This window comes from Oryctolagus cuniculus, chromosome 1 (genome assembly GCF_051225735.1).
Source record: "Oryctolagus cuniculus isolate XC-2025 breed Fujian yellow rabbit chromosome 1, ASM5122573v1, whole genome shotgun sequence".
In the NCBI taxonomy this organism is placed as follows: Eukaryota; Metazoa; Chordata; class Mammalia; order Lagomorpha; family Leporidae; genus Oryctolagus; species Oryctolagus cuniculus.
In genome coordinates, this window is record NC_142867.1 from 50,778,193 (window position 1) to 50,922,371 (window position 144,179).

Genomic DNA, 144,179 nt, shown 5'->3' on the forward strand with positions numbered 1-144,179 from the left:
GTATAAAAATGCTACTGATTTTCTGTATTGATTTTGTATTCTGAAACTTTGTGTGAATTTTCTTATCAGTTCCAACAGTCACTTAGTGGAGTCTCTTCATTCTCCTATATGCATATCATGTCATCTGCAAACAGGATTAATTTGACTGTCTCCTTTCTAAATTGTATACATTATTTTCTTTTTCTTACCTAACAGTTCCTGCAAAAACTTCCAGAACTATATTGAATAAGAGTGTCAAGGGTGGACATCCATGTGTGGTTCTAGATCTTGGGAAAATGCTTCCAGTTTTTCCCTATTCATGATACCGACTATGGGCTTGTCATATATAATAACCTTTATTGTATAGGAGTATATTCTTTCTATATCTAACTTGCTCAAGGGCTTTATCAAAAGTGGATATTGTATTTTATCAAATGCTTTATTTGCATCTATTGAGATGATCAAATGATTTATGTCCTTCATTCTGTTGACATGATGTATCACATATATTTATTTGCACATGTTGAATCATCTCTGCAACCCTGGGATAAATTATACTTGGTCAGGGTGGATGATCATCCAATGTGTTGTTGGATCCTGTTTTTTGAGGATTATGCATTCTATGCTCATCAGGGATACTGGTCTAGTTTTTCTTTTGTTGTTATATCTTTGTCTGGCTTTGGAATTGATTTGGAATTAATTTGGCCTCATATAATGAGTGTGGAAGGGTTCTCACCTTTTCAACTATTGGAGATAGTTTGAGACAAATTGGTATTAGTCGTTCCTTAAACATTTGAATTCTGCAATGAAACCATCTGATCCTGGACTTCTCTTTGATGGGAAATGATTCAATTTCATCAGTGGCTATATGTCTATTCCAGTTTTCAAGTCTTCATGATTAAATTTTAGTAAGTTATGTTTTCAGAAATTACCAATTTCTCCCAGGTTTTCCAATTTGTTGGGTTGTAGTTGTTCATAATAATTCCCAATGATTCTTTATATTTCTGTAGGATCAGTTGTAATATCTTCTTTTTCATCTCTTATTTTATTGGTTTGAATATTCTCTTTTTTTCTTGGTTCTTCTAGCTAACAGTTTATCAATTGCTTTGAACTTTTCAAGAAAACAGCTCTTCATTTCATTAATCTTTTGTATTATTTTTATTTCTTTTTTGCTTAACAAAACTAATTTTTATTATTTCTTTTCTTCTGTGATTTTTGGGTTCAATTTGTTCTTTTTCTAGGTTCTGCAACTGTGGAATGAATGCTCTGTAAACATCTTTTAAGTCTATAATGTAGAATAACTCTGTTGTTTCTTTGTTGATGTTTTGGTCTGGTTGATCCACTTATAAAAGTGGGTGTTGAAGTTCCCCAATATTATTATATTAGACTTTATATCTCCCTTTAGATCTATCAATGTTTGTTTTATAAAACTGGGTGCTCTGGTATATATTTATATTGATCAAATATTTTTGTTGAGTTGATCCCTTTATCATTATATTGTGACTTTATTTGTCTCTTTTAACTGTTTTTGTCTGAAATTCTATTTCGTTTGATATAAATGTAGCTACTCTCACATATCTATTTTCATAGAATATCCTTCCTTATCCTTTCACTTTCAGTCTGTGTGTGTCTGTGCTGGCAAAGTGTGTTACTTATAGATAGCATATTGTTGGGTCTTTGTTTTTTTCATTCAGCCAGTTTTTATCTTAATTTACATTTAAGCTTATTATTAATAAGTGATGTCTGTCCTGCCATTTTTCCTTAAAATTCCTTTCATTTGTTTTGATATCCTTTGGTCTTTTTTAAAAATTGGTTGAACAAGTTTCTTAACTGATGCAAAACTAACACAAAAGAAATGGCACATTAGAAATAGCCCTATATCTGTTAAATAAATTGACCTTGTTATTAAGGATATTATTGAAAAGAAAACTTAGAATCAAATGGCTTTCCTAGTGAACTCTAGCAAAAATTTGAGAAAAAAAATAAAGCAATTCTAACAAAACTTTTCAGAAGACAGAAAAAGTGAATAATTTTCAACTCATTTTATGAAGCCAGCATAACCCTTGATACCAAAATCAGTTAGAGATTTTCAGAAAGTAAAATTACAGAACAACATGCCTCATGAGGAAAAACATAAAGTTCTTAAAATTATTAGAAAATTAAGGTCAGAAATATATAAAATTAGTGATATATCTTCTCCAAATGGGGCTTATTCTAGGAATACAAGGTTCACTTAACTTTAAAATATTAATTAACAGATTAAAGGACACTCATGAATAAATTAAAGAATATAATCATATGGCAAGTTAAATAGCTGCAGAACAAGCATTTGAAATATTCCATACACATTAATAATAGAGTGTGACAGAAAACACAGATAGAAGGGAACTTCTTCAACCTGAGAATACAGTGCCAGAACTCCCAGATATTTCTGGTAAGAATAAGAAGTGAAATAGCCTCTTTGGAGAAAAGTTTAACAATTCCTTATAATGTTAAGTAAATACCTACCCTCTGACCCTAGAAATTTCATTCCTTGGTATTTTTCCCAAAATAAAGGGTGATTACTGATGCCATAAACAATTGAGTGTCAATTTGTTAAGTCAACAACAGGAGTCACTGTGCACTTACTCCTCATGTAGGATCTCTGTCCTTAGTGTGCTGTACATTGAGATTTAATGCTATAACTAGTACTCAAATAGTATTTTTCACTTTATGTTTCTGCGTGGGTGCAAACTGTTGAAATCTTTACTTAATATATGCTAAACTGATCTTCTGTATATAAAGAGAATTGAAAATGAATCTTGATGTGAATGGAAGGGGGGAGGGAGTGGGAAAGGGGAGGATTGCAGGTGGGAGGGAAGTTATGGAGGGGAAAAAGCCACTGTAATCCATAAGCTGTACTTTGGAAATTTATATTCATTAAATAAAAGTTAAAAAAACTCATTGAAATGTAATATTAAAAGCTACATATCACTCTAGAAATTTGTAATTCAAAAAAGAAGAGTTTTTAAGAAACTAATGTAGCCACAGTAATATCAGATAAATGAATTTAAGGAAAATATATGTGAAATGCTCCCACACAGATAAAAAAGTTCTAAATCTGTGAGTACCTAATGTCATAATTTCAAAATGTACAAAAGAAACAATCAAATAAAGGGTATCTTTTAAAAAACTTGTAACATTTAGGCTTAGAAATATTCCAGAGAAATGGAATCTATGAAAAAAGATGAAACTAAAATTGTAGAATCCAAGCCAATATTGTAAATAAAATTAACTCAGTATATGAGTTAAATAGCATGATTAGCTAATCAACATTGTATTGGAAACATAAGATTAGAACATGAGGAGAGAACTTCGAATATTTCATCATTAAACAGTAAGTTGGAAAGGAAGGAAACATTTGGCATAATTAAAAACATTATATATACATTGAAATGACCATAGGAAAAATTAATGAATGAATGGTCCAAAGAAAACAGCCAAGAAAGATCTAAGATATAATAAACATAACAAGGCCTCAATAAATGAGTATATCAGTTATGACAAGAAATATAAATAATTTAAACTTTCCAATTAAAAACAGATGTCTTCCTTAGCAATATTTGTACTGCAAAAATACTACAAACATGCATGTCAACCAGAGAAAAGGTTATATGTGTGATATCTCATGTCTTCAATGGAATACCATGCCATAGTTAAAATTGGTGTTAACAAAAACTTTTTTAAACTGTGAGATATACATTTTATAAAATATAGAGTACAAGAAGATTCACAATTCCTATATAGTTCCATAATATCTTAAGGTAGAATGCAATACAAATAAAGTAGAAGAAAACCTCAAACACTAACAGTAGGTTAAAGGCAATGTTTATTAAATGTCCTGTTTCTTACTTCTCCTTCCTATAAAGATACTAAATTCTTCCAAAGAGAATGCATTCCTTTTGTGTCTGGATATTTTTATTCAAAAGTATACTTGAGTATATTGCTAATATAAAAATATGTGATAAAACTTCTCCTTAAAATTCCGATCTGCAGTCTCCCCACTCCCATCCTAATCCTTTCTTAGGAGTAATCATAGCTATTTTCTTCTGCTGCCTTCCAGGTCATTTCCATGTGTTATTTTGATAATCAGAGGTGTTTCCTAATAAAAACAGAAACAGTAAAATTCCCACTGATGTAAAACTAGGCTCAGTGACTGCAGGCGTGGACTGTATTTACACAAAGGTCTCTTTATAGAAGAGAGTTTGAGATAGGTGAATGCTGATCTTCCAGCTTGGGTACTACTGTACAAATGACTAGGAATCTCCTGAGAGATTGAGTGATCAGAATACAGCTTAGTCAAGGTTATAGGATGAAATTAGAATTGGCATGCATCCAGAAGTTCAGGTGGGATTTACCTAGTGGAGGACAGAATGAGAACCTTCTTAGCAGGCTATGAGTAAAATTATGACACTAGGGAAAACAGGTTGGTGAGCAATTCATCTAGAGGGGAAGGAAAGATGTAATGAATGAGTAGGGAGAGAGGAAGCTATCTTGGGATGTCCAGATCAATTTCAGAGACGTTGATTGGCTTGGATGATTGGAATGTGTCCTAGTGTTTCTTCAGAAATTCTCTAGTCATCAAGTCAGCCACAGTTGAGTCCTGACTGAAGTTTAGCTGCCTGGCTTATAAACTGGGAACAGGGGTTATGTAAGAACTCAGTTAGGTCAAGAATGTGAGAACACTACACAGTATAAGTGGTGATCATAGTAGAAGGTTGAACAGGAGACATATGGCATTGGAGTGTAGGTTTGTGCACCAGAAAGCTGCCTTTGATGACTTTCCCTGTTGCTAGTTCTGGAAATTATACAAAGTTTAGCCAAGTTCCTGTGACTACAAAAACCCCAGCCCATATTTGCACCCACATCTTTGGGATACAGCAAATAATTTTCTGATGCCCCAAGGTAGACATTGTCTCTGCATTCCTGGGGAACAGCACACAGGGTCTGGTGTGGTCTTTTTCCTGTACACTTTAACATTTCTTTTTCAAGTAAAACATAACACAAGCTACTGTACATTGGTATGTAACTCATCTCTTTTAATTAGATGCTAATTAATGACTCACTAGCTTTAATCATATCAATCTGGTAATACTATTTATGCCCCCACAGAATAATGAACTACTTTATAAGAAATGAGCATGGCACATGTTGACATAGGAATGCATCCAGCCATAATTTGTTCCGGGTAAATATCCCACTCTGACTTAGATTCTGAACAACTTACAATGCAATGCTCACATGATATACAAGAGAGAGAGGCAGAGACTACCATATGGAGGGAGAGGGAAAAAGGAGTAAATGTGGAGAAATATTACAAGAGAATTGTTCCCTAGGGTTAAGCCTCTATCCTGGTCAATTTTCTCTTGGTGGTGACTTGGAGAATCGATATCAGTATGAGAGGGTTGAAGGAAGGGTTTGGGTTCTTATACAGCACCTAAAGAAACTGCTTTCTGAATGAGGAAGGTGCCATGATTTAGCCACAACTTGGCTGCATGTCCTGCCAGGTCCAGCCAAGTTTACAGGGTGGGAATGGGCATTAGACACCATAGACTCAAACTGAGCAAAAATTAGATAATTCACAGGTTTTTCCCCAGTGAGGATGAGTGGCCAGCAGTCGAATATTCTATGTCCACATATGGATAGTGATACTAGAAATATCTCAGGTAGGCTTTACAAACCAATGGGGTCTAAGTCAGTATTAAGGGAGGAACTTAATAAGCGGCAGGCAAAACCCAGGCAACAGATGACACTTGAAGTCTTAGTATGCAGTAATGTCATGGCTCTGAGAAGAATCATTACTGCCAGTGCCTGGGAGGACAAAGAATCATGTTCCAATCCCATGTGGGGAGAAATACCTAAAAATGGGAGGTATAGTGATAGTGATTACTTAGGGCAGGATTATTCCATGCTAGGAAGTTATATACTTCATCAAGCATACGTCATATATACATCATCAAGCATGGTAGAATAGGTATTCTTGTTGCCATTTTACAGGCAGGAAAAATGAGGCTCAGAATAAATAACTAGCCAGTGCTTCATAGATGGTATAAGGCAGAGCCATGGTACCAACTCAACACTCTTACTCATAAATCCTATTATTAATGACTAAATACCCATCCTTTTGCTCCTCCACTCTCTTCCCTCTCTTCATCCCTGCACCTCTTTCAGCATCGTCCTGGAGCCAAAGGCCATGTCAAGGGTGCTGATGTCTCAGCAGAATTAGCTGATGAATGAAAATTGTTAGCCCAGAAACTGATAGAGATCCACTATTATGCCATGGGATGATTTGATGAAGGGAAAGTGGTAATTTGATGAGTACTTGGGATTACTGAAGCAAGTTAAATCTAGCCCCATTTTCTCCACAAGCTGATAATGGATTTTTAGTCCACATAGGAACCACTCTGAATTGGATGGTGGGTTGAAGAGTAAAGGCCAAAATCCTAACATTGGCCTATAAGACCTTCCATGATATGAACCTGTTATTATCACCCGCTATGGTCCCTCTCAACCACACTTTTCACGTTGCTGTTGCTTTAGTAACCAAACACATTCCTATCCCAGTGTCTTTATGCTGGCTGTTTCTTCAGCCTAGAACTTCCTCCAGAAGATAGGCATTTCTGCATGCTTTTGTCTCACCCATTCATCCCTGGCACCCCAAACTATCTGGAACATAAATACGCAGTAAATGTATTGAGTGAATCGATAAGAGACCTTGGCAATGATTGTTTGGAATACCTCTCATGCAGAACTAAGGCCAGAGTAGAAATAAAAGAGAAGCAGATCTTGGTTGGTACAGACCTGCTTCAAAGTAGAGTAGGTTAATGGTCCTTGGAGATGCGTCAGCAGCCTCTGGGTGGCCACTGCCCCAGGATGCTGAGACTGAATAAGGAGCAGACAAAGTGATTTCTAATGAGCTTCCACCTCAAAGAATTTTCTGATTTTGCAAACTGATCTCCTCTGGTGGTTCCTGATAGTTTTAACTGGGCACATGTTGAGAGTAGGCTGAAAAAAGAGGTTCTGGACTATAAGAAATTACAAGTCCCACTTTCCTAAGAAAGCTACCTGTGAAGAATGACTCAGTCTGGGTAAAGGGCTCATTGGGTCCAGGTAAAATGCTACTCCAGTGCCACTGTCCGGAAGACCTGCAGAAATGGCTGTATCACCTTCTGCCAAGGTTCAGAGCTGTATATAAAACAGGTAAAAAGGGCTGGCACCGCGGCTCAATAGGCTAATGCTCCGCCTGCGGCACTGGCACATCGGGTTCTAGTCCCAGTTGGGGTGCCGGATTCTATCCCGGTCGCCCCTCTTTCAGGCCAGCTCTCTGCTGTGGCCAGGGAGTGCAGTGGAGGATGGCCCAAGTCCTTGGGTCCTGCACCCCATGGGAGACCAGGAGAAGCACCTGGATCCTGGCTTCGGATCAGCACGGTGCGCTGGCTGCAGCGCGCTGGCTGCAGCAGCCATTGGAGGGTGAACCAACGGTAAAGGAAGACCTTTCTCTCTGTCTCTCTCACTGTCCACTCTGCCTGTCAAAAAAAAAAAAAAAAACACACACACACACAGGTAAAAATTACAGGGATAGGAGCCGTGAAGAGTAGCTGCATCATGGCTCTGTGTCTCAACCTTACATCAGTTGTATGTGCTTAATGTTTACTAAGTACTGGGCACTGCAGTGGGTACCAGGATTACTGAAATAAGAGTCATGGCTCCTGTTCCCCAACAGGTGACTATCAGAAGGGGAAGATACGTGTGAAGGTATTTGACCCACCCCAATATCCCCAAAGTCCTCAGCAATGGCTGGTACAGAGGCAGCTCAATTAATATTTGTTGAATAAACAGTCTTACAATAGGTAAAGGCTTCCCCTCACAATTTAATCTAAGGCAGATGTGGTATTCAAACCCATTTTTGTTCCCACGTTCCTACCCCCATATACACTGCTTTCTGTTAGCTTCAGGCTGTAAGATCAGTGGCTCTCACCCAGTTTGGAAGCTGGTCTTACAAACAGTGTTTGCTGCTCTCTCCATCAGAGTAAAAAAATGTCAGGTACTAAACTGACAATGCCAATGAGCAATGTGGAGCATCAAAGAAGGTGCTAATGCGTGACTTCAGGGCAACATCTCTGTTGGGAACATTGGCTATTCAAAGTAATCCAAAGCAGAGAGAGCTGGTTGGTAAGCAAGGCAATACACACTGAAACCCCACAAGGGAAGGCTGAGGAAGGGCAATGACACACACACCCCAACTGACCCTCAGGCTGGGAGGATGTACACAAGATTCTGAATGAAAGATGAGCCATAGGAACCCAACCACCATGGAATATGGAATAGGTTAGGAGGTGAAGACCGGGAAAAGCAGTCATGAGACAGAGCACAGACGGTCAATAGAAAGGCCATCCACACCATGAGAGCCTGAAAGCTTTGTTGCTAGAAGCATCGATTGAGAATGTCTAGCCTAATATTTGATGGTGAAAGTCAGGCTGAAAGCTCTTACAAGATAACCCAAGGAAGCAGCCTTCTCTCTTGCTCCTCTCATGCCTGCTCTGGATGTGTGGGATCCCCAGCTCTGGATCCTGGTCTCTCCATTTTATTCATGAATGAGTTACTTGCTTCAAACTCTCAACAGTTTGGATGTATAAGGCTATGGCTGTTTTCTGCTCTATACTCCGAAATCTTGCTCCCCTGGTTCCCAAATCTCTACAGGAACTGAAGAAAAATTGTCACATGTAAGCATGACCTTGGTCTTTGCCAACGATCTCCTAGAAAAACTAGTTATCCTTCCACATTTATCAGCTACTCTCCTGATAACCTTTCCACTACCCCCTTCCCTAACTTGTCCCATGGTCTCCTTCCACCATGTCTTGCAGCTGGTATATAAAGCCTGCCTTTCCAGCATGTTAGTGGAAGTTAGTACTGAGGGTGCCTTGACATAATACATGCTCAATAAATGTTTGTTGGGAAAAGGGAGGTAAACATGAAAGATTTAACTTCAGAGGCATGTTTCAGCAGTAAGAGTACAGAAGTCAGAGAGAATTTGCAAAGGTTTAGGGAAGAGAGATTATTTTAACTTGATCTGGAAGGATATGCAAGGATTCACCAATATGACAAGGAAAAGCAGGTATTTCAGGCAGCCGGAACTGCTTGCATAAACACATTACAGCAAATATGTCTCTCTTCCCTCTCCAGTGCATATTTAATTTTTTTTCATTAACAGGATTCTAATTTTTCTTGGAGTGGTACCCTCACTCCTCAGTTCACAAGCAATGGATTGAACTAACTTTAAGTTTGGGTATGATCCCAGCTTAACTAATCAGATCATTAGTTTCCTGTGGCAGAGGTGATGGTTCAGGATGGGCACTCCCTTGATCTGGGCCAGTGAGAGCTATGTCCATAAATACTGCTCAAAATGCACTCATAATTGTGTGTGTGTGTGTGTGTGTGTGTGTGTGCTGCTGAATTTGGAGTAGGAAGAATGAAAACAAGGCATGCAGCCATCCTATCACCAATGGAAGGGGTCACCAAGAGAGTTTGTGAATGGAGTCACCACCAAGGGAGAAGAGCCAAGAGCCAGAGAGGGTCCCGGTTCAGATGCCAATGCTCATGGCCATAGTCGTCCTTGAAGCTTTTCAGGGTGGGGGAAAGGTAGAGAAGCAATTCATTATTACTTTTCCTAAATAAGCTTTTGTTGAATTTTCTATAATCTGTCACCAAAAACAAACAAACAAAATCTGACTGGCATAGGGATGGAAATAAAAAAGAATAGCACATGTTGCAAACATTCATGTTTGAAGGACATGAAGACTTTTCATGCAGAAGAGGAGACTGAGCCCAAGGTGGAGAAGGGACTTCCTTGTGTTTCACTTCCTTGAGGGAAAGCAGAATGGAGGAACAGAGTGGAAAAGAGCTATGACATAGGGGAGAGGAGGCAAGAGGTCACAGGCAGATTACTGTCCTCATCTTGCTTATCAGCAAAGAGGTTTGAAACCACAGAGCCATACTGACTATTAAGTCACTGACATCACTTATTTTCTTATAAGAAGGTTCTGTGACCACTTGATCATGCATGGCCAGTAACAGCCTGGTGGCCAATGCTAGCATGGCACGTTGGACAACAACTTGCCAGGTATCCCAAAGCTTTCAAATTTGCTTTGTGTAACCAGGATATGAAATTACAGACCTTTGCTTTATGAAACTATTTTTTTTAAATTAGAAAGACCCTCACACAAATCCTGCAGCAATGCTTTTAATAATATATATTTTAAAAATTGCAAATAGAGAACCAGGATAGCTTTCAGAGTTCAGTGATTTTTTTTTCAATAGATGGATAGACAAGTGACTTATGCAGATGCAATATATACATTCCGCACAATTTGACCATGGTTAAAGGGTATTTATATTCTGATGCAGATAAAATTGAACATGTCAACACTAATGCATTTTTTGAGGAGAATCACTACTTTCACCATAATTTCCATGGAAAATTTGTGTGCACACGCAGTAATAGACACATTTATAACATCAAAAGGATTCAATTTTCTTTTCAATCATACCACAGTATGAATCGCTTTCCCTATTGAATTTAACAATGAGGCACATTACCAGAGTCTAAAGGATGGGATACTTCGTCTTGCTCTTATGAAAGTACGTCAAACAATGGGTAATACATCACACAATGTCTCGGGTTAACTGAGCCTTTACACAGGCTGGCTGCTAATTTGCTTGGGCCAGCAGAATGTCACTTTTATTTAATTTTGCCAATAAGATCAGCAGGGATCCAAACTCTGTTTAACTCCCAGTTATTAAAAGAGCTTTTTCTTGTTACACGAAGAACTCATTAATTCATGTCTCTCCTAATTCAGAATTTGAGATCTTTGGAATAGGAGGTGGGAGGGGCTTCATCTGTGCTGTGAAGGAAGCAATTGCATCCTGTGCACAAGCTTCCATGCAAACTGCTTAAGCTGCAGATGAGACAACGTCTTTCAAAGGCTTTCGCAGAATTTTTGATGTGTTAATTACAAATTGTTCCTAGGTAGTTACCAGAGCAACTCATCTAACAAACTCCAGGAGGGAACACTTTGTTATCCTGCCTTTCTGCATTCAGTCATTGGTCATTTAATTACCCATCGATTCATCATCCCTTTAAGTCCTTTCTGTGTGTCAGGGCTTGAGGTTAGGGCTTGGGCTACAAAGGAAAAAATGCACCCCCAATTGGAAAGAATCTCTCAGGCTAGTGAGGGAGATAAGCAGTTTCTGCTGGATATGCTCCGTGCACCTATGCCCCTCTCCCTAAAACCTTGAAGTGCACATTCTGCTGTTCTCAATCCCACTCCACTTTCCACAAGGTCACCCAACTCCTTGTGGACTTCCTTGTCTACTGACTTCTGGCTGGGTTTGGTCATTGGAAGGCACTAGGAGGCCAAAGGGTGGAAGGATAGTGATGCCAGGATATTTATTCCAAGCCCCCTGCATGAGGAGACCCCAAGAACTGGCTGAGTTTCCCACCAGAAGTCGCAGTTCCTATCAGGTAGCCATTCCCTGACCTTGGTGCTGAAGACCAGGGGCAGCAAGAACCTCTGCTGTTATTACTTTTGAGGGTCTGCACTCTCTCTTTTTGGTTTTCCTAAGACCTGCTTATCTATATAAACAGTTGCTTTGCTGTTCAGTTCTCCTCAAAGTACCCCTCTGAGTGTACCATCTAATTCCTGGCTGATACAGAGATAAACCAAAAATCACATGCAAAAATAATATGGGCTATGATAAAGATGTTCCCAAGAGGCTGAGAGATTTGTGGTAGAATAGAGCAGTAGTCAAGGAAGTTTCTGGGGGTCACTACTATTCTGACCTATACTCCAACTAATCAAACCTTAACTGTATAAAAAAATAGGTCAATAATTCCAACTTTCTACAAACAGATGCTCTTTCCTAACCCATCCAAGAAAAGGAGGGATCTTTTGCATAAAGTTTATAAATTTTTTTAAATTAAAGATTATATTTTAAATTCAAGATTATACTTAAATTGTGGAACTATAGCTGAGATGTAAACATAGACCAGGCTTTGTTCTATCCAGAGTGTTGTCTATAATCCTTTGCTTATGTCAAAAACTGCATTCATTTTGACTGGAAGGGAAAGGGTTACCTAGGAGTCTGTAGCCTGACTCAATGACAGGATCCCCATGGGATGGATGCTTTTTACCTGTTCTCACAACACTCTCAGCTTTTTCAGAGTTTGCATGATGGAGGACTCTTGGCCTAACTCTGTCATTTTCAATGATCACATCTATTTTTGTGATGTAGCCAGCTCCTAAGATTGTGTTTCTATTTCCTCAGGCTTGTTTTCTATCATTTTTATCATAAAAATAATCTAAATTTGAAGGATTCTCTTCCAAAGGGATAATTAATTTACATATTTATTAATGTTTTAAATTTGTTGATTATTAGAAAATAAATCAGATTAGTTTTTTTATGCAAATATGTCAATTAACCAGAAAGGAAACTACTTAAGATGCATTAGAGGTGTATTGATATAACTAGGATTAAGCATACCCACTGTGAAATGAAAGCTCTGGCTTCTGGTTCCTTTTGCCCCTTGGTGTAATTTTTGAAATTGCAATAAGCCATTTGAATAAGTGATTTCAACAGCCAAATGGGAAGCTGGTCCATGCTATGTGGATGTGGTTTTTTTTTTTGACATAGGGAAAAACTGGTGAAGTTATTTGAAAGTAGCCATTTGGAGGAGAAAACATTTGACACAACTTTTTTTTTTTTTTGACAGGCAGAATGGACAGTGAGAGAGAGACACAAAGAGAAAGGTCTTCCTTTTGCCATTGGTTCACTCTCCAATGGCCGCTACGGCCGGCGTGCTGCGGCCGGCGCACCACGCTGATCCGATGGCAGGAGCCAGGTGCTTCTCCTGGTCTCCCATGGGGTGCAGGGCCCAAACACTTGGGCCATCCTCCACTGCACTCCCGGGCCATAGCAGAGAGCTGGCCTGAAAGAGGGGCAACCGGGACAGAATCCGGCACCCCGACCAGGACTAGAACCCGGTGTGCCGGCACCGCAAGGCAGAGGATTAGCCTATTGAGCCACGGCACCGGCTGACACAAATCTTAAAGCTAAAATGAAATGCTTATATTTTTATTGGTTTGAAAAAAAATCACTGCCTCCCTGACAATCTCAAGTCAGATTTTAGGGTTGGGTAAGGGCCAAGAATACCTTCTGTACCTACTACTTAGAATTTAAAATAAAAAGGAATCCATGTCCACAGACATTTTCTATTTTGAATCAGCTATTTCAAGGTAGCTACCCCCAAACTGTATCATTTGTCCTTTCTGAGGAGGTCCTGAAGTTCCTCTCCATGCCATCCTTGCTCTGCCCTTAACTGGATCTTACTTCTCTAGAAGGTATGGTTGCAGTATAGGGGGTTGGGGTGGGGATGTCAGGGCCAACTCAAGTAAGAGAGTTTCCCCAGCTCTGTCTCACCCAGCTCTGTCCCTTGCCCAATTTGATGGGCCAGATCCCAGGGAATCAAGGCCTTTGCAAATGCTGCTTCCTCTTTCTGGAATGTTCTTCCCACCTCTTTCTGGCCAGCTTCTGCTTAGTCTTCAAGTTTTAGTTTACAAGGAAATTTGTTTAATTAACATCCCTATCACTCTACCATAATTCTCACTAGGCCAAATCAGCCTACTTTTCTCTCCCAAAGCACCTTGCTTTTAGTTCTTCCCACCACATATGACAACTGTACTTGACATATCATTAATGTGATGCTGTGTTTAGTGCTTGTATAATCCACTTGATGATAAGCATTTGTGGGATTTTGTGTCTTGTTCACCCATCTTCAACACGCAGTGTGCTGTATACTGCAGGAGGAGGGCTCCATACATGCATGTTGAATGAATGAATGGAAGAGACATCTTTCGTGTCTTTTGATTCCTATAGCTAACTTCTACCCTACAGCTTAGACCTAGAACACTGTTCTAGATGGCTATGCATCTGTGAATATACCACTACTTATCCTGCAGTACTCATATGTGTGTGTGGTGAAGGCCCATGTACGTGCTGATGCCTAAATAAATACATTTTTTTCTATATATGCCCACACCTGCATGTGCTAAGAGAAATAATATTAAAGCTCAGGATATCACAGGATTTCCTATATTTGCAAAAAAGCTAACAATAACATTGACCATCCCATCCTATATTCTGTATTGGGATGAGCATTGTATGTTCACTATCTCATCTAGACCCTGAAATCCCATGAGGATCAAATTACTATCCTCCCTCCCTCCTTTTTTTTTTTTTTTTTTTTTTTTTGCAAAAATAGAGAGTCTTATTGGTGCTATGTGACTCATTGATGTCACATAGCTAACAAGTGGCAGGGATAGGATTTGTACTTAGTTCTCTTGAGTATTGTAAAATAAAGCTCAGAAAAGACCTGGAAAGTAGTTAGTTTGTGGCCTAGCATGCTATTTCTTGCATCGGAGTTGAACGTGGATGCTGACAGTTCTTCAATATGTTTTCTGAGACGTCCTCATCTGATTACAAAACAGTCTCCACCATCTCTATCCAACTAGATGGAGTTTTCCTGACTAGAACAGAAGTTCCTGAGGGCAGGGGCCTGCTGTCTCACTCCTGATGAAATACTGCACCTACCTCGCACAGTGCCTGTCACCCACTAAGAGTTCAGAAAATATTTACTGAATACATGGGTAAGTGAGTAAATAGTAATGCTTGCCTAAAAGATAACATATTTTAAAAGAAATTGCAGCTAGTATCTTTCAAGTACTCATACCAACTAGCTAATGTACCAATTCCTGAGAGGACTTGCTTTAATATGAAAAAATAAGCATAATTCGTGATTAGCATATCAAGCACACTTACAAGCAGTAGCATTCCCCTCCAGTTCTTGTTTATATTTCTTGTTAGCTTCATAAACATTTTCTTCACAGTCAGAGTAAACAGACTTCCACCCAGTCCCTATCCAAATTACTGCAACTTCTCATTTGCCAAGGCCGTGGCAAAGGTGGTTTTTCATCATAGACCAGGGCATGTCCTCCCAGCTCCCCAGGTTCAAAGCTAAGCACTGTTCTTGTTATCAGCTGTCCTGCCCCCATGCCAGATAAATGAGGATGAATTGAGGAACTCTGCACACTTGTGAAAGGTGATGAATTCAGATTAGGGCCTTTTGCAATTTTTCACGGGATGAAACACCTCGGTCTCCTGTCATGGGGATTCCCCACCCCTCCCTGCATCCAGAGGAAATGAGCTGATTGGCCCAGCAGGGACTGGGGCTGGCAGAGTCTGGCAGTGTGCTCGGATCCCAGAGCCAAGTTGGCAGCCTGCGCTCCGCTCCGTCATGTCAGAGTGAGCTCGGGATGCTGGCTAGGAGTCAGCCCTTGCTGGGTGAGGAGCAACCTGACACTGGCTTTCCCAAGTGGCCAGAGAAGTGGGGGGGGGGGCAGAGAGGGGACAAAGGAAGGGGCATGAGAAAATAGTCCCAGGACTTGGTGTGTGTGACCATGGAAAAGTGTTTTCAATACTCTGAGCATCTAATTGCCCACCTATAGAATGAGGGTGGTGATAATAATATGCAATTTACACTGAGGGTGAAGTGGAATCCCATAACCATTAACCTCGTAGTTGGTCATTTTCAGCCTCAGATGTGAAAACTATGGCCTAGCTGCCTCAGCTTTCCTCCCCAACACGGTTTGCAGAAATGTCTTCAAGCACTGCTTTCTCAGTCTTCATACTTGCTATAGGGGAACTTCTCAGCTTTCTCTTCTTAACTTTAGCCTGATGCAGTCCCATGTCCTGCTGCCTCCTTAACATGGCTCTGGACATAATCAGTGCAGAAAGGGCTGTGGCTGCTCTGACATTGAACAGATCAGACTTTGATCCTAGCCCAGCACTCACTGGCTGTGCGGTCACAGGCCATAGGAGTTTGCCTCTCTGAGCCTTGGTGTCTTTACTGGTGAAATCAAACACACACACACACGCACACAAAATCCCACTGTATTTATTCTTTCAATAAATATTTACTGTTTGCAATATGCCAAATGTTGTTCTAAGTGCCAGGCGCATGACCCTATCTGTCTCAGAGGGCTTAGGCTATAGTGAAGGGTGGCAAATAATACAAAGTACAGTAAAGTGCATATTGTACATGTATATATATGTATTCCACCCATAATTCACATAGAGGAAGAAAAACAAGAAGGAGATATAGAATGCTATTTCAGGAAGTTGCAATGTGGCTCTTAGAATAGTCCTCTCTAAGAAGATGATCATATATAAGAACATATCTGATGGAGGAAGGCAGAACTCCATATAAACATCTGCACTGAATATTCCAAACACAGGGACTGGCAAATGCAAAGGCCCTGAGGTAAGAGTGATACCAGAGTGTGTGAAGCACAAGATGGAGGAGGCCATTATAGTAGAGGAGAGTAAGAAAGGGGTAACGTGGGGGAAATGTAGGAAATGAGGCAAGAACCACATTATTGGGGCTATTTCATAATTTTTAATTGACAATTAAATGAAACAACATGGATAAAAAATGTGCCATACACATAGTAGGTATTCGATTAAGAATTAACTGTCCTTTCATTTTCATGTTGAAAAGGAATTTTTAAAAATTTTTATTTTTTATTTGATTTATTTGGAAGGCAGAGAGACACAGAGAGAGGGTGCTCCCATGTACTGGTTCACTTCCCAGATGCTCACAAAGTCTGGGATCAGCTCAGGCCAAAGACAAAGCCAGGAACTCAACCCAGATCTACCAGTTGGGTGGCAGGTCCAACTACTTGATCCACAATCTGTTGCTCCCAGGGTTCACATTCACAGGAAGTAGGAAAGGGAAGCAGAGCCAGGACTCAAATCCAGATGCTTCAGTACGGGATGCAGGTGTTCCAAGCAGGGCATCTTACCAAAGGCCAAATGCCTTCCCCAAGCAAATGCATTGATAGGAAGGAACAAATGCTCAAGAGTATATAGGACTTCAGATTGCACTCTGAAGAATGGAATCATGACATATGTATCATTTGGAAGAATTAGAGATGGTGGGGCTAAAAATAATCCATCACCATTTTTGGAAGACCCTACTAACCCTCACCTCACTTAATTCTCACGACAACCCTTGGGGTAGGTATTACTAATATCCCTATTTTTCAGAAAAAGGCACTGGCAATTAGAGAAGTTAATTAATATGCGTAAGTTCATACAGTCAAGGGTTAGCAGAGCTGGGGCTCAAAATCAATCCATCTGATCTTATAATGGTTTCATGAGTTCCTACAGAAAAAGACTAAAGGGATGATACTGTCATGAACCTTCAGGCTTCTACTCTCCTCTGCTAGAATAAAATCTGGGCTCAGAAGAGCTTCAGGACATCCGTATGTCAAGTATTGACTGAGTGCCATTTGTGCTCAGAACTAGGTTAGTACCACTGAGTTTAAAGGAAAATATGTTCACCATCTCGTGCTTGTATCTAAGTGACTAGAAAAGCTTTCAACCACTGCTTTAGATGGAAGGACTGATGCTAGAGAGAATGCTGATGCTTAGGGACTCACTGCCTGGAGAGGCTTCTGGAGAGCTTAATTAGGAGCTAGTCTTTGAAAACTGACAGATGAGCAGGTCGGACATGGGCAAAGGTACAAATGTAGCAGTGAGAATACTATGTTGGGGCAGAGTGACAGGATGGGGACTAGTTTTTCCTAGAACAGAGGCTGGGCAGTGGGTGCACAATGGAAGATAATCAACACACAGCACTTGGCAGACAATCCAGGCTTGTGGTTTAAAGAGCACAATGTAGTTGATGGTTATCTTTCATGGCATCCGTTCTCATTTTATTCTCATCACAGTGCAGGGAAGTTGTCTTCATTATTCCTACTATAAGGCAGGGCAATAAAGGCCCTGAGTAGTGAAGTGGCTTGGCTGAGGTTTCATAAGTTCTAAGAAAGCCCTGTTGCAAACAAGGGTGTTCTGACTTCAGATCCTAAGATCTTCATACTGCATAATGCTGTAGGACGAGACCCAGCAATTTGAGGAAGACAGGAACATGAGACATGGTTGAAAAGAGACACTGTTCAATTCTTGCAATAACATGTGGGATGTCAAAAACCAAGGAAAGTCAGAATAAAAACTTCTGCCTGCTGGAGATTGTAAGGGAAAGAAAAAGCCAATATTTATAGACTGGACAAAATAAAACAAAAAATAAGAGAGGATGAAGAGGGGAAGAGAAGGAGGAGGAGAAGAAAGGTGGAAAGTGGAAGGTGAGAGGTGGAAGACGATGCAGCAAATGAAGGAAACGATTTTTGTTCTTGCACTGAAGCGAAACTCATTTTGTGCCACTGTCTGCAAGGACACAGTAAAAAAAAAAAAAAAAAAAAAAAAAAAAAAAAGACAAAGCAAACTCATGAGCAGCAGACAGCAATGATGTCCCTTTCTTGTGCACAGTCTCACCTTCCTTTGGTTTGTGGAGAGTCTAAAGGGTCTTCACTTGGCTGCAGGCTGCCTCTGATTTCCTAAGGCACTTCACTTTGGGTTCCTGTGAGAGCTGTTCACCAGCCTTTCAGCCCTTCCTGTTGTCACCAAGCCCTTCCCCCAGCTCCCTTTTCTTCCATGGGGCCCCTCGCCCTGAGTTCTGAGCTGGAAGGAAGTGTGACTTCATGTTGGGACAGGTCAGAGACCGGCCTGGGATGAGCACAAGCAAGGCTCAGGACACCCAGGGATATGGAAACTCAGAACAGCTTCTGACACAGCTGGCAGCATACAGAAACCCCTATGTGAGGGTTATATGGTTCACTGAACTCTGCTGGGGAAAAGTGATCCCTCTCCTAAAACACAGTCAGACAGGAGGGCCAGCTCAAGCTTCCGGTGTGATGTGACAGAAAGTACATGAAGCTATGACTCAGGACTCTTTGCATTTCAGTTTGTTCTTGCTCTCAGAATAGCTGTGTTGACACTGGGCAAAACTTTTTTCTCAGAAAGCTTCAGTCCTTTCATATTTGAAATGAGAAATTAAAGCTAGTAGTGGGCCGGCGCCGCGGCTCACTAGGCTAATCCTCCGCCTTGCAGCGCCAGCACACCGGGTTCTAGTCCTGGTTGGGGTGCCGGATTCTGTCCCGGTTGCCCCTCTTCCAGGCCAGCTCTCTGCTATGGCCAGGGAGTGCAGTGGAGGATGGCCCAAGTCCTTGGGCCCTGCACCCCATGCGAGACCAGGATAAGTACCTGGCTCCTGCTATCGGATCAACGTGGTGCGCCAGCCGCAGCGCACCAGCCGCGGCGGCCATTGGAGGGTGAACCAACGGCAAAGGGAAGACCTTTCTCTCTGTCTCTCTCTCTCACTATCCACTCTGCCTGTCAAAAAATAAAATAAAATAAATAAAGCTAGTAGTGATGATTGCAAAATTTTTAGCCTTTGTTAAATCTCTTGCTCTAAAATTTCATTTGCAGATAAAATGCATTGATTGCTGTAATGATTTATTTATTTTTTAAATATTTATTTATTTTTTTATTTGGGAGGCAGAGAGAAAGGATAGAAAGAGAGAGAGGGAGAGAGAGAGAGAGCGAGCGAGAGAGAGAGAGCGCTCCTATCTGCTGGTTCACTCCCCAGATGGCCACAACAGCTGAACCTGGGCCAGGCAGAAGTCAGGAATCAGAACCCTATTTGGGTCTCCCATGTGGGTAGCAAGGGACCTGAGCCATCATCTGTTGCCTCCCAGGTTGTGCTTTAGTGGAAATCTGGAATCAGGAGTGGAGCTGGGACTCAAACCCAGGTGCTCTGATGTGGAGTGTGGGCATCGCATGCCTAACTATGCCTCCCCTTGTAATAATACAGTTCTTAGTTTTAGAAATCAGAGGTGACTAACTTTGGGTTTGTTTAGTTTAGATATTGGGATTAAATCATCATGATTCAACACTTGATATACATACAATGCTGTAGCAGTCAATCGGAACTTTTGATCAGTATGAGACAACAAGGATGGTCCCATCTGAGGTCCTAATCTCTTTCCAGTTCATAGTCAAGACTCTCAACAAATATTTATAGATTGAGTGAATGAAGGGATAAGTAAATGAATGAGATAACAAAAGAATAAATTAAGTCATAGCCTGTGTGATTTGCAAACAGAACATAAGCCCTTTTCTTTCTCTACATTCTTGTCTGAATAGGCCCAGGATTGCAGTGATGGGAACCAACAGCTTAGGACTCTACTGCTCTGGGATTTAGCCATTTTGTGTCTGTAAGGGTACCCCATTCCCCAAGTCAGTCTGGTCCTTGGCACTATTTATTTTTCACAGGATCATGATCCTCAAAATTTTGTGCCTTTCCTTTCCTCCCTAACATTTTGGGAGAAGGCCTGAAGGGCCCCCTCCTCCTCCTCTTTGTGTCTCTCTCCCTCCATCTCTTGACCAGTCCTGTCTCTCCCCTCTCCTGTGACTGTCCATCCTTCAAGTCTAAGCACCAAAGGCTCTGTTAAAGAATGAGCATGTAGTTGCAGTGTGTCCCCCATGATTCCAACTCACAAATCCCTCTTGTGTTATTAGTACTCAGTCTCAAATGGATGAGTTTCCGATTAATGAGACATTTGTTCTGCACCTCAAAACAATCAAAGAATACCCTTCTCATTTCAATGACTTGTGTTACAAAATTAATTGTGAGATACACTCACTGGTTGCAGACAGGGGAGAGCGTGTCCAGGCCCCATCTGATAATTGTCTTCTGAAAACAAACTCAGGGACAGATGCAAGAAGACATGAGTCTGACATCTGGGTCTCAGATCTAACCTGGATTTATGCTCCCTGCCCTGGAATCAGAAATCTTCAGTGTCCATTTCTTCACTGTCCTTTTCCTTCTCTGTCACCCCTTCCCACGTGGATCAGCCTGGTAAAGGGGGAAGCACAAGTCTTGCCCTTTGACTGACCTAGATTCCCAACCTGTGTGACCTTCAGCACGTCAGTTAAGGTCTGTGAGTTTCTACATCCCCAAAAAGGGTGACACAATAACCAGCACACAGCCCTTATTGTTAGGGATTTTGGATAATGTAGGCAGTGAGTACAGAACTGGGCACAAAGCAGGACCTGGTCAGTAACGGTTCCTTTCTGCTACCTACCCTTCTATTTGGAACTGAGAACTCTCACGGGAGAGAGACTTCCTGTTCTGAGCCTCACACCTGTCCCGAAACAAGAAGCCAGGAGACTCCAGTCTGTGCAGACCACAAACAGATGGCTAGGGTCAGGGCCAGTGAACATCCCTGAAGTCCTAATCTGGGAGTTGTAGCACTCAGGGAAGCACCTTCCTTGGGTTATGGTTCTCAGGGTTCACAGGAAGAAGGCTTCCTCTGTACTGCAGAATGTTTTCCTGAACATGGGTTTGGCTGAGGCTTAGGTGAAAGGTATACTTTTAGAGGCTGAGTTCTGGAGCAGCAAGATCAGAGAGGCAGAGAAGACCCAATCTGGTGTTCACTGGAAACACTCTTCAGTGTGGAACTTTCGAGAAACCTCCCGGTCCACACTATGCGCCAAAGGAACCTACATTAGTGAATACTCTGAGCACCAGGCAGTGGGCCATGCACTTCAGCCCCACAACCACCTATATTCTGTCTTTTAGGAACAGTTTTCTTCATTTTACAGATGTGGCATCAGAATGCCAAGGAGGCTAAGTAACGTGCCAGGTCCCGCAGCCATCGGGTCAGGATTTGAACTCTGAAAGCATCTTAGAGCCATCATTGGAGCTGTACACTCCTCGGGGAGCCTATCACCTTGCCCATAATGATGCTGTAATTCTCTCTTGTCTCCTGATTTGGTGAACCAAGGGGTCCTCTGCCTTTCCTTTGTTTTTCTAGTAAGTGGAAATTCCAATTGAGTGAAGAATTCTAACTGTTGAGCAACCGTGTCTGAAAGCCCAAAGGAATTTACAATTTTTAAGGTACATTATACAAGGGACCTTCTAAAAATTCATGGAGTGTCTGTAATATGAAAAATTATGCATGGATTCAAAATTTTTTTGCACCAAAATAAACTTGTCTTTTAATTCCACTTTGCCACAAACTTTGACTTCATCTTGTAGGTGTACATAAAGGACTAAATACCAGACTTGAGAAAAAAACGGCAGAACACAGACTCCACACTTCATCAGAAAGGGTCTGTGAGTGCCCAAGTTGAAATAAATGAGATTGGGAATTGGAAAAGGAGATAAAAGGCCAAACTTGAAGGACTGGGGGTATGAGTGTGGAGCGCCCCCACAGTTTTGCAGATTTAAAGAGTGGTGATTCATAATGAGAAGCATCTCAGGTTCTGGAGAATATACAATCCCAGCTCCAACTTTTATACACTGTGTAGCCTTGGATAACTTATTTCACTTCTCTGAGCATCAGAATCCACTTTTGTAAAATACAGGTAACTGGACTACTACCTAATCATGAGAATTCAAAGATTTCCTACCTTAAAGTACTTAACACAAAACCTGGTACACAAGGAATCTTTAGTATGCTAGCTCTGATTCTGATTCTGATGAGCTCATTGTGGCTGAATCACCGGCTGGGCATGGGGATATCCGTATGCTTTAGCTGGAGCCAAAAAACTCAGCACATGTCAACACAACTTCTGATCCTAAGGATGTTGAGATATGGGAATCAAGTCATTACGATTCTCAAATTCAATCCCCTGAAATACTGATTCCATTTAGCAATCTTGTAGCCATCATTGAAGAAGTCTGCTAACCTTGAGCCAAATATGTCCCCCATCCCAGTTACATTTTCCCCTGTAAGGCTTGGGCTCACACTGACACCAGTGCTATGAATGCTCTGCTCAAGTGGAACATCTGAGCACTAGATCCTGTGACAGACTGTGGTCAGTGGGCCTCAGCGGAGGGGGCTAGAAGGGAGGACAGATGTTGGCGATGCTAATGGATGCAGACTGCTGCCTCCTCTACCCCTGGGCCTGTTCACTTGGGATCCATATTGAGTCACAAATAGATTTCTCATGTCTTCTCTTCAAACTTCCTCCAACCCCCCCAGCTTCTAAGGGAGGCAGGGATTTGTTGAGGCACATCCATCAAACCAGTGGAACCACTTCTGTTCATTTCTGATTGGACTCATAAATTTATTTTGCCACAGTCGTCTCATTCAGAGAGTTGACAAGCTCTTCCTGAATTCATGAATTTGGGAGGAAATGAACCAAAGGGACAGAAGAGCCCAATTCTGAACTGAACTGTGATATGTTTGTCTCCAACCTTCATTAACAATTTTGGGAGAAAGATTACAGAACTGTAAAAAGGATCAGCTCTTTGTTGAGTCGGAACATCTGCACCAAGCATTAACCATTTAAAAAAATCTTACACAGAAATGAGCAAACATAGAACCTGAGATTTAAACCTATTTTTCCCATCTATTTGCATAGTCACCTCTTTGCCAAGGAAACTAATGAATTCCATTCTCCCATTTAGCAAATATTTATAGCAATCTGTTTAACATCAAACACTGTTGTAGGCACTTAAAATACCTGAGGGGAAAAAAGCAAGACAAAAGTGTCCTCCCTTGACTGGAATGGATCCAAGTAGAGCTAACATTTTTGAGTAGGGAGTAGGGAAAGGAGTGTGTGTGTGTGTGTGTGTGTGTGTGTGATTTCTCAGGTGTTCTTACCAATTTCAAGCGCTTTAGAGAAGTCACCACTATTCTTAATCTTTTCTCCAACAGCATATTGAATTCAACAGTGTAGTACATAACCAAACTTCATTGCTCTTTATTTTCACTTGGGTTCCTGGGTCTTCTGAGGCAAATAGGCAGAAACCAGTCAAAAGAGGAGGCATTTGGGAAACAATGGGGTGTTGAAAAGCCCATAGATGTTAGAAACAGCGCCATGGCTGTGAATCCTAATTTCACTATCTACTAACAGTGTGACTATCAACAAGTCTTACATTTCCAATCTCATTTTCCTCATCTGTAAAATGGGGGTACCAATTCATAACTCATGGTAGTATTGTAGAAGCTAAATGGCACAACACATTTCATGCTACTAACATACTACTGGCATATTTTAGGAGTTCAATAAATTTCTTCCTCAACTCAGCTGGGAAAAAATCCCATTATTTCATAATTGGGTAATAGCCCATCTTACAGATGAGAATGGGTTTGTATGTAGGTGTCATAGGGAGATAGAATATATGTGACTGCATATAAGTGTGCCTACATAATTTATTTTAATAATAAAGCACAAGAGAGTAAATGTCTGATTTCATATTTCTTGTCTTAGATGTTTCCACCAAAATGTAAATTCTTACTCAGTATCAGCCAGTATTCCCAAAGACTTTTCCTGAAGTCAGAACTTAAGAGATTAACTGGTTAATGTTTTTATCTGACCAATACTTAAAATGGTTCATTTCTCTGAATCATTTCACTTCCTAGCCAATTACTTTGATTAGCATTAAATTTAATAATATGAACATCATGCATTTGTATGTTACTTTATAATTTTTTAAAATATATTCACATATCTTTGGAGCTTCACAACTACCCTGGGAATTAATCAAGACAGATATAATTATTCTAGTACCACCGATGAAAATACTAAAATCTGTACAGGAGAAATAATGTAGTCACATTGCATGGAGATAGTAACAAAGCTTAGACCAGACCCCAGACTAGCTGAGGGACATTGTAATATCAGACACTGTCCACTAGAGCTCTGGACCTTTAAAGAAGAGAGAACTTCTCTACTGTGCAAGACTTCCAGTTTCAATGAGAGTATCAAGAGTCTGCAGGCCATCAGAACCCTGCTGATTATGTTGTGAGAAGAAGAGAATGATCATGTGTGAACATCTTAGCAATATTGAAATTCACTATGAAGAGAATTAAACAAGAAAAAAAGAAAGAAAAATATAAAAACTATAATGCAAGTGGCATTAACTCTTTAGAAAACCATTATAAGAGTTCCCTTTAGAACTGCAGTCACCAATGGCCAGGCTGGAAATTGGGATAAGTAGGACAGGTGTTTCTTATTCAGGATTGCTGAGAAGGAGCCAATAAGTGGATGGGCAGCCTCAAAGAGTAGATTTTTCATAGGCACCTCACAATCCATGGGATAATCCCGAAACATAGAGTCAATCAATATTTCAGATATTGATTACTAAATCTAAAGGTATGAGTTTGAAAACTGGAACCAAAATTTTAATCCAAAGAAGTATTAATTAATCTGGACAAGGAATAAATGGGAACAGTCCAAACAAATAACTGGACACTCCCATGAGCATACTGAATTTTAAAGAGCTGAAAGAGGCAAACATCAATAGAACAGGCATGATTCCTTTGCTGCCTTCTTCATAGGGACTGTTTTTCTAAGAGCCAATTAAATGATACTGTGAAACCAACATGAAGTATAATAGTTATTTTTTTTTATTTTTTTTTATTTATTTATTTATTTTTTTGACAGGCAGAGTGGACAGTGAGAGAGAGAGAGAGACAGAGAGAAAGGTCTTCCTTTGCCGTTGGTTCACCCTCCAATGGCCGCCGCGGCCCGCGCGCTGCGGCCGGCGCACCGCGCTGATCCGATGGCAGGAGCCAGGAGCCAGGTGCTTCTCCTGGTCTCCCATGGGGTGCAGGGCCCAAGCACCTGGGCCATCCTCCACTGCACTCCCTGGCCACAGCAGAGGGCTGGCCTGGAAGAGGGGCAACCAGGACAGAATCCGGCGCCCCGACCGGGACTAGAACCCGGTGTGCCGGCGCCGCTAGGCGGAGGATTAGCCTAGTGAGCCGCGGCGCCGGCCTTTTTTATTTATTTATTTATTTTTTTTTTTTTTTTGAAGTATAATAGTTATTTAGGAGAGTCAAGGAGCACTTTTAGGATAATTCTCTAGTGTCAAACTGGACAGAAAAGAGACGGATTATACAAACTCAAATGAAAAAGATTGTGTATTGAACATGCATGATTTTCAATGCATTAGCTCACTCAAACCTCAGGGCCACCCTGTGGAAGGTCTTATTTTTATTCCCATTTTACACATACTAAAATCAAATTTTGAAACTATTAAGCCACACAGACACTAAACGATAAAGCAGGATTCTATCCAGATCTGTCTCTCTTCTTCTCTTGCAGTTAAGCCTTATCTTTCTTTTTTTTTTTTAAATTTTTATTTATTTATTTGACAGGTAGAGTCACAGGCAGTGAGAGAGAGAGACAGAGAGCGAAAGGTATTCCCTCCGTTGGTTCACTCTCCAAGTGGCCACAACAACCAGAGCTGCACTGATCCGGAGCCAGGAGTCAGGTGCTTCTTCCTGGTCTCCCACACGGGGGCAGGTGCCCTAGCACCTGGGTCATCCTCCACTGCTATTCCAGGCCACAGCAGAGAGCTGGACTGGAAGAGGAGCAACCGGGACTAGAACCCGGCGCCCATATGGGATACTGGTACTGCAGGCAGAGGACCAAACCAGTGCGCTATGGCACCAGCCCTCTTTTTTTTAAGATTTATTTTATTTTATTTATTTGAAATTCAGTTATAGAAAGAGGTAGAGACAGAGCAAGGTCTTCCATCCACTGGTTCACTCCCCAGGTGGCCGCAACGGCAGGAGCTGCGCCGATCCAAAGCCAGGAGCCAGGAGCTTCTTCCGGGTCTCCCATGTGGGTGCAGGGACTCAAGGACTTGGGCCATCTTCTACTGCTTTCCCAGGCCACAGCAGAGAGCTGGATCAGAAGAGGAGCAGCTGGGACTAGAACCAGTGCCAATATGGGATGCTGGCGCTTCAGGCCAGGGCTTTAACCTGCTGTGCCACAGTGCCGACCCCCAAGCCTTATCTTTCTTAAGAGAGGTGTCTGTGTGCCAGAAATGGCTTGTGAGAGGGACAGGTAATCCTGAAACTATTTTAGGTAGACTGAGTGAAAGGCAAGAAAGTTGTACCACCTCGGGCAATTTCCCAGAACAGGAATAGAAGCTGAGCATGTGGGTGAACAGAGGAACTGGGGTGGGTTCCAAGAGAGAAGGCTGGTGGTGCAAAATAGAACCCAGAGCTCGAGCTAAAGCCAGTTCTACTTCTCCTAGAACTTCGAAAGTCTGCTTACTTCATGGTGCCTGAGTTTCCTCTTAAGTCCCCAGTTCTCTGCTGGATGATCTCCTTCCTACAACCTCTGTCTGAAAGCAGCCCCCAGCCAGACTCCTTCCCACCAGGTCTTTTATTTCTGTGTCACCCTTTGGATACAGGGATCTGAGACCCTGGAAGCTACATCCCTAAAGAGCCTATGAAGCTCTAATCACTTAGGACTTCCCCCACAAGAGAAATAAAAATATTCGTAAGCATCAATCATTCTAGTCTAGGGTTTAGTTTCCTAATATTTAATTGCTTCATTTCTCAAGGTTACATTTACTTTTGATTAAATTCTTTAAGTTCTAAATCTATGCAAAATGTTCCAAGCATTTTTCAACTTTTTATGTTAATGAAGAGTTAAATGAACAAAATTGTTTGCAATCAAATAATCAACACATTCCCCCCCCCCCAAAATCATTTTACGTTTCTCTAACATTTATTTCAAAGATCATGGAACAAGTATGTTTCACTGTGTAAGACTTCAAGCTTTTCTCACCAAAAAGTTTTTACAAGCAAATGAGTTCCAAAGGCAGCTGTTACTTTTCCATCTTCAGAAGCTGGCAAATCTCTGGCCTGTGGAAACTTTTGCTGCATATTCTACCCTGGGGCTTAGGAAGTGACAACCACTCATTCTGAATGTCAAGTTCCATTCCCCACATTGGCGAGACAGCTGCCCACCTATCCAGACTTCAAGAGGGGAACAGTTGGCAGATTGAGGTTGAGAGGCACGGTGACCATAAGCTCATCCATAGCCAAAGAAATAGAAGTGGGTAGAAACTGGGCACAGAGCAAGAAAGCCCTGGTAGTAAACTCTATTTCCCTAGGAAAATGCTACTGGCCTGGACAAAATAAAACAGATATAGAAAGGTGAAGAAGAGATAGGAGTTGGAGTGAGGTATGAGATGGAGGCAAAGGATGGGGAAATCTTAGTGCAGAGAAACATTGGGAAAGGAAAGGGCAAACATGAGACAGGAAGAAAGTAGTTGATGGAACAGTCTAGAAGGAAGAGAGAATGGAAAGAAAGGAGAAGGCAAGAACCGAGGTAGATACCAGAGCAACAGATGCAGGACTCAGGACTCCAGGATTGTTGAACAAGGGTTGCCATCAACTCACCATGTGACATTTAAGAAGTTACTGCCCCCTAATCCACTCCCACCCATAGGTTCTTAGGTAAAATGGTAGGATATTTACCTTAAAAGCTTGGGGCCAATTAAATGAGAATATGAACCTAGTACATCAAAATATAAAGCCTTCCAGGACAGATGTTTTATAAATTTCTACACTCAGTCTTAATTTCCCAGGCTGTTAAATAAATCCTCTGATCTCTAGCAGTCAAAAATAAGAATGATAGGGGCCGGTGTTGTGGCATAGTAGGCTAAGCCTCTGACTACAGAGCTGGCATCCCATATGGGCACAGGTTCATGTCCCCACTGCCCCTTTTCCAATCCAGCTCTCTGCTTATGGCCTGGGGAAGCAGTGGAAGATGGCTCGAGAGCTTGGACCCCTGAACCCATGTGGGAGACCTGGAAGAAGCTCCTGGCTCCTGGCTTTGGATGAACCCAGCTATGGCCATTGCAGCCATTTAGGGAGTGAATCAGTGGATAAAAGACCTTTTTCTCTGTATCCCCCTCTCTATCTCTAGTTCTGCCTCTCAAATAAATAAATAAAAATCTTAAAAAAGTAAGAATGATAGGATGGGGAGCAGGCATGGTAACAAAGATGAACAAGAAACACCCACATACTATGGTGTGCTGAATGCCATGGAGTGCAGAGAAAGCTTTTAACACTATCCAGAGAAACTATGGAGGGTTCCCAGAGAAAACAATGTTTTAATTAAGAGGTGGAGAAAGAATGCATTTTTCCAAAGGCAGAAGCAGAGGGGAGGGCTTCCACTGCAGCAGATGGTAAGACAGGGCCACGTCTGGTGTATGCAATGTGGAGGAAGTTAGGGGAAGGCAGTGGGGGCAAGGTCTCAGCTGGCGTCAGATCCCGAAGGGTGAAGGGCCTTGTGTGCAAGCTTGGCAAGCTACGCTTCATTTGGGAAGTTTTCAGCACCCATCAAATGATTCTAAAAAGAAGAGCGATACACTTGGATCTGGTACTTAGAAATTGACCCTGAAGCCTGTGGATGAGAGGCAGCAGAGTCTGGACTCTGGGAGACCAGCTGTTCCATTCACCCAGAGGAGACCTGAGAGGGTCTGAGAGAGAGCAGCTGCAACACAACTGGAAAGACGGGGAAGATCTGAGTGGGATCAAAAGCATCAGGTGCACCCACAAAATCTGCACAGAGCAGCCGACTCCTATTTTCATTGAGGATGGAGGTTGTGCTGGGAGCCTAGAAGATGCTCATGAGTTCCTTAGAAGTGTATGAGAGAGCGGTAGCCGTTTACCCCAGCCCTTTCAGCATCATGCTCCCTGTAAATGATTCTTTCTTTCTTGAGATAAGAAAAAAATCAAGGGCTTTATTTATCAACGTTTGGTAAATATCTTATTTATTAAACCATTTAAAGAGTCACTATGTATCTTAGTTGTTTGTTTTTAGGTGTGTTGCATAATTCATTAGTAGTTAATGCTTGGAGGACGAAGCTGCTCCAGACTCAAGAGAAATGTGTTTGGATAAAGAACCGGATACTTTCACAACTGGAAGTTTCTATCAGATCCTTTGGTTGGGTCTTCGAAGCCGAGCAAGGCTAGAAAATATTCTGATGCATTCAGAACCTTCTTCATGGGCCATTTCCCTTGTACACACAGAGAGGAACTCTGGGAAATCGCTTTCTGGCTGGTTCTGGTGGTAAGTGCACAGTCTCTGTTATCCGGCGAGCTCATTCAATTGCTATGGGGGCCGTTCTGCACGGAGATGAGAATAAGAGAGCCAGGATGTTTGTGTGAGAATCCTCCTCACCTGGAAGAAGCAGCCTTGTTCTGTGTGGTCTTTAAGGTACGTACAAATCCCCTGGGGGCAGATGGCAGCACGTTCTCAGGAAGATGAAGCAACAAGAAACCTGCTAAGCACAGAACAGAAGGTACCAGCATACGGAACAGCTTGCATGTTTCTTGAGCACCTACTCTATTCCAGGCACTCTGCCAGGACTCTCAAAGCCTTTTCTCTTTGCAACATCACACCGCCTCTATGGGTTAGGGATTATTATCCCCACTTCACAGATGGAACTCCCAGCATTTTCAGAGATTACGTGACTTGCCCAGGACATAATGAGCAGATCTCAGATTCTAGTCCATGTTCCAGACCCTAAACCAAGAGCAATGTTTTCTTTATCAAGTGGTCACGTGGCCTGTCGGTGGAAGTATGCAACCAGAGGCAGAATGAGAAAATGCCAAGGATGCTCTCTGACAGGATTAGCGTCACACAGGACATCAGCCAGATGAACCCAGCCCTTCCTTCTAATGCTGCTGTTTCCAATTCTCAAACAGCAAAGTGAGACTGAAATGAACACACAGTGGAGTCTCCAAATGCAAGGAATGCTCACAATCACTACAGGAAAGGGGAGTTATCTACAACACAATTGGTTTTTTTCCTTAAAAACGAAAAAGGAGAAAACAACAGAAATGATAAGGGGAAGCAAATATATATTTTATAAAATATTTTTTATCATCAGAAGTTCTGTTTTAGGTATTCTTCTTGCATGTTTTCATGCTGAAACCTATTTGCAAATTATTTTCTCACTTCTTTTTCCACATGAAATGTACCCTCGATTATAAGACAAGAAATTATATGGTGCTAATAATTTATTTAAAACCAGATCCATGCCTCACATTCATTCTGTGTTGTGAAATCAAGTAGATGCAGAAGGGGGGTTTTTTTTCTCTGAACTCTCTGACCACCTCTATTGTGGAGGAGAGAGTAATAGCAGGTATCGAGGGTGCCAATTATGTGGTGATGTACAAACCCGCTGGAGAAAAATCTATATGATATTTTAATGCTAGTCAAACAGAGCGATGAAGTTTAAATTAGCTTGAAGCTGCTAAAAATTCTAACTATGGCTCTGCCTTTATTGTATGTGAGGGTGAAAAATAACTGGAGAGAAAAATATATGTCTATCTTCTCTGTGGATAGGTGGCCTGGACTGCTCCTTTCTTTCGCTGATGTACAGGACTCCATTTTTGTTTATTTGTTCAGTCTTCTATTCTTCCTTTCCCTGGCTCTCCTCTCTCATTCCTTTTCTTATTGAGCATCTCTCCTTCCTTCTCTCAATCATTTCATCTCCTACTTTCTTTCACATTAATCCATCTCAATCTCATAAACTCATGGAATCTGAGAATGTTAGGAGTCACAGGACTCTGGCCCAAAAAAGACTTTGAAAAAATACCAAATCCAGCTTTCTCATGATACAGACAAGTGTATGGGTGAGGGTTTGAGAGAGGACTCAATCAAGGCTACCCGACAATTTCATGAGGCATAAACTTCTCTAGGAGGGAGCTGGGGTTAGAATATGAAACCAGCATCCTCAGCTCCAGAGACTCTGTCCATTATTACCAAAATCCAGGCATAAAATCAGTCATTTCCAAAAGACGTTCTATTACTTTTTTTTTTTTTTAAGGAACACTCAGGGCACATTCCATCCTTACACTGCCCCACCAGTAGTGCTGAAAAGGGACATCTCTATTATATGAATAGGGAATCAGATGGGACAGGGAATAATATTTCATGACCACTTCATGTGGGACAGGCACATTCTTATGCATGTAGCTTAATCCTTAGTCAGCCCATTAAGTGTTCATCTTATTGTTCAGACCAGGAGCCTGAGGTTCCAAGACTTAACTGGTTACACAGCTGGAGAGTGACAGAGCTGAAATCAAATGCTGTCCAATGCCACTATTCTCCGTGACATGCAGCCAGGCCCCCACGTGTTAACAACAGGACTCTGATGCAACTGAAGCTGGCAATAGGGTCTTCCTGTGACTCTGGAAACATCTCAGAGCCAGGCAATAAGGCCAGAGTATCTGTGTGATCTCACCAGGGGATGACAGAGTTAGTACTGATCCATTATTGGTGCTGACACTCATGACCAGAAATAGGGAGAAGGGCTGAGGTCTAAGAGACTGAGCTGAACTTGAGGAGTTATCTAGAGTTCACTTTGAAAAATTGGCTATATGAGGAAAATGCACAAGAATTAGGTTTTGAAAAAAATCTATATGGTTAGGTGGCAGAAGATTTCTTCAAAAAGTTTTAATGGAAAATAGTTGTATCAGTTTCAAGAAAAAAAAGCCAAGCAATATAGGAAAGCTCAGATAAAATGGTGAGATTCATCCAGAATGCCACCACCAAGAGGGGATGACTAATAATGGCTGGGTTTAGATGTTTCCAGACGTCCTTCTTGGCAATGACACATATTTGTGTCTTCTTTATATTCTCCTTTAATAGGGGGTTATCTATTTGGCATGCCTAAATGTCTGGCTGTCCCCAAATCCTGCCTTCTTCCAAAAATGACCAAATATGAAAGGATTAGATATTTTGACTTTACTCTGCAAACAACTTGGAAACACTGAGGAATTCTGAGCAGGCATGAAATATGAGCCAATTAACAAATTAGAAGATTACTCTAGCATAGAGTTCTCAAAATTTAGTTCCTAACCATCACCATTAGAGACTTGATAGAAAGACAGATTATCAGGAGGCTGGCGTTGTGGTGCAACAGTTGAGCTACTGCCAGCAATGTGGGCATCGCGTTTGAGCACCAGTTCACATCCCAGCTGCTCTGCTTCCCAGCCAGCTCCCTGGTGCTTTCCCAGCTAATGCGCCTGGGAAAGCAGTGGAAGATGGCCCAAGTGTTTGGGCTCCTGCACCCACGTGGGAGACCTGGATGGAGTTCCTGATTCCTGGCTTCAGCCTGGCTCAGCTCCGGCCATTGCTGCCATTTGGTGAGTCAACAACGGAGTGGAAGATATTCCCTCTCTCTTTCTCTCCCTCTCTCAACTTTGACTTCCAAAGGAATAAAGATCTTTAAAAAAATTCCTAAGCTTCACCCAAGAATCACTGAATCAATGACTCTGAGAGTCAGACCCAGAAATCTAGAAATCTAGACTTTAATAAGCCCACTGGTGATTCTGATCCATGCTAAGGCCTGAGTACCTCCTCAATCTACTCTAACAGTATTTAAGGAACGTATCTTGGGAAGGGGAAGACAGTGATAAGAATAAAAGCCCTGTCAGTCATCCAGCCATCCACAATGGCTGAACTTGGGTGGGAATCATGGCTGCAGAAGGGCCACCCTGAGCCCTGTCCTGTCACTCCCACTCTGAGCTGGTGTCCCCTGCCCTGAAGTACCATCCACAGTCTGCCTTTGTGTATCACCATCACAGGACTTAGCAGTCCATTGGTTTTCACAATGCTGATTTTTCTCAGAGAAAAAGAAAGGTTTTCAATAACTCCATGTTAAAAATTGGGTTTGCTTATTCATTCCTAAATCTAGATACTTGTGTACATTAATACATATTTTGGAAACATTTAAAATGCTTCCCAGAGTCTCATTCAAGATCTACATGCTTCCAGAAAAAAATATTTTTGTGTGTGCATGCCCCTTCTTCTGTTGATTCTTTTTCAGTCTCGTGAAAATGGAAGTGTATGAGAATCCATGTGAGTCCTTTCTCTGCTCTGATAGGGGAGCCCTGATTTTCTGTTGGAGATTGCTTCCCGGAGCCCCCTCCCCCACGTTGAAAGATGACATTGTTCACCACAACGATTCCCTCAGGATTCTCCCACGTCATGCCTGCCAAGTCCCAATGACAAGATATAGGGGACAGTTAGACTATTACATACTCTCCCTGCCACTTTCAATCAAGCCTAATGCAATCAGAACCACATGACTACTTCAACACATCTCCTTTAATCAAATGTGATTAAGTCAGTCATTAGTTTTTCAAGACAAATAAAGGGTACAAGTGCTTGTATTATAAATGTAACCGCCCCCGTTCTTAAGTGATTTGTTAGAAAGGAGGGCCCCTCCCCCAGTGGGGAATGTTGGGTCTTAAAACATCTTTTGTACTTTCCTGCTGGTGGTTATTGTACTGGGGCATCCTGAGTTTGTATGTGCAAGTCCTCTCCTGTCCCCCCTCACAAAGCACCATGTTGTCAGGTGGAATTTGGCTTCAGCTTGATCAGAATGATTTCATTATCCCATTGTTACCATTATGACTTAGGCAATTAGTATTTTATAAGTATAAATTTATGGCAATCTGTGATCCAGGCACATTGGCAGTAGTCAGGGCATAATAAAAACCCAATCAATTTCTTTCATTTAATATGTAGGCTGTGACCCTAGTTTTGATTAGAACTCTTAGCTATTTCATCTTTAAATAAAAAAGAATGTCTGCAAGCAATTATATGGTGTGTTAATTGGATATTCCTTTTTATCTCCTACACTACTGAATGCATTCCTAACGAAATCCTTGTTTTCTCTTTCTGTCTCTTTCTCAATAATGTTTCTCTGCCTCCCTGTCTCTCACTCTGATACATCTTTGTCTGCCTGTTTCTCGGGCTCTACCTCATTCTTTCCTTCTGCATCTCCCTTGTGAATCTTCACTGGCCACACATAGCTGAGCTAAAAAGCAGGGGCTCCATGACCCACCTTTCTACTTCCCTCTCCACCACATGAGGTCACCATTCACTCCGCACTTCCATCAGGTTATTCTGAGCACCATGGAACTCAGGTCAGGCCACCTTCGAGTACTGGAACACAGCAGGTGCTTAATGCTTGATAAATGAGTAAGTGGGATCACCTCCCATTCCATGCATGTCATGTTGTCACCTTCTTTCCCAGGACACTTTGCTAATCCCTGCTCTGCCTTTCCAGAGTGGCATTTCCTGAAGAATGCAAACACTTTGGTCTATACTCTGAGAAGTGGCAGGGTTGGGAGAAGAAGAGGGAGGCCTCTAGTTCTGCAGACCAGGAGCACAGGTCCACCATAGTCTCTGGCTGCCATGAATTACAGAGCTGATCTCTGCCATGTGGGATATGTCCTCCATGGGATGATTTTGTAAGCACAAATAAACTACCACCTGGAAAGCAGATTTCATATGCCTAATTCACTCACAGGCTTGCACAGAATCTAAACCTTTCTCTTTATCTGGTGGGGGCAGGGTAACTAAACCCGTCAGCAAGGGCATTGTTTTGCTTTCCTTGGTGGCATCCCTCACAGACCCCCAGCCTTATATTCAAGCCATTACCCCCTCCCCTCAGCTCTCCTAGTCCTTGTGCTGGGGGTATCAGTTAGCCAGAATTCTCTTAGGAACTCCTGCTTCCTAGATCCTGTATCTCACTCTATTTTAATTTGTTCATTTCTTTTGTAAAGCACATTCTACACTAGCAGCACTGGAGACAATATATTTTTTCCCAAGATCCCATTTGTCTGAGAAACTCTTTATTTTATCCTCATATGCTACAATCATTGGCTTAGTAAGAATTCTAGGTGGGAAACTGCTTCTCAGAATTTCCATGGCATTGCTGCAAGTCTTCCAGCTCTAGATGCTGCTGTTGCTAAGACTGACACCTTTCTTACTTCCGGTGCTTAGTATGCAACTTCCTTCTCCTTCTCCCAGAACCCCCAGTACCTTTTAAACTTTTTAAAGTCATTTCTGTCATTGTGTCCTGAGACTTTACAGTGATGTGCTTTCAGGGGGAGTCTTTGTTCATTCTATTTCGCAATCCCCAAGGAACTCTTGCAACCTGGAAATACATTCTTCACTTGTGGGAAATTTACCTGTATTATTTTCCTGGTAATTTTCTGTTTTCTTTCTCTGGAACTCATATCAATGAGTTCAATTTCTTATTTTGTATGTTTTGTTTGTCTCTTTTTAAACTTTTACCTTCCAACACTTTTGTTGAATTTTTTTATGCTTCTTACCAAATTTTTAACTTCGAAAAATCTTTTCCTTCTTTTATGACCCTCTTGTTCACAACCTCATGTTCTTATTTCAGGTGTGAGAATTTATCTTTCCATCCACAAATGTTGACACAAACATGCCTAACCCAAAAGATTATCTTCCAATTACAACATTCTGCCTAAACAGCCATCTTTTCTTGGGTTTTGTAGCCCATGCCTTTGAGAACCCAGAAACAACTGAAATTATCCCCTTTTGTAGATCAGCAAATAAGTGTATGGAACACAGGGCAAGGCCTCTGTCTGGTATTATTTGCCAATATACATCCTGCACTCAACTCACATTTCTCCCATGAATAGGCATCCTATAAGTGTTTGCTGAATGGATGAATGAATGAACAGTGCAGAACAGGAGATCCCTGGGTTTAATAAAGCAGTCAGATAGGAGGAAAAGACATGCTTTCTAGTTCTTGCGTTGTCACAGCCATTCAGCAGCTCTGGACATGATAAAACAATTTAAGAGTGAGAGTGTGGCCCTGTCCCCACATCTGCCTAATGGAAATAGAATCCTCTGAGAAATTGCAGAGGGAGGTGTGAGGTGTTTAACAGGGCTGCCCAATGAGCTCATTTATAATGTTAACAAACCAAATTCCTGAACAAGCTTCAGAGGCCCCTATTGGACCTGTCAGCCCAGAGAGACAGCTGTCGGTCAGGATTCATGGCAACCTCAGTCCGCCCAGAGGGTCTGCCTGGCAAGGGGGGCCGGGTGGGAGTGAGAAGATAACAGAGATAAATCTAAATTCATTCAGGAAGCAGTCACACTCAATGACATATTCACTGACTTCTTCAACAGCTCATTTGATAATGTTCTCTCCGCACTATTCATTTTTCTGAAAGATGAAAGCTGACTGAGGATCTCATCTGCTCGCTGATGCAGGGAAAGGATTTGAAATTAGCACAGGCACGCACGTACACGCGCGCACACATCACACACACACACACACACACACACAGGCGAGGGGGAGCCAAGCCAGTGGGAAGGAGGAAATGTTCTGATGACCAGTTTTGTATCTGGTCCTGGCACAAGAGAGCCAGCAGCCTGGTGTGAGGTCACCTTTAATTAGTTATGCATTATAATTCAACAATATGCCATTGGGCAGATGGGAGGATCAGCGGGGTGGGGTTAGGGAAAGGCATTTATCATGATAATTAATTGCTTGAAAATGTTCTCTTCCTAGTAAGGGGCAGGTCCTGACTTGCAGTGGGAGGGGAGAGAGGTCAGTACCTCAGGGCCAGGTGCCACTTAGTTTCTCAGTGGGCTTCAAGTCCCACTGTGCCTATAGCACAAGTCAGTGGAAGTTTATTAAGTTCCTGTCACTGTGCAGGGTCCAGGGCTGCAACAGCAAATGAGACAAGAGTTGGACTTTCTGTACTACCTTCCAGTGAGAAAGACAAACGCAACAACATTGAAACTGAATGCCTGTGGGAGTCATTCTGCAGTGCGGGCTCTCTCTGGACAGTGCCCATGGGCAGGGAGGATCGACAACTTCTTTTGTAATTTTATGCTCTCACAAGGCTTCTCAATTAAATGAATGTTTTGTGTAGGCTTTGGAATCAAACAGATCTGGGCTTGAATCCTGACTCTTCCATTTTCTAGCTGTGTGACCAGGAGCCATAAACTTTGTGTATCTAGGTCACATTTTCCTCCATGGCAAATGGGGATAATAAACCTAGCTTTCAGGATTAAATGTCATGAGGATCAAAATCTAAAGTGCTTAGCCAAGCATCTGGCACATGTCATGGTGCCCATCCCGCTGTCCTGGCAAGCAGGAGACTTGCTAGAGGTGGAGGGATAAGCAGAATTTGGGGCAGGGGTATGGAAGGAGAGTCTTCTTTCACAACAGTAGTGCTTGACACTCTAGGGCTTTGCTGAATAAAAAAATCAATGCACCAAAGGTTCATGGCATACAGTAGATGAAATATGTACTTGATCAAATTCTGGGTAAATGCTCTTAAAGAGGGTCATCAATTTAAATAAAGCCAGAGAGAGAGAGAGAGAGAGAGAGAGAGAGAGAGACTGACTATGCCTGGATATAGAAGCAAACCAGACAAAAATGGCAAGAAGACAAAACTTAAGGGATCAAAGTAAACAAACAAGAAACAATCCCTCAGCAATCCTTAAACCAAAGTTTCGAAAGCTGTAGCAACTTTTAATCAGATTCCTAAAACTGTTGGTATAGAATAGTTAGGTATATATAAAAGGCCGAAAGAGGAGACTACATTTAGCAGATGTTTTTCCTTTTGCAAGTACACTGGGCAACTTCTGAGCTGCCTCAAACTATACCCATTACATACAAGTAGAGAAGCCATCACTCTGTTTCCAAGCTCATCTACATATATTTAATCTATTCTTCTTATTGCTCTCCACAATGTTATCTACTACCTTGCACCTAAGATTCTAAGAAACCACAAATTCACTACAAGGCAGGACAAAGGAACAGTAATGGGAAAATCATTGCTATTTTTAAAAGTGTAAGTATTATCACTTAACAATAACAATGAAAGCATTGAATAGTGGCATGAAAGTGGAAGGCAGAGTGGAAGCTAGGATGAGCTCTCCCCAGTGTGCAAAAGCAGGACAATGTCCTTGAGGGCCTTGAGGAGCAAAAACCAAGTCCCCACGGGTGCCTCCTCATAGTAGAGTGTGGTTAGTTCCAGAGTGGACTGTCTGACCTCCACAGAAGGCATGGCATGCATAAATGTGAATGAGATTAGATGCCCAGACCCAGAAGGCTTACTTAAGCCACAGGATGCCCTGGAGGAGGCAAATCTCTTTGTCCAGGGTTGAAGCTCCTAAGCCACATTCAAGCAGCCAGTTCTTGCTAATGCCATGAAAACCCACAGAACAGCAGAGGGCAGTTAACAGGGAAGCCAGGATTGTCTCACGCAGCAGCCTCAGAGAGGTAGACATGTACTCTGATTATCTTAGTCACCTGGAGGTTACAGAGTGACATCAGAGCATCTCTCTGTCAAGGGAAGGTTCTAATCTCCCCAGCTGAGCACAGAACTTCTTTCCAAACCTCAGATCCAGAAACCAATTTATTCTCTTTAAAGACCAAGTCACATTCCAGTTCTTCCACCTTCCCATAGCCTGGGCCTCTAGGTTACTGTGGAACTTCAGCCTCAGATTTTCCTTTCTCTAATGGATTTTTAGAGGACTCAGCAACCACTCAGAATCCAGCCCAGCCTGGCTTTGCCCTTATAACCTCCCCGGCAGCTTAGCGTACTGACCATGGATAACCTTGGGAGCTGGGGTGGGATGAGAGGAGCTATGTTCCCAGCTTGGTGCCTCTTTCACAGAATATACTAAACAAAATCTGTAAGACAAATACCACAGACATACATGTATGCTGGAGGGCTTCATCTGTCCAGACTGAAGTAATAGTGTCACAGTGCGTGCAGAGGAGAAGACATAAAAACAAACACCTAACCTGTACCAAGGGTCAGGGGAGATCAAAACAAGGGCAGATAGAGTGCAGAGGACAGAGGGCTCAGCTCAGGGGGATAATACAAAAATCATGGACGCTATCACATACAAGTGGCTGCTTGGCAAGATTGGAGAGGATCTCTCAGAGGGCACGAGACAGACTGCACTGTGACCGGAAGTGGACTCAGAATGCTGACATGCTGGTGCTTACCTGCCCAGATTCGTGGTGCTAACTGGTTCACTGTCAGTAATTTCAGGAGCCAATTGTTCAGCACAGTCTTATTGAAAATTAAATCATATGCAACTGCTGTGAAAAATACTCTGGTCATTTCTCAAAAAAATCAAACATAGGATCTAGCAATTCCCCATCTGGGTATATATCTAAAATAATTGAAAGTATGGACTTTAACAGGTATTTTAATACTCACATTTATAGCAATATTACTGATATTAGCCAAAAGGTGGAAACAACTCAAATATCCATCCATGAATGAATGGATAAAGGAAATAGGATGCATATAATAGAATATTATTCTGCCTTAAAAAGAAGGAAATCCTGCAACTGGAAATAAGAGTGAATCTTGAAAACACTACACTGAGTAAAATAAGCAAGACTGGAAAGGATAAATAGTGCAAGATGCCATTCGTAGGAAGCAACTAGAGCAATCAAGTTCAGAGAAAACAGAACCATGCCACTGAGAGCTGGAGGAAAGGGGAACAAGAAATTCTAGATATTAATGGTACTAAAAGTTGAACAATGGGAATGTATACAATGCTACTGAACACGAAAGAACAGTTAAAATGGGAAATGTTATGTATGTTTCACAGTAAAATGTCATCAGTTTAGATCCAAATAGTTTCTATCAAATTTAAAAAATACTCAAAACTCAGTCCAGCGCCGTGGCTCACTAGGCTAATCCTCCGCCTGTGGCACCGGCACCCCGGGTTCTAGTCCTGGTCGGGGCGCCCTCTTCCAGTCCAGCTCTCTGCTGTGGCCCGGGAAGGCAGTGGGGGATGGCCTAGGTCCTTGGGCCCTGCACCTGCATGGGAGACCAGGAGAAGCACCTGGCTCCTGCCATCGGATCAACGCAATGCGCCAGCCGCAGTGCGCTGGCCGCAGCAGCCATTGAGGGGTGAACAAATGGAAAAGGAAGACCTTTCTCTCTGTCTGTCTCTCTCTCACTGTCTAAATCTGCCTTTCAAATAATAAAAATAAAAAAATACTCAAAACTCAAGGTTTCATCATTACTTTACCACATTTCTTTATTATCTATGCTGTTAAGATTATTTCTGCCTGCTGTATCCAGTGGTGGAAATATCTTATGATGATGTGGTACCATCCATCTCTTCCCCACCCTGTGATCAATGACCTCATGTTTGTAGCTATGGTGAGGATATTTATACCATGGATATTCACAAATGCTACCAATCAGAGCTTTTTGCTTTTGTTTCTGTTTTCCTCTGAGAGCTAGCTGTTGGATGTGTAGAAACACACTACAGGGGGACTGAATTTGCAAAGTCTAGGGAGTGTAAATGTTGTATAAACTATAAGCAATTGGCACTAAAGTATGGAGTGCAATTTCAGCTACAGGAGAAGTAAGCAGGGTCATATTATGAATGGCTGGAAATTTCAAACTGAGAGGTTTTGATTATATTGTGGAGAGTAAAAGCACTCAAAAAAATAAAAACATTCTTTGCCACCACACAAAGGATTAATAATAGTTACATACATGGCACATCCTATAGATTCATTTAGATTCTGAAAAAAAAAAAACAAAAACAAAAACAAAACTTCCCAAATTTAGCAGTAAAGTAGATCCCTGCAATGATTCCTGACTGCCAATGAGAGGAGGCTGTGGTGGCTCCTCCTACTATAGGGACTCAGATATGATGGGAGGTTGATTATGAGCTATTTCTAAAGGACTGGCAAAGACACATCCCCTCTCTCTTTCCCTTAAGAAAGAGTTTTACCAGGTAGTCTGGTGTCTCAACCGATTTAGCAATTTAAACCTTATTAGCAATAAAAATAATTAGCTGTGGAAACACCAGCACTAGTCTAAATACAACTGTGTGTTGATACTCCAAATTTAAGAATCTCTCTTATAGAAGTCCCCAAGAAACGATAAGTAGGGATGATTCAGTCACATTTATTTGTTTATTTTCTTTACAGTAAGGACACTTAACATGAGCTTCACCCTCTTAATGTATTTTAATTGTACAATACAGCACTGTTATCTAAGGCACGAGTATGCACATCAGAGTTCTAAAATGTATTCACCCTGTATAACGGAGTGTTATGCATGCTAGTGAGCAGCACCCCTCCTCTCCCTCCCTCCAGTCTCTGACAAACACCATTCTACTTTCTTCTTCTATGAATTTAACCATTTTAGGTAACTTATACAAGTGGAATCACACAGCATTTTTTTTTCCTGTGACTAGTTTCTTTTACGTAGCACAATTTTACCAAAGTTTATACACTTGTCTCATATTGCAACATTTCCTTCTTTTTAATGGCTTAATAATATTCCACTGTATGTTGCTATAATCTGAATATTGATGTCCCACTAAAATTCATATTTTAAGAAGCTAATCCCCTGCAGTAGTCAGCAATTCATGACTGTAACTAAATACCTGTAAGGAGCTGCTCAGGAAGGGAGATTTAATTCAGTTCATGGTTTTGTTGTTCACAGCCTAAAAGTGGGGGAACTCGCTGATCTGGTGTCTGATGAGGGTGGTGGGTAGCAAACACAGACAGGAGGATCACATGTTGAGCCAGGAGGCAGAAGGAGAACAGTTGGACCAGACTTGGCTTATATAACTAACCTTCTGCAGGCAAGCCCCAGATGACTTAGACTAAAAGGCCCACCTCCCAGACACTAATCTAATCAAGCTTCCACTCCTAATCCATCAACCATCGCCATTACTCCATTAACCATTAACATAAAGTTTTGGGATTTAAATGCCTGCAGGGATTGGGAAGCTAAATCATGCTCAAACTATAGCAGCCCCATTGTAACAGTATTGAGAGGTGGGGCATTTAAGAGGTAATCCGTCATGAAGGCTCTACTTCATCAATCGTGAGTGCTCTGTCCTTAGGAAAGGAGTCAGCATCCAGTGAAGAGGTTGAAGGGAGCTGCCTTGTGCCTTCTGCCAGGGGAGGACACAGTGGCTCTCGCTTCAGGCCTGTGAGGCTACTGTAGGAAGGTGCCATATTTGAAGCCATGCAAGTCTGCTCCAGGGAATGGGGAAAGGTTGTTTAACAGATAAGTTACAGCTAAATGAAAGAAAAGTTCTGGTCTTGTATTGCATAGTGGGATGACTATAGATAATGATACTGTGCTGTATATTTTTCTAAAAATAACTAGAAGATTTTGAATGTTTTTCACCATGAAAAATGGTTAATGTTTGTTGAAATCTTTACTTAGTATATAATAAGTTGATCTTCTGTATATAAAGATAATTGAAAATGAATTTTGATGAAGAATGCGATGGGAGCGGGAGTGGGAGATGGGATGGTTGCAGGTGGGAGGGTGGTTATGGGGGGAAAAAGCCACTATAATCCAAAAGTTGTACTTTGGAAATTCATATTTACTAAATAGAAGTTTAAAAAATGGTGAATGTTTGAAGAGTTGTATATTATGGACACTACATAAATTATAATACAATTAAAACAACACACTGTGCCCCTTAAATTGTATAATTTTGGATGGTATCATGGCCTAGTGGGTTAAGCCTCCACTTACAATGTCTACACCCCATACCAGAGTGCAAGTTTGAGTCATGGCTGCTCCACTTCTGATCCAGCTTCCTGTTAATGTTCCTGGGAAGGCAGCAGAGGATGGTCCAAGTGCTTGGGGCCCTGCTTCCTATATAAGACAGCAGGATGGAGTTTCTGACTCCTAGCTTTGGCCTGGTACAAGCCTGGCCATTGCAGCCATTTGGCGAGTAAACCAGCAAATGGAAGATCTTTTAATCTCTCTCTCTCTCTGCTTTTGAAATCAATAAATCTTTTTAAAAAGTATAATTTTATGAATCAATTAAAAATAAGAGTATTTCAGAAAACATAAACAGATGATCACATTTATATTATAAACAAATAATCACTCTGTTAATTATAGAATGTGGTGTGGCAATGAGTAAAGGCAGCTAAACCTTTCAATAGAGTTCCAACATAATCCACTGGGCAAGTGACAAGGTACAAATAACAGAAGTGGACAAAGTGAAAAGGGTAGGGATTTTTGAAATGTTTGAAAGAAATAATTGATATGATTTGGTAACCAGTGGGTATAGGAAGAAGGAGGAGAAGCCCAGTCTTGTGTCTGGCTTCATGGAGCACATAAAAAGCAGTGACAACCCTGAAATTGGGAGAGACAGGAAGCACAGCATAAATGCCAAGTGGCTTCAGTTCTTCCCTCTCTCAAGTAAGGATGGCATGCTCACACTTAAAAAAATCATACAAAAAGACTCATAACAAGATGCTTTATTATTCCAGACTACCAGGGATTGTTGGAGACCTATTACCAGCTCATATGCTTCTTCTTTTTCCCAGCATCAATTCTGAATGAATGAAAAACCAAAGAGTGATCAGACAAGTGGAGATCAGAATAGTAACCTAATTTCTGATACTGTTTTTGGAGAAAGTGGTTAAGGTATATGGCAATGATGGACAGGCTAGAACTGAATCTCAGACCTGTTACAGCTCTCCCTGCCCACACACAGTGCTGGAACCCATCTGGGCTCCTTCCTTCCACTCACCCCCTATCCCACACTGCTGTCATGGGGTTAGAGCTCTTACAACTAAACTTACTGGAAAAAAGGAGAGATGTGTTCTCTGTGAGCAGCAAGAACACAGGGAAAGTAGGGGAAGGGCTAGAGCCCCCCATGGCAGTCCGTGTTTCTCTATGTGTCACTTAGATAATTCATTCTCTTCTGGAGAAGCAGATGAGGGCACAGAGCAAAGCCAAAGGTGTGACACTAATTCTCAACCCTCACGAAAACATCATGAATACACAATGTCTGCCTCTTGCTAGTACATTTCCAAGTCCAGACTAAGGAAGACAGTACTCTCCCCAGGACAGTGGGGGATATATTCTTGCAGGGAGCGGTGTAAGGAGGTGCGGGGTGTTGCTGACAACAGCAGAGAGAAAAGACAAAGATGGTAGAGGCAGATGCCCTTCCCACGTGCAGAATTAATCTGTGTGCATCAGGTGAGACTACATGGGGTGCAGAGAGTGGAAGAAGGTACACATGGCACCACAACTGCTGTGTACCAAGCACCTACTATGTGCTAGGCCCCATCATGTGTACTATGATGCATATCTCATTTAGTCCTCACAACAACACTGCAGTAATAATCATAATTTAAGAGGTTTTGGAGATAAAGAAATGAGATATTATAAAAGATAATTGCTTTCCTAGATACAAAGGATGAAAAGGATGCCTTTGTCTAGAACAGGAAAGAGAAAACACACTGAACTTATTGTTAACATGTAATTGAAATTTGGGTTCTTTTGTTGATCTATGTATTGAGGCATTTGTTGTTATTGCTTTCCATTTTCATAAGCTTAGATGTTTTATTTAATTTATAATTATTTTTTATTTGATTGTAATACTGTTGGAGAATTTAGCCGGTATAATATCTATTTTCTTTAATTTTTCAACAAATATTATTCACTTCTTATGCTCTAGCCTTTGTACTCTGTAATGGGAATACTGTAATACAGAACATAGCCATGATCTGTTGCAAATTCCGTGGACAGCATTTAATCATATGCTTGTCAAAGATCCATAAACACTTTTTTTTTAAAATGAAGGAAGGATTTATTTTAGGTCAATTCAATTAGGCCAGAGAACAGTTATCCTTTAGGACTTGTTTCTGAAACATATTATTTCGTTTCCCTAAAGAAGAATATAGAACTTAAAAATGATTATTTTCCAAGAGAGAAATGTGGTTCAATATCATTTCCATATACAAGAACATATATGGTAAGAAATTACAATTTAATGATTTTAAACAGTTTGGTGGATAAGGGAGTATTTGTAGACCTTTTAAAACAGTGGGAACAGGAAAAAAATCTAAAATAATTAGTTGTCAATATTTGATAATAACAGAGAGAGACAGAGAAAGAGACAGAGGAGACAATGAGATGAAGTACTAAATATTCAGCATCATTTCAATTATTTTACAAAAACTCTTAGGTTACTGTAAATTGTTTTCTGAATTCCTCTATACTGAGTCACTGAGTAGTCTTATTTCCAAAGGGTTTTTTTTTTTTTTCTTTTTCAGGAACATTTCCTATCTAAAAAGCTTTTTTTTCTTTTTTTTAACTTTTATTTAATAAATATAAATTTCCAAAGTACAACTTTTGGATTATAGTGGCTTTTCCCCCCCATAACCTCCTTCCCACCCACAACCATCCCATCTCCCACTCCCTCTCCCATCCCATTCACATCAAGATTCATTTTCAATTATCTTTTGTGTGTGTGTGTGTGTGTGTGCTTTTCTTTTTTTTTTTTTTAACTTTTATTTAATGAATATAAATTTCCAAAGTACAGCTTATGGATTACAAGGGCTTCCCCCCCCCCATAACTTCCCTCCCACCTGCAACCCTCCCCTTTACCTCTCCCTCTCCCCTTCCATTCACATCAAGATTCATTTTCAATTATCTTTATATACAGAAGATCAGTTTAGCATATATTAAGTAAATATTTCAACAGTTTGCACCCACATAGAAACACAAAGTGAAAAATACTGTTTGAGTACTAGTTATAGCATTAAATCACAATGTACAGCACATTAAGGACAGAGATCCTACATGAGGAGTAAGTGCACAGTGACTCCTATTGTTGACTTAACAAATTGACACTCTTGTTTATGGCATCAGTAATCACCCTAGGCTCTTGTCATGAGTTGCCAAGGCTATGGAAGCCTTTTGAGTTCACCAACTCTGATCATATTTAGACAAGGTCATAGTCAAAGTGGAAGTTCTCTCCTCCCTTCAGAGAAAGGTACCTCCTTCTTTGATGACCTGTTCTTTTCACTGGGATGTTACTCGCAGAGATCTTTCATTTAGGTTTTTTGTTTTTTGTTGTTGTTGTTGTTGTTTGCCAGAGTGTCTTGGCTTTCCATGCCTGAAATACTCTTATGGGCTCTTCAGCCAAACCTGAATGCCTTAAGGGCTGATTCTGAGGCCAGAGTGCTGTTTAGGACATCTGCCATTCTATAGGTCTGCTGTGTATCTCGCTTCCCATGTTGGATCGTTCTCTCCCTTTTTTATTCTATCAGCTAGTATTTGCAGACACTATTCTTGTTTATGTGATCCCTTTGGCTCTTAGTCCTATCATTATGATCAATTGTGAACAGAAATTGATCACCGGGACTAGTGAGATGGCATTGGTACATGCCACCTTGATGGGATTGAATTGGAATCCCCTGGTCTGTTTCTAACTCTACCGTTTGAGGTAAGTCAGCTTGAGGATGTCCTGAATTGCACATCTCTTCCCTCTCTTACTCCCACTCTTATATTTAACAGTGATCACTTTTCAGTTAAGTTTCAACACTTGAGAATAACTGTGTATTGATTACAGTATTCAACCAAAAGTATTAGGTAGAACAAATAAACAAAAAAATACTAAGAGGGATAACGTATTAAGTTGTTCATCAACAGTCAGGGCAAGGGCTGATCAAGTCACCGTTTCTCATAGTGTTCATTTCACTTTAACAGGTTTCCTTTTTGGTGCTCAGTTAGTTGTCACCGATCAGGGAGAACATATGGTATTTGTCCCTTTGGGACTGGCTTATTTCACTCAGCATAATGTTTTCCAAATTCCTAACAAGGATCACTTTTCAGTTAAAATTTAAACACCTAAGAATAATTGTGTGTTAATTACAGAGTTCAACCAATAGTACTAGAACAAAAAAAGTATTACATTGTACATCAACAGACAGGACAAGAGCTGATCAGGTCACTGTTTCTCATAGTGTCCATTTCACTTCAACAAGTTTCCCCTTTGTTGCTCAGTTAGTTGTCTTTATATACAGAAGATCAATTTAGTATATACTAAGTAAAGATTTCAACAGTTTGCACCCACACAGAAACACAAAGTGTGAAGTACTATTTGATTACTAGTTATACCATTAATTCGCATAGTATAACACATTAAGGACAGAGAGCCTTCATGGGGAGTAAGTGCACAGTGACTCCAGCTGTTTACAATTGACACTCTTATTTATGACGTAAGTAATCACCCGAGGATCTTGTCACGAGCTACCAAGGTTATGAAGCCTCTTGAGTTTACCAACTCCGATCTTATTTAGACAAGGTCATAGTCAAAGTGGAAGTTAAGTTCTCTCCTCCCTTCAGAGAAAGGTACCTCCTTCTTTGATGGCCCGTTCTTTCTGCTGGGATCTCACTATCAGAGATCTTTCATTTAAGTGTTTTGTTTGTTTGTTTGTTTGTTTGTTTTTCCAACAGTGTCTTGGCTTTCCATGCCTGAAATACTCTCCTGGGCTTTTTAGCTGGATCCAAATGCCTTAAGGGCTGATTTAGAGGCCAGAGTGCTATTTAGGACATCTGCCATTCTCTGAGTCTGCTGTGTATCCTGCTTCCCATGTTGGGTCATTCTCTCCTTTTTAATTCTATCAGTATTAGCAGACACTAGTCTTCTTTATGTGATCCCTTTGACTCTTAATCCTATCATTATGAAAGATCCATAAATACTTATTAAATGTTATGTAGCCCATCTGTAATTATAAAAGTTGAACATATTCAACAGGTATTGATTCAATTTGATTAATGATATTATATATTCTTTATATCTTTTATTACATTTTGTCTCTCTTTTTTAAAAAAGATTTATTTTATTTATTTGAAAGACAGAGTTACAGAGAGAGGTAGAGACAGAGAGAGAGGTCCTCCATCTGCTGGTTCACTCCCCAATGGCTGCAATGGCCGGAGCTGTGCCAATCTGAAGCCAGGAGCCAGGATCTTCTTCTAGTATTCCATGTGGGTGCAGGGACCCAACAACTTGGGCCATCTTATACTGCTATCCCAGGGCATATCAGAGAGCTGGATCAGAAGAGGAGCAGCCAGTACTAGAACTGGCACCCATATGGGATGCCGGCACTTCAGGCCAGGGCTTTAACCCACTGTGCCACAGCACTGGCCCCACATCTTATCTCTTTAACCTAGAAAAGACTGAGGTTTATATTCATTATTCTGAGTGTTATTTTTTAGTTTCAAATTTTAAAATATTTAATCCTTTATCATTTGGTGCCTAAATATGCAACTTTCATCAATATATGATCATCAGCTCTTTTCACTTTAACATATCTTGGGTAAATTATGTTAATATTAAGAATGATACTATTGCTTTCCTTTGGTTTGTATTTAACATTTTATACATTCCTTTTTCTCCAATTCTTTTATTTTATCAGTTATGTATCTTTTAATTTTCGAAGTCATTTCTGTCTATCTTTTTGATCAGTTGGTTCTCCACCTTCTATGGGGTTGAGTACCAGCCAGGGAATCACTGCTTTTATTGTTACTTTTTAAAATTAGGAACTTTTAATCTATTTCTATGTGGTTATGACTATTAAGTTTTACATCACCAATGTCAAAACATTTATTGCCTTTATATTTCCTTGTCATTTTTTATCTTTTTCTAGGGGTCTCTATTTTTGATTCGAGAATGATACTTATAACCAAAAACCCTCTATATTTTTATGAAATGTGAAGTACTTTTATTTTAAAGATAGGATGAATTGGGGCCGGCACTATGACATGGTAGGCTAAGCCTCTGCATGCAGTGTTGGCATCCCATATGGGTGCCAGTTGAAGTCCCAGCTGCTCCTCTTCTGATCCAGCTCACTGGTATGGCCTGGGAAAGCAGTAGTAGAAGGCCAAGTGCTTAGGCCCCTGCACCTGTGTGGAAGACCAAGAAGAAGCTCCTGGCTCCTGGCTTCAGATTGGCCCAGCTCTGGCAGCTGTGGCCATTTGGAGAATGAACCACCAAATAGAAGACCTTTCTCTCTCTCTCTCCTCACCCCCCCCAACTCTGTTGGCAACTCTACCTGTCAAATAAATAGATAAAATCTTTTATTAACAAAAAGATAGGACAAGGCGATATCTCGAGCCATGGAAGTTTTCATTGCTTTCTTCTGTGTACCTGCTTCACTGTTTTGCTTCTCATGGCAAACCAGACACCAACTGACACACAGCTCCTCTAACTCAAGTCCAAGTCACTGGATGCTTTGTTGCCTACAAGAGCAGGAAACGCTGAACGGAGTCTTCATGTTTTATAGTTTAAGTTTCCAGAGAGAAGCACAGGGACGATTCAAGCTGGCCTCTGGCCTGCATCCCTTGCCTTCAGTCTTCAACCCAGTGTATGGGTGGGTCTGAGGTTCTGGGCAGGGGACTGAAGCTACAATAATGTTCTAGTAGTGTATCTTTTTTTCTTATTGATTTGAAATAATGTATTTTTATTCTCTTGGAAATTGTCTTCAAATCCCAATTTGTCTAAGACTTTTCATTAGTGTTGAGAATGAAACAGTGCCTTCGACTCCTTCTTTTATTAGATGAGGAACCAAAGACATTTATTTTTCCCACCATACACCTTGCCAATATGATATTTGATTTCAGAACCTGTTTATTATCATATTAATATTGGTGTTATAAATTAGTTTAACCTGTGTGTTTTGACCAGGAAATTTAATTCATTTATATTCAAGGTTGATTATATATATATATATATATATATACTAACTCCTGTCATTTTGTTGATTTCTGATTGTTTTTATGTATACTGTTTCTTTCTGCCTCTCATTATTTATCTTTGTGCTTTGGCAGTTTTCTGTCATGATAAGGTTTGATGCTCTTTCTCTTTTGTGTAGCTGCTCTGTTAGTGAATTTTCTACTGTCATGTGGTTTCAGGGTGATTGTTATGATCATTTTACTTCTATTGTAGCACTCCCTTCAGGATTTTAAACTATTTTTAAAACACTGCTATTTATTAAGTCACAAATTAACTTTCATTAAAGAATTTCCTATTTTTTTAAAATTTCTTTTGACAAAATTATTTCAAGTATTGCAGAGGTGCTGAAAACTTTAATATAAATTGTGTGTTCAATATGTCCCTGAGGTAATGATTGTTCATTATACCATTCAAATGTTTGAGCTGTCAAATTTGATCTTTAAAACTGTTTTTAACACAAACTCCTCTTAGTCTATGTATTCTACATAACACACAAATCTATATTTAGCTGGGTTTTTTGGTTTGTTTGTCACTAGTTATTTTATACCATGACATTTCAATTCCTGAGTTTGTTACATTCTGATTCATATCTTGGCTGAAACACTTCAAGTGATCAACAGCACCCCACACATGCTCCACACACACTGGTTCCCCCTAGAGGGGGTTCAAGAGTTGTTTACCAAAAAAAAAAAAAAAAAAAAAAAAAAAAAAAAAGAGTTGTTTACCTGCTGAGCCCCTTCAGAACCAAGAATAAGTTTTCCTTTTTCCTTATGCTTACATGTGGTAGGTATATTAATTTTCACACATTCTCCAGTCACAATCTTCCATTTTTCCCTTATACACTTTAGAAGTAATTTTTTGACTCCCCAAAAATTATCATTTTTTGCTTTTTATTTTTCAGAAGTCTCAAACTACTTGTTCTGTTTTCTTCTTTTTCAGGTGACAGCCTTTCTGTCTCTGTCTTGCTGTGCTTTCAATTTTTAGAGTCACTGTTTATTTTTATTATGTTTGCCTTGTGTACAATGGACCCTTTCATTTAAGATACATCTTTCTACATTGCGGGGATTGGGATGTAGACCCACCTTCCCAGGGGCCATGGTTCAACTCACTGCCATGTGTTACTTCTTCAGTTTACCATGTACAAACCCTTAAGGGGCCCTATCAATGAGATGAAGAAGAACCATGAGGTATAATCCATGAAAAGCTTAGGTGACGAGAGGCCCAAGTCGAGATCAAGGATAAGCTAGGGTTGCCCCATTCTCTGCTCGAAATATTTCGGATCTCTAAAATACAATTGCCATGTCCTCTGTCCCTCATTTCAGATAACGTTCTTCATCTTCTGATTTTCAGATTACGTTATCTCTTACGCTTTGTGTGTCTGTCAGCTTTCCTAACTTCTGTTTGATTTCCCCTGTAGCTAGTTCTTATATTAAATATTTCAATAGGAGAGTAGAAGGTAGCAGAGAGTTGGACCCATGAGCCCCCTCTAACCTTGATACACTCTAATTTCTAGATGCTGTTTCTGGGGACTTACAGCCAAAGCTTATGGCTGGATTCCACGTGGATATGAATGCCGACAAAGATATAACAAACCCTGGAACTAACTTGGGTTAAAGCCCTATTGGGAGGAGGCAAAGAATGGGATCAATTTATAGCTTAGCCAGAAGGACAGACCCAACTCAAATGTTTCTAAAGAACAGTCGCATCCAAGAGAGGACCTGTGATAACAGTGAGTGGCACTTGGAGCAGAACTGAGGGGAGGGAATGAAGAATGCATTGTTTACAATCCTGCCAGGGTCTTCCAACTACACCGACTACACTCATACCACTTGCAAGCTGGTAACACAGACGTCACTCTTGACTCTTTTCCCTTCTCATATCCCTCATATCTGGTATGTACTTGGCTCTTGTTTCTGTGACTAAGCAATGATAAAGCCTGTCCTTATCTCTTCCTAGTCCAGGTTCCCCCAAGTATAACTGGCTCATCTGATCTCCCTGCTTATCGTCATGGCTCCTTCCAACACCTAAGATGCAAATCACATCTCTTTTCAGATAAGAAGTTTCTTGTGACTTTCCTTTTCCTCGGGATTTATGCAAACTCTCTGTGTTCTGTTTCACCCTGCTGTGTGGGCTCACAGCCCTCACGATATTCCCCTCAATCTAGGTACCCTCTTCCCTTGCTTTTTCTCCCAGATGGCCACTTTCCCTCACTTTTGCCTCAGGGCCTGTTCAGAACAGGTTCCCTCTGTCATCTTTTCTGACTGTAACCTATCTCTTCTTTGATCTTGACTCAGTCCTCTCCTCACCTTATTTTTCATAAAATTTACCCTGTGGTTCATCTTCATCTCATAGAGAGTGCTCCTAGAGGCTTTGTACCAAGTAAACCAAAGGAGTAACACATGGCAGTGAGTCAAATGTTGGCCCCTGGAAAGATGGGTCCACATCCCAATGCCCAAAGCCTGTGAATGTCATCTGATTAAGGAAAAGACCCTCTGTGGATGCGATTAAGGAGCTGGAGATCATTCTGGGATCTCCAAGTGGGCCTTCATTCCAATGACAAGAATCTTCATAAGACAGACGGAAGAAAAGCAGACCAGCCACACAGAGGGGAGGCAGAGGATGAGAATGCAGTGATGTGGCCACAACAACCAGCAGAAGCTGGACAAGGAAAGGACTTTCCCCTAGAGCCCCAGGAGGGGGCATGGCCCTGAAAACACCCTGATTGTAGACATCTGGTCTCCAGAGTTCTGAGAGACTTCCATTTCTGATGCTTTCAGCCACAGTATTTGGGGTCATTTGTTACAGCAGCTCTGTAACGCATGCACATCAGGTCCCAGATATGCATGGACCCGTCCTGCCTGTGAAAGACATTTTGAATTCCATTCCACATTGGTCTCTATAGACAAACAGCTGGAGCTCAGGAGGGACTTGTGCTTGGCTCCCTTCCTTACTCCTTTTTAATGGCAAGCTGGGCCTTCTGTCTCAGCACTTACTTTGGATACTTGCACCTTCTGTGTATGTTTGAACACAGTCCCTTCCCAACGATTTCTCTCTCTCTCCCTAAACCAAATGTCCACTGCAGTCCAGTGGTTAGTGGCATGCTTCTTCAAGCCAACTCTCCCCTCTCTGTCTCCCCTGTTCTCTTTTTCATCTCTACCCTCCTCATACCCTAGCAGTTTCTTGAAATTAAAGCACACAGCCACTGTGCCCTGTCTCAAGTGGAGAGCCAAATTTCATTACCAATCGGAACACTTTAAATCAATATTTGGACATTTAATGATTTTGCTCATTTTATTTGAATACATTAAAGAAGTCTGATAGGCCTATTAGGGTCCCTGTGATTAACATCTTCGAATCAGCAAAAGGTACCAATTTTAAAAAATTGCCTTGTTTCAGTCCCACCATAAAAATCTACATAATTTAGCAATTATTTTATCATTTTGAATATATATTAAAAAGTAGTTTTCAGTATTTAATTAGAAGATACAGTCAACATATTTTAAAGTGAGCTACCTCCTCTATGTATTATAGCTATAAGTAAAAAATACTTAGGGTTGGTTCCAATTTGTGAACTAGCTTCATATCATATTTCTGCCCAAGGCACATGTGACCCTCAATCATCCTGTATGTCCCTCTCATTAGAAACAGATTTACCACTTATCAGGTTGACTAAAATCTCCCTTAGAGACTATAAATAGTGACACCACAATTAACAAAGAGGCTGTGTCCTTAAAATTCACTAACTTCTTTAAAACCTTATCTCCACAGACAAATTCTATATGCTTTTCTGGATATACTCCAGGAGGCTCAGTTGCTTCCATGAACTTCCTGGAAGAATTGGGTTTTCGAAAGGTGGACATTACCGGTTCATCTCACCTTTCCTATGCCTCCCTCTTTTGGGGCCAATGATGGAGTCAGACCTATGAAGTGCAAGCTCCTAATAAGCATTAAAAAGAAAGACAATTGTCATTAGTAACTGCCTGAACTTTTGTTCAAAGGGCTTAGATAGATCTGGATAGGGCGTTGGCAAGCAGGCCAGTGGGGAAGAAGTGAGGGTTAGAGCCTGCCTTACTGCAGAATATTGACCAAGTATGATGTGGATGTTGGTAGCCAGAAAATATCATATGGAAATATGAAGGGACTGCCTGCTCTTCAGATCCTGGGCAGGGAGATAGAGGGTTAGATATAGGGGACAGACCCCAGGCAAAGCTGATGTCAGACATTCACCAGTCTGGAAGGAATGTCACAGGGTCTGAGCAATGGCACCTCATTGACAGTGGGCACATGACACGTGGGTTAGCAGTGCTTATTTAGGGTCTAGGCAGACCACAGAGCAGGAAGAACCACTCAGCTGATTTCATCTCAGTTTTTAGTCTTCACTGACCATCCTCCACTCTTCCCTTAAGTCTGGCCTATCAGCTACATTCTCCCACCTTGCCTGGGTCTCCTCTCTTTGCCTACTCTTCTGGCACGCTTCAGCAGCAGTTCCCTTCCCCAGTTTGGATCAGATCCTTCTCAGCTTATTTGATTTCTGCTCCCAGGACTCCTGGGACCTTACCTACATCCCTGACAGTAGAGATGTTTTCCTGTAACTGCTGAAGGCCAACAGAAAAACAGAACTGAGAGCTGCCACAAGACCATCCTGAGAGGAGAAGGAAAATAGGAGGTAGACTGAATAGACAGAGATGTCTCAGGTGAAGAGGTCAAACAGTGTCAGTGAAAATGTTTGACAATGGCACAGAGGTGCACCATTAGGCAATATAAGTATGATGTCACAACTTCCTTACAGTATCCATGAAATGAGATAATATTGTTTGAAAACAAACTGTAGGGGCCAGCACTATGGCACAGCAGGTAAAGCCGCTGCTGCAGTGCTGGCATCCCATATGGGCGCTGGTTCGAGTCCTGTCTACTCTACTTTTGATCCAGCTCTCTGCTGTGGCCTGGGAAAGCAGTAGAAGATGGCCCAAGTCCTTGGGCCCCTGCATCTGTGTGGGAGACCTGGAGGAAGCTCCTGGCTCCTGGCTTTGAATCAGCGCAGCTCCAGTCGTTGCAGCCAATTGGAGAGTGAATCAGCGGATAGAAGACCTCTCTCTGCCTCTCCTTCTCTCTCTATGTAACTCTTTCAAATCAAATAAAGGGATAAATATTTTTTAAAAAAGTTTATGGAAAATAGAATTAAAAAATAAGTTTATCTTGGTGCAAAATATTTATAAAAAATAAAAGAGAAGAAACTGCAATAAAGTTGTGGGTGTGAATCCTAAAGCAACTACACAAGTTATACTCAGGCAATGAATAGTGTAGATATAGAAAGTGATTTTTTTTGAAGGGCAAGAAAAGAATAAAGAATTGAACAACAATTTGGACAGAGAGGAAATAGGCAGCAAAATGACTGACTTAAACCCACCAATTTCGGCCGGCGCCGTGGTTCACTTGGCGAATCCTCCACCTGCGGCACCAGCACCCTGGGTTCTAGTCCCCGTTGGGGCGCCGGTTTCTGTCTCAGTTGCTCCTCTTCCAGTCCAGCTCTCTGCTATGGCACGGGAAGGCAGTGGAGGATGGCCCAAGTGCTTGGGTCCCTGCACCCGCATGGGAGACCAGGAGGAGGAACCCAGCTCCTGGCTTCAGATCGGCGCAGCACCGGCCATGGTGTCCACTGGGGGAGTGAACCAACAGAAGGAAGACCTTTCTCTCTGTCTCTCTCTCACTGTCTATAACTCTACCTGTCAAAATAAAAAAAAAAAAAGCACACAAATTTCAATGATGGTAGTAAATATAAGTGAACAAAATAATTAAAACCAGAAATTATAACATTAGATAAAAATATGAAGAAGCATCTCTATAACATCTACTTTGAATTTAGAATCATGGGAAAAATATACCATGCAAACACTAATCAGTAGAATGCTGGGGTGGCCATATTAACACCGGAAAATTAGACTTCAAACAAAGAATATCACTATGGATAAAGAAGAATATAAGTGATGATAGAAAGTACAGCTCATCAAGAAGACATAAGAATTCTAAGTCAATATCATGTAGCAGGCAACTTTTAAAATCTGAGGAGGAAAAACTGATAGAACTGAAAAAAATCAAAAGACAAATCCAACTCAAAAATTACAGCTGGTGAATTCAGCACCTCTCACCCAGCAATAGGTAGAATTAGAAGCCACAAAATCTGTAAAGAAATAGAACATTTAACAATTCTATCAATCTGCCTGATCTGACACTTATCCTTACACAGACAGTAATCTGCACAACAAGAGCAAAATATATATTTTTTCAAGTGTAAATGAATATTCATCCAGATAGACCACATTCTGGGTCATAAACCAACTTAATAAATCTAAAAGAATTAAAATCATGCTAAGTAAACTCACTATGGTGGTATAACCTTCTTAAGAATGAATTTAAATTTTTTTAAAGGACTCATTCATTCATTTGAAAGACAGCTATAGAGAGATGAGGGAGAGGGAGAAGGAGATGAAGAGGGAGGAGAGAGTGGGAGAAAGAGAGAGAGAGAGAGACAGGAAGGAAGGAAGGAAGGAAGGAATGAAGGAAGGAAGGAAGGAAGGAAAGAAGGACAGGCGGGAGGGAGGAAGGAAGAAAGAAAGAAAGATCTTCCATTCTCTAGTACACTCTCCAAATGGCCACAATGGCTATAGTTTGGCCAGGCCAAAGACAGGAACCAAGAGCTTCCTCCAGGTCTCCCACATGGGGGTGGTAGGGGCCCCAATACTTGGTCTATCTTCTGCTGTTTTCCCAGGCACATTACCAGAGAGCTGGATTGGAAGTGGAACAGCTGGGACTTGAACCAGCATCCACATCTGTACTACAAAGCCCTGAATTTAAGATTTTTAATGGTTACAAAAGGAGAAGCAGGAGAAGGAGACAATAAAACTATTTGACAGGAACCAGTCATAGCCAGGAAAATCTAAAATATTTATTATCTAACTCTACAGGAAATATTTCCTAACCCTTGATAAGCAGGCAATGAAAAACATGAAGTATTTACACAGTAAGTCAAGAAAATTCTCCCATATTTATAGCAGCTTATCTTAACAATAGTTAAAATATGGTATCTACCAAGAAATCCATCAACCGATGACTGGATAAAGAAAATGTGGTATATATACTTGATGGAATACTACGCAACCATAAAAAAACGTGGAATCCTGTCTTTTGCAACAAAATGGAGGCAACTGAAGACATTATACTTAGTGAAATAACCCAGAACCAAAAATACAAATACCATATCTTCTCTGATTTGTGATAGCTAATACATAGATTACAAAAAACTAAATATGTATATGAGTGAAATTGAAAAAATAAATGAATAAAAAAAGACAGACTTTTCTCTCAAACAGGACATTTATTCTTTTAATTTTATAGCTCATTTTAATTAGCATGTTTTAAGCAATAAAAATGAACTTTAAAAATGACAAAAAGAAAATTACCTAATCAATAACCTACATTTCAATTTCAAGAAGCTAGCTAGAAAATAACCCAGAGTAAAACAAAGGACAGATATAATGAAGTATGGATACTATGAATATTGAAAGCTGAAAATTCATAGAGGAAGTAAATAAAAGGAAACATGTTTTCTATTTTATAAAATCATTAAATTGATAAAACTCTTGGAAGACTAATCAAGAATCTAAAAAGTGCAGAAGTGACCAGTATTAGGAACGAAGACACACCTACAGATTTCACAGATAATAAAATGATGTAAAGAAAATCAATAAATTCAATGATTTTGATTGAATGAATAGATTTCTCAAGATATGCAAAATACCAAAGTTCACTCAAGAGGAAATATATAATGTGAATAGATCTACAAAGAATCATATATGTAGTTAAATCATTAGCACTAAAATAAAAAATATCTAGGCTTTGATAGCTTGTCTGCCAAATTCCAGCAAGGCTTTAAGGAAGAAATCATAATAATTATATCAGTTCTACATGAAATCTTTCAGAACGTTGAAGGGGAAGAAACATGTCCCAACTTACATAATGAGACCAGAATTATTCTGACACCAAAACATGACAGGGACATTAAAAGAAAAGAAACCTGAAGCAAAATAAACTTCATAAACAGAGAAACAAAACACATTAATGCTTTGGCAAATATTAATAATACAGCATGAATATGTAGGATTTATCTCAGGAATGCAAAATTAGTGCAGTGTTCCAAACCAATAATTACAACTCACTACATCAATAGACCCAAAGTGAAAAATTATAAGAACACCCTAATAGAGTCATCAAAGCATTGAAAAATTACAAAATTCCATATTTAATTATGATAAAAATTATGAATAAACTTGAAATAGAACAGGACATCTAAGTAAGACACACAACTAATAGCATATTTCGTAGTGAAAAACTGAATACTTCCCCCTAAAATAAAGGTAAGGTATCATCTTTCATCATTTCTACTCAACATTGTATTAGAGACCCTGACCAATGAAAAAAAGCAGGAAATAGCCGGCGCCGTGGCTCAATAGGCTAATCCTCCACCTTGCGGCGCCGGCACACCGGGTTCTAGTCCCGGTTGGGGCGCCGGATTCTGTCCCGGTTGCCCCTCTTCCAGGCCAGCTCTCTGCTATGGCCAGGGAGTGCAGTGGAGGATGGCCCAGGTGCTTGGGCCCTGCACCCCATGGGAGACCAGGAAAAGCACCTGGCTCCTGGCTCCTGCCAGGATCAGCGCGGTGCGCCGGCTGCAGCGGCGGCCATTGGAGGGTGAACCAACGGCAAAGGAAGACCTTTCTCTCTCTGTCTCTCTCTCTCACTGTCCACTCTGCCTGTCAAAAAAAAAAAAAAAAAAAAAAAGCAGGAAAAAGAATAAAAGTCATTCAGATTGGAAAAGAAGTAAAACTATCATTATTCATTAGTCTGATTATATAGAATATCATCTCAAGGAACATTCAAAAATCCATTTGTGCTGATTGGTGTGCAGTATTCTTGGCAACTAGTTGGTCAAATTAGTCACAGATTTCTTGGGGTGGGCATTGTGGTACAGTGAGTTAAGCCACCGCTTGAGGTGTCAGCATCTCTTATTAGAGCATCAGTTTCCACTTCTGATCCTGCTTACTGCTTATGTGTCTTGGAAGGCAGCAGATGATAGTCCAAGTACTTGAGTCTCAGGTACCTATATAGGAGACCTGGATGAAGTTCCAGCTCCTGGTTTGGCTTGGTCCAGACTCAGTTATTGTAGGTACTTGGGGAGTGAACCAACAGATGGAAGATCTCTTTCTTTGTCTCTTTCTCTATCTTCATCACTCTGCCTTTCAAATAAATAAATAAATCTTTAAAAACAATTATTTGAACCAAACAATGACTTTAGTAAAGTGAAAGAATATTGACTCAATATAAAAGACCCCAGAAGCACAGGCAATCAAAGCCAAGATTGACAAGTGGGATTACATCAAGCTGAGAAGCTTCTGCACTGTAAAAGAAACACCCAGCAAAGTGAAGATGCAACCAACAGAATGAGAGGAAATGATTGCAAACTATTCAACCAATAAAGGAATAATATCCAGAATCTATAAAGAACTCAGGAAATCCAACAACAAAATTAACAACCCAGTTAAGACTTGAACAGGCATTTTTCAAAAGAGGAAATTCAAATTGCCTACATGTAAAAATGCTCTGGATCACTAGCTATCAGGGAAATGCAAATCAAAACCACAATGAGGTTTCATCTCACCCCAGTTAGAATGGCTCTCATACAGAAACCAACAAACAATAAATGCTGGTGAGGATGTGGAGAGAAAGGTACTCTAATCCACTCTTGGTGGAAATGTAAACTGGCGCAGCCATTGGGGAAGACAGTATGGAGATACCTCAGAAGCTGAAAATAGGTCTACCATATGACCCAGCCATCCACTCCCGGAAATGTAGCCAAGGGAAATGAAATCAGCATATGAAAGAGTTATCTGTACCCCTGTGTTTATTGCAGCTCTATTCACAATAGCCAAGATATGGAATCAACCCAGGTGTCCATCATCGAAAGACTGGGTAAAGAAATTGTGGCATATATACACTATAGGATACTAATCAATGGTTTAAAAAAATGAAATCCTGTCTTTTGTAACAGAATGGATGCAACTGGAAACCAGCGTACTTAGTGAAATAAGCTAGTCCTCAAAAGAGAAATACCCTATGTTTTCCCTGATCTGTGGTCACTAATAGAGTATCTAAAATGCAATGTATAAGAGTGAAATGGACATTTTGACATCAATGATTGTTTACAGCCCTTGTCTCTACTGCTGAGGAACAGTGTTTTTTGTTTTTTTTTTTTTTTCCTTCATACTATTTGTTGAATTCTTTACTTAGTGTAGGGTTAATCTTATGAATATAAAGTGAATACAGATCTTTGTAAAAATTAAAAGTACAAACAGGAGAGAGAAGAGGAAGAAGGGTAGGAATATAGGTGAAAGGGAGGGTAGAGTGAGAAGAATCACTATGTTCCTAAATCTGTATATATGAAAGGCATGAAGTTTGTATACTTTAAATTAAAGTAAAAAACCTCCAAATCATCCTCATTCAGGAGAGTGGTAGTTTTTCAAATTTGGAGTCTGCTACCCCCTCATCTATTGGTAGATTAAACCTCCTCTTTCCTTTACCTTAAAAAAAAACAGTAATTAAGGGGCTGGCATTATTCCATTGTTGGGGTAATGCAGCCACTTGCAACCTTAGTATACCATATGGGCACTGGCTGGCTTCCTGGCTGATCCACTTCTGTTCCAGTACCCTGCAAATGGCCTGGGAAAGCATAAGAAGAAGACCTAAGTTTTTGGATCCCTGCCACCCATGTGGGAGACCCAGATGGAGCTCCCAGCTCCTGGCTTTGATCTGGCCCCACACTAGCTGTTGCAGCCATGTAGGCAGTGAACCAGTGCATGCAAGACCTATCTCTGTGTTTCTCCCTCTCTCTTTGTAACTCTTTCAAAATAAATAATATTTTTTAAAAACATAATTGAAATTAAAAAAAACTAATAATGTATTTTAGCAATATTGTTAAAATGTCAATTTTCCCAAAACTGATCTATAGGTTCAATGCTATCCCAACAAAAAATCTAGCCCCATTTTTTTTTGAGAACTTGACATGTTAAATGTAAAAATTATAGAAATGCTGATGCTGTAGTCAGACTGCCTGATTTTCAAATGTTGACTTGTGAAGTTTAGCAGACCTTCTGCTTTGCTTACCTAAAACTCCAACCTCCTCACCCCGCTCCTACCTGTTGCTACAATTCATTATTATTTTGTTTACGTGTCTACCTTTATCCTTGGTTGTTCTTTCCATCCTGGGTAAAGCTTAAGATGCAATCTCATTCTTTTTGTCATTGATCAGTTTAGAGATGATTATGTGATCCAATATGGCCAACAGAATATGAATAGAACTCTACACAGTGGCTTTTGAAAAAGTCTTCATTGTTGATCAAAAGAGATATATATCTTTTTCTCACCTTTTGTTGGATAGAGTTCTGGATGACTGTGAAGCCTGAAAATTTTGTTTTCATGAGAGGACTTAGTTTGAGGATAGGTCTGACAAACAGGAAGATAGAACAAAAAGTTGAAATGAATCTTAGCTGAAGTTGTAAACCTGACAAGTTACCCAGTTATGTGGAGCCCCCATTTGGAGATACTTAATACTTTCTGAGAGAATAAATAATCTGTATTTTAATTTGTTTTTAATTTGGAATTTCTGATACTTGTAGCTAGAATCATCTTAACTAATAAAATTGTACATGTAGCTAAGTTAATTGGTCTATGCTTCAGTTTCTTCACCTCTAAATTAGGAGTACTACTTATAATAATAACAATAATAATAGCAATGACTTCATCATAGAATTTTTACACAGATTAAATGAGCTAATGCAAGTATACAGTAAGTGGCTGGTAAAATCTTAATACAAGTTAGCTATTATTATCACTAATATTATTAATTAACAATATGTTAGCTCTCTCTCCTAAAAATAAAAGAACTTATGAATTAAACAAATAGTTATAATACAGCAAGCAATTATGTATTGATTGTCTACTATGTGTCAGGCTCTGTCATAGTAGTTGCAATAATTTCCTGTCTCCCAAAGCTCACAGACTAAAAGGGAACAGAGTCCAAACAAGAAGCAATTATGGCACATTACTTTGGCAATTTTCATTTTCTGCTTTCGGTTAAGTAAAGTGGTCAAAGAAAACAAAGACAGTCCTTTAACTTTACCTTGGTAGCATGTTACCTCAGTAATACTGGATAGAGGCAGTAACATGAAGCTAGGTCCTTAGGAATATGTATGTATGAGTCAGTTTTTCAACATTATAACATTTGAGGTAGGATAACTTTATAAAGGAAAGACAGTTATTCATATGAATCTGTGATGTGTTTCTCCTTACAAAGCCACCAGGATATAATCATTGGCTCGCTACCCAATGATCAAATCTTAGGCACTTCCCCAAGACTTCACCTTATCTAGAAGCCATAATGGGATTCCAAGCTCCCACACTCTCTGTATCAACACACAACTTTGGGGTTTAAACTCACATGTGAAACTGGGGGCCAAATCATACTAAAGCCATGGCAGTGTAAGAAATATCCAGATGATGGAGATCCGGTGAAGCATCTGGAAGCACTCTAGATACTGGTAAAAGTATAAATATGGCTACAGGCTTGAAACAAAGAGGGCCATAGGACATTCGAGAAACTCCAAACAGTTCAGTGTGGATAAGGTAGAGAGTGTCAGGCGAAGAGATGAATGGGCACATTGAGGATTCATGTGGAGTCTATCTAAGTCATGAAAAGGAGGAACCCGCAGGCTCCTTGGGAGGGTTTCTAATTTAGAAACCAGCATAAAGTAGGTCTTAGTAATGAAAACTGTGCTGCTCCTGGTTCATGTCTCTAAATATGAATTTGACCTGTTATTTATTTAAGATGTGAAGCTCTTGCCTATACATCAAAGACCTCAGTTTAAAAAAAACATAAAGTGTGGCTCAAGTTAAGATTGGAACTTTTAAAGTGGGACAAGTTATAAATTAACAAGATTCCTACTGTATGCATGAATTGGAGGCTCACACTGAATTAGGTCACAGGCCTGGACTGGACTAATTGGCCTTCATTTTATGGGTCCCCCAAGCTGTGACAGATATTCCAGGAAAGGCAAAGGGAAAGGTTGGAGAATACTGGGAAAGAGTAATGTCCAGAATTACAATAGTTATCAAATTTAGAAATAGCCAATTTAGAAATACTCTCAGATACCCTCTGGTCAGAGTTCTCAAATATTTAAAAATATGATATGTTTTCTTCAAGTTTATCTCAGTAAATGACCAAAAAAAGGCCCCAGATTCTTCCAAACCCTGTATGCATACCTTTTGTATTATGATTTTGAAGTTTTTCTTGCTAAAAGTAGAATGTATGTCTTTACTCTTACATCTCAGTTTGGCCCCGATACTTGTTTTGACAAAAGGAATGCTGTCGAATAAGACACAAGCAGAGACCTTAAACACACATGTAAGTTGCAGTTTATCCTATTATTCTGCTCTTTGCAAACCTAAGGATATCATGAAAACAAGTCCAGGCTAACCTGCAAGGGAATAATAGGTCACAAGAAGAAGGTTCAATCATTCTAGTCATCCTCAGACAAGGATATCATAAACTGATCACTCAGCTTCCCTTGATCTCCTGAGTGAGCTGAGCTAGGATGTGATGAAGGCAAATCCAGCCCCAATTCTTGACAAACAGAATCATAAACTAGATAAACAACTGTTGTTTTAAGTCACTCTGCTGTGGTACATTTTGTTATGCAGCAGAACTGGACGACACATTTATTAAATATCTTACCACTAAAATCAGAAGAAGTAACATATGATCTGATTGAAGCAGAGGGAAATAGAGAAAGCCTTGGCAACTCTCGTCCTAAAAGCCAGTTCTGAACCCTTCTACACTTAGAGGGTTATAACGGAGTTCTGTAGAATCAGTATATCATCTATGAGGGTCAGTCAAGTTTTAGCAAGTCATGTGCCTCTTTTAGAGATAATGTACTAAGCCCCAGAAGTAATCTTGATTGCCCTAAGCTAATCAGCATGCTGGGAGTGGCTATCCATGCTTCATAGATACACAGGAACCAATTAGAGTCAATGAGACACTTACAATGAGAAAACAAGGTGAAGACCAATTTCCTCCACCCATGAGAGGTAAATCTTCCTAAACATGGGGTTATCATAGCTGAGAAAGGATAGAAGAACAGAAGTCAAATTTCAGTGATACTATAGGAACCCAGGTGAAGCTGAACAATATCTATCTTTGAGCTTCTAGGTTACATAATGAACAAATTCTCCTTGTTTCTTAAGGCAATGTGAACAGAATGATCTGTCACTTAAAACCAAGGTTCTGATTTGCTCATTCTGATATGCTTATTCAAGTCCACATGCATGGTCAGTGCTCAAGCTGAGACTACTCACTAGTTTCCAAGTCTTTCCCACTCTTTCTCCCATAGGACAGGCCCTTGAGATGGACAAATGCAGCTCTTTCATCTTTGTTGTGTCTCTCCTGAATCTGAGAATTTTCATGGAAGTGAGAAGTGGAGATCAAGGCAGTAAAACATTAAGGTGGTGCACTTGGAATCAGAAATAGGTAGAAGTCCAGAACATACGCCAGCACATAGAAAGCAGAACTTAAAGCTGAGTCTAAGCATTTAACTTGAAACACTAAATTACAGCTCCTTAAAGACCTCTCATTTGAGATAAGAAATAATATTGCAAATTGAATGGGAAGGGGAACTTTACTCCTAGTAGGTTTCAGGAGAGCTTAGGTATGAGAAGTTAGTACAACTGTCATAAAACGGATGTGAAACATGTCACAAAGAGCAATGTGACAAACCTAAGATGTCAAAGCATGGAGCAGAGCCCAGTCTTCCTAATGCGGACACACCACACATACCGCAGTTGGACAAATGTATGCTCTATCTAATCATCACAAAGTAAAAATAGGCCTCTCCTTCTTCTCCTTGTTTGCAAATTGAAAGTCTAACAACTTTACCACTCAACTGCTTGATGATTAGTAGGCGGTAATTTAAACTATACACATTATGCTAAGTATCCTTATATTAATTCAGTCTGAGTGAGTTTTTATAAAATGCTTTGTTCTGCTCAATAAAGTTAATTATATGTTCTATGTTTCATAACTGAGTGTCTTGATTTTTTTAAACATAATGGCAGCTTCAATTGCATTTCCTTATAAACTCGGGTGTGTAACAAAAAGCAATCCATACAGGGAAACAAAACTGTCCACTCCCAAATACCCTGCCCCTTGTACCCTTAATAGCTTTATAGAGGTAGGGAATATCCTATATGTTTATAAGCAAATGGCTATACCCAAGAAGTCTAGGACAAAAGCCCTGAGCAAATAGGTCCCCGGGAAACTTTTCCCATGAAGAGGGGAAGGTCAGACCTAGTCCAGGAGCTATGGTCATACATACCAGGATTGTTTCTGGTGGGCTTGGATAAAGAAGAGTTTAAGAAGTAAGAACCTAATCATAATGTGAGTAATTACACAAAACATGGGCCCACTGTGGAAAGTGTAGCTCTTGATGGTCCCATGAAATCTTCTGGAATTATCTCTTAGATAAGCTTGGATTTACATAGTACTCCTCTTGGGTCTAAGAGCCCAGCTAGCCATAGAGGAGAGGTAGTCCTTATATTAAGGCCATAATAGAAATATGAATGACTGACATCTATTTTTTACTCTAAGGACTTTCCATGCCTTGCTCCACTTAGTCCTCTGTAGAACCCTGTGTTGAGATGAGGAAAACTGGGGTCTGGAAAAGTGGGACAACTTCACCAAAGAGCTGGGTATTTGGAGTCCAGCAGGGTCATCAGGAATCAGCATCATGTGGAAACGATAAAGTCCAGCCCAGCCATCATTATGAAGGGCTGGACAGAAACTGTCAGGGTTAAACAATCCCAGGAGAACCTCAGGGAAAGGAGAGAGTTCAAAGCAGTGGTACAGAAAGCAAACCTGGGTTTTCTGAGCACCAGCAGCCTGAGGCACATGCAGGAAGGAAGCCATTGAGAAGCTAATAGATGCTGCTAAAAACAAGGAAACATACAGTCCCGGAAAGGGAAGGAGAGAATTTGTTATTTATTGCAAGTTTACAATAATAATCTAGTAGTGCATTTTTCATTAATTAGCACAATTTAGATACTTAGTGCACTAGCTTATTTAATGAATGGCTTAATCACACTTTACCCAGCACAGGGTTTGGCACATGGTAGGAACTAAGTATCTTTACTGATGATTAGAATTATGTACACTGCTTCATGTATTTTAGTTGAATGAAAAAATAATAGAGTTGACAGAAATAGTTCAAACATAGCTCCCAATGTTTTTTGTCAACGTGCTCTTGGATCAGTCTTTTTGTTTTTGGTTTTTTTGTTTTGTTTTGTTTTGTTTTTGTTTGTTTTTTTGTTTGTTTTTTTGACAGGCAGAGTTAGTGAGAGAGAGAGACCGAGAGAAAGGTCTTCCTTTTCCGTGGGTTCACCCCACAAATGGCTGCTACGGCTGGCGTGCTGCGCTGATCTGAAGTCAGGAGCCAGGTGCTTCCTCCTGGTCTCCCATGCGGGTGCAGGGCCCAAGCACTTGGGCCATCCTCCACCACCTTCCCGGGCCACAGCAGAGAGCTGGACTGGAAGAGGAACAACCGGGAAAGAATCCGGCGCCCCAACCAGGACTAAAACCCGGGGTACCGGCAGAGGATTATCCAAGTGAGCCATGGCGCCAGCCGTATCAGTCATTTTTTGACACAGGAATATTATAATAGCAACCTTTATCCTTAGCCTATTTCTAAGAGCAAATGAGACAATGCATATGAAAGCTTTTTAGAAACTATAGAATATGACCTCCATACTAAGTTTCATTAATCTAATGAACTTTTCTGTTTAGAAATGAATTGCATTTTTGACAGTTATTATTTCATTTGATTTGTCCATTAGAAATTAAATTCAGAAGAGTATTGCAGATCACCAGCCAAGAATGGTTTCACAAAAGATCCATTTGTGTTGGAACAACTCTGGACAGGTACTCAAGAAACTCAAGCTTTAGTCCCTGTCTTATCCATTCAGTTACTGTATTTGAGAGGCAGAAAGAAAAAAAGAGAGAGAGAGAGAGACAGAGAGAGAGAGAGGCAGACAGAGACAGAGAGAGAGAGAAGAAAGAAAGGGAAGCACTCCCCTCCACTGGTTCACTCCCCAAATACCCACAGTAGTCAGACTGGACGGGCCAGGATCAAAGTCAGGGACTGGTAACTCAATCCAGGTCTGCCAAATGGGGAGCAGGAATTCAACGAATTAAATGATCATGGCTGCCTCCCAGGGTCTGCATTAGCAGAATGTTGGTGTCAGGAGCCAGCACCAAGTATTGAACCCAGGTACTGCGATAGGGGATGCAGGCATCCTAACCACTAGGCTAAATGCTAACCCTGACAAATGAATAGAATTTCTAAATGCCACATTTCATTCCTGAAAAATAAAATGTGTAAGGTCAGCTGTGAGCTGTGAGCACTGGAACAATTATCCAGTAAACTGAAACAGTGGAAAAGTGTTCCAAGCATCTGTGAATACTCAAACTCCAATTAGGAAAACGAAGAGGCATTTTATAGAGGAGAGAAGTATCACAAGTAACCCAAAATATCAGATAATCCCTCTTACTATCACCAGAAAAAGAAAAATATGCTTTATCTTGATTCAACACACATGTGCTATCAACCTACAAAGTACTAATGTCAGAATCTCCCGGGCACATTTCCATTTGTGCTTTCAGTAATCTCCCCAATATGCCAGCTAGATTAATGTTCTAGTGCTGTTTATGAAAGGAAAACAGCTTCTGAAAACACAGCATGTGAGGTCGAGTCTCCAGGGTAGGAGAGTTGGTACAGTACAGCATAAACCAAGATTCCAGCCTGGGAGTTGGGAGGTCCACATGAGACAGACAGCCTTTCCTCTCCAAGTCTCAGCCCACCTATCTGTAACCACAAGCTCAAGGAGCTACTGCCCATGGTCATGAGGACACATGATTCTGAGAAAGCGGTGGTCTTGTTTCTATGCTGCTCATGTGAGGAATCCTATGAATGATTTATGGTCCAAGCCTTTTCTTCTCTCCATCCTTCTTTGAACTTATTTTTATTTGTCCATTCGGCTACAGGTTTATTGAGAGCTGACTTCATCAATCACAACTTGCAAACCCCGGGAAAAAGACGCAGAGTGAATGTTCCACTCAATTCTCTTCTCGAAGGAGAAATTCCTTTTTCCTTCACCTTCTAAGGAAAAAAAAAAGTAGCTTTAACCACTAATCACAACTAATGGAAGATGCACTCTGCTATTCTTGACTACAATGACTTGAGACAAACCCCAGGGAAGTCAATATTAGATCAATTTGCTGCTGGCGGCTGGGGAAGGTGTAAAAAGCTCCCACGGTGGGTCCATTGTAGAGCCCTGTGAGGGCTGCACTTGACTGGGAAACATTTAAATCTATTTTCTTTTGACCTCTGAGGACTCTTAAGTGAAGGGGAAAAAAGGCCTTTGCAACAGGTCTGCTGCTTTGACATTCATTTCCCAGGGCACAGGGTCTTTCTCAAGGAAGAGAGGGCAAACACTTACAGTTAATGGAAGCCATGCTGGGCAATTGGTGTCATCAGAATTCCAGACTGAGTTCAGAGGCAAGGCCAGAAAATTCAAGGAGACACTGAGGGGTGGCACAAGGCTGCACCCCACAGTGAGCCACGGGTGGCAAATGAGAGGTGTTGGCAACCTTATCCAAAATCAGTTCCCAGGAAGTGGAAAGAGGCACAGGTAGAAACAAGGCCTCTAATTGTAGCTGGCATTTAATAAACACCTATTATGTGCCTGTCTCTATGTAAAAGACTGTGTTAAATGCCCACTAGGTCTTCCCAGAAACCCCATGTTGTAGAACCTACTGTGATCACCATTTTAAAAGTATGGAAACTGAAACCTTGAAAACTGAGGTGTCTTGCCAGTTTACATAGCTGGAAAGTGACAGAACTGGGGCTCCCATGAGTCTGCTTTATTACTAGCACACTGTGTTCACAGGACAAGATTTGTCTTCTCTGAGCTTCGTTTTCCAAGGTTTTATGTTACTTTCTTGTCTAAAGGAAAGGAGATGCCATAGCTGCACTGTCTCCACCATTTGCCTGAGTGCTGAATGCTAGAATCCTATCATGAGCCCGCTGGGCACAGGGGGCTTCCCTCCTGCTACAAGATGGAATATCAGGATGTGAACAAAGGTAAACATTGGTGACCCATTGTTAGGCTGTCCAAAGTCTATTTCTGTACTTCTGTCAATTGTTTTGCCATCATTTGGTTGTCTATTACTCAGGTCTCCAAGGGCACAGTCTAACACTAATTGTAGTATAGTTCACTTGAAAACCCTTAAACCCTTGTGAGAAGCATTAGAATTCATCAATATGAATGAGATGGTTTCCTAGTCTAGTTTAAATTTCTCAGGGAACTGAAAAGCGGAAAGAAACTAGATAGGATCCAGATGAATATCCTGGAGATGTTTCTGTAAGAGAAACCTGAAGAGACAATGAAGCCTAGAGGCACTGTAGCTTCAACAGACCTGGATTCAAATCTTCCTTCCATCCCTTACTAAATGGTGACCAGAGGCAAATTATTAAACCTGACTGAGCCTCAACATCTTTACCTCTAAGATAGAGGTGTGTAAACAGGACTTCTTAGATATTTGTGAAGATTAAGAGATAATGCAGGGGCCAGCGCCATGGTGCAGTAGGTTAATCCTCCGCCTATGGTGCTGGCATCCCATATGGGTGCCGTTTCTAGTCCTGGCTACTCCTCTTCCAACCCAGCTCTCTGCTGTTGGCTTGGGAAAGAAGTAGAAGATGGCCCAAGTGCTTGGGCCCCTGCACCTGTATGGGAGACCAGGAAGATACACTTGGCTCCTGGCTTCGGGTCGGCACAGCTCCAGCCACTGTGGCCATTTGGGGAGTGAACCAACAGAATGAAGACCTGTCTATCCCTCTCACTTTCTGTAACTCTACCTCTCAAATAAATAAAATCCTTTAAAAAAGATAGAGAAAATGCTTATATATCTTTGCCTAGTGTATACAAGAAATTTTATCACAATTGTCACCTCCAGAAGAGGGTGGGCACAGTGGTTCTGGAGAAGGAAACAGCACTGATATGTGATTAAAGCACTGGCAACAAAGTGGAAACAGCTTTGTCAGGGAAAATTCAACAGAAGCATATAGGGTAGCTTGTGTCCATGAGTCATCCTATGTGAAGGGAAGCCTGGGTGATCCCAACTGCGTTTGCTTTATTTCAGCAGCAATTCCTGCCCCCAGAGCAGAGGAATCCAGAAAAGCAGAAGACTCAGAGAAGAAAAGGACAACATATGAGGTGGAATCTGGGGCATGGGTGGGATAGGGCTAAGACTTGCTAAGAGATAAATTAACCCTAAGTAGGTTTGTATAGCAAGCTGTCTTGGGAACATAGTCCTCTCTACAGTGCCGACAGAAAGCAGACAAGGAAGACTTGAAAGAATCATCTAAACTGATTTACCAATAGAAATATCAGAAAATAAGTTTTTTCCTTACTACATCCATTCTCACTCTCCTATGACAGCTTTAAGATTCCCATAGGATTGACTCTACATCAGCTCTAGGAGTGGGGTCTGGTCAAAGGATCAATAAATTTTTTTCAGAAATGGCCAGGTGGTAAATATCTTGATAGGCTAGACAGCTGCAACTACTCAATCCTGTTGTATCGTGAAAGAAGCCACAGGCATTATGTGAACAAAACGCTTGAGCTGTGTTCAATAAAACTATTCTCACAAAGAGGCAACAGGAAGAATTTAGCCTGTGGCCATAATCTACTGATCTAAGCCAATCAAAGCACCCTTAAACACCCTTTCCACAATGATGCCCAAACCAAAAGGTGCATAGTATTCCAGTGACTACAGTGCTTGGTTCTGGAATAGCCTAATCAGGGCAATGTCAGGAATTCAGTTTGATGGATTTGTGAGGAAGGAAGCTTGGAATATGCACTATTTCCCCCTGTATACTGTGGGGAGCAACTGGGAGCAACTCGGACTAGACTAAGTTACTGGAATTAAGACTTATTCTATGCATCTGCTCTCCCACAATATGGCGCTGGGAGAGGAGAAAAACAGCTTCTACACAGCTGCCTCCAGTTCAACCAATAAACTGTAGGACCTGCTCCTGATTGGAGGAGAGCAGCGTACTCGGCGTGTGGGTAGCAGAGTTGGGATTGGTGGAAGAGGACTATAAAGGAGGAGAGAGACAACATGCACCAGGAACACCTGAGGAACATCTGAGCAGCCCCCGAGAGAGCAGGCCGGCGGTGTGCTGCTCCCCCGCGGAAGTGGGGAAAGTGGCTAGAGGGAACCGCCCTTCCACAGAGGTGGAAGGGTCGGTAGCCAACCCGGGAAGAACCAGCAGCAAACCCGGGAAGGGCCGAGCAGACAAAAGAACAGCGCAGGGTCCTGTGTCGTTCCTCCACGAAGACGGGGAGCGACAGTATACAACTAAAATAATGATCACGAGGAAAGCCAGGATGAGGAAGACGTAAATGGGAAAGGATAAGGCTTGGAATATATCTAGAAAACCAAACTGAAGACCTGATTGAGCCATGCCTGAAGCTTGCACCATGTTTAACTTCGTAATTATGAAAGCAAATAAATCCTCATTTTACAAACCATTATGTTAGATTTACTAGAACTTCCAGTCAAATTGTTCTGACTTATATAGGTTGGGAATCTTATTAACTCACAGAAGGAAAATAATATCACATCTCTAACAATTAAAATAACAAAAATTGAAAAAGTAACTGCTTTTGATGCATCTTAGGCTAAGGAATCAAAGCAGACAGGGCTCCACCCACCCCCTTGCCCATCCCCACACATTCTGAGGCATCTCCTTTGTCATCTGAGTTCTAGAAACATACTTTGAAAATCACAAGCTGACATGATTTCTATTGGGTCTTTTGTTATCTCAGATCACAGAAGTTCTGCAACTCCCTTGTTCCATGGGTTCTATGAACCTCTGTTTCCTCATTTGTAAAATAGCATCTTGGATGGAAGAAAAAGCAGAAAGACTTTCTCCACACTATATCCTACATCAGTGTAAGAGCAAGTTGATGATCTCTCTGCAAGAATGAGACTTTATGTAGCTACAATGATTTTTTTTTCATTATACAAGTGATGCATATTTTCTGGAATGATTAGAAATAAGCATGAGGAAGAAAAGGAAAAAAACACAAATCACCCTTAACCTCTCTTGATAATAACCCCTGTGAATGTTTTGGTCTAAATATGTTCAAGTTTACTTCTATCTCACACAAACCTATACAACACACAAACACACACACACAACTATTAGGAATCACACTATGCATTTGATAGCATGTTGAATTATCTTAAATATACAATATTCATCTTTCCCTACCAATAAATATTCATTCAAAATATACTGTTTTAATAGCTGTAAAGAATTTCCACTGCATAGACATACCAAAAATTATTCAACTAATCTCTTTCTGTTGGAAATTTAAGTTTATCTAATTTTCTGTTATTTTAATAATATGATGTACATTATTGTAGCTTAATCTCTAGACATTTGCATTATTATGTCCTTAGGATTTATTTTTAGAAATGGAATTACTAATTCAAAGGGTATAAACTTTTTAAATTGTTTGCTGCATTTTACCAAATTATCCAGAAAGTTTATGCAAATTTGAACATTCTTTACGTATAAATGGAAAAGCTTGTTCACTGACACTCCACCACCACCAGGCATTGTTATATTTTAAAATCTTAATAAGTCAGAAGAAATAAAAATGGGACTTCAGATTCCTTATGAATATAAATAATTTCTCTGTGGGGTAAAGTTTCTCACAAGTTTCAGAAAACCAGCAGTAGGAACCCCAGCCAGCTTGCTTCCACATCAAGTCTTATTAAGATGGGTACCATCAGTGCCACTGTTACAACCACTTCCATACAACATTGCCACTGGACTCTGTTGCTTCTGGGGTACCAATGCTGCCACCACTGGGTGCTATCACCATGCAATGCCTTCTCTACTCCCTTGCACCTTTGCTTCCCTTTGATGAAGTTCAAAATATTAGGTGAGAGCATATGCTTGGCCAAGTTTAAGTCACATTCCTTTATTCCACCTACCACAGAGCAGTGGGGAAAAGTATCTGCCCAAGGTCACAGAATGCTCAAAATCAGAGTTCACCTCCTTATTACATATAAATAGTGTCTCCTGGGGATTAACAGAGATCAGCTAATCAGAGACCACAGTGTAACTGGTGTTGTCTAGGATTGCACAGTGCATGGATAGGCACAGATAGGTCAATAAGAATACATCCTCTGGAGCTGACCAGGCAGCATTTTGTGCTGCTCCCGTCTAGCTTCTGCTGGGGAAACAGAAAGTTAGATGCTCTCAAGACTTACACTATAGAATGTTCCTTCCAATAGGAAGGTTACAATGCAGGGGCGATCGTGAAAAATAAATAAATAAATAAATGAGCCTTTATCAGTAAATAGATGGTAATGAAAGCCATATGCAAATATAGTAGTGTTTATATCAACAGTAAAGCATGAAGATAAAAGGGGACTTTAAAGGACTTCCTGACTGCATGATCAGGGAGAGAATGGCAAGTGTTCAAGTGTTCGGAGATATACACATCACCTAGGTGTGACCTGAGGAAGAATCTCAGAGGAGGGTTTTAATTTCATATAAAATTCACATAGAAAAAATTAATTAATCCTCAAAAACTCTTGCATATGTTATTAGAGCAAAAGTGTGGCTACTCCAGTGGGTTCTCAGACACTGTGATAAATCCTCTCAATTCATGCAGGTTTTCCCTGAAAGACATGTCACTCATTTTGTGGATTCCACATGGACCATGTGTCTCAGAACTGAAAGTTCACTGACAAAGGTGTGCATGTTACATGCTAGCATTAAAACTCTATAAATCACATGGCCTCTAATCTAGAGGATCTTACTTCGTTTTAGGTGAGTATACTTTTTCCAGTAAGAATTACCCTCTTTTGTTCAAATACATAAAAACATTTTGTGCACAAGGAAAAATGCTGATGACATTAAATGTGGAAAGAAGACAGAAAGGAATTACCTTTCAAACCACACATATGTCATATGTAGAAATCTATGTAAATATCTATCTATATAAAATTATCATATAATTTATATAAATTAATATAATATATACATATATCAATTAATAATATGAAACATTTATTTGAAAGGCAGACTGTTAGAGAGTGTGACAAAGAGAGAGAGAGACAGGGAGAGAGAATGAGAGAGAGAGAGAGAAAGGTATCTTTTATCTGCTGGTTCTCTCTATAAATGCCCTAAACAGCCAGGAGTTAGGAACTTCATTTGGGTCTTCCACGTGCGTGGTAGGGAACAAGTACTTGTATCTCTATAATTCTTCATAAACTACTAATTTTACATATAATCTTATACAAAGTTATTCTGTGACTCTACCCAAATGGTTTTAGTTTTTTCAAGTCATAGGAATGAGTTTTCTTTGTGCCTATGTGCTTTTGAGGTTAAATATAGAAAGATACATATAAATTATTGTAAATGAACCAGATTCTAATAAATCTCTCTTTAATTAAAGTAACTAAATATAAAGACGTTAGAAAACACTTCATCTATGCTGAGTCTTCATGTCACTGTTCACAAGAGAAAACAGGGATATTATCCAAGAAGATCAAACACTGAAGACTATTCCTTTTTTTTTTTTTTTTTTTACAGGCAGAGTGGACAGTGAGAGAGAGAGAGAGAAAGGTCTTCCTTTTGCCATTGATTCACCCTCCAATGGCCGCCGCGGCCGGTGCACCGCGCTGATCCAAAGGCAGGAGCCAGGTGCTTCTCCTGGTCTCCCATGGGGTGCAGGATCCAAGCACTTGGGCCATCCTCCACTGCACTCCCTGGCCACAGCAGAGAGCTGGCCTGGAAGAGGGGCAACCGGGACAGAATCCAGAGCCCCGACCGGGACTAGAACCTGGTGTGCTGGCGCCACTAGGCGGAGGATTAGCCTATTGAGCAGTGGCGCTGGCTTATTCCTTTGTTCTTAAAGACTTCCCTATAGCTTGTGCATCAGTAACATTTACCCTCTCTAAGAGTTCCAAGTTACTCTTCCAAATTACAGTCAGTGGTTTTTACTTTTTCAGAATGGCTGTTTCCCTGCTCTTCCAGGTGAGCCATTTGTAGTGAGCAATTTCTGAAGAGAACACCCTGGGTATTTATAGCAGTATTGTCTAAGAAATATTTTAAGGATTTTCTGTCATTACAGTGGGGTTTAAATGTATTAATTGAAAACATTTAGGAGTTTCTATGTATAATTATATTTCTATGTATAATTTATATGTTTTAGCTATCAAATCCCTATTACATGAATTTTAAAGGTCAAATTTCTATTTTAATAAATTATTGCTAAGACAAAAAATTAATTATTTTGATAAATGATATTTTTAAATAAATACAACTTAATACAGTAATTTAAAAGCAGGTGAAATAATGTCTTTGCATTTAGGCTTCATTTTCTAACTTGGGATTTGGAAATTATAGTTACATAAGAGGCAAGGCTGAAGGTTTTACCTGTAGTCTGTAGTTAGAATGGGAGATCAAAATCCAGGACTTTTGTTTAAAAATCCAATATAATTTCAAACAAATTATAGACCACCCAGTCCTCTAATTTTTGACATATGAAAAAATGTAATGTATTTATAAGGTTGAATGAAATATTTCCCAAAGTAACAAACATTAATTTTCTTTAGTCATATTATAAACCTAAAATTTTAACTGAGAAAAGTTTAAAAAGTTAACAAATTGAGTATATCAGCCCATTACATCTCTCCACACGAAAGCAAAGATAATATTGAATTCACATCATTTTTGTCTGATTTGTCTGGTTCATAGAAATAATGAGGAGTTTACCTATAAACTTCACCTTGGAGACAGAGTAGGGGGAGGAAACAAGGACTTTTTTTTCTAGTCTCTATTTTTTTTTTTTTTAAGATTTATTCACCTATTTGAAAGTCAGAGTTACACAGGGAGAGGAGAGGCAGAGAGAGAGAGAGAGGTCTTTCATCCACTGGTTCACTCCCCAATTGGCCACAATGGCCGGAGCCATGCAGATCCGAAGCCAGGAGCCAGGAGCCAGGAGCTTCCTCCAGGTCTCCCATGCAGATGCAGGGGCCCAAGGACTTGGGCCATCTTTCACAGCTTTCCCAGGCCATAGCAGAGAGCTGGATAGGAAATGGAGCAGCCGGATCTCAAACTGGCACCCATATGGGACTGCCACTGCAGGCAGCAGCTTCACCCACTATGCACAGCACCGGCCCCTCTAGTCTCTATTTTCACAGCTCAACCCTCTGACAACAGATGTGTGTTAGTATTTTCCTACACACCATCAAAAACTTCTCTATATGAGCTGGGTGTTTTCCTACTCAACTCAATTCTGACACCATTTACCTATAGGTAGTTTCAGGTCCCCCATGCTATGGGTTCAGTCCCACAAGACTGGCACCCTTCAGACATCAGTCTCAACTAGTAGGTTATCACCTAAATTTTCACTGTGGTAAAAATTCCCACAACCCTCTACTTGGATTCAATTAATTGGCTAAGGTGGTTCACATAACTCAGCAAAGTACTTTATGCTAACCTATTTATTATAAAGGGTGTTACAGAGGATAAGGACAGATGGAAGATACGCATAGGAGAAGGTAAGTGGGAAGGGGTAGGCAGCTCCAATGCAGTCTATATAGCCCCGCACTCCAGGAATCTCCCTGTTCCCAGCTATGCAGTAGATTCCTGAATCCAGTCCTTGTAGGTTTTCATAGAATCTTCATTATACTGGACCATTGATTAAATCATTGGGCATCACGATCAATTTAAATCCCAGGTCTTCTCCCCTCTTTAAAGGCAAGGCCAGGGCTGAAAATTCCAACCCTTAGTCATATGGCTAATTCCCCTGGCAACCAACTCCCATCGTGAGGATATCAGGAACCCCCCAGGAGTCCTGTTATTAAAACAAAAGGTGCTCCTGTCACTCAGGAAATTAGAAAGTCTTAGAAACTCTGTATCAGGAACTAGAGGCCAAAGAACAAATATTAAGACAAAACATTCTCTTAGAGCCCTTCTCTACAAGCATTCTAAGAACTGCATGTCAGGAAATGGAGATGAAAATAAATACGCATTTCAAAACACCACAGCATATGTACAGAGTTTTTTTTTTTAAGATTTATTTATTTATTGGAAAGTCAGAGTTACACAGAGAGAGAAAAGGCAGAGAGAGAGAGAGAGAGAGAGAGAGAGAGGTCTTCCATCCATTGGTTCACTCCCGAGTTGGTCACAACGGCTGAAGCTGCACTGATCCAAAGCCAGGAGCCAGGAGCCTCCTCCGGGTCTCTCATGCGAGTGCAGGGGCCCAAGGACTTGGGCCATCCTCTACTGCTTTCACAGGCCACAGCAGAGAGCCAGATCAGAAGAAGAGCAGCCGGGACTAGAACCGACGCCCATATGGGATGCTGGTGCTTCAGGCCAAGGCATTAACCCGCTATACCACAGCACTGGCCCTGTGTACAGAGATTATTCTTACTAGAGAATTGATTTTAAAAAGTAGTAAAGAAATTCAAGAGAATATGAGGGAAACTGTCATAGAGGAATAGGGCTTTTTGACTTAACAAGACATGAGACCCAGGGAAATAATGCACAGGATGAAGGGAGGTGAGAAGAGGCAGCCAGCTGGATGAGGATAAGCCATAGGGAGAGGCTGTTATTATAAGATAAATCATTTAAGGGCATCTCTGTGTTGGAAAATTCCATAGATTTTCCAAGCCAACATATTTCCATTGTCTAAAAGTAAATCCAAACATCTTCATTTGATCTTCAAGATAGCCAAGCTCTATTTCTCTCTACTCTGTCCAGACTGTTGCCAAATACTTGGTCTCTCCCCAGTCACCACTCACACCAGGATCCTGCCCTGAATTACTACTTTAAATCTACATTCAGTAACTCTCAGTTCTTGAATATTTTGCCCTTGTTAAGCTTTATTCCAAAAGCAATCAATCAGATTGCTCTCTGTGCCACTGTCCTGGTAGTTGGCTCAACTTCCGGGTACAGCTTATTCTAAACTGCGTAGGGTTTTTTCACGAAGAAGGGAGGAGTTTGGCAATAGAGACAGGTGTATGATGGCAGAATCCAGAACCAGGTGGGACCCTTTTAAATGATTCATGTTAAATGTGATACTGGTCCTCTGCTGGGTTATCCAGAAGCTCTGAGCAAAATGTACAAAGAAGAACAGAATTAATTCAGGATTGATTGTCAGTGTGGACCACCAAGTAGAAACAGTGTTGATAGTCTGCTTGGTCCATTTGCAAGAAGATATCAAACTGTAATCAAAGAAGACAAAATTGGCTACAATGGAAAGAAATTGGGAAAACCATGGACTTGGTAGCAGACCTTATTCCCGAGAGCTGGAAGAAATCCCTTGAGAGAAAGATAGCTGCAACTAGTTTGGCATCAACTACTATCATTACTACTACTACTGCTGCTGCTACTACTACTACTACTATTACTACTACTACTATTACTACTAGTAGTAGTAGTAATAACTACCATCAATTGATATCTTCTCTGTATTAAGTTCTGCAGCCATTTACCTTGTTAATTCTTTATAAGATCATTTAAGTGGCATATTGTCATCTCATTTTTGCAGAAAAGGCTTACGAAAGGATCAACACAGAAAGAAAGTGGCAGAGGCAGGATTCACACCTGGATAACTAGATTTCAAAGTCTGCATGTTGTCCTAAAAGTCACATTGCCTTTGTGAAAATCTTAAGCTGAAATGGAAGCTGAGGACAAATTGCTATGAGCATGTTTGAAAGTCATCTTCAAATAAAGGGCAAATGATGGCCTAGAGTAAGACCCAACCACACAAAATCTCAGGCTGTTGGCTATATGACTAATTCCTTCTATCTGCCTGTTAGAGGAGCTGAGACTTCTCTCATATTGCTTGCCTAAGACAAGGGCTGATGTAATTTATTCATTCTCAGATGGAGAATGATATTATTAATGGCAAGGAATATGGCATGGATGTCTTCTCAACTTGTCCTAGTGGTTGGCCCACAGCAGGTCCACAGTATGTACTTATTGATGAATTGATTGCTTAGTTGATTGATAGGCCAGTTCGCTGTCTAAAAGGGCATTAGGAAAAGCAACATTGGCTTGATTCTTCCATTATCTCTCTAAGCTTCCTTGGACCTATCTTGTAGAGATACGACTTATTGTTACTATCTTTCTCCTCTCCTTCACAGAGAACATGACATGACCATTCTGCTTCCATAGAAAATATTTATTTCTCCCCTGGGTACTTTCAATTTTCATTGTGAAACAATGCTTACATTGCTTTCCTCCTTGTTCTTAATAAATGAGAACCCTGTTTGTCCTTAGAGTCCCAGATAAATAAATGTCCCAAATCACATGAGCTCTGAGAAGATATGATGCCCAATGCAGCCTAGTAAGGGTAATGGCTGCATAACCAGTCTATCCTCCATCTCTTATTTCACTCCAACCCCCAATGCAGGATAGGACATAAGCTGAGTGACTTCAGAACAACATATTCCAGGCTCCTGTACTGTATAGTGGAATTGGTCAGGCACTAACATAAAGAAGCCAGATGTCTATGAAGTCTGATACTTCTTCACAAGGGTAAATCACTAGTGGCATTGCATGGGCTTGTATTAAGTAAGGTAAAATCCTATTGGTTAAATACCACTCCTCCAGCATTACAAATAATGCTTAAAGATATGCTACATACATAAATACAGAAAGATAGTCATCATTATGAAAGAATGTGAGGGCAGAAAATCAGTAAAAGTAGAAAGGAAATCCAAAGAAATCAATAGGTATATTTATGGGAAAATGGAAAGGCCAAGGTTTTAATTATCAATAATAACCTTGAATGTAAATAGCCTAAATTCTCCATTTAAAAGACAGACTGGCTGAGTGGATTAAAAAACAAGCCCCACCTATGTGCTGCCTACAAGAAAAACACATTACCAAAAAAGATACTTGCAAACTGTAAATTGAAGGGTGGAAAAATATATTCCATGCAAAAGCAAAAATGAGCAGGTGTAGCCATCCTAATATCAGACAAAATAGACTTTAACACAAAATCTGTTAAAAGTGACAAAGAAAGGCATTATGTAATAATTAAGAGATCAATTTAACAGGGAGATGTGACAATAATAAACAAATATGCAACCATTGCCAGAGCACCTGGCTATTTAAAAGAAATATTCATGGATCTAAAGGGAGACATAGACTCCAATACAATAGTAATGGGGGACAGCAACACCCCCACTTTCATCAATGGACATATTATCAAGACAGAAGAGCAACAAACAAAGAAACAACAGAGCGAATCTAAATTATAGACAAAATGGACCTGGCTGATATCTATAGAACCTTTCATCCCACATTTATAGAATACATTCTTTGCATCAGTGCATGAAACTTTCTCTAGGATATACCATATGATAGGCTATAAAGCAAGTCTCAGGAAATTAAAAAAAATGAAATCATACCATGCATCATATCTGACCAATATAGAATAAAGCTGGAAATCAATCATTCAAGAATCTAAAAAATATGCAAAGGAGAATAAACAACATGCCCCTGAATGAACAATGGGCCATAAAAGAAATCAAAAGGAAAATTTTAAAAATTCTGGAAATAAAGAGATGAGTTTTTGAAAAAAAAAAAATAAACAAAGTTGATACACCATTGGCCCAACTAACCGAAAAGTGTGGGGGGGGGGGACTCAAATTAATAAAATCAGAGATGAAAAAGTAGATGTAAAATGATACCACAGAGGCCGGCGCCATGGCTCAATAGGCTAATCCTCTGCCTAGTGGCGCCAGCACACCGGGTTCTAGTCCTGGTCAGGGCGCCGGATTCTGTCCCAGTTGCCCCTCTTCCAGGCCAGCTCTCTGCTATGGCCAGGGAGTGCAGTGAAGGATGGCCCAGGTGCTTGGGCCCTGCACCCCATGGGAGACCAGGATAAGTACCTGGCTCCTGCCATCGGATCAGCACGGTGCGCCGGCCGCAGCACACCGTCCACGGCGGCCATTGGAGGGTGAACCAACGGCAAAAGGAAGACCTTTCTCACCTGTCTCTCTCTCTCACTGTCCACTCTGCCTGTCAAAAAAAAAATGATACCACAGAAATAAAAAGAATAAAAAGAATCATCAGAAATTATTACAAGGAGTAATATGCCAAAAATTGGAAAATCTAGCAGAAATGGATAGGTTTCTTGGCACATATAATCTACCAAAAATGAGTCCAGAAAACATAAACAGAATAATACCAAGATGGAGACTGAAGCAGTAATGAAGACCATCCCAACAAAGAAAAACCCAAGATTGCAAGGGTTCATTGCTGAATTCTACCAGACTTTTAAAGAATAATTAATTTCAATTCTTCTCAAGCTTTTCAAAACAATTGAGAGGGAAAGAATCCTCCCAAATTGCTTCTGTGAGGCCAGAAAAAAACACAACAGAAAAAAAGAACTGTAGACAAATATCCCAATGAACATAGATACAAAAAACCTCAACAATATACTAGCTAAATGAATCCAACGACACATCAGAAAGATCACTCAAACCAAGTGGGAGTTATCCCTGGTAAGCAGAGATGGTTCAACATATATAAATCAATAAATATTATATATCACATTAACAAGCTGAAAGCTAAAAACTAGATGACTATCTCAATATATGCAGAGAATACATTTGATAAAATACAATATCCTTTCATGATGAAAACATTAAGCAAATTGGGTGTACCAGGAACCTTCCTCAACACAATCAATGCAAATTATGACAAACCCACAGCCAGCATCTTACTGAATGGGGAAAAGTTGAAAACATTTCCTCTAAGATCCAGAACCAGACAATGATGTTCACTTTCACCATTGCTATTCAATATAGTCCTCGAAGTTTTAGCCAGAGCCATTAGGCAAGACTAAAAAAATCAAAGGGATACAAACTGGAAAGGAGGAAATCAAGTTACCCTGATTCGCAGATGACATGATTCTATAAATAGGGGAACAAAAAGAATCCACTCAGAAACTATTGGAACTCATAAAATATGAGTTTGGTAAAGTGGCAGGATATAAAATTGACACACAAAAATCAGTAGCCTTTGTATACAGAGAACCAGTCCTCAATGTCTCACTACAATCCTCACAGGGTTCTCTCAATGCTGCATCTGGGGGAGGTGTCCCCCACCCATCTTCTGAGGCTCCACTGTTTCCCTCTTTCCTCTCTTCCCCAAAATGAAAACAGCTTCTTTGTGGGAGAAGTTACCCTGCATCTCTTCACTCCCTGAATCCCACGTCTCCTGGGTTTCCTGAGCATTGAGTCTCAGCAGTATGTTTGGAAAGTACAGGCACGATACCTACATTATCTCACTGATTCCCATACCAACCTCAAAGGTAGGGCTTATCATCCCTGTGATTATATAGGGGAAACGGAGGCCAAGTGACTCTAAGTCCTTTCCCCAGAGTCACAAGGTTTTCAGCTACACTGTCAAGAAAGGGGAGAGAGTTGTCAAAAAGTGACCGAACATTCTCCCTTAGATGCAAGCATACCATACAATAACAGCACTGGAAAACTGAGTCAAGGAATATGGAGATGAGGTCTATGAAAAACTTACAGTTTGGGAGTCTTTAGCAGAAAGACACATGGCAAGGTTATTTTACTGTGAGGGGAGTATCTTGCATCTTGTAGTCATTATTAACCACATAACTGTCTGTGGTTGCTAGGACCTGTAGAACCTACACAAGTTCAATGAATGGAGATGACTGAGAACTCTGGCAAAGGTATTTCTCAGAAAATATTTATTTAAGGAGCTCCTTAATAAGTATTTCAAACCATATGATTACAACTGTATCTCAAAACATGCCAACTGCAAGAAGACAGTATGAAGATACAGAAAATGTCTAAGGGTGGTGATGCTAAAATAATGAACATTTCATTTCCTTTTTTGAAATAAAAAAGGACTCCATCTTTAAAATGCTTACATTTTAAAGTGTAGTGGAAAAGAAGTAATATGAGACTTGTATAAAAGTTCTACTCTGAAGGCAAGCATTTAGCCTAACCATTAAATACATTGGTTAAGACACCACTGTCTCACATTGGAGTACCTGCTTCAATTCTCAACTCTTGCTCCTGACTCTAACTTGCTGCTACTGCAGACACTGGGAGGCTGAAGTAATTGGGTGGGCATTTGGGGTATGAATCAGTGGATGAGTGGATATAAGCATTCTCTCTCTCTCTCTCTCTGCCCGTTAAATCAAAAATTTATTTTAAAAACTCCACTCTTTATTGAGTTTGTGTTTACTTCCATGTCTCAGTTTCCTTGTTTTGCAAAGGGAAATAATTACATAATTCCATATATGAATTGTCTAATCCACTATCTGGTGTTCAGCGTTACTCTCTTCCCTTCCCAATGCTAAGTGAAAATGTCACACCAACTTACGCTAGGACACTGATTTCCAGGCCCTTTCCTCTAGAAAACGTTCCCCTTAATCAGGAGGCTAGCATTAGGACCCAGCTCAATAGCCATAGATCCATCTCTCTCTCCCTCCACCACATGCAAGGCATCAAAAGAACAGCACTGTCTATGAAAATCATAGCACTGGGAGGAGGGAAATCAAACCCAAAATTAATCAAACAGGATGCAATTCCCAGAGCAAGCATGCATCAATTAGGGGAAATGTTGCCATCCAGGTACTGGGTTTGGAATTTCATGAGGGACTCATAAGGTGAATAAACTAAGCTCTGGCATTGATTATGGAAAGCAGCGGCTGTATGATGTCAGGGCTGCTGTGATCAGGCCCGCCAGAAACTCACTTCTCAGTGCCTTGATTCCTGGGATTACTTTTGTGCTGACTGACAGCCAGAGGAAGAAAAACTGTGCTGCTTAACGGAAAACTTTCTCTGATCTGTCATCTAACAGCTGGGTGATGCAACCAATGCAGATAGGCTTTACCTGTTTTTCCATTATATGTGTTCGTTAAATTGGAGCAAGTCAAAGAAAGAAATTCTTCATTGCCCATTCCATATACAAAGTACAATATTGGGCACAATGACAGGAGAATAGGGGTTGAGAAAATACCTCTCCCTTTAGGAAGGAAAGAGAAGAAACATCAGCTGCTATTGGGACCTTGTTCCATGCCAGACACTCTTTCCAGGTTTCGAGGTCTGTTGTTACCCATTTTTAGGCCTACGTTATCTATTTTTCCCACAATAATCATAGGAGGTAGGCTCATGGTTCCCATTCTCCTGATTAGAAAACTGAAGCTCCATGAGATCATTAATTTGAGCCCTGGCTTGTTGAACTCTGAAGTCGTTATACCTCATGGCTTCAGATCAATGTCCAAAAATCATCTTTTTTTTTTCCCTGCCTGGACCACAGAATGGGGTAGAAGCAAGCGAGTATCGGGCCATTCCATCAGGCTCATGTGTACCACCTGAACACTCAGGCATCTGCCTTCCCCAGGCTGAGCTGGGAACTTCCTCACCAGCCTGCTCAAGTTTGGGGGTGGGGACTGACTATCCCACAGCAAGGGTCCTTGCCTCCCCCACACTATCTCACAATCACTCCTTCCTTTTCGTTTCCCATTGTCTTTGAACCTCTCTTAGGAAACTTAGCCCTTTGCTTTACATAAAATAAATAAACAAAAGCCCTGGTTGATTACCTGTCTTTTTTTTCCCTCTAACCCTTCAGCCTTTGGAATACCACCTGTCCTCCAAGGTTTGAACCAAAGCCCTTTCCCCAGCTTCAGCTGTTAACTACTCTTTCCTCTGAACATACACGCGCTCTCATTCCCACTTCTTAGGTCAGATGTGAATTTCAATCCACCAAAACAGCTGCAAACCTGTAATTTTTTTTCCCTATGATCCAACGCCCCTTCAAGATCCAGCTGATCTCAATTGTCCTCAGCAGCCTCTCCCTGCTGGGTCACTGACAGGCTATCGCCCCCTCCACACCTGGTATCCACCAGCTGTGAGTTCTCCTTTACTTCTGATCCATGTTCTTGTCCAGGCGTCTCTTTGATACTCCCCTCTTCTTTATCCTGTGGCCTGGCTGCCTCCCTGTATCTCTGCCAGAGAAGCAGAGCCCCTGCTCTCAGATCCCACAAACTCACCAGGACTTCTTCGCTGGCCAGCAGTTTTGCCCGGGACAGAAGCTAGAGCCTCCACCTTTTAGTCATCGTCGTCTCTGCTCACGTAGCTTTTCCCTCCATTTTTCACCATTCCCGAGATCAAGAAAATCACTTGCAGTTGGGAGTGCTGGAGAGGAAGGGATCCCCCCCCCCACAAAAAAAAAAAACAAACATCCAGTATGTGATTATCAGCAGAGTTCTCTCCTTTCTCCAGAGGGCACCAGGATTCAGAAAGCAAAGACAATTATTTTGTTAAAGAAATGAACACCCAAGGAATGTCCTCCTTGATTAATGAGGGTAAGAAAAAAGGAAAAGAGTGAACAGGCAATAGAAAGCAAAAGCATTGAGTAATATCTTTAACTGTCTCACTATCCTTCGTTGTTGGCACTTAGTTCAGAGCAGCATGGCCATTTACTCTGGGGTCTCCCTCTGCCATAAGAAGCAGGCACTCTGTCCTATCCAGCATTGCTTGTTTAGGGACGCAATGCAGAGTGGTAAACAGAACTAGGGAATGCAGTTGGGAGACCTTGCTTGTATTTCCTGCTCTGATAATAATGGGACATGCGATCTTGAGAAAGTAATTATCTCTCTCCCTCTCCCTCTCCCTGCCTCTTAAAAAGAAGTTTACTTATTTATCATTTACTTGAAAAAGCAGAGCAAAAGAGAGAGGGAGAGAAATCTTCCTTGATGTATTCCTCAAATATCTACAACATCCAGAGCTAGGCCAGTTCAAAGCCAAGAGCCCAAAACTCCATCTAAGTCTCCAACGTGGGTGGCTGGGGCTCAAGGATTTTCCCTGTCACCTGCTGCTTACCAGATTGTATTAGCAGGGAGCTGGATCAGAAGCAGAGCAGCTGGGATTCAAACCAGCACTCCAATGCAGGACGTGGGTATCCCCAGTGTCAGTTTAACTTGCTGTGCAAAAACACCCCATCCTCTCTATTTCTCCAGTGCCTGAGCCATAAAATCATACAATTGTACCAAATCAGTGCATCCTAATCTTTGAGCATTCTCTTATCACCTTCATGACTGTGCCATATCTAATCATAAGCCATATTATTTTTATTAACATTTTGTCTTAAATTGATTCCTTTTTCTGCTTAATTGAATTTACTTTAAAAGGAAACTTTGTGGCAATTAACAAACCTAAAATGTAAGCAAAAAATGAATTAAATGAAAACAAAATAATGTTATTCAGTCCTATAGGGGTATTTTTGCCTGCCAAATGCTTTTTTTCTTTGTTCAAAAGTGAAAATACACATATAAGAGAAATGTTCAAGAAACAGTAACAGTAATATAAATCATTCTTCTTGGAGAACAGGAGAATTGAAATCTGAGCACGAAGTAACTGTCTCCTTAGTGACTGAATGTTATTTAAGAGGTAAGTCAAGCCATGCTAAGACCTCTCATGCCCCCAGAGTTACAAATCCTGGACTGCAAGGGTTCTCAGACCAGATGATATTTAAGTCTCTATATCTCTAACATTCTGCCTAATCCTGTTCTCTTTGCACACTTGCATTATTTGCACAAATTTGCTTCTTGCCCAGAACTTCATATTCCACGTTTATTCTCAGCCAAACTGATTTCTTGCAGTTTCAGTGCCTCCTTGAGTGTTTGCAGTGCCAGGGAGGTCCCACTGCTTCCTCCCGGGTCTAATAGCCTTCCCATTTCATCTCCGCGGGGTTTCTGCCCTCCCTCTGTGGGCTGTGCCCACTCCTTTCCATTTCCAGCAGGAGGAGGCCAGCCCCCTGGAGTTCAGTGACTAGATGTGCACCTGACACACCTGGCCATGCTGCGAAAGCCTGTATTTTTCATGTCTCACACTTGTCTGCTTGTGTCACTCATACCTGTGGTCAGTACTGTGTTGAAAATACACCTGCTCCAGAGCCAAGCCTGCAGAGAAGCGGTGTCAAGTGTGACTAATGCCCCAGCAGGCACTAGACCACAGCTTTCAGGAGCTTGAGATGAACTGGTCTCAATTCTTTCCTTTCCAGGGCTAGTCTGAATTCCGCCCCTTCAGGGAAGCAGGGGAAACTGTCTACTAGGTTGGGATCAGGGGAACAACCCAGCATATTCCCATTAGCAGCTGTGAGAACACATACAGCACAACTGAGATCAAAGCTATATTTTACCACCTCCAGAAGTTCCACTTTGGCTGCTGCAAACTCATCCTTTTCTGTTTTGAAGAAGAACAGAAAGAGTGAATTCTGCTTCCAAAAGTATGACGATTAGATACTCAATGGTGCTATCCCACTACTAATCAACCATATGCTGTATGAAGCATAATGTAACTGGGAAAGCAGAGGAGCGTGGCCCAAATCTTTGGGCCCATACAACCACACAGGAGACCCAGATGAAGTTCCTGGCTTGGCCTGGCCCAGCCCTGGCCGCTGCAGCCCATCTGGGGAGTGAACCAACAGATGGAAGATTTCTTTCTCTCTGTGTCTCTTTCTGTAACTCTGACTTTCAAATAAATAAATCTTTTTAAAATGATTTAAAAACCACCTAGATGTACGTCACCTGAGGACTGGATAAAGACAAAGTGGAACATATACATGATGGAATACCACTCAGCCATAAAACAACATGAAATCCTGTCTTTTGCAACAAACTTATTTTAACAGGAGACCATTATGTTTAGTTAAATAAGTCAGTCCCAAAAAGACAAATCTAGGGGACTCCTTGTGCCTCTGGTCAACCATCACTGAGTAACTGGGACCCAGTCCAGTGGTTCATATGGAATTCAGTGCTGCCAACTGACACTCAAAAGGTGTTAGAAGGATCATCCTGCCTTTCAGCTGGGAGCACCGACCCTGGATGACACCTTAACAGCTAGCAGCCTTGTAAGAGAGGCTGTGGAATGTGAACCCACAAAGCCATGCCCAGATTCCTGATCCACAGAAAGTTTGAGGTCACAAATATGTATCGTTTTTACCCAGTATGCTTTGTGATTACCACTCAGTAAAAGAGACCCAATATGTTGGACTTTACAACAGAAGTATTATCAGATACGCAGAGTCACTACTTAGGATAAAGTTTCAGTTCACCAGGATTACATAGCAATGTTAAATGATATGAGTCCAATGTAATAGACTCAAATTATATAATGAAATTAGAACTTGAGGAAAATGTAGGTTCAATTCAAGGAGATCTGGGTCAAGCACAAGCCAGACTCTTTGCTTGATCCTTGCACTAATATTCCAAATAATCATGTTCAAACTATTTCATTTTCGTGAGCCTGGAATTCCTACATTTTTGTGACATATTTAATAGTTAACTGCATTAAATATACTTTAAGTCTCCTTTTATTTTTAAGTTTTTGAAGCCTATAAGCATTCACCAACTTAAGTAACCTTTAAGTGTTATTACAAGTGCGTATGTTTCGATTTCATATATCCAACTCTGGCATGGCAACTTCTTTAGCTTTCCTGAACCAAGCTAAGCAAGCATTCTATCCTGCTGGCTAGCATGTACACTGAATAGCATGCCAATTATGATTGCAGAAATCCAGGAGAGTTTATCCGGAAAAGAATCAAACAAGACCCTTGAGACACATCCCACTCCTCCACCCAAGTATCACATAAAAACTTGGTGCAGTTTGCTCCTCCCTCTTTTTCTAATCAATAGGTTAAGTCATCATGTTGAAGAACTCAAGCCCGTTGAGCAGCAAGCGAAAAAAAGTCAAATTTGTGGTGGAGCAACACACCCCAGAGAATTTGCTTTCAGAGGCGAAGTAAAAGAATTCTTTGTAGAAATCTAACGACCAACGGAAATATGATCACTCCAAGCCTGATGGTACCTTGTCGCTCCCAGTAGGTAAGGACATTAAATAATGCAAAAGTCAGGCCGCCAGGTATTGATTTGGCATAAAAAAAAAAAAAGTCTCACTGGTGAAATGATATATTTATGTATAAAATACATATAAAAAGTTTCGACACAAAAAAAGAAATCTACATTCAGAAATATATATAGCTTTTCCCTTCCACTTTATAAACGTAAGCTCTGAGTCTTTGTCTTCAGGCAGAAATTTAGCCATATACTCCACAGGTAAGTCGTCTACAAATTCTAGCCTGAGGGTAGACTTTTTTACTTTGTGTTTAATGCTGTTTGAAGACGCCTGAGTGGAACTTAGGAAATTCCCAGCATCACAGAAGAGGTTTGTGTTTTTCCATTTAACCCCTAAGTTCTGGCTCCTACTCACAAATGGACTCTACGTGGTGGGCTGCCCCCACCAGCCTGCAGCTGCCTAAGCTGAGCATCCTGTATGAATCTTTGAGGATACCACTGAGTTTGGCATAACTTTTTTACCAAGTGCATTAGCAGATGGGATCCAGAATCTGGAAATCTCTGTATGAAATCAGATCATATTAGCAGCCTAGAAACAGAAGCTGATCTTTGCAGTCAGAGAAAGGAGAGAGCACAGCTTTATAGCACAGCTTCTGGTCTCAAGCAAACTTCTTTCCAAATGCTAGCTCAGCTGCTTACTGACTATATAACTTCAGGTAAATTTCTTAGACTTTGGCTCTCTCCATGGCCCCATCATATGGAGTGATGATAGTTCCTGCCCCAGAAATTTCTCTGAATCAATAGACATTGAAATGCATGTAAAGGACCAGCACTGTGGCATAGCGAGTAAAGCTGCTGCCTGCAGTGCCGGCAACTCATATGGGTGCTGCTTCGAGTCCCGGCTGCTCCACTTCTGATCCAGCTCTCTGCTCTAGCCTGGGAAAGCAGTAGATGATGGCCCAAGTCCTTAGGCCCCTGCACCCGCATGGGAGACCTGGAGGAAGCTCCTGGCTCCCAGCTTCAGATAGGCACAGCCATCTGGGGAGTGAACCAGCGACTATAAGACCTCTCTCTCTCTTTCTCTCTCTCTCTCTTGCTCTCTCTATATAGCTCTCTGCCTCTGCCTCTCTGTAACTCTGCCTCTCAAATAAATAAATCTTTGAAAAAATGTGTATAAAGTGCTTGACACAGAAGTTGACATACAAAAATTCTGATGACATGTCTAGCTAATAATATGATTATCACCAAAACTATGAAAAGAATAGCTTCTAACCTATTTAGTTGCCATATCCTATTATGAATCAAGAAAAACTCATTTGAGTTTTGCTGTGTCAGTACTTCCCAACCAATCATGACCAGTGAATTCAACGCTGCAGGGACCCAAAAGACAGACCCCCTCATCCTTTTATTCTATAGACAAGAAACCTGAGTCTCAGAGAGGTCAAGCAAATTGCTCAAGTTCACACAGCAAAGTCAGACATAGTCTTACAAACAAACAGCAGGATTCACATTAACCAAAGCAGACTCAGCGGGGATCCTGCAAAGTTAATTCAAATAACTCACCCCTAAAGTTAATATATTTTTAGGACCAATAACGCTCATGTAATGGGGAGTGCTCGGGAATCCAAATCTACTTGGCATTCTCAGAAGCGTCCTTGGGCTGCTTGAAGATTCGCAGCCTATAGCTTTTGGCAGTCCCCAAAGAGGGAGCTCTTTCCACTAACAAAATACAAAATGCAAAATTAATAAAAAGACCCTTTTAAACTGACAAATGTGCCTCAGGCAAACTATCTGCCCAGCAGCTGGTTAAAATTTAATCAGTTTTTTTTTTTTTAATTTTTTTTTCAGGCCTGTACATCTTTTGTATGGATCTCCCCAGTCTGAGTGTGGTCAAAGTTTGTTAAACAAGAAATAATAGCCAAGGCTTTTTAATTCTGCAAATAAGCAACGGATGCTTTAAATAGTTCTGCAACATTCAAGAAACTAATTGCCTGGGTCTCAACAAAGCTGGGCAATTCTTTAATAATTTCTGCTCTTTCTTTTAGAAAACCTAAATTGGCAAGTATGGGTTGTGCAGTGAATTTTAACATTGAACTAGGCTTATGAATTACATTGTGGCTTTTTCTGGGAAGATGATTAAACCTTGGGTAGAGAAAGGAGGGAAAAAGAGAAGCGGGAGGGAAAGAATGAGAATGGATACTGGAATGAATGGAGTGGCATAATGACGGGGGTTGATTTTTAAAACTCTGTAAGAACTTACTGAAGTGTCCATGGCTGTCACTCTCCCTGGGACACTACAGACTAGAGGATTCTTAACTCTTGGCCAATTGGGTGTTTCCATTCAGGAGAACCAAACTAAAGGGGTCTGGCCCCAATTTGATTGGTTTTACTGTCTCTCCTCCCATAGACATAATAAAATTACAAACCACAGTGAAGCCCAGATAAAAACTCTCTAAGACAGAGACCATCCATCAACAAGTCAACTAGACAAGTCCACAGATACTGGCAAACCGTAGCACAACCACACAACTTCTCCTGTTTCAAATGTGGTTAGTCATAAGGAGTGTGGCGTTAGGAAGAGAGGGAAGTTAGAGTCGATGGAAACGAGAGCAGTTCTTTTTGCACTGTGGCCTTGCAAGTGACAAAGGAACTTGAATAGAAAACAGCAGGGGGCCAGCAGTGTGGCACAGTGGGTTAAGCTGCCATCTGCAGCACAAGCATCCCATTTGGGCACCAGTTTGAGTCCTGGCTGCTCCACTTCTGATCCAGCTCCCTGCTAATGTGCCTGGGAAAGCAGCAGATGATGGTCCAAGTGCTTGGAGCCCTGTACCTATGTGGGAGACCTGGAAGAAACTCCTGGCTTCAGCCTGGCCCAGCCCTGGCTATTGAGACCACTTGGGGAATGAACCGGCAGATGGAAAATCTCTGTCTCTCCCTCTTTGTAACTCTTTCAAATGAATAAATTAATCTTAGAAAGAAAAAACAAACACTAAGGCCTGGTGTCTTAGGGTGAGCCAGGTGTGTGTGTTTGGGGGTGGGGTGGAGCTGTATAGAAGTGAGAGATGGAGACAGGTTAGAATGGCCCTCTAGGTGCTGCTGCAGGCTGTGTTGTGGAGAAAGGCATAGAGAGAGTGCTGAAGGGAAGGCACATTTCCCTCTCAATTATAGCAATATTAAAGTTAATCAATGCTTCCTCCTAGCAGAAGAGTGCAAGTCACTGTTCCCACACAGCTTCGACTGAGATAAAGCATGACAACTGTCCTAACAAGGGAAGGACTGGTACCCATAATGTTTGCCTCTCAACACTGGGGGAAGCAGCTTACTGGAGACAGATGGCTGCTGGCTTGAGTCAGGTCTATACCTCAGTCTTAGTCCTCTACATGCCAACTGACTGTGTCTCTTTAAGCCCAGTTTCCTTGTTGTGAATTATTTGACTGTTGGGGTTATTGGGAGAGAATATGCGTAATGTCTAACCTATTAAGGAGAGTTTCTTATACATGCTATTATCTAAGCACTAACCACACACCCAGGAGCTCAGGCAATTGCTGTCCTCCTGTCAAGTTTTGAGTCCTGTAAACTTACTTACTTCTCTGCCAAATCGTTGGCTCCCACACCATTCCAGTTCTGGCTCTACTTGGCTCTTGTGCTCACTGGAAAGTCCAGTAATTCATTCCTGGCTCCACAGTATGATTTTGCCCTTTGCTCCTGAGGCTTTATTTAACAAAACTCTGGAAAACAGTAAAATAACAGTAACAAAAATAATTTGTGACCCTTACTCAGCACTTCATTTGCCAGAAACTGTTCTAAAAACTTTACATATTAAGTCTCAAATAAGCACATAAGCTACATACTATTTTTTTAACTTTTATTTAATAAATATAAATTTCCAAAGTACAACTTTTGGATTATAGTGGCTTTTTCCTCCCATAACCTCCCTCCCACCAACAACCATCCCATCTCCTGCTCCCTCTCCCATCCATTCACATCAAAACTCATTTTCAATTATCTTTATATACAGAAGATCAATTTAGTATATACTAAGTAATAATTTCAACAGTTTGCACCCACACAGAAACACAAAGTGTAAAGTAATGTTTGAGTGCTAGTTATACCATTAAATCACATAGTACAACACATTAAGACAGAGATTCTACATGGGGAGTAAGTGCACAGTGACTCCTGTTGTTGATTTAACAATTGACATTCTTATTTATGGCGTCAGTAATCACCCGAGGCTCTTGTCATGAGTTGCCAAGGCTATAAAAGCCTCTTGAGTTTGCCAACTCCAATCTTATTTAGACAAGGCCATAGTCAAAGTAGAAGTTCTCTCCTCCCTTCAGAGAAAGGTGCCTCCTTCTTTGATGGCCCATTCTTTCTGCTGGGGTCTCACTCACAGAGATCTTTCATTTTTTTTTTTTTTTTTTGCCAGAGTGTCTTGTCTTTCCATGCCTGAAATACTCTCTTGGACTTTTTTAGCTGGATCCGAATGTCTTTTTTTTTTTTTTTTTTTTTTTTTTTTGACAGGCAGAGTGAATAGTGAGAGAGAGAGAGACAGAGAGAAAGGTCTTCCTTTTTGCCGTTGGTTCACCATCCAATGGCCGCCACGGGCCAGCACACTGCAGCCGGCACATCGCGCTGATCTGAAACCAGAAGCCAGGTGCTTCCCCTGGTCTCCCATGCAGGTGCAGGGCCCAAGGACTTGGGCCATCCTCCACTGCACTCCCGGGCCACAGCAGAGAGCTGGCCTGGAAGAGGGGCAACCGTGACAGAATCCGACGCCCTGACCAGGACTAGAACCCAGTTTGCCGGCACTGCAGCCAGAGGATTAGCCTATTGAGCCATGGCGCTGGCAAGATCTGAATGTCTAAAGGGCTGATTCTGAGGCTAGAGTGCTGTTTAGGACATCTGCCATTCTATGAGTCTTCTGTGATTCCCGCTTCCCATAATGGATCATTCTCTCCTTTTTATTCTATCAGTTAGTATTAGTAGACACTACTCTTGTTTATGTGATCCCTTTGACTCTTAATCCTATCATTATGATCAATTATGAACTGAAACTATCACTTTGACTAGTGAGATGGCATTGGTACATGCCACCTTGATGGGACTGAATTGGAATCCCCTGGCATGTTTCTAACTCTACCATTAAAGGTAAGTCCAACTGAGCATGTGCTGAACTGCTACATACTATTTTACCTCTATTCTGCTAATTAAGAAACCAATTAAAAGATAGGTGAAGTAACTTGTCTTAGGGTCACACAGCAAAGTCAGGACTTGAACTCAGTCAGTTGAGCTCCAAAAGTTATTTTTAAGATCTATCTATCTATCTATCTATCTATCTATCTGAAAGGCAGAGACACAGGGAGGGTGAGAACCAGAGAGAGGGATATCTGTCAACAACATTCATTTCCTCAAATGTCAGCAATAGCTGGGGTTGTAACAGGCTGAAGACAAGAGTTAGGACTTCCATCCGGGTCTCCCAGGTAGATGTCAGGACCCAGATACTTGGGTCATCGTTGGCTGCCTCCTAGGTGGATTAGTAGGAAACCAGACGGGAAGCACAGAGTAGCCAGGACTCAAACCAGGCATTCTAGCACAGAATACAGATGTACCAGAGAGTGTCCTAACCCACTGCACCACAATGTCTACTGCTCCCCATTTTTTTTTTTAAAGCTGAAGTTGAGGTCAAAATTAAAGTCAGGCTACAGCAGTTAGAAAGGTAGCATTGGTGGAGATCTTAGTATGTGCTATCCACTAAATTAAATGCTCAATATGCTTTATGTATTTAATTCCTCAATATGACCTGTGCAGTTGGTGATATTATTTATTTCATTTTCAGAAGTGGAAGCTGAGGTGTGTTCTGTGATTTATCCTGAATCCATCTGACTCAGACTTGCTATGGCACTTCCTACAAATGCACACTTCATCTAAGTTGTCCTCAAGGGAAGTGCTAATACATTAACTCCTAGAAACTGAGTGGACATTTATATTCAAAGCCCTTCATCCCAACTTTTAACTCCCAGGCTAGCTGAGAAAACTAAAAATATCCAGCAAGTCAGCTTTTTGGCTTCCGATATTATTTTTTATGACCCTATTCCCTTGACTGTAATCCTGCATGCCCTCAAGCAGGCCTACATTTCTATCTTTTTTGCCATCCAAGTTGGACATTGACTCCGGCCCTAACAGGAATTATAAGAAATATTTACAACTTAATTTTAATAAATTAAATATTTCACAAAAATTTGTTTAAAATATTCTACTTCCTTCTATATTCATTCTTCTTAAATTTTTTATTAATATGGAGCATAGATTTTATGTATTTCATAGGTACAGTTCTAAGGTAAGTATACTCCCCTTTCCCTCCTCCTCCCTCAATCCTCCTCCTTCCTTCCTTTCTGTTTCTTTAATTTGTGCAAAGACAAAATTTCAATTCCCTTTATAATTACAGGCTTAATTCACTACTAATCATAATATTCAACAAGTAAAATTAGGAAGACCACAGCTCCATAGGAGTATAAATTAGGGCTGCTAATAAGGGCTGCTTTATGGATGTTGATTCTACATCATCAAGTATATGAAAACTCAAGCAGTTGTACTTTTGTTTGAGAACATTCCCTTTATCTTTAAAAACTGGTCTTCTATAGAACACCCATTACTTTCACTGCCCACCTCTCTTCTAATAATAATTTATAATCTCTTAGTAGAAATGATACCTTCCCTTGGGCTCTATCCATAGAGTCTGGATGGCAATCAGCATGAGAAGTCCTGTGTCCTAAGAGTATCAGATGATGTATTCTAAGCCTTGAGCTACTGTCACTGACTTAGATAGATACATGCTCCAATTCACATTCATGAGCCCAGCGTAGAATTAAAAAACACAATCTCCAGTAGTTTACTTGACATCTGTACTTGAGTACCCCATAGACATCTTAAACTTAATCCTGCTTTTTCCCAAGCAACTGCTGAAAATGGAGGAGGGGCAGGTCCTGGTGCCAGATGACCGAAGCCATCTCTTGGGCCACCTGGAGGTCGTTGTGGCCAAGCGGGGGCTACTGGGCCAGAAGGCGGTGGTGCACCGCGAGGGCATCAACATTTCTGGCAATTTGTACTTTAGTACCTGGTCCTCCTTCACAAGAAGACAAACACCAGCCCCTTCCGGGGTACCTACCACTTTCCGGCCGGCCACCGCACATTCGGGAGAACTGTGTGAAGCATGTAGCCCTGTGAGACCCAGCGCAGCTGCCAGGCCGCCCTGGACTGCCTCAAGGGGTCCGAGGGGACAAGGAAAAGCAGAAGCAGATGGCGGTTCCCGCCGCCCTCAAGGTCCTGCGACTGACCCCTAAGAGAAAGTTTGCCTACCTGGGGCACCTGGCTCATGAAGTTGGCGGGAAGTACCCGGAAGTGACGGCTGCGCTGGAAGGAAACAGGAAGGCCAAGATCCATTACGGGAAGAAAATGCAGCTCATGAGGCAACAAAACGGGCTGAAAAGAACGTGGAGAAGAAAATCAGTAAGCTCACAGAAGTTTTCAAGACCCATGGACTCCTCCTGGTCTGAGGCCAATAAAAACTTTATTCAAAAAAAAAAAAGACTTAATCCTGTACTCAGGTATCCAGTAACCATTTTAAACTTAATCCTGGGAGCTGGCATTGTGGTGAAGCGGGTAAAGCCATGTTCTGCAGCACTGGCATCCCATATGGGCACGAATTGGGTCCTGGCTGCTTCACTTCTGGTTCTGCTCTCTGCTATGGCCTGGGAAAGCAGTAGAAGATGGCCCAAGTCTTGGGTCACCACATGGGAGACCCAGAAGAAGCTCCTGGCTCCTGGCTTCGGATCAGCACAGCTCCGGCTGTCATTCAGTGGATGTGTAGACCTCTCTCTCTCTCTCTCTCTCTCTCTGCCTCTGCCTCTCTGTAACTCCACTTTTCAAATACATAAATAAATCTTTTTTTAAAAAAGGCTTTTTGCCTAATCTTTTAAAATATAGCTATTTACTGTCATTTCTCTTAATTCCCCCAATGGCTTCCATTACTTCGGAATAACGTTTTGCAAGCTTTGTGAGCCATTGTTTTAGAACCATTGTTCTGAATCATTTTTGTAAAATCATATCCTTGAATTTATTTTACCTCATCTGAATCTTTTAAGATTTGGTAGTTTATTTCATCATTTTTATATATATTATAATAAAATATATTTAATTTTAGTTATTCTTGTCACGTTATTTTATTTTTTCATTTCTGACACTTCCCAGCTGATTTCTCCTGTCTTTTCTGATTCTTTTAACCTTCCTTCTTCTCACCTTTTCCCTTTTTTCTTTGTTTGTCATCTGGTTTGCTTGTGTTCTTATTTCCTCCAGGACATTTGATTTGACTCTATGATTTCTTTATTCTATTAGTGGCTATCTTTGTAAGTTTATATTACATATATTTAACTCTTATTGCCTGTGCTGTCACTTAGACATAAAACCCTATCTATTCACCCATCATACAGGAAATGGAAATTACTGTGCTAATATTCCTTTCTCTCACTCATAGTTTTCTTCCTGATTTAAAGTGGCCCATTTTTGAGAGTTTGGGTTCCAACATTCCATTTCCAAGATTCAACCAGTCATGGAGGACTTAAAGCCAGTTAGGAACTGGACTTAAGCCATGAAGGCAGCATAATCAGTATTTTTGCTCTGATTCTTGTTTTGATTGAATTCAAGTCCCTGCCTTATTTTGCCCAATCAAGGTCATCTCAACAAATCAGTCAAGACAGGCTAGGCATGCTGTGCAATTAACCTCAAATTGCAGTGCTGCAAGTCCCCTTCTCAAGTCACCGGGCTGGGGACTGGGGAGAGTGCTCTGCTCACTCTTCCTACAGGGACCCCAGCTTATGGAACAGTTACCATCTCAGGAATCTGCTTGTAGAAACAGATGGAAAAAGAATTTAGAATCTGTAAGATCTGGCCTAGAGCTTTCTTTGTGGGAACGTTTTGCTGCTGTTGTTGAATTACATTTTTTTTTTAATTAATAAGATGCGATATAGCGTTTCTACTTTGTTGTGTATCCATTTATGTAAATTGCATTTCTCAAGTAGAATTCCTGGAGAACTGATGTTATTGAAATTATTGGCATAAAGTTATTCATGATTCAGACTTTTTTCCTTCTAATGTCTGAAGGGTCAGTAATAATATTCACTCTTTCGTAACTAATATTAGTAAGTTATATTTTTATGGATCATGTTTCCCCAGGTTTGTTAATTTTATTAATTTTTTCAGAGTGGCCTTGTTTCAACAATATTTGTCTGTTTTCTTTGCCACTGATTTATATTTTATTGTACTCATCCATTTACTTTCAGTTTACTTTATTTCAACTTTTTTGTCATTGGTTTTAAGCATTTCTTTAAAGCTATTAATTACCTCTCAATGTTGCTTTAGCTGAACTCCACAAACTTTAGTATGTTGTCATTTTATAACCACTCAGTTAAAATTAGTTTCCAATTTGTAATATCTTACTTTACTCATATCATTTAGTGAGTATTCATTAGCAATTTTCTTTTCATTTCCAAATTGGGGCTCTCCTAGTTATCTAGTTACTATTAGACTCTAAATTATTACTATACGGTCATAAAACATTCTATGGATTATATTTTTTTGAAAATTTTTAAAGACTTGTTTTATTTCCCAGTTTGCCTGTCTTAGTTGAGGTTCTAGGTTCTTTTAGGGAACAATTAATTGCATATGACAGTTATTGGGGCATAGTCCTTTGCATAACTTAATTAGGTCAGATTGCTTAAGATCTAGAACTTTACTGATATTTTTCTACTTATGACATCAATTTCTGAGTGCAGGGTGTTAAAATCTCCAAAAATATGGCATTGTCTCCTTCTTTCTTTAATTCTTTAAGCTTTTGCTGTATTTATTTGAAAGCAACCTCACTCAGTACATATTCATGTGATTGCTACTTCTTAATGAACCGATCTTTTTATCATAATGAAATATCTCTCCTTGTCTCTGCTATTACTCCTACCCTCAGGTCTATTTTATCTGAGATTGATATAGCTGATCTTAAAATTGGTTTCCGCATACTGGTTCTTTGCAAGGTACATAATTTCTCACCCTTTTCTTTCAATCTATCTGTGCCTTTTTATTTAAAGTGAATTATTGCAAAATGAAGACACCACTGTAACAAGGATTGAGATGAAGAAATGGAACATAACCAACATTCCAGAAATTGCCACTTGTGGCACTTTGTAACCACAGTCCCTGAAGAGAACCACTAATCTGAATTCTAATACCAAACAGGTTGGCCTATTTTTTAATTTTTATTTTTTATTATTTTATTTTAAAGGTTAAGCAATGGAAAGACAGACATATAGAGATCTCTCACCTGCTAATTCGTTTCCCACTTGTATACAACAGTTGGAACTGCCAGGCTAGTTGAGCCATCACCTACTGCTTCCAGGGTGTTCATTAGCAAGAAGCTGGAATTGGAAGCAGAGCCAGGACTCAAACTCAGGCATTCCAGTGTAGGATGCAGGAATCCCAAGAAAAGTATTAAATACTGAACCAAAAGCCTGACCCTAGCTTGCCCTAGTTTTGAAATTTATGCAATTGAAAGTATACAGCATGCATACTCTTGGTCTCTTTCATTCAACATTATATTTGTGGAATTCACCCATGCTGTTGTGACTTAATCACTTGCAGAGCTGTGTCTATTTCATTGTGAACATAATAGTACAGTTTATTTCCATTTCCACTGTTGATAAATGTTTGCCTTATTTCCAGATTGTGGCTACTATGAGAGTGCCACAACAAATATGTTTCCATGTGCTTTTCGGTATGGAGAATATATGCCTTTCTGTCTGTTATCAGTTAAGGCCTCTTCAAAGCCTTATAAATGTCTTTTAGAACTTTAATATGCATTTTGGAACAATATTGCCAGCGATTCTGAAAGGTGCTTTTGTTTCTTTGTGCATGTGTGACATGGGATCCCATGTTGTGGTTGAGGTTCAAACAGCAAGAGGTCCCCATTAGCCCACTAATCTTCATATTTACCCGAAACAGTCATCCTGGTGTGAAAATTTCCAGAGGGGGCAAGCCCGATTTTCTTAGTGCTGGATGCCAGGAGGATCATAGGCACATAAGAGGTGCTAATGATTGCTGGTCTTTAATCCTGTGAATTTAGTGATAACAGGGCTGCCAGTCTGGGGTTGCTTTGCCTAGATTTAGCATGATCCACACCTCCCTGGCTCACTGCCAGAGTCCTAATGGTTTTGCTTCTGCTTCTGTACTAGACTGGGTTTTAAAATTCACAGGAAACATTCTTATGAGCTCCCTTTTTTTCAGCTGCTAGGTTCTGTCCCCCACCCATCCTACTCTATTCACCTATTTCAGTGCCAAGAAAAGGGAAGTGTGAAATTCTACCCAGCTGGAGTTTCTTTAACTACACATATCAGATGTCATTAGATGGGGAAATCAGTCCTGGGAGGCCTACAAGTCTGCAGAAAATTCCTAGTCTGGCATTTGAGTCTCTCTACAAGTTGGCTCTCACGTAATTTTCAACACCATTTCCCATTGCTTCCAATATGCTTTTTTTCTGACACACCAGGCTGCTGTCCTCACTGCTTCCCATCCACTGAAGACACATTTCCACCTCCCTGATTTCTTCATATCAATGTCTCCCTCCTGGAAAGACTGACTGTACCCTCCTCCTGTTCTATCTTCTTAAATAGTTCACCTGGATCACATATATACACCCATACCACTATGCTTGAAGCATTCTGCTGGATGGATTTGAGAAATAAAAATGAGTAAAATGCAAACTTGCTTTCAAGAATTTTTAATTTTGCCTATGAGGGGAGCATGAGGACAAACCTGGGAGGGGGTGAAGATAATCTCTATGATTGATGAAGGGGGATACCTACATAGCACTAGGATGATCCCTGTGCATCTGTCTCGATTAAAGCTCTTTGGAAAGCTCCAGTAGACAGGGGTGACTACATAATTTGCAAGACACTGTGCCAAATGAAAATGAGGGCTTCTCTGTTAGAAAAAAAAGAAGTATTACAACGATAAAGATGTTGAAAACAGAACATTAAACTAAAGACAGGGCCCTGTGCAGCTTCAGTTTGCCCATGAAGCCAGCCCCACTGTTAGCAACTATTTCAGGGAGATGAAATTGAGAGAAAACCTCACATACCTGACTGTCTTGAGAGGAGATTTAGACAATCAGTTGAGATTGAGATGGAATTAATGACAGATAAATAGAAAAGTAAGCACACACCACCAACAAAATAAGATAACTACTACTTCCAGGAAAAAGAAGACGTTGGGAAGGAAAAGAAAAAGTAATTGTTTATTTTTGAAGCTCAGCTGGGAATACTGTTTGCATAATATATTAGACAACGTTCTCCAGTGAAACAGACCTGATCGTATGTACATATAGAAAGATTTATTGTAGTGAACTGTCTTGCACAATGCTGGGAGTTGTTTAAGTCCCAAATTTGCAGGGCAGGCCAATACACTGGAGGCCCAGAAAAGAGATGATGTTGCAGCTCAAATCCAAAATCAATGTGTCCTCAGAATTCCCTCTGCCAAGAGGTTTTAGTATTTTTGTTAAGGTATCCAGCTTTTTGGTTGAAGGCTTTGCACGAAGCCCATTCACGTCTTGGAGGGTAGTCCACTTTATTCAAAGTCCGTTGATCTAAATGTTAATCTAAAAAATACCTTCACAGTGACGTCTAGACTGGTGTTTAACCAAGTATTTGGGTATGGTAGCCTGGACAACTTGGCATAAACCATTGTATGCAGTCATAATAATTTAAACAGTAAATCTTGATCCAACCAAAATTAAGGTAACTTGTATTGGAAGGATAAGGAGGACAGATAGTGCTTGTGTGTGCATAATAGTGGGGCTTGGAGAGTAAGAAACTAAACCTCACCTTCCATGCAGCACAGTGGGAAGGCAAGGAATTGTGACAAAGCCAACAAGTCAAGAATCGGAAAAAATAACCACGTTTTGTAGGGAAATGGCCATAGATGCCAACAGGATCAGCCTCCTGAGAGGGGAAGAATGGTAGCAGAGTTTGGGAAAGTACTGCCTTGTATCACACAGCAGGCACAGGCATTTGGCTTCTTAAACTATTTGTACGTATAATTTTGATTTCAAAATGTAAACAGCTTAAGAAAGGAAAAAGAAGCAAATAACCACAATAGAAAAAAAAAAAAACACGCAAAGAGAGAAAGCAGTGAGTGTTGATATGGGGTGAGGCCCATGGCGTGAGAGAAAGGCCCCGTGAGGACCGAGTGATGGAGAATCAGCAAGAATTCTCCTGGGCCAGTGCCGCGGCTCACCAGGCTAATCCTCCACCTGCGGCGCTGGCACCCCGGGTTCTAGTCCCAGTTGGGGCGCCAGATTCTTTCCCAGTTGCTCCTCTTCCTGTCCGGCTCTCTGCTGTGGCCCAAGAATGCAGTGGAGGATGGCCCAAGTGCTTGGGCCCTGCACCCACATGGGAGACCAGGAGGAAGTACTTGACTTCTGGCTTCAGTTGCATGCTGGTCACAGCGCGCCAGCCGTAGTGGCCATTTGGGGGGTGAACCAACGGAAGGAAGACCTTTCTCTCTGTCTCTCTCTCTCTCTCACTGTCTAACTCTGCCTGTCAAAAAAAAAAATAACCACAAAAACCAAAAAACAAACAAACAAAAAAGAATTCTCCTGGAGAGCACGCTGGGCTCAGGCACTCCAGGCACATGGCTGGCATTCAGGGCCTGCTCTACTTGCGGTTCTTTTACTCCCCCTACACATAAACTTATTGAGGACCTTGCTCAAGTCTCCTCTCATCCTAGACATCTTTCTGCATCTACCTAGGAAGCTGATCTACTTGCTCTAAACTGCTGAATAGGAAATTCGCCTGATGGCCCCTGCATGTTTATTAAGTGAGTCTTTCTTTCACAAGATCCCAGGGTGTAATGAGATCAGGATCCTTCCTGATATCAATAAGAGCCAGAGCCACCATTTATTGAGCATCTCTTTTGGTCTGGTCCTGGGCTAGTGCCCTGAACACACATCAAAGTACCCTAACAGTTCCCTGCGAGAAAGGCATTGCTCTTACCTGCCTTTTGGAAAAGCAAATTGAGGGAGTTGTCATGAGAAGTGTCAGGGACAGAATTTAGAAGCAGATCTTTCTTATTCCAACATTCATACTTTTAACCTCACTGTGAGGTTTTTTCACACAACCTCCCACTTCTTGTTTTAGTGTGTGAGTTTAGGGTAGTGTCAAGCACATAGTAGATAAAGTGAAGCATGTGTGCATGTACACACACAAAAGAGTGTGTGTGTATGTGAGAGAGAGAGCGAGCGAGCTGTTTAGAAGGTGACTTACTACCCCCTTGCAGAGCAGGTGGAGCCAAATTTCCATAACCAAGCTAAGCTGTCATGGTCACAGAACACAGCTCTTCTGACCCTACATATGCAGCTCATGACAGCTCACTGTGTGTAAACAGATGTCATGTTTAAATCAATCTTGCTTCCTGACAACTTACTTTAAAACAGTAATTATATGCTCGTTTTTGAATGTGCAGGCCTAGGTAAATTATCTATCTCCACCCTCCTCTCCAAGTTTTAATTTTTTAAATGTAAATTAAGGTTTGTTGCTTTGTTGTTTTTTTAAGAGACCCACAACAGGAGTTTCTTAACTATATAGTGAGGCCAAAACACTCTGTAGAAAGTGAGCAAGAACAGAAGGCAGTGGGGCAGTGTCAATCACAGTAACAGAGCAGGGAGATGTGGGAAGCAAAGGTCATCATGAACACACAGGCCAGCCAGCTGGTCACGGTGAGTGAACAAGGAGCAGCAGGATTCCATGTAGAAAATCCTGGCTTGGTCAGATGTAATCATATGGACAATTCCAGTGACAACAATCATGAGACTATGCAGGGAACCCAAGGCATGGTTGCTGGGAGATGCTCTCATCCCTGAGGATTTGCAGATATAAGACCTGCTAATATGAGGTTTGGCCCATGTCTGAAACAAGAATTAATTAGCTCCCTAATTAGAATGACTCCTCCTTATCCTTCCCCCTCCTCCCATCAGAAAATGCCAGCACAGAAGGAAGAGGATACTCTTGTCTCTTAGAAGAGTGCAGGACTTTGGAGTCATATATGGGTTTGTATCTCAGTTCTTATTAGCTATGTGACTGTAGGCAAACACTTACCTGAACTACGGAAGATTAACTATGTGTCTGAGCAGCTGTGTCTTAATTTAATGTTGTGTAACTTTAAGCAAGTTGCTTAACATTTCTAAGCTTCAGTTTGTTCAGCTGTAAAATCGATGTATTAATTGTACCTATCCCATAGGGATATTATGGGAAATAAATGCAAGACTTATAAATCACTTACCATAGGGTCTGCCACTAATCATAAAATAATGATTTTCATTCTTGAGGACTTTGATGACTGTTTAATAATACAAGGATATTTTTTAAACATCTTGCTCAAAAAAAGTCAACTTAGTTCTGTTTTCTCTACATGGATTAGCATTTAATCATGGCTTTGAAGTGTCCACTTTGAGCTCTGTTAAATGGGCAGACCTGGCAGAGATGAAGGGTACCTGATATTGACCATAATTGTTTTATCCTTTGCAAGGAGAGCCAAAGTGAGGGAAGAGAAGTTAAAAGACAGAAATGTAGTGGATGAAGATAGATCTAAGTGAGACCAAGGACATGTATTCAACTTACAGGATGGACATCAATAGGAAATGGAGAGTTTACTATTCAGTTGAACCAGAATCACATTGGAATTCTCCATCTCTTCCAAAAGTTCCAAGGATTTCCCTGTAGCAAAAGCAATTCCATTTCAGTCATTCCAAATCCCACCCATCCAGAGTGGATGGCAGGAGGGACCCCAGCCACAGAAGGCTCACAAAATGTCTGAGCTAGAGATATGCATTCTCTCAAGGAGCAGCCTCTGCCTGGTCTGTGCATGACTTTGAACTCCTCCTAGATTCCAACACTGATGCTGTCCATCTTAGTTCTGAACTACTTTCCAAGATCTGGACTCCCTTCCTCCTATTTTACACTGCTCCTTACCTTCCCAGCTTCTGATCTGGCTACCTGTCCCCATTTTCATCCCTGCCTCATCCCCTAAAACAGGCCTTGGCACTGGCTCAGGGTTTACAACTAGGTTTCCCAAACCTAGGAAATATTTCAGGCTCTCTCCCTCCACTGCCATAAGCTCCTGGAGCAAGAATTTCTCTTGTTTTCCCTTGAGGTTTAGTGTCTTCTTGTAATTACAGGGTCACACAATCTCCAGTATCAAAAGCGGGCATTCCCTGCAGGTCAGATGCATCCCTAACTGTTTCTAAACAGCTTCTGGACAAGAAGAGTTCTTTTTCTAACCCTCAGAGCACTACAGCCATCCTTTGAGGTCAAAGATATGTTTTTTGTACGATTGCTTTGTTGAGTTTCATTTATTCAGAGAAAGAAGCCATGACACATCATTTCAATGGGAAAAAGTAACTGTCAAGATCCAGAGAAATTAAACATAGCAGTGAGCACAAGAGGATGCATCCAGAAACCTCAGTATTTCCAAGCTGGAAGTGTCTTTAGAGTCTACCTATCCCAGGGACAGTGGCCATTTGACTCAGGTCCCAGAGAACAGTGGAATATAGCCAGAACTGGACCTCAGCATCCCAATCTCTTGGTCCATGGCTTGTTCTGTCACATAAGCCCATTTCCACCCTGTGTGTATCAGCTAAACAGACACACCATTGGCCTCTAATGGTAAACCAGGCTCTCCCAATAGTGTGCATGACACACATCAAGAATTTCTGCTTGTTTGCAGACTGCTGTTTGCTCCAACCCAGTGCCATCCACTCAGCAGATCCTGGTTCCATCTTTCATGGTCGATCTTCCTGGACATTTGAAATTGAACTTTGTTTTTTGCTTTGGTTCCCCCTCTAGCACTGCAGAAGTTTCTGGCCTACATTGGCTTTTTTGGGACTAAAACTTAAAATGGGGTCCATTGATGAGTGTGCAGTCTAGGTCTGCCTGGTCCCTCAGGAAGGATCATTTCAATACCCCTTTAAATGAGGCATCACAAGTGTTTGCCCAATGACACTTGAGACCAAGGGCTGAGAGAAAGCTAATGGCAGCAGCAGTGATCCTGAGCTGGAAAAAGGGACTGTGGCTAGAATTCAATCTATAGGAGCTAAGATATGGAAGAGCTGTTTTCAACAGTGCATAAAGTCTATGGATTCCTCTTATATTTCTTCTCCTTTCTTTCCCTTTAAATGTCTCCAAACAGCAGGATAAGTGTTATCTCTAATATAGACTCCTGGGACTTGCTCTAGACGTACTTATCCAGAATCCAAGATTTCTGAATCAACAATACACATTAATGTTGAAAAGCCTACCAAATTTAAAGACCATGGCCTTTTACCACAATGACTGCTAACCCAGCCTCCAGCTGAAACACTGTAGTGACGAGGAAGTGGTACTGAGAGAGCCTTTTAAAACCCAAGTAGATGCTGTCAGTCCCGGGCTTGAAGCCTCAGCAATAGCTTTCCCCAGAGGAGAAGCCCAAATCATCATGCTGCTTTCTGTATTGACATGCCCCAGATCTTTGCTACTTCTCTGGTCTCATCTCCTCCCACCTTGCCCCTCTTTTACCCTGTTCCAGCAACAGTGGGCTCTTTACCATTCCTTGAACACCCTGAGCACATCTTCAACATGTGTCCACTAAAGCCACTTTCTTTTTTTTTTAGTCTTTTTTTTTTAAAGATTTATTTATTTATTTGAAAGTCAGAGTTACACAGAGCAGAGATAGGAGAGGCAGAGAGAGAGAGAGAGGTCTTCCATCTGCTGGTTCACTCCCCAATTGGCCACAATGGCCAGAGTTGCACTGATCCGAAGCCAGGAGCCAGAAGCCTCCTCCAGGTCTCCCACATAGGTATAGGGGCCCAAGGACTTGGGCCATCTTCTACTGCTTTCTCAGGCCACAGCAGAGAGTTGGCTCAGAAGTGGAGCAGCCAGGTCTCAAACAGGTGTCCATATGGGATGCTGGCACTTCAGGCGGCAACTTAACCCACTATGGCACAGCACTGGCCCCTAAAGCCACTTTCATCATGGTGACACCTCCTGTCCCCACATGCCATCTTCCCTCCCAGCTGGACTTAGGTGCTTGGCTTTACCCTAAGTTAACACTGTTCCTACATGCACCCTATCCCCACAGTTTGCTCAGTTCCCTTCTGCTTGGTTCTCTCCTGCTCGGTATCACAGTAGAAAGATCCACCACGAGCTGTGCCTGCTCCTCTCACTGCAAATCAGCACTTGCCTTTAGCTGGGATGTAGCACCTTGGTCGGTGCTGGAAGATTCATTTCCCCAAACTCCTTGCAACATCATCTCCTCACAACTGGTCTGTGGCCTGTAATTTGAGAACTCCTCTTAGTATAAGGTGTTAAGTTAAGGAAGTTCTTGGCCTTTGTGATAACTCTAGCTCATATGGACTTATGACAGTGACCTTGTATTAAGAGCTTACCCATTTGTCAAAGGTCAACAAAAGCATCCTGTCCCTATTTTAATATTCATAACTGGTACACCACCAACATCACATTTCTATCAACAAAAGTCATGATAAATGTTGCTTTAAAAAGACTCTTCCATAGGGTGAGAGTTGATGTGTCCACAGAAGGATAATGTGTCCAGGACTCTCCCAAATAAGCCTTCCAGATACTGAGGGCACAGCTGCATAAATGTCCCCTGCCATACCCCAAGAGAGACACGTGCTTCTCCACGCAGTGGCAATGTGAAAGCCATTATCACTTCATCAGCCTGCCCTCAGCGCTCCCCGTGAACCTACTGCCTGAATGAAATGCTTTGACCAGGCCAGCCCAGCCTCCTTCCTCCCACGTTCCTGGACAGAAATGAAAGGGAATTTGCTAACCACTTTTTAAGAGAGTCCAGTAACTGATATGTGCTCTGGGGACCATGCTCCCCACCCCTCCACCTCACCCAGCACAGTGCTGCAATGCGGCGGTCTGGGACTTTTCTCTAGTGGCTGCCCTGGGACCTGGGAGTGGGCAACACAGTGGTTTCCATTGTTTCTCCCTGGCTAAGGAGGCTTCTCATATGGTGTATAGGGTTGAACTGCAAAGCCAAGGCATTTCCTAGGGGGTTTGCTTCAGTTCAATTCTACCTTCTGAAGATTTGGCAGATCTCAAGGCATCCTGAGACCAAGGCAAACACAGATACACACAATAACCCCTTCTTCCTGTCTTCTGTCAGGACTCTGATATACTCGGGAGAGCTACTCCTGTAGTGGGTACTTTAGTCGAGTCTAGAAGAGCCAGGAGAGTGTGTAGGCCCAGTGTCCCTGTGCTGCACCACCTCAGGAGCTCAGGGTGCACGAGGCACAAAATCTCCCTCATCCACAGCTGACCTTCCTTGGGAGCTTCAAATGCCTCTTCTGAGACCTTGTAGTCAACAGTAATCAAATGTTTCCATAAAGAAATTGTTTAAAAACCATCACTGAAGGGCCAGAGCTGTGTCACAGCTGGTTAAAGCCACAGCTTTCTGTGCTGGCATCCTATTGGTGCACCGGTTCAGTCCTGGCTGCTCCACTTCTGATCCCTGCTAACGCTAATGGGAAAGCAGCAGAGCTTGGCCCAAATCCTTGGGCCCCTGCAGCCACGTGGGAAATCTGGATAAGGCTCCAGGCTCCTGGCTTCAGCCTGGCCCAGGCCTTGCCATTGCAGCCATTTGGGCAGTAAACCAGCAGATGGAAGATTTTTCTCTGTCTCCTCTTTCTAACTCTGCCTTTCAAATAAATAAATAAATCTTTTTTAAAAAGTTCACTGCACTAAGTTTCATGAAATTGTGCTACAAGTATGTAAAACATGTTTAGCATGGAAACCATAGTGCTCCTCCTCACTCCAATTTGTGAAAGGACTTGCAATAGATATGTTACAATGGTCTACTCTGATCCAAACCAGGAAGCCTCTTCCCAGCCTCTTCCCCCATTTAGTAATGGTGACCATGGTGCTGTGGGCCATCATTCCTGTCCAGGAGCAAGGCAGACATGGCCAGGTGATTACCAATCACATCCATCACATCCACTAATGTCTCTGGGAAGTTAAGACAAGGCTACAGGTGACCACAGTGATCACGTGGGATAGACATATCAGAAGCAACTCCTGGCCATCCAGAGATCTGTAACATCAACTTTAGTCTTTGGCTGGGTATTCCAATCACCTGAGATGTCTGGGGTAAAACAAATAAGCAAACAAACAAAAATACCAGCTCTAACCTGGACAATGAAGGCAGTCTTCAAGGGTGAAGCGGGTCCCAGGCACCACTGGCTTTTTCAAATAAGCTCAGGAGATTCTAATGCACAGCCAGTGTTGAGAACCTCTAAACATTAGTTGGCATCTCCAATAAAGTTTAACTGGGGTGGCTCAACATTGCAAAGGTCCTGGTCCTCACTGACATGACTAACTGCTGATCACAGAGCATAGGCCCATCAGTGGCAGTGACAAAGACTGATAGAGACACAAAGCAAGATCTACTTATGAAGATGTTTTAATTGTGGATTATTATTTCAAGAAAAAGCACGGTATTAATGGTTTCTAAGAGTTACCGTAGGTAGTTTTAAGATCCTTAATTAGAAAATCCAAAATCTGAGATGCTCTAAAATTCCAAACCTTTAGAGTATAATTTGCAGGTTTCAGAGCATTCTGGAGTTTGGATTTTTGACGCCTAACTGGTAAAGTCTATGAAAATATGACAAAATCTGAAAAAATCCAAAATCTTAAATGCTCTGGCCCCAAGCATTTCCAGTAAGAGAAATTCAATCTATAGTTTAAAAGAAAATATCACAGTTTTGCAGAGCTGAAAGGCTCTCAGACGTCAGATGGCTTTATTCAACCTTTGATTTTTATATGTAGAAGCTGAGATCCAAACAGAATGGAACTTACACCACTAACAAGTAGCTGAGCCAGGAAAAAAACTGAGTCCTCTCCTCTCCCAGGACAGTGGCAAAAGCTGTGTGTACCAACTTCAGCTCCCATCCACCCTCAGTTAAACCACTCACCACCAGCCCTGTCCCTGATCCACACCCCAGCGCCCCCATCTCTGTGATGCATCGCACAGCACAGGCAGTACTTTCTGGTTATGGCAGCTGGCTTTATGTGTCCTTTCTAGACAAGCATGTGTTTCTTACCTTATAAACATCTGAGTTTGCTGGCACCTGCTCTTCATATGCTAGCATATGATTCTAGAAATGCCTGGCTCTCCAAATGCAGCCTCAGGCTGTCACTGCCTCTGTCCAGTGACTCCCAGCCTACAGCAGCAGGTTCCCTCTGCAGGGATGAATAGACAGGTCTTCCTGTGCTTGCCCCACACTGTTAAAGGAGTGGCATCATCCTTCCTCTAAACATTTTACCGCTAACAACTAAGATGGTATATGATTTGTATATCTTGCCCAAGCATTCTTGCAAGCAGTATTTTCTTCCAGAAAACTCAAATCCTCAACATAGATGAGGTGTGTGCTCAGGGAGTTGCTCTGTTGGTTCCCCTGGTAATTCAGGTGAGATCCCATAGGGCACTAGGCAAGAACATCTTGGGTGACTTGAAGTCTGCGGTTCTACCTTTAAGATCTTGGTGCCCTTTGCTCCTTACCACCTCACACCTTCTGAGTTCACCAGCAGCCTCCTGAGCTGTCCCCCTAACCTTGCTCAGCTCACCACCTTGAGTGTTGCCATCCCCAGTCCATCATGTAACAGCTGCCAGAAAGCTGCTGCTAAAGCAGAACTTGGCTCCACAATGTTTTTTGGCAAAAGCAGCCTTCCTCAAGTTAAAACAGAAATTTAGAAATCATTGTACCACCTTAACACGCTCAACAGCCCTGCATGGCAGAGTAGGGTGGAAGGGGAGGGAATCAGGCTACCCAGGGGGGACATTTGAACCAGAATCTCAAGGGAAATCTGGAAAATGGCCAGGGTAGGTACAGCCCTGTATACATGTGAGTGTTTGTAAATATGTGTATGGCCTTTGGGGCTGGCATGGGTTCACTTAGGAAGGGGCTGTGTTGCTGCTCCAGGGCTCAGCAGATTCTCTGCACCCTCCCTCAGGCTCTCACCCAAGTCATATGGTGATATAAATAGTGGCCCCATAATCATAGCACCATTGTGTTGAGTCACACCCTGAAAACAGTGCCTGGTAATCCTAGTCCGTAGCCTTCTCTGCCTTCTGACCAAGTGCACATTCCGGATAAGCCCTCCTTGACCAGCCCTATCCACTTGGTCCTCTCTTCATATACCTTCTGCTCCAGCCAATATGAATCCCCCAGGGTCCTCATCTCTCCAGGTTCCTCTTCACCACACCTTGCTCTGCTGTTCCCTGTCAATGCTACCACCATGCCTCAGTCTTCACCTGCCTGAATACCTCTTGCCCCACCAGGCTCTGCTCCCTGAAACTGCAGTGGGAAGGCACTCTCCTTGCCCTTCTGTTTCTTGGTATCCAAAGTATATTCTCTTAATTCTTGGATGTGCTTAAGCTCCTTTAAAATTGATCTCATGAGACCGGCACTGCGGCTCAATAGGCTATTCCTCCGCCTGTGGCGCTGGCACACCAGGTTCTAGTCCCGGTCGGGGCGCCGGATTCTGTCCCGGTTGCCCCTCTTCCAGGCCAGCTCTCTGCTGTGGCCAGGGAGTGCAGTGGAGGATGGCCCAAGTGCTTGGGCCCTGCACCCCATGGGAGACCAGGAGAAGCACCTGGCTCCTGGCTTCAGATTAGCGCAGTGCGCCGGCTGCAGCGCGCCTGCTGTGGCGGCCATTGGAGGGTGAACCAACGGCAAAGGAAGACCTTTCTCTCTGTCTCTCTCTCTCTCTCTCACTGTCCACTCTGCCTGTCAAAAAAAAAAATTGATCTCACGAGGCTAGTGCTGTAATACAAACAGGTTAAACTGCCACTTGCAACACCAGCATCCCAGCTACTCTGCTTCCAATCTAGCCTCCTGCGTCGTGCCTGGGAAGCCAGTGGGAAATGACCCAAGTACTCAGGCTCTTCCACCTATGTGGGAGACCCGACAGAGTTTCTGGCTCCTGGCTTCAGTCTGGCCCAGACATGGCTGTTGAGGTCCTCTTGGGAGTGAACCAGCGGATGGAAGAAGTGTGTGTGTGTGTGTGTGTGTGTGTCCCTTTCTCTGTCTCTCTTCCTTCCAAATAAACAAATGAATCTTTTATAAGATAGATTTCAGTCTCAAGTTGAAATCTTAAATTGTCAAGACAAATAATTTCGCCAGTGCTGTGGCTCAATAGGCTAATCCTGCCTGCGGCACTGGCACACCGGATTCCGTCCCGGTTGGCCCTCTTCCAGGCCAGTTCTCTGCTGTGGCCCGGGAGTGCAGTGGAGGATGGCCCAAGTCCTTGGGCCCTGTGCCTGCATGGGAGACCAGGAGAAGTACCTGGCTCCTGGCTTCGGATCAGCGCGATGCGCCGGCCGCAGCACGCCGGCCGTGGCAGCCATTGGAGGGTGAACCAACAGCAAAAGGAAGACCTTTCTCTCTGTCTCTCTCTCTCTCACTGTCCACTCTACCTGTCAAAAAATTAAAAAAAAAAAAACTTAAAAAGACAAATAATTTGGCCTCTACCCTATGACAATTCTATAAGCTTTCACGTGACCTCCACTCTCTGACATGCTTTAATCTGGCATCTCCATAAGTGATCTAACCTCTATCTTCTCTTTGTCTTTTCTGTGGCTTTCAAGGAGCCTTCATCCCCATGACCTCTAGTCTCAGCTTTCAGGACTTAAAAGTCTGAGACTGGGGCCCCAGGATGGCTGTTGTGCTCCAGCCTCTGAGCCTGTGTGTGTCACTTAACCTCTATGGACATCAGTTTCCTATTCTATAAAAAGAGCAGCTTAACCCAAACAATCCTTCAGGTCCATCTGCAAACTCAACATTTTCCAGTTCTAAAATTCAAATGTTATGTGTGCTAATCTCCTATATACACACACTTTCACAATCATTATATTTCTATGAAAGGGGACATGCAGCGAAATGCAAGCAGCAGCTCTGGTAGATCCCTGTGATTTTTCTGACCGCCCTGTTCCAATGGGCCCTTTCCTCGGGGAGTCCTTGTTTTTCCCGCAGTCTTTGAACCTCTCTCAGGCCTGCTCATTATTTTGTTGTCTGAAGTTAGGCAGGAACGTTTCTGTGATTAATTAAGCAAAAGGCCCTGATGCTGGTTGTGCAAGAACCATCAGATAATCACGCCTTTGGGGTGCTCGCCAGGCCTGGGGAGCAGCCAGGCTGGGGTCCTCAGAGGGGTGATTAACTCTGGGATGCTCAGGCATGCCCTCGACACGTGGCTGCCCCAGACCCCGTCCCACTTTGTGGAAGTAAAGACTCAACTGGCAGGGTGTTGCAGGGGTGGGAAGGTCGGGGCTACAAGGTCCCACCACCATGATGGGCCCAATTATAGAGCACGGGGACTGTTGAACCAGAAGACTTTGAAACAAGAATTCTCAGGCTTTCCTGAAGAGATACAGAACTCCCAGCAGGACCTGGCGGAGCAGATGGGAGGAAGCTGACAGGGCAGTTCCCTATGTTTTAGGACCTAAGCCTATGTGACAAAGTAGCACAATCTGGATAGCTTGCAACAGCAGGTATGTGCTCTCTAACAGTTCTGGGAGCTAGACACCTGGATTATTCGTTCTTTCTGGAGGCTCTGAGCAAAATCGCATTCCTGATCGCTCTCGTAGCTTCTGGGGGTTGCTAGCATTCCTTGACTTTCCTTGGCTGATAGATGTGCACCCCCAATTTCATCATCTGTTGTCACTTGTCATTCTTTCCTGTACAGCCATCTCTGTTAAAACACACCTCTCCTTTCTCTTTTACAGATACCAGGCATTAGACTGAGGGCCTACCCTGAACCTAAACAACCTTACCTTTGCATTTTCGAGGTATCCTTTTCCAAATCAGGCTACATTCACATCCTTGGGATTACGAATTTAATGTACCATTTGGGAGGACACAATTCAACTCCCTATAACTGGCTTTTTCTATGGAGCACCTGCGTAAAGTTTCATTTTAAAATAAAGCATTCCACAACTGAAGCAAAGTTGTAAATAAGGGTTGTACAACATTAGAGGGGCCATGATAAAAATGTTCTCACTCTAGAACCTTCTCTGAGGCTGTGATGCCGGCCTCACTGGGGATCCACAGCAGAAAACTGGACAGGAGGCTCCCCTTCACCCTCAGTGCCATTCTGCAACTCTAACTCCAATGTCTGGCCTGATGTCAAAGTGAGGGTTCAGTCCTGGGTGACCTCTGTCCTCAATGAGTTGTATTATGAGAGTTAACTGTAAAACTTGTTCTCAAACAGTGTGTGTATGTGTGTGCACAAATTTTGAAATCTTTGTTTGGTATAGAGTTGGTCTTCTGTGTACAAGGTTAAGGAAAATGAATCTTAATGGAGAATGGGACTGGGAATGGGAGAGGGAGGAGGAGGAGGGCTGAGAATGTGGGTGGGAGGATGGGCATGGTGGAAGAATCACTATATTCCTAAAGTTGTACTTATGAAATTTGTATTCCTTAAATAAAAGGTTTCTTTGGGAAACAAGAAAGAAGAAGGAGGAGGAGGAGGAGGAGGAGGAGGAGGAGGAGGAGGAGGAGGTGGTGTGGACTTTTAAGGGATGGTACCTAGTGGGAGGTCCTTCAGCTGATTCAAGTGGGCCCTTGAAAGGGATGTGGCACCTATTTTTCTCAGCACCTGGTTAGAGATGTGACTGCGTGCCCCCAGTAATATGTGCTCTTTCCATTGCCTGTGCTATTTTCCACGAGATCCTCACCAAAACAGAGCAGATGCAGGCACCTCTGAAACCTTGAACTTAAGAAACATGTTTACTTATAAAGTTAGCCCTCTCAAATGTTTCATTATAATGGTTAAAACCTGAGTAATACAGGGGTAGAGAGAGCAAGAATAAATCAGAACCCACAAGCATGAGCTGGAGCCCATAAGAGAGACCAAAACCAGCACCAGTCCTTATGCTCTCTGACTTTGTTGGCGTGGCTGTCCTGCAGACAGGAACCTTTATCAAGGAGCTAAATACACACCCTTGCCCAGGAGTCAGAGAAGCTGAAGGAGGTACCAGGGGAAGGTGGAATAATGTCAGGCCAGGCTGCCACTCACTTTACACTGAGGAAGTGAACTGGCAGACAATTGACAGAGTGAATAAGCTATAAAATGGTTGCCTCCCCTTAGAATCTCCCTGTGCTCTGCCATGACTGTAAACATGCAGGGAAAAGGTTTCTGGGAACCATAGTTCCTCCTGGTCAAGTTGGCACATTTCAAAACCAGCATATTGAATTAAGGCCTCTCAGGGCAGGATTTGGGCAATTAAGACGCCCAAATCCTATGTCAGAGTGCCTGTGTCTGATACCTGCTTGCAGCTCCTGACTCCAGCTTCCTGCTAATGCAAACCCTGGAGGCAGCAGTGATGGCTCCAGTAACTGGGTTCCTGCTACCCATGTAAGAGACCTGGATTGAGTTCCAGCTACTTGTGTTGGTTCTAGTCTAATTCCAGCATCTGGAAAGTGAACCACTAGATGGGAGTGGTGTGTGTTTTGGGGGGGGGGGGGCGCATGCCTGCCTCTGCCTCTCAAATAAATAATTTTTAAAATACCTCGCTATGTCCATCCTTTCAAATTCCCTGGCCTTTTATTAGACTGTGGACTGTGAATTCAGGAACAGAGACCAGATCTTACTTATCTTTGTTCCTCTGTGCTGTGCATTACACATAGAAGTCAATACTCGGCGGTCACAAAATTGACAACCAAATTGCAGAGATCTGAACCACAAGGAGGAAAAGTCCAAGATATATTCCCAAATAATTCTGGCATTTTGACTACCTCAGGCTCAACACACCAGAACTTATAAGGAGAGTGGATACAAAACAGAGAGAGGGGATAAGCAGCCAATGGAGGGAGAAAAGCAAAGGTTGGAATAGATGGGGGAAAGAGCCAGAAGAACATAGCATTTATTAACTACCAAGTGTATGCTAATGTGCTATCACAGATGTTGCCCATTTAACTCAAAGGCAATGCTATGAGTAAGGCATATGCATCTGTCATTTCAGTAAAATAATCAAGCTTCAGGAAAGTTAAGTCGCTTGTTTGAGCATATTTAGACAAAAACAGGCATAGACTTAAATCTACATCTTCTGAAGCCATGTCCACTTGTGGTTCAGAACAGGCAAAGGAAGCTATGCCCCTCAGCCCTGCTTTAACGTGATATTAAACATATCAGGAGCAGAACTCATAGAGGAGAAAATGTAATTTGACTTTGAAAGGCTGACCCAGCTCTCGGTGGTACTCTTGCAAGAGAAGAAAGTGTGGTGCCAGAGGCAATTAACCCTGAGTAACAGGAATTTTAGCAAGCTGAGCAGTCACCACGCTAGAGCAGCCACGAGAAAACGATGAACTTGCACGTGAGTTCCTACCACCCTTCCAAGCTCTTCAGCCTGGCTATGACCCTCTGTGTTGCAATCTGCTTACTGAATTAACTAATGAAGGACTTCACCAGGGACAGTGGACAACCAACCAACAGAGGGAGGAAATGAGACCCAGAGGAGATGGGAAAGAAGAGACCGTGCAGTTCTGTCTCCTGAAGTTTTCCAGAAGTAAAAGCCGATTGACAGAGGACAAGAGCTTAAGTCGGCCATGATGAGCCAAATAAAGAGGGTGGGTTAGGTATCAATTCCAAAAATTGTACTTTCTATTCATCCCTTAGCAGCAGAAGGAGGTAGAGAGTAAGCAGAAAATTGAGATTTGGATACTCAGATAGTATGGGTAGAGATAATATGTCTAGATCATCAAGCAAGTTCAGTAAAAAATTATAAAGGAGAAAAAAAAAAAAAAACATGGAGGGCCTGCCGGAACTATAAAATATCTCTGGGCCCTTTCTCTGAGTTCCTTTTTCCCAAATCCTAACATATCTCCACCTGGAACAGGAGACACATTGTTTGGGAGACAGTAATGCACTGTTGTGTTGAGCAAGCATATAAAGACAGTTGGCCCAGAGAGATGGGGGTGGGACAAGGGAAGGCTGTGACCATTTTTCATCATGTCCTGCATGAAAAGAAACAACTGGAAGGCTGTGTGTGGCAGAATGGCTACCAAAGAAGATTATAAATCATAAGTCATGCCTGAGAGGAAGACTTTCAGATTCTAGGTTTTGTCCTTATTTGTTATAACCTTGGTAAGTTTACCCAACCTTTGTGAGATGTGTTTCGTTCATATGCAACATAGGATAATCAAATCTATGTCATATGAGAGATTTGTAGAAAGATCCAGAACAGTGTTTTCTTCCCACAGACTGGTCAAGTCAACAAAACAGAGACTTCATGCTGCAAAGAGCCATGATACATTCCATAAAAGGAGTTGAAAAATCTAATTCTCCAATCAGTCAAGGCAAAGGGGAGATAGCTAATCCATTCAAAAAAGCCTGTGTTATGGCCTCTGTAGAATACAAGTTTTATTCTTAAAATAAATGTATGACACAATTTTTAAAATTAAAGCAGATTTTAGTTTCAGATTGTACTAAACTAGATGAGCTTTCAGATAACAGGAATTTAGGTCTGCTTGTTCATTTATATACCTCTAATACTTTAAATATAAATAATTTATAAACAAATTATATTTATATGAATAATATATACATACTCCCTATTGTCAGTTAAAGAAATTGTGGCTTAAAGAAATGAATTGAAAGTTCCTGAGAAAACGGGGCACTATAGTCTCCTTATCTTAAACCCCCATATTGGTTATAATATCAACACTGCAGTTATGAAAACAGACAAAACAGAGGTGAGAGCACACCTGTATATGATTACATATACAGATAGAATAGATGCAACGTAGATTGTTGAGCAAGGGAAGAAAATTAAATATAGTTAATGGAAAAAAGCAAATGAAAATAAAAGATAAATAAGTAGAAAATGCACAATGCAGAAAGAGGCAATGATTACAATAACTATAAATGATTAAAATCACTAATCAAAAGCCAGATACATGACTTCTGCTTCCCGGCAGGATATACATATTAGATTTTAACGAGCCATTCCTCATGCTGCAACAGCAAGAATAAATGTATTCTAAAAATCATATTTACAGCTGTACAGTAGAGGACTAGATGAACCAATGTTTCAAAGGGGAAGGAACCTTTCCTAGATGAGCTGAAATCATCACCTGTTTTTTCCCCAGGGGCATTTTCTGAGCCTAGGCCCAGGCTGAGAATTGATTGGATTCTTCAGAGGGACTATAGTAGGAAAGAGACAAACGAGAGATTTTTCTGGTGGCTTTATAGGCTGACATGGCAGATTGATAATTAAGCCCAAAACTTGCCAATTTATTATGTACAAGATACCAAAGGTATAATAATTTTGTGATAACCGAAGCCCAGCCCAAGTTAGCACAATGCCTGATTGTATTGCTATGATCATCTTCTAATTCTATTTGCTTAAGAAAGAAAGGGGTAAATCTCAAGTGGAAAATCATGTCCATCTTTATTGCTATATTTTATACACTATGTCAAGCATGCAAAAAATTAGTAATACAAAAAAAATTTGTGAGAACACACCAGAAAGGTTAATTAGCAAACGAAAGGGGAAAATAAGACTATCTAGATGTTGGAGTCAATAAACAATGAGTTCAGAACACCTATTATGAAGGGCAGGCATTTGGCAGAGCAGATGTTGTGCTCCCTGGGATGCGCACACCCCACATTGGAGGGCCAGGGTTCAAGTCCTGGCTCCACTGCTGATTCCAGTTTCCAGCTAATGCATTGCACTTCCTGGAAGGCAGAGAGGGATGGTTCAAGTACTTGGGTCCATGCCACTTTCATGAGAAATCTAAGTTGAGTTCCAAGCTCTTGGTTTCAGTCTGACTCAGATCTGCCTGTTGTGGACATTTGGGAAATGAACTAGAGGGTAGAAGATCTTTCTCTTGTTCTGTGTCTGTCTTTCTCTACCTTTTAAATAAAATAATCTAAAATAAAATACCTGTTACAAGTTTGTTAAAGATAACAATAAATATCAACAAGATAACTGAAGAAATGAAGGATTTCAACAGAACTGGAATATTTTTAAAAGTAAAAACAAATGGATTAAAGAAAAGGGATGGAAATATTTAAAATTAAAAATCAGGGGGACTAGGGAAAAAATTAAGGGGAAAGATGGGAACAGACCAGCAGTGCAATGGGTAATGCATGTGATTACAGATCAGAAGACACAAAATTAGACCAAAAGAAATGGAGGATCTCAATACGACTGTCTCCTAAGAAGAATCAGAAATGAATATCAAATGTCAAAATGGATACAGGAATATTATACTCATTGACAAGTAAGTGATATAATAGATCAAGAAACTATAACATCAGATATCACAATTACTCCCTAACAATATAGCCCAAAGTTATATGAAGTAATTAATATATCAATAATTTTATTTAAATATTCAATATACCCACTCAAAAACTAGTAGACCAAACAGATAAAAAAATAAACAAAAGTGACTTGGATTAAAAAAAATCAACAATTTTAAATTATTAAATGATAAACAGACGTCAATTTCATACCCAGCAAATAGAAAAATTACATTCATTCATTTAAATATGGGACATTCCCTTACCAAAAAACCTTATGATGGCAGTAGGTATGCTAGGAGAAAATAGTATTATATACGGAAATGTATTTAGAAAAAGGTATTTGTGTTTTAAAAATCTAAACTTATTTAAATTAGAATACAATTATTAATTTGAAGAAATTTTTACAATGATTCCTCCCATTTTAAGAACTTGATATAATTCTCCAATTATTCAGAATGTTTTCACCTCCCCTAGGGAAATTCAAATTTCTTTTTAACTTCTTTTCTACATCCTGCTCCTCTCTTCTGCATTTAATTTCCTTCTTTCTAAGTTCATTCTCCTTTAGATATTTCACTAGACATGTCTGTGAAAATATGAGTGTCAGAAATCTGTTTTTATTTTTCCTAGGCATATTTTCACATAGCACTCACTTTGGAATGGTAGTTTAAATGTGCATAGAATACTGTTTTAAAAAATAAATTGAAAAAAAGAAACAATTCTGCACTGATGCACATTTTTTTTCTCAATATTTTTTAAAAAGATTTCACTTTGCTCTGGAAGAAAGAGAGCCAGTGCTTAAGTCAGAACAGGGAACTCCACCCTAGTCTCCTACATGGGTGGGCAGGATCCCAATCGCTTGAGTCATCATTGCTGTCCTCCAGGGTCTGCCAAGCAGGGAGTGGGCTTAGAAACCAGAGCTTGGAATCAAACTCAAGTACCATGATATGGGATGTAGGTGACTTTACCACTAAAGGCCTGCTCCTTGTCTCTCATTGTACAATTAGTTTTGATATTCAGGGGCTGGTATTGTGGTATAGTGGGTAAAGCCGCTCCCTGCAGCACCGGTATCCCATGTGGGCTCTGTTTTAAGACCCAACTGCTCCACTTCCAATCCAGCTCCCTGCTAGTGTGCCTGGGAAAGCAGTGGAAGATGGACCACTTGGGCCCCTGCATCATGTGGAAGACCTGGAAGGAGCTCTTGGCTCCTGGCTCCTGGCTCCTGGCTCCTGGCTCCTGGCTCCTGGCTTTGGATCGGCCCATCTCTGGACATTGTGGCGATTTCGGGAATGAACCAGCAGGTGGCAGTTCATGCTCTGGGGGCCGGCGCTGCGGCACAGCAGGTAAGGCGGTGCCAGCATCCCACATGGGCCTAGTCCAGCTCTCTGCTATAGCCTGGGAAAGCAGTAGAAGATGGCCCAAGTCCTTGGGCCCCTGCACCCATGTGGAGACCTGGAAGAAGCTTTGGATTGGCCCAGGTCTGGCCCTTGAGGCAATTGGGGAGTGAACCAGGGGATGGAAGGCCTCTCTCTCTCTCTTTCTCTCTCTTTCTCTGCCTCTCCTTCTCTCTGTGTGCAACTGACTTTCAAATAAATAATTAGATCTTTAAAAAAAATAGTTCTCTCTCTCTCTCTCTCTCTCTCTTCCTCTCTGTATAACTCTTTCAAATAAGTAAATCTTTAAAAAAGTTTTAATATTCAAGTGATTATTTCCCTTGTTTTTGGTATCTTTTCTTTTGGATTATTCTTAAAATCTTCCTGTCATTTTTTGATCACCCACAATTATACCACTATGTTGATAGGGCTATTTATTTCTACTTATTCCAATCAGAACTTCTTAAATCTGAGGTTTAATGTCTTTCCTTAATTCTGAAAAATTTCTGCTTTGGACTCGGCCACTTTTTATTCTAATTATTCTCTCTTTTCTTGAGCACCTATCAGTTGCCTATTGTCTCTTAACTTGATTATGTATATCTCAAACATTCATTTGTATTTTTCATCTCTTTTTCTTTGTTTTATTCAGATCTAAAATACTCAATCCCTTTTTATTTGAGTTTAACTGGCAATTTTTACTGCCAATGGAATTTTTCATGATAAGGATTGTGTTTATTATGTCTTTCAATTACAATGGATGCTTCAAAACTACAGTCTATTTCTTAGTATCTTGTTTTATTTTTTTAGTCGAGCACTTATACCTCTGCATATTTTAAGCATATTTCTTGTAGTTTTCTTTCGTATTGTTTTATTTTAATTTCTTGGGGTTCTAATATTCTTGTTTCTGCTGACTATAATTCAGTGAATTCTGTGTGTGTGTATATATTTTGAATTATGAATTTTGAATGGGAGTTTTGGTAAAATAATGCCATTTAGTCTGAATTTTCAGACATTTTGAATTTACTTTTGCCAGGCATCACAGAGATATCATAGCTGAGAATAATTTCTCAGTGTCATGGTTCAGGCCTAACAGGTAGTACACATTTCCACCCCAAGCCCACTCAGGGAACAAAGTCAGTATTTGGATTTCTCACTGGAGACATTTTTCTCCTAGGGATGAGTCCAGGGCAGGTTTCCTCATCCTGTCAGTGTACCTCTTTGTCAGCGGGTTATTCTTTTTGCTAGTCTGCCTTTTCCTCTGTGAGAGATATCTTCAAGGGCCCCTGTTCTGAGGTAGGATTCTCACTCACTACCTCATCTGACCTAAGTTTGAGTCTTCATTGCCTGTGGCTATTAAGAGTCTCAGAAGCCACATCCATGGCTACAGGATTCATAACCTTGAACTCATTCACTCACCAGGGAGCATCAATAGCTTCAGCTCCTCCACTTTCCACTCTGATATTCAGGTGCTTTGCCTTGGATGACTCCTTGGATCTTTTCTTTCTTGAGAGCTTAGCTAGGAATGAACATCTTTCTCCTTGTACTTTATCCAGCAGTTGTGGGTGTTTGTAGTAGAATAGATTTCAAGAGTCTTGGTTTATCATCTCGCTGGAAGCAGAAGTGTATTATCATTTTCTTTTAAAAAGTTGTATACCTTTCTTGCTAACTGTATTTCTATTTGTTTCCTTGTTTTTATTGTTCTTTTTTCTGTCTTTGGGAAATGGTATTTTCAATGATTAATTTTTTCTTACTATTTATTGCTGATGTGTAGGAAAAGTACTGATGTTTATATATCTTCTAAACCTCTAACATTATTTCACATTATAACTAGCTCTAATAGATTACCAAGGGATTACCCAGAAGATGAATGTATTTAATATTAAAGTGAAAAACGTGCATTTTTTCAATCATTACACTATGGATTCATTTTTTTTTCAATTTCAACCATGTATGGCTAGAGATTAAATTAAAATGGTAAAAATAATAGAGATTCCTGTCTTCATTTTGAACATAATTGTTCTGCATTTTCAAATTTTCCACATTACCTATTTGAGAGAGTGGCTTTGTCATTTTTAGATAGAAAAAAAAAGAATGGATCAGGTGCCAGTGTTTGGCACTGTGGGCAAGATGCCTGTTGCAGCCTGCATCTCAGGTTAAAGTGCCTAGGTTTGAGTCATGGAACCACTACTGACTCCAGCATCCTGTTAATGCATACCCTGGAAGCCAGCAGTGGTATGGTTCAAGTACTTGGGTCCCTGCCACTTGTGTGGGAGACCTGGATTGAGTTCTGGGTGCTCATGGCTTCTGCCTGGACAGCCCTTGCAGTTGTTGGCATTTGGGGACTGAACCAGCACCTCTCTTTCTCTCTCGTTTTCAAATAAACAAAAACAAGTAATTAAACTTTAAGGGATGAATTTAATATTCCTAGTAGAGGGTGTTTAAAAGTTGGGAATGGCTATTGAATCCTCCTTAAAATTTCATAATAGATTTTCCTTCATTTTGATATGATGTGCCTTAAAATATATTGCTGAATTTGATTGGCAGGTATTTTATTGGAAGATTTCTATTTTATATTATAAATTATTTTGAGCATATATGATCACACATTTGCTGTCATTGTTCTTCTCTTTCCTTTCTTCCAAGCTGCTTACCCATTTACAGATGTTTTTCTTTCCTTCTGTCATTCTTGTATTGAAAGGGCTTCAAGTAGTGCCTGACCAGAATAAGGTCAACAGTAATCCATGCTATATCCTTCCACTTGTCTTTCTTTATAGCTTAGATTTTAACTGTGAAATTGATAATTTAATAAATCAGTTTGGAGATTTGTCATTTTTTTCTATAATTTAGAATGAGCCATGGCAACAATTTGTTTGACATTGGGAAAGACAACCAGAAAAAAATCATATTGGCCTACTGATTTTATCAGAGCTAAAACTTTGACATTTTAAAAATTTTATCTTTGGCTATTTTTGTTCATTTTTAACTTCTTCAAGAAATTTTGGGATTTATATTTTTCAAAAACTACCCAAAATTTTATTGTGACTATCAAAATGATAGTTTATATATTAGTATATCACCTACTTCTAATCAATTTTGGTAAATATTTCTGCTATCTCTCCTTCTATTTTCACATTTTCTTTCTATAACTATAAACAATTGATATTCAAAACTTTGTTGTATCTAAAACCTATTTAAATAAAGTTTTAATCCAGTTTTTTCTTGAATTATTTGACTTAAAAATAATATAATCTCTGATTTTACTTTATTTGCATTGTTTTAACTTGTATTCTAATTTTTTTCTTTATGAAACACACACACACATAATGGGAGTATTTTCATATTCTGAGATTTTCACTCAATATAAACATTTAACCAATTTCCTTTTGTTATAATGGTTTTATTATTTTTTTTCATGTTTCCTAGGGTTTTCTTCTTCTCTGCTCAGTTCTGTATTTTAGTATTTGAACTAAGAGGTTTTTAAAATTGAGTTAAAATAGGGGCCATTACTGTGGTACAATATGTTAAGCCACATCTGTGACACTGGCATCCCATGAGGACACGGGTTCCAGTCCCTGCTGCTCCACTTCTAATCCAGCTCCCTGCTAATGTGCCTGGGAAAGTAGCAGAGGATGGCCCAAGTGCTTGGGGCTCTGCTACCAAGGTGGGAAACCTGAATCAAGTTCTGGGTTCCTGATTTTTGCCTGGCCCAGCCCCCACCATTACGACCATTTGGGAAGTAAACCAGTGGATGACAGATTTCTCTTTCTCTCTGTTTCTCCCTTCTTCTCTCTCTGTAACTCTGCCTTTCAAATAAACAAATCTTTAAAAAAATTAAAAAATTGGTTTAAAATATACAAATAATGGTTACCTTGATATTTAAAAATTAAGGATTTGTTTCCCAAATTATCAGTATATACTTCTCAACCCACATTTATGAATTCACTCTATAAAGATAATAAGACTTTTCATTTTTCACTCTTCCCATCCTTCTATCTTCATATTACAACCCTTAGTTAAGAGCTGTATTCTACATTTAATTCATGATTACCTCACCTTTACATTTTGTGTCTAAACATATCAAAGGTAAGATATATGAACTATGTTTTATAACAAAATCACAGACTTGACTCAGAGTTTAAATTTGTTTCTGTAAAATAGATTTATAGGGCATCATTTTCATTTGTAAGTACAATCAGCCTTCTATATCCATGAGTTCCACATCCTAAGCATGGACCAACTGTCTGTGGATCAAAATCATTCAGAGAAATAAATCACATCTGCATCAAACATGTACAGACTTTAAAAAAGAAAAAAAAAATTGGGGGTTAGCACTGTGGCATAACATTTGGAGAATGAACCAGCAGATGGCAGACCTCTCCCTGTCTCTCTCTGTCTCTGTCTCTCTCTCTCTCTCTGCAACTCTTTCAAATAAATACTAAATCTTTAAAAAAGAAAGGTTTTATTTATTTGAAAGGTGGACTGGCACAGAGAAAGAGAGAGAGTGAGACTGAGAGAGAGCCATCTTCCATCCTCTGACTGACTTCCCAAATGGCCACAATCGCTGGGGCTGGACCAGGCTGAAATCAAGAACCTGGAACTCCATCCTGGTCTCCCACATGGGTGGCAGGAACCCAAGCAGTTGAAGTACCTTCCACTGCCTTTCCAGACACGTTAGCAGGAAACTGGATTGTAAGCAGAGCAGCTGAAACTCAAAGCATACTCCAATATGGGATGCTGATGTGGCAAGCAATGGCTTAACCTGCTGAGAAATGTCAGCTCTGGAAAGACTTATCTCTTGTCATTATTCCCTAAATAATACAGCACAACAACTTTTTATATTGCACTTACATTAATCACACTAGGCATTACAAACAATCTAAAGATAATTTAATGCAATTTAATTTTATGTAGATACATCATTTTATACAGGGTAGATTTTGGTATCAGGGTGGGACCCCTTCAGATATCAAGGAATGGTCAGGTTTCATCATATAATCTGTTGGTTGAGTCTATAGCACAGGTCTTCAGCCTTGGAAACCCATTTTGGAGAACATCAAGACTTCACAGGGAGTATAAGGCTATAGATAATTTAAATACAATTATTTTCAGCTCTGCAAATTCCATACTTTTTTTTTTTTTTTTTTGACAGGCAGAGTGGACAGTGAGAGAGAGAGAAAAAGGTCTTCCTTTTGCCGTTGATTCACCCTCCAATGGCTGCCGCGGCCGGTGCACTGCACTGATCCAAAGGCAGGAGCCAGGTGCTTCTCCTGGTCTCCCATGGGGTGCAGGACCCAAGCACTTGAGCCATCCTCCACTGCACTCCCGGGCCACAGCAGAGAGCTGGCCTGGAAGAGGGGCAACCAGGACAGAATCCGGTGCCCCGACCGGGACTAGAACCCGGTGTGCTGGTGCCGCAAGGTGGAGTATTAGCCTATTGAGCCGCGGTGCCGGCCGCAAATTCCATACTTTTTATATACATTATTTTCTTGAGAACTTATCTGGAGGGGGAGGCTCCAGGCAGGTTCTCCTCCCAACCATCCCTTTCAGGATCATCTTTAGTGACTTCTCATGCACCCAGTATCTTTCAGTGGCTCAATGTCCCATGATATAAAAACCTCTTGAGCATGAAACCTACTTGAAATATTCAATAGCAGGCAAGTTCATTGAAACAAGACACCACAAACTCACTAACTCCTGCCTGTCATTTTGAATATTTTTTAAAATGATTTTATTTGTATGAGAGGTAGAGTTACAGACAGAAAGAGGGAGAGACAGAGAGAAAGCTCTTCCATATGCTGGTTCACTCTCCAAGTGGCTGCAATGGCCACAGCTGGGCCAATCCGAAGCCAGGAGCCAGGAGCTTCTTCTAGGTCTCCCACATGGGCTCAGGGGCCCAAGGACTTGGGCCATCTTCCATTGCTTTCCCAAGAGCATTAGCAGGGAGCTGAATCGAAGGGGAGCAACCAGGACTAGAACTGGCACCCATATAGGATGCCAGGGCTGCAGGCAGCTTAGCCTACTATACCACAGTGCTGGCCCCATTTTAAGTACTTTTACAATAAAAGTATCTTATGTTCAAAAATTTTTCAAATATTTCAATGCATTTAAATTGTTTGGGGGCCAGTGCTGTGGCATAGCAGGTAAAGCTGCAGCCTGCAGTGCCATCATGCCATTTGGACACTGATTCGAGTCCCACCTGCTCCTCTTCCAATCCAGCTCTCTGCTATGGCCTGGGAAAGCAGTAGAAGATGGCCCAAGTCCTGGGGCCCCTGCACCCGCATGGGAGACCCGGAGGAAGCTCCTGGCTTTGGATTGGCACAGCTCCAGCCATTGCAACCAACTGGGGAGTGCATCAGCAGATGGAAGACCTCTCTCTCTCTCTCTGCCTCTCTTTCTCTCTCTGTAACTGGCTTTCAAATAAATAATTAGATCTTCAAAAAATTGCTTGGACCAACATTTAGAGAATAATGACAAGAAAATGTTAGTAATAATTGTAAAGAGGACTCAATTCAGAATAAATCTTTTCATTCTTAGAGCCATATGTTCCAAAAAAATAAAAATAATTTAATGCTTATATACATCTCTTTAGTTATAAAAATCATAAGGGAATCAATAAAAGATTCCCAAGCATAAAAATATGTGGGTATGAGTATAACTCCAGGTGGACATAGACTGGATATATGAAGTTAAGATGGGATAATGCAAACGTTCTAATAGTTAAAGAATAACTATTATTTTACTATAGAGAATACCAGGGAGCAAATCCCTATGGTTTTTAAATTCCATTGGGTGTACTTAAAGAACGAAAAACAAGTTTTATTTTTAAAATATTCATATGGCCCAATCATTCTCCTTGATACTTATTCAAGAGGAATGAGATCTATTTATAAATATTCATAGAAATTTTACTTATAATCATTAAAAACTAGAAACAAATCAGTTGTCCTCAACTGGTGCATAGATAAACAATTGGTGGTACTCCCACACAATGGAAAACTACTCAGTGATAAAAAAAAGAACTCCTGATCCATGCAAAAATATAAAGAGTTCTCGAATGCATTTAAGCTGAGTAACAGAAACCAGACACAGAAGGCCATATGTTACATAATTCCATTTATATGTAATTCTGGGAAGGGCAAACTATAGAGACAAATGAAATCAGAGGCTGCCTGAGAACGGTGTGGAATGAGAGGTTGACTGCACAGTGCCTGATGGAATTTTCAGGGATGATGAAAACATTCTATATCTTCAATGAAGTGGTGACTGGATGATCTCACACATTTCTCAAAACCCAGTAGACTGTATATCTGAAAAAGGGAATTTTATTCCATGTAATTACATTTCAATAAAGCCTACTGTTTATAAAGATTAATATTGGGGCCCATGGCGTGACACACCAGGTTAAACTATGCTTGAGTGCTTGTTCAAGTCCCGACTACTCCATTTCCAATCCAGCTCTGCCAATATACTGGGAAAGAAGCAGAAAATGGCCCAAGTGCTTGAGGTTTTGTCACTCACATGGGAGACCCACGTGGAGTTCCTGGCTCCTGACCTCGGCCCTGGATGTTGTACCATCTGGGGAGTGAATCAGTAAATAGAAGATCTCTCTCTCTCTCTCACACACCACTGCCTTTCAAATAAATAATTAAATAATTTAAAGGCCACTTAAAATATGTGAAGTCATTCAAACAAAAAAAAATTGAAGACAATGAGTTTTCCTAAACAAATGAATGACAGGGAATGTAACTCTATTGCACCTACAGTGAATGACAGCTTAGCTGGATATAGAATTTCAGGCTTATAACATGTTGTCCTTCACAATATCGCATTTTCAGCTCCATTGCCATCTGATGCTGTTTTCTGGTAGGGAAGAATATGGCCAGACTAATCCATTTTAGGAAATCTAATTTTGTTTGTTTTCTACCTAGATACATGCAGGATGTTTTCTTTCTGCTTAAAATTCAAATTTTTTAAAGATTTATTTATTTACTTGAAAGAGTTACACAGAGAGAGAAGGAGAGGCAGAGAGAGAGAAAGAGAGAGAGAGAGAGAGGTCTTCCATCTGCTGGTTCACTCCCCAATTGGCCACAACGGCTGAAACTGCACCGATCCAAAGCCAGGAGCCAGGAGCTTCCTCCGGGTCTCCCACGCAGGTGCAGGGGCCCAAGGACTTGGGCCATCTTCTACTGCTTTCCCAGATCATAGCAGAGAGCTGGATCGGAAGTGGAGCAGCCAGGTCTCAAACCGGCACCCAAATGGGATGCTGGCACTTCAGGCCAGGACATCAACCCACTGCACCACAGCACCAACCTCAAAATTCCAATTTTTTTTGACAGACAGAGTGGACAGTGAGAGAGAGAGAGACAGAGAGAAAGGTCTTCCTTTGCCGTTGGTTCACCCTCCGATGGCCGCTGTGGCTGGTTGCGCTGTGGCCGGCGCACCGCGATGATCCAAAGGCAGGAGCCAGGTGCTTCTCCTGGTCTCCCATGGGGTGCAGGGCCCAAGCACTTGGGCCATCCTCCACTGCACTCCCGGGCCACAGCAGAGAGCTGGCCTTGAAGAGGGTCAACCGGGACAGAATCCAGTGCCCTAACTGGGACTAGAACCCGGTGTGCCGGCTCCACAAGGCGGAGGATTAGCCTATTGAGCCACGGCGCCGGCCCAAAATTCAAATTTTTAATAGGACAAATCTGCTAATCTCTTTCAAATTTATTTCACCTAGAATTCTTTGTAATTTGAAAATTGAGAATTTTAAATTTTTAAAAAAAAATTTTTTTGACAGAGTGGACAGTGAGAAAGAGAGAGACAGACAGAGACAGAGAGAAAGGTCTTCCTTTTGCCATTGGTTCACCCTCCAATGGCTGCCGCGGCCAGTGTGCTGCGGCCGGCGCACTGCACTGATCCGAAGGCAGGAGCCAGGTGCTTCTCCTGGTCTCCCATGGGGTGCAGGGCCCAAGCACTTGGGCCATCCTCCACTGCACTCCCGGGCCATAGCAGAGAGCTGGCCTGGAAGAGGGCCACCCGGGACAGAATCCAGTGCGTGACTGAGACTAGAACCCCGTGTGGCGGCACCGCAAGGCAGAGGATTAGCCTGTTGAGCCGTGGTGCTGGCCCAAAATTCAAATTTTTAATAGGACAAATCTACTAATCTCTTTCAAGTTTATTTCACCTAGAATTCTTTGTAATTTGAAAATTGAGAATTATTTTTAAAATGTTGTGTCTTGGGGCTGGCACCGTGGCATAGTGGGTAAAGCCGCTGCATGCAGTGCTGGCATCCCAAATGGACACTGGTTCAAGTCCCAGCTGCCCCATTTCTGATCCAGCTCTCTGCTATAACCTGGGAAAGCAGTAGAAGATGGCCCAAGTCCTTGGGCCCCTGCACCTGCATGGGAGACCCAGAGGAAGCTCCTGACTCCTGACTTCAGATCAGCACATCTCCGGCCATTGCAGCCAATTGGGGAGTGAACCAGCAGATGGAAGATCTCTCTCTCTACCTCTCCTTCTCTCTCTGTGTAACTCTGACTTTCGAATAAATAAATAAATCTTTAAAAAATGCTGTGTTTTATGTTACTGATTCAGACCCATTTTTTTTCCTAATACCTTTACTTGAAAACTCAAAGCACCTGTACATTAGACTTCCATACTTTGGCCTCCCATCTACCAATTTTTTTTTTTTTTTTTTTTGACAGGCAGAGTGGACAGTGAGAGAGAGAGACAGAGAGAAAGGTCTTCCTTTTGCCATTGGTTCACCCTAAAATGGCCGCTGCAGCCGGCACGCTGTGGCCAGCGCACCGTGCCTAATCCAAAGCCAGGAGCCAAGTGCTTCCTCCTGGTCTCCCATGCGGGTGCAGGGCCCAACCACTTGGGCCATCCTCCACTGCACTCCCGGGCCACAGCAGAGAGCTGGACAGGAAGAGGAGCAACCAGGAAAGAATCTGGCGCCCCGACCAGGACTAGAACCCAGGGTGCTGGCGCCGCAGGTGGAGGATTAGTCTATTGAGCCATGGCGCCGGCCCCCATTTACCAATTTATAGTCATTGTTTTAATCTCTTTATCCTTTTGCTTCACATTTAAATGGCGATTCTCAAATTGTGCGCTACATCATTGATTAAATTTTCTACAATGCTTGTTTTATTCTTTAGGTCTTCTAATGCAATTTAAAATTTTTTTCCAGGGCATTTTCAACATTCTTATCTTATCCAGTTCCCCCTGGCAGTTTTACCCTTGTCTCAGTCAGCTTCATTAACTTCTCAGTCTTGTGTCTTATCATATTGAATTTTATTAGGAACTTAAAGAGTAAAACATTTACTTCTGATCCTGCTTTCGCTCTGCCAAGCCAGAGCTATATTCTTCTTTGTTATAGTGTAGGTCATCCTGAACAGAGGTTTTCTGCTATTGTTGTTTTCTATATTCACATTCTCAAATGATAAAAGCTCTTTCAAAACCAGATGTTTATAGACAGAGAGTGTGGTTGAAGAATTCCCTTTGGATTACCTGACTGTCCACCTGATGTGGTTAGGATTTTCCTTTCAGATTGCAGGAGGTGGGTCTGGTAGATGCGATTTTACATGATTTGCTCCGGGACCCAGCAGCCTGACATGGGTAGGATGAAGGGCCAAGCTGAATGCAACCCAGCGAGAGGAAGTGTCTACACAGCCTGCTGCTGGAAGAGGCAGCAGGCTACCAGGCCATATTAGGTTTTTTTTTTTGGACTGATCAAGATTGTAGGTGTCCCCAACTTGGCTTTGAATCAGAAGAGGCCCTGGTACCTACAAGCTTTTTTGTTTGTGGGAGACTCTTGTTGCTTATGCAGATTAAAAAAAAAAAAAAAAAAAAAAAAAAAAACCATAAACCTGATTGTAGATCAGTGCTCCCCAGCTGTGAACATTATCCTCATAGTCAATCCCGACCATTCTAAATTGGGAGGCCTGGCAAGGTGCTCCAGCGCTCTCTGGCCAGGCCATCCTGCTGCTTTCCACAGGAGAAGTAGGAGTCAGACTTTGGTGCTAACCTCCGATCTGGCCCCTGCTACAGTATATTCAGCAGAAATTTCTTGAAACTTTGGCCTATGACATTCTCTCCAGTTTCCACACACCGATTTTTATTCTATCATTTTTTTTCAGTCACTAAAAAATATTCTTTAAACATTTAATTCAAGATTTTTAAGTTGGGGCATTTGGTGCCTAATTTCAAAAGCCCCTCAAACTTAGAAATGTGCTTCTGCTTTTAAACACAGGTAAATGAAAGGTTACGTGGAAAATCACAGGAGGAAATCATGCCGATGAGAGCCTGGAAGCACCACTCTGACAACTGTGACAAAAATGTAATGTGCCATCTTGAAAAGAGCTACCCAGACCCCCGACTGGGGCTCTGGTCCCAGCCATGCCCCACATGTAAAGTGCTTTTTGCCAACCTCCAGTGAACTGCCTTATTGGATTAAGACACCCTTCAGGCCCTCTGAGACACACTGACTGATTCCCGCCATACCCTGAATTCCTACAGCCAATAGGCTGCTCTCGGAGGTGCTTGCTGCACATCACTGCTCTCATCACTTGGCTGTGCCCGTCCCCAAACCTCTCTGTGCCAATTCTACTTGTTTTTAATTATAAATTTAATAAAACATCCCACAATTTGTTAAATGCAAACATAAGAAAATAAAATTTTGCTTCTATGAAAACGAAGTTAAATGCTTCAGAAAACTGAGGAAGGAGAGTTGCTGTAAATGTAGATTGCTCTGAACTAATAGTAAGCAAGACAACTATAACAGATCTGGAAAGTTAAATGTTACAACTTTAACAGGATTTCTTTTTCAGATTGCTTTGAAAGTATCATTAAATTGCCGATCTACTTTAATAGAATCAAAACTAAAAATCAGAACATGCACATTAAGGGAATGGTTTATGCAAAAAAGACAATTCAGGAATCTAGTTAAAGGAGAGGTCTTCGGCCATTAAGAATTATGAAATTAACATGCATTTGTTTTGGTGGCTGTTGTTACTACAGTATCAGAGTTCAAAGGCAGTTCTCTCTGTGTTTTCTCTCTTATTCCTGGCTCATTTGTGTTCTCTCTCTTCCAACCCTCTCTCATCTGCATCTCTGTCGGCACTGTGTCTGTCACCAATTCTACTATCCTGGTTTTGTTTCTCTCTTCATGTAATCTTGCCTATTTTCCCTTCTTCTCCCTTCTCCTTAGACCCACAAGAAGATGGTTTCTTGTTCTGGATACTATGAGGGTTGTCAAAAATTCATGGAAAATGTGTATTACAAAAAATGATGCATGGATTCTTAAAAAATACTTGCACCAAAATAAACTTATCTTTATTTCCATTTTTTGTACTAACTTTTTGAAGTGGTTTCCTGTCGAGCTACTAATGAAGCACTGGTAATAGTTGATGATTTAGTCTTTGAGGAACCATGAACACAGAGTCTACAGCCACGTTCCTGTGGACCACTGCCTTCTGCCACTTTTCTGAGGGATATCCCAGCTCCCTTATTCGGAGTTAGATTTTTATCTTATGGCTGATACCTGGAGTCCAGCCAGGAAACTTTGGAAAACAGTAGAGGAACATATCAGAATCTGCATTACTTGGAAAAAATAAAAAATCTGTTGAAGTATTAAGGTGTGGAACTGTAAACAATGCCTTTACTTCAAATAATTTTAATGATGTGGTTAAACCTGTTGAATGATGACCTTGACAAAGCATTGATCTTCCCCCAGTAGGACTGGTTAGAAATGAAAGTCTCAGCAGGATGGACCAGGCTCCATCTAGATTTGTATTTCTAATGTGGTTCTATCTTAATTTTATAATCAAAATACATAGTTTTCCAAAAGAGGTGTCTGGTGTTGTAGGAGCATAGGTTGTAGAATAAGATGGGATCTCAACCAAAAGACCTTGGAAGAATGCTCCACTTGTCTTATATTCCATTTTCTCATCTATGAAATGGGGACACATCTTATCCACAGGGTTGTAAAGGGTGAATGAGGTTAAGATGTGTATTATGTTCAGTTATTTGCAAATTTTCAATACATACTGACAGAATTTTCCTCTCTCCAAGATCTGAGCTACTATAGATCCTACACTGTGATTCCAGAACTCCAAATGCTGAGGGTCATTGCATGCAAACTTCAGTAACATTGGAAGGTGTCTATGCATAGGGATATTCAACAATTGATTCAGGTTAGGATCTGAGTCTATGTTACAAGTTAGCTTCTGAGCTGACCATGTTATAGTAAGGGCTTTCCTTCAGATTCTCTCAGGGATATCGATAGTTCAAGGAATATCACACCTGTTAGACAGTAGTAGGACTTTCCTCTATACATAACTTCACACAGAAGTCTCACAGTGAGAAACATGGTTCTTCAGTCAATGGCAAGTGAATAATGGGACCATATTGCTAGAAAATCCCAGACTTTTTCTCTCTCTTCCCTCTCTCAATACACATGCATGCAAACACATACCCTTTCTTTTTGGTTGTGTTAACCAAATTCCTCTGTAAAATGAAATGCTGTCACAGTGGAGCATAGTTAAGAGTATGGGCTTTGGAGTCTACCACATCTCGATTTGAATGTTGAATCTGAATGTAACTAGCTATGTGTTACTGGGAAAATCTCTGAACCTTAGACAAATGTCAAATAAAGTTAGCAAAACCAAATTTGCAGAGTGCTCAAATGAAGGGATGTATTATAGCACTTGGTTTACAGTAACACCCAACAAGAAGCAGTAGTGGTAGTAGTCATGGTGGATACAGTTCTTGCTGGTATTGCCTGGCTCAGAATCCAGGCCCTGCCTTCCCAGATAATAAGGGATTTGACACAAACAGCTGGCACTTAAATATAGTATCCCAGAACAGGACTCACTGGAGTTTTCTCCCTCTTTCAAAGGAGAGCAGTGAGTGCTGCTGTGGTCTCCCCAGGATGGGCATGGAATCTACACCCAATCACCATGCTTGCCACCCTCCCAGGGACACCTGGAAATCTCAGATGTTTTGTGAGTCCTGCACCAGCATTTGGGATTTTAAAGTGGAGATGATGACTGACTTTATTCTGCACCATGGCAATCTCAGCCTTCCCAACCGTTCCAACAGCTTCCAGTCACAACCCTGTGATTTGAGAACAATGAATCCTAATATAATTGAGTTAACTGTATCATTTTTAATGTAAGACAATCTTGATTACAGCCAAAGGGCACCATTAATACGCTGAAGGAACGGCCGAGATTTTAGCATGTGAATGTTGTACAGAAAATAGAACTAATTAGCACTAATTTAATTCGAAGATTAAAGAAAATTCTGCTCTTAATTTTTAATTTAAGACAAACCATTTTACTCTGAACAAAGAAAGAATAATAAGTACATTTTTTTCTATCTGAAAGGCAATTTTTACTTTTGCATTATTACACTAATATGGGACTGTGGGAATCCTGACCCCATTAGAGATCAAATAATCAGCATTTAATTATTGACAGCAAATTAATATTTAATAAAGACACAAGGGTTCCGGTATATGAAAGAAAAGCACCAAGGTTCTGCTGACCCAGAAACGTCCAGAAGGTCCCTTAACCAGAACGTGATCTCCTCTGCTGAGAGTAACAAGTCAGGATCCCCAAAGGGTCCCAGCAGCTTATTTCCATGCCAGCTACCAGGACAGGAGCAAGAAGATCAGCGTCTGTGTGATTACCCCCTTCCTGTCCCTACTCCACTCCCCACCAGTTCTTCCCTAATCAAGCACTTAAGCTAAATAATACATCGAATGTCATACCCAAAAGGAGGACAGTCATAATAAAAAAATAATAAAAGAAGAGGCCAATCCCCCTTTTTATTCTGCAAAAAAATAATACTGACTTTTCTTTGCTGTGGGACTGCTTGTCAGGGATAATTTCTAACCAAAGAAGACATAATGGATTTACAATGAAACTCTGATGCTTTCCTGGGCCTCACAAAGATTCTGAAAATAAGCACTATTACATTAGCAGTCCAAGCAAAGCTAAGGAAAAGCTGTTAGCTGAGTTCCTGAGAAAGCCAGAGCTGTGTGCAGAAAGTGGCCCATGGGTGACCCGGTGTGGGCTCTAAAAACCTGTGTCTATTCCCTCTGGCTCTCAGCAGACAACTCAGACCAGGTCCTCTGTGGACCTGTTGAACTGGTGACAGCTACCTTGGAGTGGAACACTCTTAAACCAGAAATGGGGACTGAATATCTGCTGGCTCCAGGCCCCACACCCTCAAATTATTTTTCAGGACTCAGCATTTGAGTACATGAAGAAAGCTAAGCTAATGACTTGGCGATGCCGACTTAGATTGATATGTTGGCCTAGGTTGACACTAAGCAAAGGGAGCATTCTCTGGGTCACTTCATCCATCCACTGGCCTCACTACGCAGTGCAGCCTCCTAAGCACCATGCCATAGACAAAGTATGTCCTGAATATCTGCATATGTGTGAATATCAGGCTTCTCAAACTTAGCACACCCGAAATGAGCTCTTCCACACTGACTTATCCCTCTGAAAACAGAAAATACAAACGTCACATTCTCTCCCTCCCATCACAGCGCTTCAAAACCTGTATGTCGGAATTACTTCTGGAGTCCAGAATCACTTTCATATCATATCAACTCCCTCTATCTGTAGAGGGAAGGGTAAGGGTATGGACTGCTGCCTAGAAATGGATTTCAGTCCAAGACTTACGGAATATTCAGTTCAAGGCTTTCTGTGTAGTCTTGATTGGGTAGAGAGTCTGTAAAGCCCATTTACAGTTAGTATAGCATTCCAGAGTGCAGAGTACATCCTGCCTCTGCCACCTGCTAGCTGGGTGATAAGGATGTCATCTACCTCTCTAAAGCAAATTTGTTTCCTCTCCAAAATGGGGATATTCAGAAGGTAGACTGGGTGACTCCACACACAAAATGATGGCACACAGAAAGCGTTTGAGTTCATCTATGCAAGGAGACCCAGATTACATTCTGTAAACCAAAGGCAAAAGGAAAAGAACCTGATGTCAACTGAAGAATGGATAAAGAGATTATGGGATAGGTACACCATTGGGTATTACACAGTGGTTAAAAAAATGAAATCCTGTTGTTTGCAACAAAGTGAATGCAACTGGAAAACATTATACTTAGCAAAATAAACCAGCCCCAAAAGGACAGATACCATAAGTTCTCCCTGATCTGTGGTTACTAATAAAGTGCCTAAAAGGTAATCTATATAAGTGAAATTGATAATTTAAGACGTGATGACTTTGAATAGCCCTTGTCTCGACTGTTGAGGAACTGTTTTTTTTTTTTCGTGCTATTTGTTGAGCTCTTTACTTAGAATAGAGTTAATCTCATGTATAAAGTTACTTGAAAACAGATGTTAGTAAACAACAAATAAGATTGGGAATAGAAGAGGTAGGAGGAAGAAGAGTGGGAGGGTGGGTAGGGTGGGAAGAATCACTATGTTCCTAAATTTGTATTTATGAAATGCATGAAGTTTGTATACCTAAAATAAAAAATAGAAAAAAATAAAAATACATTAAAAAAAGATACAAAGTACCTTCTCAGAGCAGGGACACTTTAAGGGCTGGGAACAAAGCCAGCCTATGCCCATGAGGGGACTCTCCATGGCTGACTGACTTTCTTCTGAGGTCAGAATTAGATCAGAAGTGAATGGAACAGGGAAGGGGGATGAGTTTACGTTAAATAGAAGAAACAATGGTGCTTGATGGATGATAGGCAATAGAAGCCATCATATGAAGGTTACAGTTTATAATTTTTCTCACCTGGAGTTGCAATTCTCTTTACTGCTTTCAACTTTCCTCTAAAATTGTAAATAACCTTACAGCAGTATGTGGAGCTGATGTGGAGAATGAATTTTGCCAAACTGGCAAGTATGACTCACCCCACTCACCCATATGCATAAAGGGTGTTTGTTCTATTTAGGGAGCAACAGCCAAGGGAACCATGGCATCAGGTAGAATAGGAATAGGAAGCAGCTGAAGGAACCTATATAGGGGTGTGGAAACTTCTTCCCACCAAGGGCCATTTGGTTATTTATGACATAATTCACAGGTCATAAAAATTATCAACTTAAAAATTAGCTTGCTATAAACTTATTGAATTTCAAATCCCACCTCTAGGTGCCTTGGCAAAGACAAACCAAATGACTTCACAGGCTTCATACTGCCCACAGGCCGGATGTTCCCCACCTCGGCAAGAGGCTATTAGAGCAGTGATTCCAAAGAAGTGGGCAGAATACACACAACCCCACAACATATGCCAGAGGAAAGGATCCTTGGAGACGGGAGGAGGAATTCAACTTGGTGACTGTCAAAGATGTGTTTCCTATTTTAATGAATGGGCACCCACAGTCCACCTTTCAAATAAGTAAAATATTTTTTTTAAGAAAATGGATAGCAATAAAATTTATTGTCAGTGCACTCCATTGTATATGTGTGAGAGGGAGGAGAATGAGAACTAGGCATTGCAGGGAGTTACAAGTCGAATGCCAGAAATTGTAAAGTGTTCATAGAACACATCATCTGTTTTTGCATTTTTGTCATCACATCACACAGCTCAGAGTCACCTAGGACACCATTCTTTCCCATTCATTTCTATAGCTTCAATAGACAAGCATTACTGATTTTTTTAATATTAACATGAATTGTCCCTCTTATAACTCAGCTCACTCTAATCTGAATCAGACATCATTTTTCTGCTTCCATTTTATCAATATCTTAATTGGTCTCACAACCTGCAGTCCTAGCCCTCAAACCCGACTTCCATGAATTCTTAATTATTAAGGTAAAGTCAGATGTTGTTGCCCATTCTTAGCCCCCATCATTCCCCCACAAAAAGTCAAACCCCGATCTTGAGCCCTTGCAGAGTCTCCAGCACACCAAGAGAATTAATCTGCCATAATAGAAAGGGTTGCATGACTTTCTACAGGCCAGTAATTTATTGAGCCTCAGTCGCTTCATCTCTAAGGTTGAAGCAACTGAAATTCTAGAAATGGATAATAATGGCACAGACCTCGGGCTGTCCTGAGGTGTTCATCAGGATCAGGCAGACATGGAGGATACCACGTATCTTTCAGTATGCACCCAAACTCATGAGCCTTAAAGTTGATATGCTCTCTTCTGCCAAACTTGAGATATGTCCCTATCTTACTACAGCATTTTCTCATTGATAAGTCAGATAAGACACTCCCTACCAGCCCTGCTTGTAAGGACTAAACAAGGTCTTAGTCATGGGGCGCCAGATTCTGTCCCGGTTGCCCCTCTTCCAGGCCAGCTCTCTGCTGTGGCCAGGGAGTGCAGTAGAGGATGGCCCAAGTACTTGGGCCCTGCACCCCATGGGAGACCAGGATAAGTACCTGGCTCCTGCCTTCGGATTAGCGCGGTGCGCCGGCCACAGCACGCTGGCTGCGGCGGTCATTGGAGGGTGAACCAACGGCAAAGGAAGACCTTTCTCTCCGTCTCTCTCACTGTCCACTCTGCCTGTCAAAAAAAAAAAAAAAAAAAAAAAAAGAAAAGAAAAAGAAAAAGAAAAAAGACAAGGACTAAGCAAGGTCTTAGTCAAAAAAGATAACACAGCTGTTTGAATTGCAGGCCAAAGGTGGATGCCTGATAGCACTTTGTATTTCAGCATGTTGACTTTATAATGTTTAAATAACACTAGTAAAACTATCACAAGTTAGGTTTTATAATACAAAGTTTTCAAGGTAAGAGAATTATGACCAAAAAAGGATTAAGAGGTTTGGTAAATGCTGAGTAAGTCTGAGAGCAAGGATTTGAATTCAGACCTCCTGAGCTGCCAACCAAGCCTATATCCTTTCTCTCACATCAGAAATTATCATAGTGGTCTTGGGATTGCTTTGTGTTATTGTTGGCAGCTCAAACCACTGTGAAAACTTCATCCTAATCTGATCTCCCTATTACAAAGCTGATAAAAGCTCTGGTGCTCTGATGTCTCTGTCTGGAGCAAGGGTGGTCCCTCAAACTTAACCCTCACATCCTCCCATCATCACTGCAAAGGTTTCTAGAGCTAGTTTGGAAGCACTTGACTCTACAGCAAATGTATATCTATTTGGCTCCCTGGCATCAAGTCTCTTCCTTTCTCAACCCAGGCTGCCCAGCTAGTTTGCTCCATCAGGGACCTTTTTGATTGCTTTATTAAGAAGACACTTAAAGGAAGCCCAACTAGGCTTAACGGCATTTTCTCTCCCTCCCCCTCCTCTCTACCCCCACATCCTTGGGGCTGCTGCTTGATGCATCATGGCTACTTTGGGCACCCCAATTTCTAATCACTCATCACAAGGACAGATTACATGACCCTGGTTTATCATAGTAACCAGTTCTCAATCTGATCCTATGCGGTCTTTTAACTTTTAGACTCCACCACCAACTAATTAGTTTATTTCTCTTAGTGGAGTCTCACTATGGAGAATCTGATTGGTCTGATCCACTTCCTAAACAACTGGACCAACCATCTACTATCTGCATCCTATGGCATATTCACAGACGTCTGATTCTATCCCTTTGACAGAAACCATAGCTAAATTGTAACTTCAAAGATAAGGGTATGGGCAGTTTGTGACACTTGTAGGGGTCTCTGATGAGATTATTAGTCTTATGAAGACAGACTAGAAGAAGAAAGAAGGAAGAGAGGTTAGAAAGAAAGGAAGGCAAGACAGGAAGAGAAGGAAGAAAAGAGGAGAATAAAACTAAAATGTGTTGAACTTGGCTATGTACTAAGCACCAGTTGAGCTTTTAAACTTAAATCATCTTACTTTAGCCTCACAATAATTCTTCCATGTGACTATGAGTAGTCCCTCTTTCCATATTAAGAGATTCAATCAGAAGAGTGAGCTGAGGTGCTGCGGGTCACCCTATAGTTTCTGGAAGGACATGGTTTTCAACTGGATTATATCCAACTTAAGTGCTCAGGTATTAGAACAATTTCATCAGAGGTGGAATTTCTGTGTGATAAATTTTTTAAAATAACATTAAAAACAGTTTTCATTAAAACAGTTGGAACAAAAGAGTGATTATTGAAGAATGTTAATTGATATCTCACTGCACTGGTTACTTCCACTTGATGGTTTAATTATTAGTAGCTCCCTGAGTTTCATTAGGGATCTATTGTGCTGCTGTTGGCAAAACAACACTGGCATCTCATGTTCAATAATTAAAAGCAGGAAAAACAAACATTCTCTTTGGATCCCTGGATTTATAAATAGCAATGATATGTGATTCCTTTAATCAATAACAAGGCTATCTAGCCTGGCTTGGACAATGGAGGAGATGGATGTTCTTGTCTCTGAATTCCCAATGTCTAGCTCTGGATTTACACTGCTCTTCTTGGGTTACCATCATGTCCTGAAACTCTCCCTTTTGGCCATTGGTTCTTTTTTCTTTTTTTTTTTAATTAGTTTTACTTGTTTATTTGAGAGGTAGCATTACAGAGAGACAGAGGGAAAGAGACAGGTCTTCCATCCACTGGTTTACTCTCCAAATGGCTGCAATTGCTGCAGCTGGGCCAATCCAAAATCAGGAGCCAGGAGCCAGGAGCCAGGAGCTTCTTCCTGGTCTCCCATGTGGGTACAGGATTCCAAGCACATGGGCCATCTTCTACTGCTTTCTCAGGCCATAGCAGAGGGTTCAATCTGAAGAGGAGCACCCGGGATACAAACCAATGCTTATATGGGATGCTGGAGCCCCAGGCAGATGCTTAGCCCACTATGCCACAGCACCAGCCCTGCTGCTGGTTCTTAAAAGACTACTTTCTCTAATAGGCAAACTCATAACTCTTATAATACTTAGATGAATATAAATCATAAAATAAACATTTGTGAAAGAAAGAATTGGAAAATATGTTATAACCTATTCGAAGAAGAAATCAAAGAACCATAAATTTTTATGGAGTAAAGAAATGTTGAAATGAATTAAAAATTGATATGGAATTGCTTGGGTCTTCTGTTTGTGAGATAGTAGATTGTGAGAGTCAATTAAACCTACACTGGACAGATGCTTTTTGCATCTCTAAAGTCAGGAATGAGTTTTGCAATCTATCACTAAATTGATGCTATAAAATATTTCAAGAACTACAAAAGGCTAAAATCAAATTACTTCAAGATCTAAACATTGTATGGTTTCCAATGGGATATGTTCAGGAATCTTTCTTGCTTGTAAATTTCTTTACATAGTTTAGTGAAGACCGTGTCTCAAGGTGAAATCTAGGTTCAGAGGAACTCTACTGTTCATTTATTACAGGTAACTTTGGGTGGATGACTAAACCTCCCTAAGACTCAGTTTCTGCATCATTTGATAAGTCAAAATATCTACCTCCTAAGCTTAAGAGTAAGATCAAATCAATAACATATTATGTAACACAGAGTGGTACTCACTAAGTGTTCATCCTCATAGGTGTTTCCTCCAATTCCATGGCCCAGGGACCCCCAAAATCAATCTCCTTTGCTGGCTGCCAGTGGGGCTGAGTTAACAAGGTAGACACCAGATACCCCATGGTATCATGTCTCCAGTCCCTGAAAAGATGATTCAGAACCAACTCATCACAACAATGCCTTTGTCAGCTCAGGAATTGAGCCGAGATTCAGAAGCGAATACGTGATCAAATTTCTATCAGGGACTGTGATCATTGAAAAGCCAGAAAAAAAGAGGCAGAAAGAGAACCAACATCTTTCCTCGATGCTCTCTAAGCTTTCCAAGTCCTCAAAAATGACACACAGGGAATCAGACATGGGGAGGAGGAATACAGAAGAGGATGGACATTCACTTGTTGTGTTCACCTGTCCTGAGAGAATTGGCAGTGCTGACCATAAATTTGTCATGAATATTATTTCAACTGATAAACAAATAGTAACCAAAAAACTACTAAATGACCGGTATCATATGGCAATATGGGAGGTAGGGCAGCAAATAATCAAGGTGCTTTGGAATCAAGAAGATTCAGGAGTGAATCCCACACCTGCAACTGCTTAGCTTGTGATTTGGATGAGCTAATTCATCTTTAGACTCAAGTTCTTCACTGGTAAAAGGAGGATAATAATTAGAACTTACTTGAAGTATTATTTTCAGGATTAATGAGATAATATTTTGGATAGACTTAGCAAGTAAGTGAACAAAAACTAATAGCTAAAATAAGTAAAAGTGAGGATGGAATCTATGTTCCACATTGGACTGTGTTAACTCTAATTTATGAGTGCTTACTAAACTCATGACAGGACTTTAAAATCTAAAATAGAAAAATAGGCATTTAGCCTAGCGGTTAAGGTACCCATCCCACACCAGAGTGCCTGGGTTTGACTCCCATCCAGTTTCTTGCTAATGCATCCTGGGAGGTAGCAGATAACGGCTCAAATACTTGGGTTCCTGCTACCCACATGGGAGACTGGGATGGAGTTCCTGGCTCCCAGTTTCAGTCCTGGCCCAGCCTTGGTTGTTGTGGGCATTTGGGGGGTGAACCAACATATTGGTGTGCTCTCTCTCTCTCTCTCTCTCTCTCTCTGTTTCTCTGTCTCTCTTAAATAAATTTCTTTTTACAAAATACAAGATAAGAATTCAGACAAGGAGAACCTCCACCATATAGGCAATTACTCATCTGCTTCTCACCTGTGGCTGAGGGACAATCGTTCAACCATTAAGAGGAGGATGTGACCACAGATACACACCCTAAAGCAGTCCTGGTCAATCTGATTGTTTCAAAGGTGCACGCAAGAGCTGTGGGCTTCCACAATCACTAAACATGCCAAAGTTCTTGTTCTTCAACAGAAACTAAAAGCAGTTAGAAGTAGTGCTGGTGCCATGTGCCTACATGTGGAACTCTCAAACATCTTAGTTTTATTCTACCCCTCCTAGGCCACCAACATTAAGATGCACCCTGCCAAGATACCAGCTGATTAGGGTTTCCTGTGCTTTGCTCTTATCACTAGGTACTTGAAGTAGAGGCAGATCTTCCTCTTGTACCTGCTTCCCTCTTACATGTAAATCACTTGTTGTTTATTCTGGAGCTTGATATGTAGACTACACCCCTTTTAACTAAGGGCTGTACCCTGTGTCCTGCTATCTCATGATTCCTGATAACCTCATCTGTGTGACAATCTCTTTAAGAGCTCACTGACACTGACCTTATGGGCATCTTTGTCTCTTCTTCCTCTGAACCAAC

General features: G+C 41.2%; 1 pseudogene; it reads left to right on the top strand.

Moving 5' to 3' along the window:
• The first annotated feature begins 96,218 nt into the window (after positions 1 to 96,218).
• LOC127492359 (large ribosomal subunit protein uL13 pseudogene) lies at positions 96,219 to 96,806 on the top strand (annotated as a pseudogene).
• Positions 96,807 to 144,179: the final 47,373 nt, after the last annotated feature.